Source organism: Labrus bergylta, chromosome 10, assembly GCF_963930695.1.
Source record: "Labrus bergylta chromosome 10, fLabBer1.1, whole genome shotgun sequence".
NCBI lineage: Eukaryota > Metazoa > Chordata > Actinopteri > Labriformes > Labridae > Labrus > Labrus bergylta.
In genome coordinates, this window is record NC_089204.1 from 10,103,557 (window position 1) to 10,219,270 (window position 115,714).

Here is a 115,714-nt window from a genome sequence, read left to right on the forward strand (position 1 = left end):
AATTACCTTTGAAATCTATATGAATTTAACTTTAACGTTTAACTTTATGTTGCAGGTACAGCGTGCCCAGAAAGAGGACTAAAAGATGAACCGCATCCTTCTTCTCCTGCAGTATTCAGCTGCTTATCAAGCTCTCATATTACAGCATCAACTTGGAACGCTGCACTATTGAAATTGGCATCCCTCATGCGATGCTTTAATTATGTTTTTTATGATTAATTTGTTTAATCTTTATTACGTGCTGCCATATTGCTTTAAGTAAAGACTTTAAATAATTCCTCCAACATTTTAGACTCCTCTGTGTCCTCCTCATAATGTTTATGTATGTAGACCTGCAGTAATCACTTCTTACCAGCAGAGGGCAGTGATGATTCTTTTTTGATCTAGACATATTTTAGTCCCTGATCTAGGCCCAAGTATGTTGGAGCTAAAGACTTCTATTTCAATTCAGTTAACCTTTTTCAAATCACCAAATGTTCACTATTAGGGTCAAGACACTTGGCTGACCATTGCCTCTTCATACACATAAAACAGCAACTTGTTAATTGTATGCATCTATTAACTTTTGCAGCTTTTTGCACTAGTGAGGGGGGTAGAGAGAGTTTTAAGTTTCTTTAACAGCAACATAGTGTCATAAACCACACAGTAATTTAATCTTTCAAATGTTTGAATGAAAACGTCTCTCAGCAAGCTAAAACGCAGCTGAGAGGTAAAGTTCAGCTCCTGAGTGTCTTAAATGGTAAAGACAACAAGCAGGACCCGTCTCTTTGTAGCTCAATAAAATTAAACACCAAGTAGAGGCTGTGTAAAATTCCTACCCTGTGCAGATGTCGTGAATAGACAAATGAACAACACAGACCAAAACCATTGTTGTACCAGGCTCGAAACATTTTAATTGTAAGTTTATGGTCACCATGGGGTCTAATGGGGATTTTTAGCTGTCGGACTAAGCCTCAAGTGGACACTCGAGGAACTGCAGTTTTTATTTTTATTTTATTACGTTTCATTTTTTATTTTACAAATTTTGCACAAATGCATTGATTACATTATTTTAATGTTGCCGCTAAGTGAAGATGAGTTCTGAGGGGCTTTAGGACCATGGAAGGAAAAATTCTTCTGCTATCCAACATGAAAACGTGCGCTACAACACACACACACACACACACACACACACACACACACACACACACACACACACTTCTCCCTTCCTCTGTACTCATGTATTCCGCGCACGTCTCTTCCTCCGTATATAAACACTCAGTCAGTCAGTAGGCTAACTTAGAGCAGCTGAAGCTCTCTCTCTTTTTATTCTCTCTCTCTCTCCTCCTACTCCCTCTCTCTCTCTCTCTCTCTCCTCCTCCTCCTTCCTCCGCTTCACCTCTTCTCTGCAGGACTCTTACTCCCCTTCCAGACGGACACCTGCCACACTGCACTCCCTGCTCCCTCTCTCACAGAGCACACCGGCACTCTTTGGGCTCTCAGAGTGCACACAGCGGGGGGGGGAGGCTGGCGGACAGAGGAGGGGTCGTTGTGAAACCTGGATGGATTGATTGCATGGTCGGATGGATAGATTGGAGCAGGGTCTCGTGTCTCACCTTGGGAGGTGAGTAGGCTATGTGTGCCTTTTTTTTTTTTTGCCTATCTATGTTTTCGTCTTCCCGTAACGACATGTTTGGCATCATGGCGATGACGTCCCAGCCGCTGACACTGTCGGTATTCAGGTTTATTGCTTAGTGAGATTTTACCACATACTTACATGTCTGTAACCGTGTGCGTGTGTGTGTGTGTGTGTGTGTGTGTGTGTGTGTGTGTTCGTCCGTAAATGCGCGTGCGCACTTGTGTTTGTGTGCATGCATTTGTATGCAGTCGCGTGTGTGTTGGGGGTATTTCCTGGGGTCTTAGCCATCATTATTGATGTGCATGGATTTTTCTGATTGAACTGAAGGTCGATAAAGACCTTTAACATACAAACAGAGGAAACGTTGTTGCATCATTTACATTTCTATGAATAAACAGCAAACTAAGGTGTTGATCAGTTACAGCTGCACACGACCTTAATCACAGGTCTAACTGATTATAGGCTATCAGAAGATTATAGAGAACAATCTTTGGAAACACCACACAGTGTGATACTGTAACCCATGTAGTCATGAATATATCATAATGAGTGACAAGGTTTGGAAGCGCTCAAGGTTACTCCGTGTTACTGCTTCTTTAAATAGTACTACGAGATCGTAAACATGGAGTCACTGCAGCATTTATGGAAGAAGTACTCAGTACTCCTTTTCTTTGGTACCAGTACTAACACCTCTATGTGAAAATACTCCTGTACAAGGAGTAATTGTGTGGTTGCTGCGTAGCTGTCAGAGAATGCACTTTGTTTTTTTTATTTAAAAACACCAATGCCTCAGCTCCAGCTATAGGCAGATAACAGATAATCAATAATCAGTGCTGTGAAAACAGATTGATCAGTGAGGCTGATGATGATGTCACATGTGTACTGAGTTTATAACATTTGAACATGTAATGCATGTTTTTTTTATAAAGGACAATCCAGAAAAACATTTATTCCCACAAATGAAAAACATGTTCTGAACCAGATTTCTCTGTGAATTGCCATCCAACGTGTTTGAGCAGGTGACTGAATCAAATGCAGAATAATAGAACCTACATGTAATTAAAAATAGACTAACAAACTGGGACACACGCGGAGCTTACAAACTAACTATAATAAATGAACCCTAATTGAAAAACTAAATGACAAAAAAATAATTCAAACATCAAAGTACTACTTTTAATTCTCCAAAAGGGGTCACTAATGTGTCACATAATGTTTTTCATCAATGATCGCAATAAATCATTTTTCATCCTTACAACAGAAAATGTGTTTAATCAGCAGGTTGTCTGATTGACGAGAACAATTATATCATATTAGCAGATCATGCTAAGATTGAACAACATATAGAGGGTTTAGAGTTACGCTGATTTACTGTGAACAGAGCTGAACACATGTCTGGACAGTGGAGGAGCAGCATTATGGATTACTGTGTGCACTAAACTATCATCTGAATACTCTACTGATTTGACAAAGCTTAAGGTTGTATATTAAACAAGTTTATCATAGTGATGGTATTTCCTGTCCAGGACTTTAAGGGACTATTTTATGAAGTGACCTCATCAGTTTTAGGACAGTTCTCCACAGAGGTCTATACCATGCAGTAATAAAAAACATCACTAGTTATTTCAGCGTTTTTATGAACCCTCCATAGAAAAAACGTTGTTTTTTTCATGAAAAGTCCGCAAGAAAACATCGACATCAAGCTACCTTTGTAATCAAAAACTTTGCCTTTAGTTTAAGCTTCTCCCTGTTAACTCTATTTCTATTATTTTATGATACACACACACACACACACACACACACACACACACACACACACACACACACACACACACACACACACACACACGCAATGTTCATTGAAGCGCTTAATTGAATCCAGGATGCTGCTCAGCATGTGAATTATACATATTACACATATGACACATATACACACCTGTTATGTTTTCCACCACATTTCATGTAAATGTTTGTAAGTGTGTGTGTGCGTTTTATGTCAATTAATGATGCTCTGTATCTGAGAATCACTGCTGAAAAGAAACCATCTGGTGAATAAAATAACCTAACTCTCACAATGTTTTTATAAACAAACATGTTGATTTAGAAGGTCTGTTCAGTGTTCTTCTTGGATTGTCTCTCTTGGTGCCAGGTCCTCAGGTTAGTGTGTAAGAGCGCTGACTTCAAACTGCTGTCAGATGTCCAAGAAACATTGGTGTATTGATACATGTCTGTAACTGTCAGTCACATTAAAGCTGACACTTTACGTCTACATAGTACATGAATAAGAGAGGAGCTGTCTGGATTGGCAGGGGTCACTATCAATATGAACAACATTTCTCCATCTCGTTCTGTTGTATTAAAAATGAGGCCTAAATACCAGTGACAGGCTCTGACATCTTGCACTGGTGACGTGATTTGAAGCTATGGCATGACAGAAGGAATATTGCACTATACCTATACTTACTGTTCCTCCTTTCCTCTGCTAATTTGGTAAAGAACGCTGCAGAAGCTGCATGTGTCAACAGAGCTGTCAATCAAGACGTTACATAAAGGGGTGGGCACACAATTTTTTGGCTTCACCTTATGCCGCTCTTTTGCTGTCCATTATATATGCAGCCAATGGGAGCACGTCCTGTGTTTTACATCTGGGCACACATGTGAGGAGCTGTTGCATCTTCTCTCAGTTTTTCAATTTCACTGTTTTTTGTTTATTTTTTTTTCAGGAGGGTTCAGCATGCAATGCCTGACCCCTGACCTCTGACCCCCCCTGATAGAGCCTCTGTGGAGGAGGAGGACAAGGAGCACCCAGCAGAGCTCCAAAGAAGGATGGAGGGTGGAGAGGAGGATAGCCAAAGACAGATAGCTGAGTCCTCTTCCAGACTTGGGAGGGCAGCCCCAAGAGTAGAAGGAGGAGGAGGAGGAGGCAGGGAAGGAGGAGCTGGAGTAGGGGACAGTGGAGACCCCTGCACACAAAATGGCCTCATAGACACCCATAGGCTTGGGGGGGAGCCTCGGGAGGCGTTGCTATTGGTGTACTCAGCTCCTCAATATCAGCGTCATGTGGTGAATACACCTCCTCAGCAGGAGAGGAACAGGATGGGAGGAGGTCCGCCTCAGCTCCTGAACCCCAGTGCTCTCCTCCCCCAACAGGTGTTTTCCGACCCTCACTACAGGCCGGCCCCAAGCCTCCTCCTGTGCCCAGAGAGCGTTCTGCGGGCGTGGGGAGAGGCAGGGGGAGGCGACTGCTGTGAGACTACCTTCATTGAAGGTCTGAGCCCTGATGCTTCCTTCTCAGATGCTGCTGCTGCCTCCTCCACAAAGGAGGCGCTGCTGTTTGCTGACGGGAGGTTTATGGACTATTCTGGAGAGGACGCAAAGATTCATACGCTCTCGTATGACATTGATGACGACGACGAGTTTCAGGAGCTTGAGGTCAGCAGGTTCAAATCATCAGTGTTTTATCATCTGAAAATAAAAAAGCCTGGGGGACTCAGTGATTTTTAAATACTCAATAAAATGTATACCAGCTGGCTAATAGAGCGCCGTCTGCAGGTGCGAAGATGCATGTGATAGGCTGCTAGTCCTTTAGAGACCACTAGTCCTGTTGTGATCAAACCCTGAGGTTTCAGGTTTTGCTCATTCTAGCTACGTCATTCCTCATGTTGGCATAACTTGACTGGCATCTTGGTTCAGGAATGAGAAGCTAACTGTCTGCTAGCTTGGCATGTGAGCTAACTGGATATCATATTTTACCTTGTTATGAAAAACAGACTTCTTAAACCAATGGCTTAAGCTATTTTAGGGAACATTTTTAACACGTTGGGAAGGTCCTTCCTTTTATCTGAGCTTAGCTTAAAGACGGGAAGCACTGCTAGTTTAGCTCAATCAACCTTAAAAACACCCCAGGCTATTGGTCTTTATTATGTTGACTAGTTTTCATTATATTTAGTTTTGTGAAGATCTTATGTGTATTGTCTGTTACCGTGTTTTGTCTGTTAGGAATTTGACCCTGTTTCATAGGAAGCATATTTAATAATCCATCTAATTGAGCTCCCTGACATCCCTCCATCCGTCCGGTTGTGAGTTATTGAGTTTCCAGCAGAATGAGATTAGCGAGCTGCGGCTCTCTGAACGACACATTTGGCCGTCTAACAGCCAATCGCTTTAGAGAAGATTAGCTAGAAATGCTGTGAATTTGTCTCGGTAAAGTCCATCTTTAATCTACTCTGTCCCTCTAATACCAGAGAGAGAGAGAGGGAGATTACTGCAAGAGTGTCCAGACCTGCTTGCACTTCCATACTAGTTATAGTTTATCACAGCACATGTCAAATCTTTTTGTAACATTAAAATATTCATTGTCAGTTTTAAAACAAAAGCTTACCAGCTGGCTTAGAGAGCGCCGTTTAGAGTAAAAATGGTTACGTGTTGATTAAAAGAAGCACATCTGTCTGCACATAATGTTTGTCTTGAAGGAGGAGTCTGAGGAGTATTTAAAGGTGCAGGCAGACTGTGTCATGACAACAAGTTCACTTAATGGTACACTGTGCAAGAAAGCCTCATACAAGCTTATCTGTGTCATATGAGATTGGAATCTTTTCTTATTGTGAAATAAAAGCCTGGTTAGCTGTAGCCCCATAAATTCACACCATACATCCATCTGCAGAGGAAGTCACAGTTCTTTCACTGGACAGACGATGAGTTTGTTAACTAACCTGTCTGTGTGTTTTATCAGAGTGATTACTCCAGTGAATCAGAGAGTGAGGATGCCTTCCTGTTGATGCCTCCTAGAGATCACCTGGGCCTCAGTGTCTTCTCCATGCTTTGCTGCTTCTGGCCGCTCGGCATTGCTGCCTTCTACCTGTCGCATGAGGTAAGGACACTCCCACTCACCTGAGCTGTAAAACCATGCTGGCCGGGCAGAGCTCCAAAGAGTTCATTAGAAATAGTTTGACTGACTTGTACTGAGTTTATCTTGGCTCAGTGGTATTGGTATTACAACTGGTACTAATCTCTCTTAATTAACAGAGGTGAAGAGTTTTGATACCTGCATGAAAAAAAGTGTGGTAAAGCTGGTGTGTTCAGAAATACTTGGATTTTGGAGTCAATTGCAAGAATTTCACTGGAAGAAACAGCTGAGTAACTACTTTGACATTGTAGCGTCTAATTGTAGTAGTGATAGTCGAAGCATTAGCAACAGTCCCAGTACAATCTCTATTTACAGATTCTACGTAAAACATGTAGAATCTGCTGTATCTGCTGTAATGACATCCTGGCTCTCAACAATGGTAATTTAAAGACAATTGTCTGCATGGCTGCATCTGATGGACTCGGTGTTGCAAAAGCCAATCAGCAATTAAATTTCCCGACTTCCTGGAGCAAAACTACAACCAGTAAAAGCTTTGTAGATGCCCAGTTGCAGCAAAAGTATCAGCACCAGAAATCATGAGAATGTTGAAGCAGCAGTGACAAAACTACTGGCAATAGTGATATAATTGTATTATTACTATAACAGTATTATCATTAAGATGGTACTACTGATCAAACTGTAGTAACTGTAGAACTTTTTAGGTCGAGTAGAATCAGTTATATTTGAACCCGGTTGCTTGCACGTTTCCATCACTGCAACACCTGTTGGTTTGACATTTGCCTGCCGTTCAAAACTGCCGTGTGTGGGGGTGGTTTCAAATCGCCTTCTCCTTCTCCTACCTTCTCTGGTCAAAACAAAAACAAACCATTCCACATCAGAATTAAAGATTAGAAGGAGAACATACAGGCTTCCTAAATGTCTGATGATATAGTAAGGTCATTTTATGATTCAATTCAGTAGTTATTTTACATATTGGACCTTGTTAAACACTGCAACTGAAACACTGTCACGCTCAATTATCTACCACCTGAACACAGAATGTACATGTGAGGACACCTGTAACACCTTGTTGGCCTGGTATTGGACAGTTTGGAGATGGTGGCTGAGAGGGGGATGAGGGACAAAATCACAGCCATACTGGACAACTCCTCTCACCCTCTCCATGATGAGCTGTGGCAGATGGGAAGTTCCTTCAGCCATCGTCTCATCCCCCCAGGTGCAAAACTGAGCACTTCAGGCGCTCCTTTGTGCCTACTGCCATCAGACTGTACAACAGCAGTGGGTCCTAGTCTGTCTTCTTAATCATAGACAGACATCCTGCTTATAATAGTTGTGAATACATAGTATCTTTATTTTTATTTTTATTCCTATATATTCCAAATGTATTCATACTCATATGCATGTTCTTCTTGTTATCTTTTACTGCTGTAGCACTTGAATTCCCCCACTGGGGATCAATAAAGGACTATGTTATCTTATCTTAACCAATTAGATCACACAGTAATTCAAGCTTGACCACCGTCATTAGGACTCAGATTGATGTGTTCAAGAATGAGGAGGATGAGGAAAAGGAGCAAGAGAAGAGAAAGAGGAAGATAAGAAAAGAGGAAGATGATTAAGAGAACAGATATGTCACCTTCAGTTCAGCATTGAGAATACAGAGATTTTGTTTCCCCTTTGCATTTAGCAGTCACATACACAGTCAGGTGCATTTCTTATGTTTGTGTTGAAAGTTTTGCGAAAAAGCATCACTTTTAGAGGTTAATGTAATTCTGTGTGTAGTGCTTGCTTTTGCAAGAGATGTAAGATGTTTTACATTTTGTGCATATGTTGTTGGTTTTTCTGTGGAGTTTTGAGAATCAGGGCCCTCGTTTCAGGAACTGTGTTTTTGCATAGTGAAATACTATAATACAGAAGTAGTTTACGGTACAGCTGTTATAGTGTGTTGCCACTGATGTGATGTTGTAGTGTGTTTAACAGATGACATAGTGCAGGTATTAGCTGGTGTAGTTTGTTTAACAGATGATGTGTGCCTGTCAGCTGATGCAATGTTTATAAAGTGAAGAAGTGTTTGTGGCACTTCTTTAAAAGCTCATAGCGTGTGTGTGTGTCAGCTGATGAAGTTTTGTGAAACAGATGATTTATTGTGTGTTTCTGATGTAGTGTGTATGCAGATGTAAATGTGTGGTTTGTGTTCAGACTGCAGATGATCTGCTCTCTTGCTGCAGTTTCTTCTTCCTTTCTTTCAGTTTGTGGAACATTATTACGAAGCTGCTCCTACACACACTGACACAACACTCCTTATATAACTGCACTGGGTTGCAGGCTTAAGTTAAAAGGTAGCCATAGTTTGGATGTAATTTCTAATTCAGGATGGAGTTAATGCACTATTTACATTCAAGGTGTTGCAATGGCTGAGATAGTTCATGCATAAGTGCATATTACACCTAGCCCCTACTAGATGTAAAGTCCTTCATTTTAAAAGGATGGAAAACTTGGAGGATGAAGAAGAGTCAGTGGTTTTACCGACTGTTTGGCGTCAGCAGTGCATTCTCTGCAGTAATAAGAGAAGTACTCCATATACATGTACATGTTGAAACACATTTCCAGAAACTGTGGCTCAATTTCTCAAACAAAGTGAAACTAGTTAACTGAAACAAAATGATACACGCAGCTATCATATGCTTCTGACTGCAACACTAGAAGGCACAATTAGAAACAGTTTAAAAAAATAAAAGATCATGAATACAGAAAAGTTAACAAAATAAATATTTACTAATTTCTGTGATAAAAAGTGTTTAGCTGAACTGACAAAAAACAATGCATTTTGAAGGCCAGTTTTTCTAAGTGAACCGAGTGTGCTAAATAATGCAATTTGTGTTCAGACACTTGCACAGTTGTGATTTAGAATGCTATTTTAGTGAGACCACTCTGCTTAAAGTTTAGCAGTTTGGAGTCACGTTGGTGATACATGAGCTTCAAGAATTGTGTGCATAGTTACATTTTTGTGTGTATGAAATGGGGGAAAAACTGTAAAAGACCTCATGTTTAGTTGACTATCTCACCACTTGATATCTGTGTTCTGGATTAACTGAAGTTATTTTCAGCATTAAGTCTCTTTAGAGAAAAGTATGCTCAAGAGGCAAAACAGTACATCAAGAACCAATGCCTGATTGTTCACATGAAGTTAGTCATCATGTCTGTGTCAAAACTTTGTTTAGTTTGGACATTACGCTCTACTAGTTACAGTAAGATGAACCTTACGGCCCTGAGGTGAAACCAAACAACGACGTAACAAGATTCAACATAGGGTTTAATGTGGACCTTGAACACAAACTTACACATACCTGGTGCCACAGGCCACTGATCTGCAGTCAGCCCGATGAGGACACTCCGTCTGTCTGCCGTCTCTGTGTTTGAGTCTGTCTTTGTATGGTCTTTATAGTATGGAAAATTGAAATGCTAAAAAAAGAGTGTTGGCTGATCTACTGCATGTGTTGCGGTTTCCATGGCACCTCACACCTACAGTTCAAAAAGAGACAGGGCTGGTTGTCAGTGGCAACACATCCCACACTGGAATCCATCACTGCACAATACGAAGCTCTGCAGCAGCAAGAAAAGGGAGGAGGGGGAGGGGGGTGTTAAAAAAAAAAAAAAAAAAAAAAATAGAAGCGTTGAGTCATGTGAGATGAACAGTTGAGCCCAAACAGGAAATCGTTCCCCCCGTCCGGTCTTTAAAGAGGGAAAAGAATAAAGTACAGTATCATTCAAAAATTAAAAAGACTAATTGATGTTTATGTTACAATAAAAGCCCGGCAGTATTGCAGAAACAAGATATTCTCTCAGTCACTTGTAATGTTTACTATCAGGACACCTCAGTGTGTAGTAATTAACTCTACTGTTATTGTATCTTACTTTAAGGACACATAACACTCATAACACTTGACTTTCAGGGTAATATTCTATCTTTGTTTTACTGTAAGTAGGATTTACTGTCAGGATGAATTACTGTCTGGGCAATTTACTGGCAAGATCCATTTCTGTCAAGGCACTTTACTTGACAGATGCTTGCGTGTCAGAATTTTTCATTGGGAACTTCTCAGGGAAACTACTAGTTTAACCCTGAAATGTTCTTCAGGATTAACTTCACTTAAATATCTGTCAACTACTCGACACATACCTGTCAAGATAGGCTTCTTCAAAATCAATTACTATTGAGACTTTTAACTTGCAGGGGAGGGAACCTTTTGGGGCTCTGGTGACCTAGAGGTTATGTCCTGCATATCATTCTCTATCTCTCCAATGTCTTACTCTAGCTTCTGTCCTTTGATATAAAAGGCACAAAAAAGTTTTTAAAAATCTGTATGAAAAAATCCCAAAACGTTTCTGTAGCGACACATAACTGTTGGACACTTAACTGTCCGGAAACATAACTATCAAGATATTTTTCAATACACTGAGAAGATACTTTATGCTCAAAATACCTCAGGATGATTCACTATTACTCTGATATCTGCACTCAGTTCATTAAAAAAATCTCTATATATATATAAGATAAATATATTCGGTGCCTTGCTCAAAGGAACATTGGCAGTACTTGGCAAGCGACCAAGCACCTCTCCACAATCCATTTCCATATTTTGGTCCATGCAGGGACTTTAACAGACTTTTCCCCAAGTCCCTACAGACTGACTGCTGCTGCTGCCCCACCACTAACCCTGTAGTGTCGATTTCAGGTTATTTAAAAAAATCTATCTTATTGGTGATGGTCTTTTTCACTGATTAGGTCTTATAGAGGTAGTAGTCTGTTGAATGGATTCTTAACCGTCCAGAACTTTTACTTTCAGGACCCTTTACACTAAAAAGACTTTAATGTAAGGGCAATTTACTATGACTGTACACACAAGAAACTTCACTGTTTTGGCACAATACTGTCAAGCATTGACTTGTCATGATACTATACTGGCAGGATCCTTTACACTGAAAATAATTCACTGGTTTGGTAAATGACTTTCAGAACACTTTAATTTAAGGTAAGTTAACGTAGAACATTTTTGTGGAGGTCTGTAATGAGCTGTTGCTCAGGGTGTAAAGGGGAAAGTGAAGTGGACAGCAGTGTGTCTGTTATTTATGCATTTCTGACACTCGCAGAATTTTTTACTGTCAGGGTACATTTCTGTATTTTTTTTTGTCTGTCAGGCCGATTTACTCTCTGAACTCATGTGTCCTGACAGCAAACTGTTCTGGTGGCAGACTGAAACAAACAATCTGTTTGTTGTTAAGCTGGTGTGGATAATCTGAATGGATGCTTTAGAGTGTAGCCCCAAAACACACACACACACACACACACACACACACACACACACACACACACACACACACACACACACACACACACACACACACACACACACACACACACACACACACACACACACACACACACACACACACACACACACACACACCTCTTTACATAACTCTCTGGCTCCACACATTCTGCTCAGACCTACAAGGACGTTTTTCATAATGCAGCAGATACTGTGGGAGCGCCTCATTGTCTTCATCTGGACCAATCAGAAGTGGCCCCGCACTGCTGCTCTGGTTGACTGACGTCAGTGATTGGACGTCTGATTGTTCTGAAAGTGTAATTAAATCTTACTGGAAGTGAAGCAGTGTTTCCAGAGAGCTGTTTCCTGCCAGCTAGCTTATTAATCATGTTCAAAAATCAATTCAGCTTGTAAACACTCGCACTCATTTAGAAATTCTCTGAGAGTCCAAGGGATGATCCTGGTGACATTAATTAAACAGAAATTTAAATACAGACTAGTCACCTAGTCAGAATTTAACACAATTTATTTAACACAGCTAATCACTGTCCAAACCCTTATTTCATGTAGCCAACTAAATTGTTATTTTCATCATGTTCTTCAGGAACAAAACTGACAGCTTTGTTAAATGCTGCTGAACTGTGTAGAACTTTGCGATGTGGATCCCGTTAATGATGTAAAAAGGTTTGCTGAGTGTAGTTAACATAAGCAGTTCTAGCACCACCAGCCTTCAGTCCTCCATGCATGTTGACATCCACATGCCTACGCTGAATGTAGTTACGCTTATCTCTTGTTGAGTGGTTATCTACAAGTTTACCTGCACTTTCATCAGACGCCATCCATCCACTGTCCTCGTTTACATCCAGGCAGTAATGGAGAGAAAGCAGGCCAATTCACCGGCGCTACTAGCCCCAGCTAATTGCAGGTGGTTGCATCACAGCTCTGACACTTGAGCTACGGCTCAGCGTTAGAGACTGCCATTTCTCAACTTGAAGATTTGGGGTTTGATCCCCAGCTCCAGTAACCACACATCAGAGTGTCCATGGGCAAGAACCCCAAACCCTGCTGCTACTGTCACCAACAATGTGTGAATGCGTGTGAATGGAATAATATTGTTGGGCAGTGTGTTTATGTAGCCTCTGGCATCAGTGTGGGAATATGGTGCCAGTTCCTAAATGAGACATACAGTGTAAAAGCACTACATAAAAAAAAAACACCATCCAAGTCAATTTGCACAGAACCAGACAGATAAAAGGACCCAAAATGCAGGCTCACACAAAGCAGAGTTCAGTAGGTAAGCAGATTTTAATAACCAGTCCATGTCGGAACACAGGTAAGCATAAAGAGGAGCAAACAGATCCAAAATCGGCAGGCAAAACACAAACACGAGAAAGCAGACTATTGTCAAAAAACACTGGTAGGCTCACTGGAAGAAAAAGGCTGGAACTAGGCAAAGGAACACACTATTCACTGGCAACATGAAGGAGGAAACACAGGGACGTTATACACAGACAATCGGGGGATAAGGAGACACAGGTGCGCACAATCAGGGCAGGGAGGCACAAATCAGGAAAACATGAGGAGCAGGATCTGAAAGACAGAGACAAGGAACAAAATAAAACAGGAAATGACAATAATACAGAAATAACTGGACAGAAACAAAACATGACCTTAGGTAACTTTACTGGTTGTGCCACATTAACCATTTACAACTTTAAGCTGGCATTGTGGAACTACATTTATAATATCAATTATTCTAACTGCCTAGAAATTCCGATTAGTAGTGAGGATGACGACGTTGAATTGTTTGGTGGACTTTTTGCACATCCCTCAGAGATCCCTCTTCAACAGAGCAAAACCAAGTTATAAAAGAAATCTCAGTTAAACCTTTTTTAACAGCTTCTTCTTACATTACAATGAGTTGGAACATCACAAGTCGGTCACAGCATATTGGCTCCCTACTGAGACAAATACTAATGGGAGTTGTAGTGACTTGATTTTGCCAATCAAAATAAGCTAACATTAGTGTTTTTATTATCGCAACTGCTAAAAAAAAAAAAAGGGTGTTGTTGTTTGAAGTATGAAGTCTGGAGAATATTTTTTGTTTATCTTTAAATGTAGTAATGAGCATCAAACATGAGGCTGAGCGAAATTTTAGTAACATTGTTTTATTGTTGTGTGGTAGTACTGCATGTATTGCTGTTTCCATGGCACCTCACACCTACAGTTCAGAAAGATACAGGGCTGGTTGCCAGTGGCGACACTTCCCACACTGGAATCCATCACTGCACAATAAGAAGCTCTGCAGTAGCAAGAAGAAACCCACTGAGGGGCAATGACTCAGTCCACAAACATCTGCGCAATCAACGGGTTTATTTTCACATCGTCCATTAACAATAAAGCATCTGGTCATCTTTACATAGGCCTACACTTAAGTTATACAAAAATGGCTCTATCAGGAGTCTTGATGTGTAGAATCTTAGGTTTATCTACAAAAGTAATCTAAGCATCTGGTAATTCAAAAACTAAAACTAAACTGGATGCTTTGCCTCTTGATCATATTAGCGTGATCTAAATCTGATCCCAGAGCAGGGGGACTGATGTTCTTCCATCCCTTATAATCTTGTGTATTCTAATGTTGTTTATCTGTCTGTGAACTTTGTAAAGCCTCCATAAACTGATTATGAATTGAGTCTGTTTGGTATTGTTTGGTATTAAAATTAAAATGATTAGCTGAGTGCTGATAATGGAGGTACATGAAACAGTGGAACAGTGCAGGAAAGTGTCCCAGCATGCATCTTGCACCAACCAGTCTGGTTCTGTGCGACAGTCTGACTGTTAAAGGGATACTTCACCCTTTGAAACATGAATCTGTATTGACATTGGGTCATATATGTAGTAGAAATGTGAAATACATTTTGAAGTTGGTGCCTTCTTGACCGAGAAAAGGCAGAAAGTGTCTTTTTGGCTCATGTGGATGAAAGACACCAAATCCCAGAATGCACAGCACAGCAGGCCACTCCCACTAAGGTCCTCTATTTACAGACATTACACATACGGCCGTTTCCTCAACTGATTCCGAGATTTCTTCCTGAAGGAATTGGCATCTTGGAAATTCCTGGCAGAAAACAGACTCTATGTCTGTGTCCATAGGCAAACAGTGAGAGCACCAACACCACCAGTCCGCCCCAGCTCGAGCCGGCTCCGGCTCCTCGTCCTCACCGCCGCCGACAGGCAGGAGGCAGCTGCCACCTCGCCGCTATATTGCGGCTCGTAGAGATAGCCACGAACATCCGATTCAAGCACAGGACCTTCAAAATCCCCTTCATCCATATCAGTTTGAAGTTGAAACATAATTTTTTTCGCCACTGTTGGTTCTTATCAGCTTTCTCCATAGAGCCTGTTAGCACAGCTACCAAGCAATATGGCGGACGTTAAGATTTGTTTCTGGGAGTGAGGTCCCACCCACTGATCTGTGATTGGTCTGTAGCTTCAGTGGTCGAAAATATGAGGAATTAGCAATATCGTCCCCGCTAACCACAACAGCCTCCGATGACGCAAAATGACGATTTTTGCGTCATCGGAGGCTGCTTGTCAGACTAAAACATACAAAGATTTCCCGTCTCAGGGTAAAATGAGGGCGGGATGCGCAACCATTCAAAAATACTACCAGGTTTCTAATGATACAAAGTTTAATGCAAATGGGTGAAGTATCCCTTTAAGGTTCTCCTTACAGTTACTGCTCATTGTTGGATGTTGGGTCTCTGTTAATAAAAATGTTTCTAGGTCGTTGGTATAGACCTGCTTTTAAGTAAATTGTCCTGAGATAACTTTTGCTATGATTTGGTCCTATGTACGTAAACACTGATCATTTGGTTGAGTGATTCAATAGGAACTCATTTATTGGAGTTCTTGAGATAAAATGGCATTTCTTGATTCTTCTGATTTGCCTTTGGAGCTTTAAAGCAGAATCAGTACCTCACAGTACTGCTAACTGATTCTTCTTTCATTTTCCAGGCTGCTCATTTTCTTCTCTTTTTTCCCTTGTCCTCCCCTTTCCTTTCCCGTTTTCTCCATTTCTTCCCCTCTTAGACCAACAAGGCAGTGTCTAAAGGAGATTTTCATCACGCCAGCTCCAGTTCGAGGCGGGCTCTCTTCCTGGCTGTGCTGGCAATCACCATCGGGACAGGTATCTATGTGGGAGTGGCTGTGGCCCTGATTGCCTACCTCTCCAAGAACCACCACTGGTAACCCTTTCAGAGGGAAAAATACCCATCAGGCACTGGGAAAGATTAGGTTTTTAATCTTAACCCGGAGTCTCAGGTGAGCTTGTTCGACAGGCTGACCCACAGCAATGAGCTGGAGGAAGTCTTCCTCTATCGGGAAGAGGAGGTTCAACAAATGCCCGCTGAGTTGGTTTGTGTGATGGCACAGTGAGATACTTTATCTGGGTCAGACTTAAGGGGCATGTCAGGAGACTCTTGAGTTTTTGTACAGCCTGAAACCTTTGAACCAATCAGATTGCAGGGAGTTTTTGAGAAGATGAGACACAGGAAGCAAAGATGCTTTAAAAGATTGTTGTTTTGTCTCTGTTTGAAAGATATTTCAAACAGTTTTATTCACTTCATTGATTTTAGCTTAAAATATAAAGAAATTACCATTAATCACTGATTACATTGATGATTATTTTCTTAAGAGCTTTACAGATTGGCCAAAACGATTGATACGTGTATTCAAAGATAATTTAGCAATTTTGTCATCGATTAATCAGACAATTCAAGCAGAAATTTAACATTTGCTTATCTAATGCACTCACAAAAGTCCTCATGTTTCATCCAAACATCAAACCCTCTTACATAAATGAATCAAGAAAGTTAATGTTGCAGAACCAGAGCTGTAAGAATTAATTTACAGTGATTAAAAAATTCACAGTGAAAATGACATAATGACATCACACTAGAAGGGACATTTTACACAAAAAGCAGTTTGATAGCTCATAACTGGATCACTGGATTGCTGATATTGGATCATGATATCACCGAGACTGATCATTGACGCTGGATCTACTGGATCACCTTTAATGAATCGCTGATGCAAAATTGCAGGGACTGGATTGCCAATTCTGGGCAAATGGATCACTGATACTGACTCAATGACAGTGTGTCTTGATCGTTTCAACTGGATCTCTTGGACTGGATCACTGATTCAGGATCTGTTAACCAATGAGACTGGACAGCTGATTCTGAATCATTGGCTCTCTGACTCTGGATCACCGATGCTGGTCACTTTTTTTGGGGCTAACGTGTACACGTTCATTTTTACAGGAAACAAAGACTGACTTGCTTGTTTTTTGACAGCCTGTCAAGGCTTTTCTGTCTCTTGCTAAAGAGAAATTATTATTCTATGAAAAAAATAATTCTTAATTGAATGTGTTTATTCACTTTCTGTTTCACTTTCTGTGACTCTGTGAAGGTTTTCTTAAAAAGGAACAGCCGATCAAATAATTTGCAAAACAGTAAGACTCATGTCAGAAAATGCCTGCTTGTCATCATTTCTTTCATGCAAAGACACAATTTCTGTTTCTGTTTGATAGTTTCTGTGTGACTCAACCTGCAGAGAGGAGAGATCATCTTTCAGTGATCACAGAAACTCTCCATCAGTTTTTTGGCTCAATCAGGGCTTTAAAAAGCTTTTTTTTTTAAAAACAGAATGTGTTTGCAGATTTAACTGGGAGCTGCAGGTCTGGGACCCCACAACCTCTACTACCCCAGTTGGGACAATTGGGTTATTATAAAAAAAAGAAAAAGACACCACATGAGGTCGGGGAATATTTGATCGGGAATATTTGATCACTTACCACAGTCATTTTTCCCAAAATAAGCCTGATGCTAAGCTAAAAGACAGTCTGCTGTTAGCCAACAGATGGTAGACAAGGATGACTAGAAGCTTTGTGACTGTCTGAGCAGGCCCTCCAGAACAACCTTTTTCCCTTAGATACATTTAGAAGGAAATTCCTCAGAAAGGACGACAGGAACATGTAATAAGACCCAATCATAAAATGTCATATCGTAGAGGACAAAAACAATGAAATGCAAGATTTAAGAAATTAATCTACAACATCTTAAAAGTCTTTCAGGTGCCAAAACTTGCACTGTGTTCTTGATTGTGATTGGTTGATCTGGAGAACTTGAGTCCTCTCAGGTGTTTGGGATGACACGGTCTGAGTGAGAACAGGAAAACTAAAACTTTGAACAAATCTGAACTAAACTATCTGTTTGGAAATAAAAAACAATATTTCTTATTCTCACTCTTTACGTATAAATACTGGGCTAAAGGGCTGCAACCATGCATCATCTCTCATGTTCTATAGATTCTCTTTGTAGACACACCTGCTTGGCTGTGACGTCACACACACCTGCACATCTACTGAATGTTTTGTCTTAAAGACCTCTGATGAAGGGGAATGTGATCCATGATGTTTATGTCTGGAGCTATATCAATCTGAAAGGACCACCCTGGACAGGTCATATGGTTGAAAACAAAATATGAATAAACATTTATATATTTCCATTGACATCTCTGTGCATTGATTGATTTGGGTGATGTTCAGGTATCAAAAGATTGACAGGAAGTTATCTACTGTAGTGTGTCAGCTGTCAAGGCTGTAGCGCTGACACACCGGTCCTGAATAGGATTAGGGTGTTTTTAAAACAGTCACAGGAGTCAATAGACACTCCCATGTGAACAAACTTGCCTCAAACATAGACTATTATAATATGACTTTCACTTTTGGAGGATATCATTATCTCCAATGTCCATCCAAAAAATGTTGATAACTCCCAGGAAGAAAAAAGAAGCTACAGCTTGCCTGATCATCTTTTTTTTCTTCAGTGACAAAGTTATCTAATGATATCTGTGTGGGCATGTGGGTACACTATCGACTACTAACAGAGGAGTCAGTAAACTATTTATGGACACACTGACAAAATAACAAAACAACTCGGTTATCCCCCAGTTGATTTTAGACAAACAGTGAGTGATTACCAAACTAATGGGGGGGTTTGAGTTGATTTTCTCTGAGAAGGGGGGTCACAGTGACATACATTAAAAAAACTTGTTTTGTGGTATATTTTTAAGGTTGCTTTTAGAAAATGTATCTGGCTGCCAGAATAAAATCCATAACCAAAGTATTTATAAAAATGTTGGTTTATCTACAAAAGTCATCGTGGAATCTGGTAATTCAACCTCTCAAACTTTAGTTTAAAATAAAGTGGTATTTAATAATGGTATTTTAAGAAAAATTCTATTGAGTTAGTGAGAAAATAATTTTCCTTTTTGTATCTTAAATAAGCTGAAAACAATCAATTCACAGTATTGTACAATTGATCTTCAAATGATAAAACACAGGTTTATATTATTAAACTTTAAAACAAAATCTGAATCAGGACTCCAAACAGTATGGACTTATACGGTTTTCTTATTTTGGGTGTAATATTATTATATCTTTCATGTTATTTGTCAGTTACTCCATTCCTTGTTCTTAAATAACCCATTTCAGGAAGGGCTGGCTGTGGCTCAGTTCATAGAGGCTGTCGTCTCTCAACCAGAAGGTCAGGGGTTCAATCCCCAGCTCATTGGGCAAGACACATAACATCAAGTTGCTCCCTCTGCTTTATCTGCAGCATATGAATGTATGTGAATGGGATTAATTACTTCTGATGGACACTTTACATAGAAACCTCTTACATTATTGTGTGATTCATTTTGTACTGGTGTATCAAAGGGCTTTGGCTGTAAGCAGGGAAGCAGTTTGTGTGGAGAGCAAAAGAAGACAGAATGCAAACACTCAGATTAATCTAAACTAAGCTCTATACGGCCTTTTTGTTTGTTTAAAGATGTTCTGACCTGATTCCATCAACAAGTTGAAAATATCAAGTAGTTAAAGGAGAAGAAAGGATACTGAGGCACAGTGACAATATAGAGCTTGTAAGTACACATTTAATATCTGAAGACAACACAAGGCATGCACACAAGACATTCTGATTTCTAATGTTTTTCGTAACATTTCTTTGTGTCAGCGCATGGCTCTGTCTGATGGTACTGATTGTTTTCTCCTGCAGTTTGTAAGGTTTTTCAAACTATGACACATTGCTCTGTTTCTTTTTGCAGACAGTTACTAAAGAAACTGTGGTATAACATTGACAGCGCTTTAATTGAACTCAGTATGGTTTCACGTTAGGCTTCAGTTATAGGCTCTCAGTTTGGAAGGCCTGCTCTGGTGACCCGTTGGCTCTTACACTGGTACACCTTTATATATAAGGCAATTCTTGGTCTGCTTCCTCACTATCTATGTGTTTTTATCATGCAGAAAAGTACTGGAGTATTCCTTGCGTTCTCAGGATCTCTTTACACTCTCTGTCCCAAAGGCTCGAACAAAAATTGGGAAAGGGGCTTTTGGGGCTGGAATCTGTTTCAGAATGACTTAAAACTCAAGGCGCTGGTGTCCTTAAATGTTTTGAAATCTAAAATGAAAGACATGGAAGCAGATTCTATTGGATGCCGATGTTTTTAGCTGAACTGCTTGAATTGCTGACTCTCAGTTTTTGACTCATATGGTTCTATTTTAATGCAAAATGTAGTGTTTTGTAAATTGTACTGTGTCTGTATTTGTGTCTCTGTCTATAACTTTGTGTTTTTACTGCTGCCTGTCTTGCCGGGTCTCCCTTGTAAATAATAATAATAATTAATAATTTATTAATCCTGTGTGGGGAGATTCGGTTTTCCACTCTGTCTAATGAACATGCTATACACACATGCACACAAACAGGATCCTATGGACATGCATTAATGGAGAGGTGTCAGAGTGAGGGGGCTGCCCACAGCGAGCGCTCCAGAGCAGTTTTGGGGTTCGATGCCTTGCTCAAGGGCACCTCGGTAGTGCTCAGGAAGTGGTCTGGCACCTCTCCAGCTACCAGACCAATTTCCGGACTTGAACCGGTGACCCAACCCAAGTCCCTACAGACTGAGCTACTGCTGCCCAACACATTGTCTGTGTGTCTGACACATTACCCGCAGCAGCTGTTACAGGCATTAAACATAACTTCTTTAGAAGTGATCAGTTTTCTGTGCTTTTATAGGTTATATTGACAATTAAATCTCAATTTCAGTTTGTTTCATAACCATTTGAAAATTCCTCACAGGGGCTTTTAAGACATCTGAGGCTGATACCTGTTTCAAACTGCAGCTGCTTCCCAATAGTTGACGTCAATGTCTCCCATTTGATGAACTTTAATGAGCTCTTAGGGGAAACTTGATCCTCAAGATGGACAGAGAGGATTAACACAGAGCTGATCAGTGTTGAAAGAAAAGAGAGGAGGATGAGAATTCTCGGCAGATGACTGAAAACTCGTATAAAATTACCTGATAACGATACATGCTGAAGAATATTATTTCCTTTTAACTCTATGTCCTCCCTTTAGGCTTCACTCTGCACCTCCAGCAAGGGATTACGGGTGTTCTTTTTAACATGGAAAACCCTCAGGAGCTGCTCAGTCACAGGCTGTACTTATGAGGATCTGATAATATAAAAAAGCATTGGAATATTCAAACTGTTTCCATAGTATTAGCATTATGTTTGTGATGATCTCCATCAGCCTCGGGACTGCTGACCTTCACAGCCTTCCATCACCATGGCAACAAGATTGCAACAGCAACAGATTCAATTAGCCTGAGTAGTAATAACACTTTTCCCTTAATTAATCACTTAAACATACTCTTATTCTGAAAGCCGGGTACATAAACCTACACATAATTTATAAATGTGCATTTTTTCCATAATGAATGTTGAACATCAATTTTATGGAAGGTTTCTCTCCAATATAACTTGTGCACATGCATTATTAATACACCTTTTTTTATAAACAATGGGCAGTTTATAAATCTACATTTAAAACATTCATTTGTATTATTATGTGTGGGTATTTGTGTATTCTGTGTACATTTTGCCATGCCAATAAACACTAATAATTTATCTTTTTTTTAATCACGCAAATTCATCCTTCAACCTTGCATTAGGTTAATTCAATAGATCTACTAATTATCAATGCAAATCTTTTAGAGCCTCTTTTTGAGCCTAATTCTTTCAATCAAATTTATATGTCACAAACCTGATTACAGATTGTACTAAAATGTGCAGATTTGTTGAATTACTGACATTTTAATTGTCTGTTTAAAGCGGTTTACATGTATTATATTCTTTTTCAAGAATATATATTTAAGCATATAATGCACAAAACATGTTTTTCAAACTTAGTTTTGTGCTATTTGATTTCCTTTCATGTTATTAACCTAGCAACACATACAATACATACGACATACAATACATCAAAATATTCAACAATGAGCTGATAGTTAATGTGTTCATGAATGTTCTTAATTCTTAACTGTGTGCATGTTTAAACATTTAGCAACCATTAATTCATGGATTCAAGCATACATAATATACGTAAGCGTTATAGTTACTTGTGCCAGTTTTATTATAATCCTGCATATTAGTGTAGGTTTATGAAATAAATCACATGTTTCATAAATTTTTGGATAATATATTTAGTTGATTTTTACCTAGCTGTTGCTTTTGGTCTGCTCTGACCAGTAATCCTATCCTCATTAACTGATTACACAGGGCATAACCGGTAAAGACATATTAAAAGGAGCCCTTTGTTCAGCCTGATGTCTAGCTTCAGCCTGAAATTTCAACATCATAATTTCTTTTTGCAGCTCCAGCATCTCCCCAGAATACTTGGCCCTCAGCTCCTCCAGCTCTTTGTTCATTTGAGGCTCCGACTCTTTCAGGAGTCGTTGTTTCTCCTTCTCTAACTCTTCCTCCGCTTTCCGGTACATCTCTGTGGTGTAGTTTGACCCTCCGTTAGCCAAGATCATCTCATGTATCTTATCCAGCAGCTGACTGACTTGTGACGGGTCGTCCTTCTCGTTGTTGAAGACATGATAACGGTCATTACATTTCTTAATGATGTCTTGCAGGTCTTTGCTTTCTTCAATAAACTCTTCAATGGTTTTTTTCTTTAGCTTGTCTCCGTAAGTGAACAATATCATCGTGTAATCAGCTGCATCTTTGCCAAAGGTGGATTGAATCATTTTTACCGTTTCTCTCTCCTCCTTTGTGAACCTGCCAAGCTGAACAATCACTAGGAAGGCATGAGGGCCAGGGGCAGACATATTGATGCATTTTGTGACTTTCTTCATCACTTCTTCTTGGGATAAAGTGGTGTCAAACAGACCTGGCGTGTCAATGACAGCAACCTGTCGGCCTTCAACCACTGCTCTTTCTTTCTTGCATATCGATGTCACAGAAGTTGCAGAAAATTCCGAATCAAAAGCATTTCTGCCCAAGATGACGTTTCCTGCTGAACTCTTCCCTGCCCCAGTCTTCCCAATCAAAACAATCCTCCACTCATCTGAACCTGCAGACAAAACAACAACAACAAAACAGAACTTTATTTCAGACGACCATATGACCGCTGGGATCTTTCAAAAAAGGGGCATGGAGTTTGAGGACACACATGCAGATTAATTACTTTTTTTTTTTTACCCTTTCTATCTCAACTAATGATATGTTATCTTGGAAAATACAAGTCTTCTTAACAAGATTCTTTAGGATCTCAAAAACAAAGATGTATGTGCAAATTCACAATTTAAACTACTTAGAAAATTTCATGCAATTGCAAATGTTTATGGAAAGAGCAAAGTATGCCTGTTTAAAATATCCAGAATAGTTTATTTTATCTTCCCACCTCTGGTTAGCCAAATAGTCAATCATAGATTTGGATTTTGGGGTGGCTCCCTCTGGCCACACCCCTGCTGGGCTCAAGTCTGACCTCGGCCCTTTGCTGCATGTCGTCCCCCACTCTCTCCTCCTAACATTTCCTGTCTCTCTTCAGCTGTCCTGTCCAGTAACGGTAATAAATGCCCCCAAAAAAGACAAAAAAAGTGTGTGCCCATGAGCACAAAAACGAATCAGACTAATTTTATTTAATTTTAACCAGGCTGTAAACTTGTTAATTATTACTGTAAAAACGTGAATTTTTGAATTGGGTGCTGTATGTGACTTCTAGGGCTCTTGGAGCCAGCCTCAAGCAGACCCTCGACAAACTACAGGACTTCAGCATTGGCTTCATTTTGTAACACCGGAGGTTGCCACTCGCTGCCGACCAAGTGGGAGGAATCCTTTAACATCAGGCAGCGAATCATGGCCTCAAACTTAAAGGTGCTGACTCTCATCCTGACTGCTTCATAATGGGCTGCAGACTATCTCTGATTTCATTTCTAATCGGAAAACCCATTACCCCCTTCCCTGCAACCTGAGACACACACGATGACTTGATGGACAAACTCCCATGGTGCCTCAGTAATCCTGTTAAGTATTATGCCGACTGTAGCATTGTTTCCTTTATCTGCAATGTCTCTTCTGTTAGAGCAGACTTCCAGCACCCCGGAATAAATGTTCCCCAGAAGACTTGGCTTTGTCATACATCAAAAATTGGCACACATCTTTCCAATTTGTTCAGATAAATAAAAAAACTAAGAAGGAGATAGGCTTGTATGAAAACTGATATATTACCATTTGATCTGTTGTTCGCCATGTTTCTCAGGTGTTGGTGTTTCAGAGTCACAGAGCTGAAAAGTAAAAAGAAAATGAATCCAAAGAGAAAATAATGCTGTTTAGAGACTCATATCCCTTATTAATCGTAGTCCTTAATTGAATACATTATTTAAATGTTTAATGTTAAGAACAATTTCTGGTAAAAATCTGAGACCAATTTCTTTTACACATTGTGTTGTCTAAATAATGAATAGGTACTACTTTTAAATTGCACATGGCTCAAACATAACACTCGGGGGCAACTGTAGACACCAAGTGTTCTGACAAAGGCTAAAAATCCCAGAAAACAATCTTGAATATACCCCAAGTTATTTTAGCAATAGATATAAATATACAGAAAGTTATTTGTTTGTGTTTATGAACACACAGACAACACAACAAGACCCTCTCACTACCTCTGAAGGTGAGATAATGAGTCAGCACAGAGTTTATATAAACTCCCCACACCTGGATTTAATCAAGGCCAATCAGCTACAAACACACCTGACTCTGCACTTAGGTGATTCATTCACCAACCCCAGTGAGAAGCCAGAGAGTGTGTCCTTACAAAACATTAACAAAGTCATCGTAATGGTATATAGAACATGTCATCACAATTTATCCAACAGTTGTTTCATCTGCACGTGTGTGATTGATTACTTTCAAGAAGCTTTCAAGCGATGTACTGAAGCTTATTCTGGCACATGCAGCAGAGACCGGTTTGCATCACTGAGAAACTGAACGAAATGACAGGTGATCGATACTGTTGGAACCAGCATAACTTCTGCTTGGACCAATGAACAAATCCTGAAAAAGATCTGTGATGTGGTTTTCTGTCCGTCTCTTTTCTTGTGTGTTAGCTTGTTTGTGGTTCTGACTGTTGATCCGATTGTAAGTCTGTCTGATTCTCTCTTTACTGAAGCTTTAACCCTAATTTGAACGATTAGCACCAGAACATCTGCAGCTCTGCACCACTCACACCCGCCTGAGAAGACGGAGGATCATTGACAGCAGTGTGTGTGTGTGTGTGTGTGTGTGTGTGTGTGTGTGTGTGTGTGTGTGTGTGTGTGTGTGTGTGTGTGTGTGTGTGTGTGTGTGTGTGTGTGTGTGTGTGTGTGTGTGTGTGCTGTATGTTGGTGTGTCTCGTGCCCCGCGATGCTCACAGTCATGACAGCAGAGAGGAGCAGAGAAAAGTAGCTGCAGCTTCATCAAATGCGCTTAATACTCGTAGCATAGTTTCTATATATGACTTTTTGGTAAAACATGTACCCCCCCGGTTTTACCTGCACGTCATTGCGCATGCCTGCACTCTCTCTTGGGCGCGCTCTCTCTCTCTCGCTCCCCCGCTCGCTCTCTCGCTCGCTCTCTCATGCACGCAGCAATTTCATGAATAAATGAAAAATTAAATACACACAGGTCGGAAGTATACTTGGGCTCCCAACACAGGTATCGTGTGTGGGAAACAGTGCAATGAGATGAAATTGAAATCACTTTTCTATTTTACAATTGTATTTTATATTGACAAAACATCTCGTGATCGACTGAGAATCAGTCAGCGATCTACCTGTCGATCGCGATCATGGTAAAATTACAGTAGCTGTATCTGCTCGGTCCCTCTTACAGATAGGTGATATAAAGAAACAAACAAAAACAACCACACATGTTGTCAAATTGCATTTTTGCATTTTGAAACATATAAGAATACATACAGAAAATAAATAAGTTAAAGGATAGGGGAAAAGGTATTGAAAGAAGAAAAAAGCTATCTAGTCTTAATTGGATTATAGTTGAATAATTACAATCTTTCTCTTTATTCTTTGATAAACTCTGATCTATACTCTGACAGCTCTTCATTTTCTTGTTTTGATAATAACCAAGTTAACAATAGCATAACTATTCTCAATGTATCCCCTCTTCTTTCTCTCACTGTATTAATTCTCCTGATGTGAGCTAAATGTATTAGTTAAAGTTAAAGTTAAATAGATTCTGACAGATGTATTGTTCAGCTCTACCAGAGTTATCCCTCCTGTTTAAACTTCAAAGCTCTGTCCTACCTTCACAGACTGCAGCACTGGATGGGATGCTAAAACAGATCCTGATGATGAAATGATGAATCATTCCTCCTCACTGTTAATGTGAATACATGAGTGTGCATGTGGGTGTTCACGCTGCAGGAATGGTCCATTATCACTATAGGGGACTGGCCATTCAGGGCAAGTGGAACAAAGCACTCAGCCAATCCTCAACCTCCACTGGCTGCACAACTGAGTGTTTCCGGTTTCAGTTATTTAGAGATCGAAAATATAAAAAGGCAAGAACTGATGTAAAAAGGACCCAGCAGGAGTCCTTTTGTAATCTATACATTCATATCCAAGTTGGTGGATGAAGCAACAGAGGCTTAGGCTACATGTAATTTTATGAAGTAGCCTCAGTACATACATTAAGATCCCCCCTTTCTTTCATAGGTCACATGATATAAACGTCATCAATCAATCAATCAATCAATCAATCAATCAATCAATCAATCAATCAATCAATCAATCAATCAATCAATCAATCAATCAATTAATCAATCAAGCAAGCAAGCAATCAATCATTATAGCACCAATTCATAACAAATGCTATCTAGAGATGCTCTACAAAAAGCAGATTAAAGACCTCACTAATTTTTATGTAACAAGGAGATGGGATAACCTGGGATCCTCACCCCACTCACACACACACACGCACACGCACACACACACGCGCACACACACACACACACACACACACACACACACACACACACACACACACACACACACACACACCAATCAAAAACCAGATGTCTCACTGTCCGCTCTTTCTTAATTTGTTTGTATTTTTTCAGCGGCTCAAACAAGACTTCATTCTTTTATACATTTCCAGGTTGGCAATGCTAGTCTTATTTTTTTCCTCTTTTAGACCTGAGGAGATCGGCTTCTGCAATCCAAAACAATATCGTTAGGCCAAACAGCGTTTTTATTCAATTTCTCAGAAAAGTGAAACATTTGTGTTAATTAAATTCCAGTTTTTGATGGACCAGCATCTGGAGCAGTTCATAGCTTTCTGCCTTCTAACAACTGACAACTTGACCTTTTTTGGGAACACATGAGGTTTTTAAGGACTACTAATACAGTGAATACATGACTAAATAAAAAATAGACCTTTTCTTTATAAATGCTTCCCACAAAGCTGTTTTCTGACATAAGTCAACTTGTTAAATAATAATAAACCTACTAATCAATTTCATTTTGGGGCTTTTTGCCTTTATTGGATGGAACAGTGGACAGAGCAGGAAACCAGGGACAGAGAGTGGGGAATGACATGCCAGAAAAGGATATACAGCCTGGACTTGAACCAAGGCCGCACACTTACAGTACTATCAGAAAAACAAAATGCAAAAAAAAAAAAAAAACACCACTCCACTCACGTTCTTTTGAAGGAGTTATAAATTAATATCCTATACATGATTATACTTCAAAGTGCTGAAGTGTAAAATGTAAACATAATATTTCTGCAAACACCAAACATTCAGTCTGCAGAGAAAGTGTAGTCTCTGAGCCAGTATGGCACAAAAGTAATCAACATGGGCAGACCAGTTCAGTTTATGTATGCCCAGATATTTGTATGAGCACATCTGCTCAATCGCACAGCTGTTAATTATTACAGGGTCATGGGGTCAAATATGAGTTCTTTGGTTTTGTTAACATTAAAAACATGGCCTATCCCTCTTCCTGCATCATATCCCATCTCTCCCTTTATCCCTTTCCAACCCCGGCGCAGTCTAGGCCTGTGAAGGCTGTTTCGTCATGAGCCGGGGATCCTGCCTGAAGATTTCTGCCGTTTTTTCTTACCACTGTAACTTTGCTAAAGTGCTCATGATGGATAGGCCAGGTCTAACATAACAAAGAGTAAGGTCTTTTACCTGCTTTTTTTACAAATAAAAATTGATTGATTGATTGATTGATAGTGGCTGTCGCACCAGTCCTTAAAAGATCTCATTGTGGTTTACAGAAGAACAGTCAGCATGACATAGCAAAAAATAAAAATATTTAAATGAATTTAAGGGATAGCCGTAATTTAGTTTAGTGAAAATGTGTCATTTTACCTCTTTATGATCTTCATCACTATTAACGTTAGACTGTTTGATACTAAAACTCCTCACAGGATTTGTGTAAATGTTCTCTTTATCTGTGAGTATTATGTGTGTTTGGGAGAGAGAAGCTGCCATGTTGAACTGGTTTGAGTGTTGAAACGAGGAGGCGGGGGCCTAAACTCATTGATCACCATCAGCTGTGAAGAAGCTGAGCTGCTCTGCATGCAGACAAACTGAAACATTTCACCATCAGGCTGCAGGAGCTGACCTGACTGGAGCTCACTGGACCTACGGTGAATTCAGCCTCTGAGTAGATACAGGAAGCTATTAAAACGACAGGAAGTGAACAGACATGTCCTGCATCTGCTGAGTGTGAACAAACAAACATGAGAGTTTGTTCCTGCTGCTGTGAACAGATCTGATCTGTGGTCAAAGTGTCGCCACCTCACAGGAAACAGAAGAGTGCTCACAGAGAACACAACCAGAGTGCATGATGGGACTGAAGACGCTACTGCTGCTCTCTCTACTCGGTGTTCTGGGTAAAAAAACAAACTTCAACACATACTTTTTGTTTGTGTAATTTTGTCTCCGATGTTGTAATGTTGCAAATGTTCAAAGTTCTGGATGTGAAGTTATTATTTCTGTTGCTTTTAATTTGTGTTCGATGCAGTTTCCTACATCCCTCTCTCAGAATCAGCTCACCATTTTCTAGATTATTTCCTTCTGTCCATCTTCACTCAATTTTTAAAACCGCTTGAATGTAAAACTGTGAATTCACAATGCTACAGGAAGAGATCTCAAACCACTGCTTCCTATTCAGAAGCTCACTGTCAATTTCAGATAGTATTTGATCAAACTGGAGGGAGATGATCAAGGAAGAGTCTCGAGACATGTTGGCTTTAAGACCCTGACTGTATCCTTTTGAGACTTTGTTAGTAACGAGGGTTTATTAGAAGTTACTACAAAAAATATTCTGGCTCCAGTCTTGAGTGTTCTTTAAAATTAAGTGATTCTTCCTCGAAATGACGCTACGATCTGAAGCTGAACTCAGTCGATGTAGAAATTGATGAGGTTCATAATGCAAGTAGCCTAAATTTAAAAATAACAACAAATATTCTTAAAACTCAATGTTGACTTGGAACATATATAGTAGTTGAGTATAAATCCAGGTTTTAATTTGGTGTTTTGTTGAAGTAGAGCATGTTATAATAACTGTGAAACGATCTATTGAAAACCAACATAGATGTACTATAGCTTCTGATGGTGTGCGACCTAACCGCTAGGCCATCCTTGCCCCTCCTGCTAATCTATTATTGACCTTTTCTGTTTCACCGCGTGCTCACCTGAGTTTTCAGCTTGTGACGCAGACAGTGCTAAGAGTATTGTAGATGGAGTCAAAGCATGTGCTGCTGGACAAACTGCACAATGACATCATTTCTAAAAACACCCCAAGCCTTGTTTACTGTATGACAAATCCTCTAACCAATGTTAACAAAGAGCATGTCAGGAAAAAAATCGAATCATACAACAACATCTCAAATATTACAAATATTTAATTGTTACTGAAAATGATATTCCCAGTTTAAATTTGATGCAGACAACATGTTTAAAAAAAAAATTGGGATAATGGCAACAAAAGACTGTAAAAGTTGTGAAATACTTCCAAATATAGTATACTTAAAAGAGCACCCCGTGAGGCTGAGTCTTTCTTAAGTAAAGCTGGGGAGGGGTTCACCACTCAGTAAAAAGCCAGCATCCCTGATGGTACACGTGCATTAAACAGGCTTCATGGTTTTGGAGCAACATATGCTGCCAAGTGGACAACTTCCTTTTTATTTAAGACATTGCCAAACCACATTCTGGACGTACCACAGCGTGGCTCTGTAGAAAAAGAGTCCAACTGGTCTGCCTGCCGAGCTGACTTCTCACATGTTAACAATGTTGAGAGCAGCATACTGAGTAACATAAGACAAAGGAGACCCTGAACCTCTGACCAGCTGAAATCCAACATTAAGCAAGAATGATAGATATAAAATGGGTATATTATTTCCTCCAAACAAGGGAATGTCTCCGTCTTTGGGCTATTCCCAATCGAACATAGTGCTTCAATGTTTTGCACATCATCGCGTTCAGTTATATTTTTTTACATTTTACACAACATCCCAACTTTTAAGGAAATAGGGGGAGGCATAAGAGCTACTTGAGTGAATGTGCTGTATAATTAAAATGACGTAAGCAATCAAAGATTATCAGAGGTGACCCTCATCCTCTTCTCTTGCAGAGGTGAGGTTGGCAGCCAGCAGCCATGGCCACTCCATGCCTGGATCTCCATACAACATCAGCAAGATAGACAGCAGCCTCCAGAAGGTGGTCCTCGCTGCTGCCTACTCATTCAACAACCAATCAAACGATGCCTATCTCTTCAAGCCCTCCGCCATCCACAGAGCACAGCGGCAAGTAAGACACAAGAATAACATCACTACCTGTGGGGTCCAGGGAGCAGAATAAACTCTGTGCTGCTTGTTTTAAATAGTCTGACTGAATGATTGTTTAACTATCATACAAACATCATGTACTCATGTTGTACTGGAATTAACAAACTTTGGTTTCTTATCACCCCAAACTTTTTATGATAAAAGATAAAAACTCATAGTTTTTAGTTGAGTTTAAAACATGGCTTCAGTTCATTTAAACTGTTGTTAGAGCTCCCTCATTCTCCTGCATGTAGCTTCTATTTAATACATGAATCTCTGAGACTTAACTTTGGTTAAAAGTGCGTCAGTGAATTCAAGTGTATACATATCACATCTTACAGAGCAATTTTAAATTAAACATGAATAAATTGTACATGATTAGAAAACATTTCAAGTCAGGCATTACCAACCTGGGGGTAAATTCAAATGGGGTCGTCTGACATTTCTATTTATTGATCAATAAAAGATATATTGTATAATAAAAATATATTGAACACAGGCTACTGTGGGCCGTAGCCAATGTCAAAACTAGAAACGAGTCTCTTTCTATCATCCATTGTGCAGAAATGTCATCTCAGCCTAAATGTGCTCTAAAATGAATGTTTACTGAATCACAGTAGAAAAACTTTTACATGATTGAAAACAAATTCATTTTATCAAAGAGCTGTATGTGTTTTGGATGTTAGAGGTCAACATAGTTTTGTGAAGTCAAAGTGCTGTCATGAGCCAATAAAGGTTGAGAACCACTGTTTTTAGTATACATTTGATCTGGTATTGCATTTTTACTTTACTACTATAAACCTATAGTATTAAAAAATGTGATTTTTATTTTTGCTTCTTCTCAGCTTCACTGCTGCATGTCATGTGTGTTTGCGTGTTTCAGATTGTGAAGGGAGTTCGGTACATTGTAGATTTGGAGATTTCCAGAACCGTTTGTCGTAAACGAGACAACAACAACAACAACAACCTGTCAAACTGTGACTTTCAGCCTGAAGGTCATCTGCACCAGGTGAGTACAGAGCAGGTGATGGTGACTCAATACACTGATCCTATTAGAATAAATCCATCAATCCAGATGTGGTCGTCTGTAATCTGACCACCTGCTGTTGTCTCCAAATCCTTTGACAATGAAGACAAACCGCACTCAGACATGGATGTTGTTTTTGTTTTTTACGTGGAGAAAAGGATAGCATGACACTTGGAAAATCCTGAAAATATTACAAAGAATGTAGAAAGACAATAAAAACTAAAATAACAAAAACACAAGTACATTTCAGATGAAAAGGTAAATGCTATTTTAGCCCCAAAATGAATTAAGAAATATGATTTTGTCATATTTTATCTATTGATTCCTACATTTTATTCTTATTCGTCATATTTCATATAACTTTCTTCCTTGTGTGTTTTCCAGACTTTTAAGTGTCACTTGGAGGTTTGGGTGATTCCCTGGAATAAAAAGAGCACAATTCAGGTGTTTGTCTGTAAACCGTGAAACCACCAGCTGACACCCCCCCCCCACATACCTTGTCATCCTCTGTCACCACCATCCTCCACCTTCTTCAATGTTCATCCTCATCCTCAATGATCTTCATCATCATGTCCAGATAGTGTTTACCTGTTAAAGTCAAATTCACCTGTTTGACCTGCTGCTCTACACCTCCTCTTATCTGTCAAACTAAATGTCTCACAAAAATAAAATCAATCTATTAGCGTCTTTCTGAGTATTTATTTGTGTATTTACTCCAATCAAACATGAATTCAGCTGCATCTGAAATGTGTGGTTGTGTGGAGTTCAGATGAGGCCCTCTGCTGATCAGGAGGAAGTATAACAGCAGTTAAACCGTCCTCACAAGAACACACAAGCCATGTAGTCAAACTGTTCAAAATGTGACATGTTTCTGCCACAAAAAGCTGCATATGTATTTGATTTCCACAAAAATGGATTGTAAAGTGAAGAACATGAAGAACCTAACAGCAATCATGGACTTCATTTCTTTCAATTTGAAAAAATCACTTTTTTATCCGATGAAATTCTCAAAGGGTGATTCATTGTATGATTCTTTTATTTCAATATGAATAAAAATGTTTAGGAAGTATTTTTTCTTATCTATAAATACTAATTTAAAAAATATATAACCAATTATTACCAAAATATGAAAACCCTTCATGAATATTGGTGTGAAGTTGTTGATTAACTTAATACAGAAATATTTCTTTAACTCCTATTTTTTTGTTTGAAACCTTCCAACAACAGTAACACCTTAAGCTGACCACGTCTTCAAATAAATCTAGTTTATTTTTCTTAAATTGTATTGTATATTTAAAAAGAATTTCTGTTTGAGCATATTGAGCCGAATCAAAGTGCTCCACACTGTGGCTGCACGTTTTCCTCTTTCATAGACTACATTTACAAAGAGTAAAAGTTATTTAACCTCCAAGACCACAGGAGAGTGTGTCTGGTCCACCACTGCCTTTAATGGTAAAGTGAGTTTCTGTTCTTATACTATTGCTGTTTTAAATGGTTTGTTCAGATCATAGACTGTAAATATTACGGTTCAGATCCAACACAATAAAAGGTAGAAACTCTCCAATACTAAAGTGTGAGTGATATTTTATATTAACAGGAATGATAAAGACAAAATCCTCCACGGGAAAGTTACACACTAAAATACTGAAGATTTGATTATTTTTTATTCAAAAGAAGCCGAGAAGCTGCAAAAAAGATTCATGATTTAAAAAAAATAGGAAAAGAGTTCACAGAGTGCAATCTGTCATCATACACATACTGAGAGGGGGAAACACTGAAAACAGAAAGGAAATAACTAAAACACTATAATAAAAGTTTATATCACAACAGCTTCACCTGACAGAAATGTTTTGAGTGCTAAAACAGAAGCTCAGTTTATCAGTTATTTTTTAGTGCAAAATCAAACATCAAAACAGAAATTAAATTTGGCACTTCATTTAAAGAAACAAAATATAAAACTTCTCACCACACAAGAAAACTTTTTCACAACAAACACAAGAAAAAACACTTTTTCTGTAAGTGCTGAAAACAACCGCAAACCTTTCACATTTTCCGGCCTGTTAACTCGACTTCATTAATTTGTCATATCCAGATGATCCAGACCAGAGAAACTCATGACACCAGATCGGATTAAAACACAAAACGTTTTCTTATAAGGAACAAACAAAGTACAGAAGCTTTTATCAGAATGTGAATTGTCTGTCTCCCCTGAGTTAGATTATAGGCCTTCAATAAGGTCATATTAGTGTCATAGTAACCTCATACTTAAATTATGATTCAGCTGCTTAAACACTGCTTTACATCAGCAAGAAATGCTTATGAGCTAAACAGAGCGAGTCGTATGTATGTGATCGCCAAGCTTCATGAAAATACTTCCAACACCCAGGATAATGACACAGACACAGTGCGGATCAGAAAAACAGAGACATTCTGGTCCCAAGAGAATTGGAAACAGTTGGGTTTGGATAAATAATTTCAGATCATGAAGTCATTAATCTATATGATATTAAATACAAGTTGGGGGTTTTAAACCCAATATTAAGAGTATATATTATTAGAGTGGTCCTAAAAAATAATAAGCATACTTGTGGTACTGACACGATTTGAAAAACATTTTTTATTACCCAGCATATTGAAATCAGATACACAATTTGTTGCGAAAACAAATATATAAAAGTGATTTAATCATCTGCATATGTCAGCGACTATTTTTAAACAAGACCCATGTTGTGTTAATCTGGGGTGGATGGTAGAAGCGGGAGATTCCAGAGTGAAAATCAAAGATAAATAAGGCTGAAAAGCAAGTAATCCATGTCATCTATGGGTTTTTTTCTTGTCTGTTTAAACTGAAAATTTTAAAGGCTGATGGGTAAAAAATGCTCATGTCAGCATTGAACTTATACTTTCTGTTCAGAGTACTAGGAGTTTTTCTGACAACAACACAAGAGTGACAAACTGTTGGCACAGTGGCTGAAAATGTGTCTCTGCTGGCAGCTAAATTTAAAAGTAATCCTACTGTATGCTAACATTAAAACTGTCCATTCGGCTAATTGTTTAGGAGCTGAGTGAAAGTAACACGACAAAAGATGCTATTTTAGGCTGTTTATCTGTTTTTCAACAAGAATATGTAGCTCTGACTTCACCTGATATCTCTCACTTGTTATCAGTAGGACATAGTGCGTCATACTAAAGTAAAAAATGTAGCAGTTAAAGTGTCTAACAGACATTATAAAGTTTGTACCAGAGGTAGTGAAATGTGCTGTGAATTAAGAATAATGGGCAAAAATATGTATTAACCCCTTCTGTTTGCCTGAACAATTTATAAAATAGCTATTTCCAAACTAGTTTGCTAACTAGAAGGATTGGAATTGAGGCTAGCGAGCTAGTGGGTAAGCTAGCGTGTTTGTGGGCAAATGAATTAGCTTGAGCTAGCTTGCGAACAGTTTTTAGCTAGTTTAGCCAGTTAAATATAAATCTATAATAAAATCTTTTGATGCTTGGGCCAATTAGTGCCTCAGTACCAATTTTAAACTATATAGTCCTAAGACCTCATCCTGAAAAATACAAATGTTTTAGGTGAACAAGAGGCCAAGTTAGACACAAGTTAAAGAAAAACTAAATACACTTGATAAATTGAGACTTAAATTCAAAATTGTCTGATCAGACATTAACAGGAATATTAATTTGCTAAATCAACGATGAAAATAAACGACAACAACTGTAATAATTCAATAATCTTTTAGTCATCTCTAAAACAAAATACTTAACTTTTGCTTTTTTTAGCTTCTGAATTGAAAGTATCTGCTTCGTCATACGTCTCGCATGTGTTTATTTTCATTGTTTGTTTGGCATTTTATAGTTGATTAATGGATCAAAAAATAAAAGTTAGCAGCTCAATCTATTCTCATCCGTTGAGGGAGGTCTGCGGATACTCAGTGAAACAGACACATTAAGTACCAAAAGTTCTGAAGGTCTAAACCCAGTCCTACAACTAAAACAATACAGCCCATTCAAAAACACACCCATACACGGTCACCTTTCACCTCAACTGGCTATCCTTTGATTTTATCCTCAGGAGCCGATGAGTGTTCAAACTAATTCTCTGTTAATCCATCAAATAGCTTTGGAGAAATTTGGCTCAAAACTGTTGACCAACTGCCATTTGATCCTGACAAAAGACCACCTGTGACGGTTTCTATTTCACACCCTGGTCCATCAAATCACTATTAAATACAAAGGCTGTCACTTTTTTGAGACTTCAAACTGAGTCACAAATGTCTGTCTGTGATGGTCTCTATTAATCGTATTACTAGACCTTGCTCAGGTCAAGTTTGGCGATGTACGGTGAGCGGAAAGAGCCCAGGTACAGATTGCCGTCATGCTCGTGGACCTCGCTGATGTACGCAACCACCAGGCCGTTTGGGTCGTGAAAGCTCCTTGTGCAGATGCCACCATCATGGAGCTCCGCCACCAGGCTGTACCGAGGGACAAACTTCATCAACACATCTTGACTGAAGATCTGGAGGGGGGGAGCCATGAAGAATGGTTGAAATAGAAGGGAGGGAAGTATTTGTCAGTAGAAGATAAAGGATGTTAAAGAAAAAATAAAGAGACGGTATTGTACCCACTTGTCTTTTTCAAAATACCTTAAATAAACTTTTAAGACCTTGCTGATTTTTTTCCCCTGGTTTACATGAAAAGACATATTCCTGAAAAAAGCTTTCAAAACACCTCCAGGTCAAGACTTAAGAAAGAGATCCATCAGGGAAAAATTAGCTTGATTAACAGACCTAATTTTTTTATTTTGCATACGCACAAAATAGGGCCTGAAACTGGCATACGCAACGGTTTGGATCTATAAACACAAACCTGACTGTAGAATGTGAGCACCAGAAAAAAAAACTCTGACCCTTGTGAACAAACATTTTGGAGGCAGGAGAAATTGGCAACACAATCGGTGAGGCGGTGAATTAAAGCCAAGTATATTGATGCCTCTCAATGGTTTAACTTCACTAAACCATCAAAAATGACTGACAGATCCACGTCATCATAATTATTCAAACCGGCAGTTTCATTTATATGCGTGTATGTAGTGAACCACTTTCCATAAGTTTATATACGAAAAGTTACAAACTTTTTTTTTAAGTCCTCCACAATTTTCATCACCTTCAATCATCCAGAGCGCAGAGGACCGCCCCGTATTCTAACTTAAACACTAAAGTAGAAATCCACATTAGGCTAACGCAAAAACCGTAGCGCATGTAGTTCTTAAAAATATTTTCCAATATCCAATGACGTGCAATAATCCAAAGCATGTAATCAAGTTTGATTTTAAGTTTTGATAATTATTACTGTGATGTAAGACGCACAGAGTGCACTGAGACACGGCTGTGATGGTTAACCACATTTTGCCTTCTCATGACTCAGCACATCTTCATCACCAGCACATATTAGTGTAAATGAGTGAAGTGTAGAAATGATATCTCTAACACAATCATGACATCGCCTCATTATCAATCATATTACAGGCAGAGTGCCATGATAAAATGTTGTCAAAGATTAACATTTGTTGTTGATTCATTATAAGAAGAACTCAGTGTGGGTCCAGTAAACATATAAACACTGTAGATACACTTGTGTGTGTGTGTGTGTGTGTGTGTGTGTGTGTGTGTGTGTGTGTGCAGCAGCAATGTGGTGTCATTCTCAGATTTTCCTTTTTTCCTTGACCCTCCTGCTGTAGCCAACAAACGGTGCATGCTTTCTAAACCTCCGCTTCATTCACAAGCAGCTTCATTACTGGGTCCGTTCTTTTCTTCTGGTTGCTGTTATTCAACATTAAAAACATTTACTCTGCTTGCTAGCTTGTTTGCATTTTCATTCATGATGGGCTGTATGCATTGACCATTTATGGTTGAATGTGGGCGTGTTAAGAGTCGAATATGAGGCTGATCCACGTGTGCACATTTTCAGGTGGATTGTGATTTGTAAAGGAAGCATTGCTGACAGGTGTGTGTACACAGAGTTTTATAAATCAGAGTTAATTTGGTGCAAGCTATTGTCAATTTTTTTGGCATATGTACACTTTTAGTATAGATTCTACACACTGTTCTATAATTTGAGACCCCAGCAATTAAACTTCCATGTAGATTAAATATGGACACATTCTTAAGTCAACTCTATGTGGACACCTGGGAGTTGCTTTCGTCCCTAGTTAGACACTTGGAAGTTTGTTACTGTCTGTAGATACACGGACAACTGTGAGTCGTCTTTTTGTAAACACCTGAAAGTTCTTATCCACTATGTAGACACATGCAAGTTGTTTTAATCTTTATATGGACACCTGTCATATTGTGTCTTAGGTGATTTTAGGGTTCTTATCATTAATTTCCACATCTGCAAGCTGTGCTATATCTATGTGTTGCCATATTAGTCGTTTCTATCGCTCTGCAGATAGCTGTGAGATGATTTTGTGTCACCAAAAGGCGTTGAAGGCGATCCCAATTTGAAGGCTCCTTCAAATGTGTCCTACTTTCTCCAGGCATTGAAGGATCCATTCATTGTGTGCCAATTAAAACAAACTGGAAGACTCTCAAGTGTTTGAGTAACAGATGGTTTCAACGCGATCTAATAGCTATCAACACTAATGTTAAAAAAAGGTCCTTGAGTCTTAAAATTATCTTTAAAATAATATTGTCCATGGTCTGGTCTACCATGAAATCTTTATACCAGACCAGTCTCATTTCTCTTCAGGCCTTAGCACTGTCCACAGGCTATGAAGGCTATGATGTCCTTCAAAGGTTGCTACCCTTGAATTGAGACACAGCAAGAATGGTCTCTTTGGGTACTTTAGAGTTCTTATTCTCTTTGCTTGGACACACACACACATATATATATATATATATATTGATACCTAGGACGTTTTTTAGTCTTCTTTTAGTCTCCACCTGGTTGTTGTTCGTAAATGGACCTCCAAACTAGACATTTTTCTATAAAGTCCAGGAAAATTTGGCATACTCTCTTACTCTCTCTCTCTCTCTGTCCCTTTACCTTAAAGATGAATTTCTTGATCCAGGGTCTCTGGGACAGGAAGTCTAGCATGGAGAAGCCAGGGTTTTGCCGCACAGCAGACATGGCCACCCAGTAACCTCCGGTTGAGCTCGGACGGATGTTGTCGGGAAAACCAGGCAGGTTGTCAATGAACGTGTCCATTCCCCCTTTGTTTAGACCAGCAACATGGACTCTGAGAAAGAAAGACACAGTTTATAGTGGCTGACATCAAATGCGAGGAGCCATTTTTTATGGCAGAATTTTTTATGGCATTTTTTATGGAGAATTTGTTTTTATTCAGTTTTAAATATTTTCTCACTGTATAAGCTTTGGGAAATAAAATGGTATTATTATTGTACATGTTGTCACATCGCTTCTTAGCTGCCATATAGTTTTTACTGCATCACTCTAGCCCTGTTCAGTCTGACTGAAGTCCTTTTCACATCGCGTTCCCACAAAGGTGCCGTGACTAAGCTCAGCCATCATTAAGTCTTTGTACATTCATATTGATTCTGTGATGGCAAAATATTGATGACCCAGTCTGTGAATTCGACATGTGAATACAGTAAGTTTGTAACTGATCTGACACACACCACACACGCACGCACGCGGTAAAACACGGCCAGCAGCTTGTTTCTATGGAAACATGAGGCAACATCTCAGCCGTCTTCCTCCTCCATCACAGCATTTTATCACAGTTTACACTTCCCTTTATTTATTTTTTTACTTTGTGGCAGTTCATATTAATTCTTGAGATTTGATCTCTTTCTTTCTATTTTGAGTTAGATACGCTTAATATTGCACATTTTTTAGTTATTCTTTTTTTATACTTTGCAGAACTGCATGTTTTTTTTTATTAAGCTAATCAAGCACTTTTAGTTTCTTCTGAATGTTATTCCATTTAGCTTTCTTACTCATGATACGACTTTTTATTTAATTTCTTTATGGAAAGAAGATTGACTTTTGTACTTTTGAGGTATAGTTAAGTTTGTTTTTTTCCCATTAATGGTTTCATTCTTCTGCATTTAGTTTAAGTCTTTTGTTGGGAGGTTGACAACAAAGAGTTCAATTGTAAAAAAAGTCTTCATTTGAGTTTTCGTGAATTTCCGAAATAAAAAAGTAGAAAACGATGTGAAAGATCACATCTGTATCAAGTGATTTGAGGAGACAGGTCTAGACAGGTCTAGGAAAATATCTTTGCTTTTATTAAAGCACTTTCTTTTTGGTAACAGGTGAAAGCAATGTCTTAGCTTGGCCTGTTCAATAAATATAAACTGCCAGTTAGTGGAGGTTCAGGTCAGCCATGTGTGTTACCTGCGTATCCGGGCCATTGTGGTCTCTGCCACCAGCACAGATTCCTCATCAGGCAGCAGCTGGATGCCGTTCGGAAAACGAAGGTTCTCCATCACCACGGTCAGCTCCCGGCTCTCTGTGTCGTACTCTAACACTCTGAAAACAAGAGGCAACAGAAATTTCATCAAGACAGAAAGGCTTATATTCTGGAGAGCTTCAATTGTGAAACTTTAGATGAAGATGTTGAATTTAATAACAGAATCATTACTGGAAATTGATCAGTTACATTGAATGCACTATAAAACTGTTTTTCATGATGATGATGTTGTCTGCTCTAATATTTAAACATGACAGTTGTTAAGGCATTCAGTAGCAGTGGAATAAAAACGTAAACTTTTTTTTGTTTAAAAATGTGCTTGTTGTATTTTTCTTTTCATTTCTGTAGAGGCAGTATTTTCTTTCTGAAGCTGAATTTGATTTTAACAGCAGATTGATACAAAGAGGGCTCAATGAAACAAAATAGTATCAAAAGCTTAATAATAATAACCCTGAACAACCCTATTCCTTTTCAAGACACTGGACACCAGCTAAGAGTGTATAGTAAATAATAACTCTAGTGCACCGTCCATCAGCAGTGGCCTCCATGATGAGGTTCAGGTAGTCTCTGCGCTGCCACCTGCTGCTGGAGTCTGTGAAGTACACCTTCTTTCCATCCTGCGTCACCGCCAAGTCGTTGATGAATGACAGCTTCCGGCCAGCGACTTCCTCACCCCCTTTCACCAACCTGGTCGCTTCTCCTGCAAAGTAAAACAAAAACAAACAAACACTTGAGCTAATGGAACATGTGTTTTAATGCTGCGTGGAAACAGTTCATGCTGAGTAGACTGATCAAACAGCTGCTCATAACAACACATGTCCACAGGTAACAATAGCAACAACAGCTGGGGTTGCCAGTTCTGCTTACATGTAATGCAGAACTGGATGATATCTTCAATTTTTCCAACCAGATATACTGGTAAAATACTGGATATTACTGATATCAGTAGAGATCAAATTTTAACAGCTTATCAGAATCGAGTTTTATTCTCAAGTACATTTACACATACAAGGAATATGACTTGGTGTATTGGTGTTGAACAATTAACAAGGAATAACGCAGAACCAGCAACAACTTAAATAGTACAGAATAAGAAGCTATTACAATATTTAAAATAGAATAAATCATGTTTACAGCCTCGTACAAAACCCTCTTTGATCACTATAGCTCATTCCTTTATTTGTAAAAATTGTACAGGGTTTTCATTTTTTATTAACTCCTCCATTTTATTATATCAAAGCTAAAATTAATGCATAATGAAGCATAAATAGGACCTGATTTGATTGACATTACTGACTCAAACTGTCTGCTTTATTCATGTTGTTATCATTGTTTGGAACATGCAAGCCAGATGAGCTAGATGAGCAAGATGAGCGTGTTGCAGCAGCTACAATATTTATTTGACCCGCCTCAACTCCTCCTCTTTGACAGCTTATTATGGGATTATGTAATTGCAGCTGTGTGAACAAGAGAGCACTGTGTCACGATCCAATATTTTATGCTAATTAAACAACCTCCAAAATCTGCCCTAACATGACAGAGGAAACTTTATACCTTTATGAAAGAAGGATACAGTACAATGATACAGAGGGTGTTAGCACAGTACTCTCTCTCACCTGTAGTGGGGTTGACCTCGAACAGACCCAGGTAAGCGTCCGCTACAAACAGAGTCCCATTGGGTCCAATTCTGATCCCCAGCGGCCTCCCACAGCTTGACTCCTCCTCTTTGGACCCTGCAGACAACCATCCGTAAAAACTGGATTCATTTTTATTTTCACGTCTCCTGATATGAATGAAGCCTCAGTCAAAGGAACAGAAGCTTTACAGTTAAAATCACAGTATTATTACAAAACTCATTTTTTCTCACCACAAGGCAGTTTCCCAAGCCTCGTCACCGTGTGAATTCTTCGACCGATCAGCTTCACGATCTTCCCATCAGATGTTCCAGTAAAGAAAACATCTGCAGAGCAAAGAGGAAAACATCCGTCAGTGCTCAGCTATAACAAAGCAGCCTCAAATGCACAAATGAAGCTTGTGTTCTTTTGCATGTAAATGATCATTTTAAACATAATGAGAATGACTCATCAATGTGTTTTTTTATTATTCATTTGTAAATTTACAGTGATTCACTTTTTTATGGTCTTTTAGGGAGGGAATAAGCCAAAAATAATAATATTGCTATAATAATGTTTTTCTTCATTTTCTAACTACATAAAAACAATGGTAGCTAAAGAATCACATGTGTGAGGTGTTATTGGATAAGGAAGATAAGGAAGGCCAACACGGCCGTGCAGGATTCCATGGTTGCTATGGTTCCTTCCAAGGTGCATCATTTAATACCAGATCATCACTACAGCCAAGCAAAATCTCAAACAGCCACAAAGTGTTTTTCTCAAGTTCAACTCAGCAATTTCTTCTGGAATCACGCCTCATCTGCAGATTCTTTACATCCTGACAAGGATTTCAAATCCCCTGAATTTGACTAAACAACAACGAACTTCTGTGATGGAAAATGTAAGATTTTCACTTTTTGGTGCTCTCTGGTGTGAACTGTCATGATTCATACTGTCTGAACTTGACCGCACCTTTGATAAATTATTTGAAAACTATTTTTAAAATAATCTCTTATCATATCAATGCAATGTTTTTACAAATTGAATCAATAGTTTATTAAAAGTAAAGTCCCTGCAAACACATTGAGACTGTGTAGCCATGAATTAAATCTGCCCTATAGTAATATTTTAGTGTGTAATTCCCAGCATATATGTGTCAGTAAAAAGAAAAATACTATTTAGTGGTCATATAACTTCAGGTATCTATTCTGGGGGATATACTGAATGTTCAGAAATCAAAATACTTTTCAACAATCACGGGTAAAAAAACACAAGCTCAATCTTGACAACTTATAAGTAAGTCTTCCTCCCTGCGGACCGTCTCAGGCATGTTACTCAAATACAAGTGGACCATACATTTGAGGGGTTTGGTAAATATATAACCGTCTGTTTGTGTGTGATCAAATTGGCCTTTGACAAATTTGTAGTGTTAATGGATCGATGTTTGTGTTGACTAAAAAGTGTAGAAAATGGCTGAAGCTCTTCATGGTTGCTACGGTTCCTCCAAGGTGCATCATTTATATAATCATTTAAACAAAAACAAAACCTAAAAGTGCCACAGGAAAGATTTAAAAAAAAAAAGTTAATTACACAATTCACCAGCAGAGTTTTTCATCCTGACAAGCAAAAAAGTCTGCAAGAAATTTAAGACACCAACTCAAACACACATTCACACAAACGTTCATCACAAGATGAGATTTTTTTCTCCTGTCTCTACAGTAATAATTCATATGATGGAACATTAAAAATTTGACTTTACCGCTAGATTTCTTCTCTAAATAATAATGACACTATATTTTAAATGTCTAATAAATCACTTGTAGAAATGACTTCAACCCTTACAGTATGCTGCCATAAAGGCAACACGTGATCTAGTTAGTTTAAGTGTGACAATGAATAAAACTCTAAATTACTTACTTTACTACCTGACCTGCATGCAGACACTTTTTCATAAAGTCTAAAGTTAAACTCTGTCAAACCCTGCAATGTTTCTAACATAAAACTATTTCAATGGTGAATATCTCCTCCTAATCCACTCTGAAATCATCAGCAATCAAAACACTCTTTGCTGTCTTTTCTGTTTACATTTCATTAACTGTCAATAACTTAAAAAGACCTGATTGTAAAAAAAGTACATCAAGTAAAAATACATGCACAGAACTGCTAGCGTAGTACAACGAATCTCAAATGAAATACTATTTGACAGGTGAATAAATCTGGTAATATCGGTGCATATCTCTGATAAAATTAGCCGATACATAGTCACTTGATATGCCAATATCAGCTGGTATTATCCACTGACCGATTAATTGGTTGGGCTCTAATTAAAATATTCTGCACCTAAGAACCCAAAAGAAGAAGAAATTGTCAACAAACACAAAAACATAAACAGAAGGAAAAAATGTTGCTTTTACTTGAACAGCCCGTTATAATGCATAAACTGCAGCTTCACATGTTGTCGCTATCTGGGGATGTGGCTTGCGTGCAGTGACCTGTAGTTAAGAGTTAAAATAATGCAGTGTGGTCAGGATACAGATGACTAATGTGCATCTGTATGATAACCACAAAGATGTTTAGTGTCTCTTTTTTTGTTTTGTACTTTAAAACGTAGTATGAATTCACCATTAAAGAAGGCAGTACAAAGTGATTCCAGCTTGTACTTGCAAATTTGTAACCACAATGTGTTAGTATTAATCTTCCACTGACCGGTCCTCATGATTAGTTACAGCCTTTGATATGTGATAACAAACTACACAAATTAGTTTTATGTATAGCTCGAGATATCCCTAGCTAACGCTGGTCACTCACCATGATACCTGCCCAGGCCAGTTCTAACCTGGTTCTCATCACAACACAAGTCAATTTCTCTCCTGTGGTTGTTATCTAGTAGGCTCCAGATTTAAAGCCTTTGGTCTTTTGTAGTTGCATGAATAAAAGAAATGTCTTCTTCATTGACAAGACTGGCACAAGACATGTTTCAACATAACCTCAATCATTGTGACTCTCCCATGTTACAACACATCCAGTTGTTGTAACTCTAGTTGTGAAATAAAATTGAAGGTACAAAAATGATTCCAGAAGTCACAGTTAAGAACTTATTCATGTATATTGTCAAAAATATATTTTCTTAACCATTTTATTACACATTGATTGACTGGGGTCTCAAGCCCGCAAATTGCTCGTTGAACTTAATTTAAACCTCACACTAAGCTAAACAAAATATTACACTGACCTCCAATATTAGCGATGGATTCTGGTCCGGTGATCTGGTCTTCAAACAGTCTCTTAGCCTCTCTGAGCTTCAGGTTTGGCTCCCAGCAGCCCTTCATCACTGGAGGTTCCTTCAAACTGCAGGACACAATTCAAGAAGTCCAGTAAGTGCCCAAGTATGCATAAAAAACCTCATAGGTTATACAGCTGTATCCCCCCTCATTTCTTATACTACTTAATACTTTATTTTGCAAAAACGTTTTTGTTTTTTTGTTTTTTTTTCAAGAATATTTGAAGATCAAACTCCTAACTTCTTAATTTGATAACAAACTGTGTTGGAAAACTAAAACCACATTATGAGGGTTTTAGGACCAAAACATCAAATATTTTGTTTGTGCGTGCATAACAGCTATGTGGCTGTTCAAACTTTTGAATGTCTGAGTTTTTGTGTCCCACTGAGAAATTTGCATCAGTTGTTTGTTTCATTGAGTTATTAACCAGGAAAATTGGCAGAGTCAGCAGATATTCAGATGTCTGCAGCAGAGTTTACATAGTCAAAAGCACAAAGTGAACCACCATTTGCTCTCCATGAAGCACCCACACAGACTACCACACTGTGTTTATTACTAAATAATCACAGCTATACAACACTCTATCATTTTAGAAACCTAAATCCACCAAGATATTAATATTGAGTCCTCTATTGTGAATATGTTATGGAATAGAGATGTAGGGTTTGTATCATAAAGATAATGTCTGAACATTTAGTTTCACTTTTGAAGGAAGTAAAATAACAAAGACAGGATTAATAAACAATCTAAAGAATTCAATATCATTATTTATAAACTCGATTTAGCTCAAACTGAACGTACTTTTTAAGTAAATTGAGCCAGACTGATGAATAGACAGCTCAAAATTCAAAATGTCTTCATTTTTCAACCCTTAAAAAAAAAAGTAACTATGTACAGTATTGAGATCCAACATTCCTAGCAGTCAAGCAGGAAAAATTCCAGGTAATGTGGATGTGGAAAATGTGGCTTTTGTGAAGAAGGAGGAGTTTTGTGCAATTGTAAAAGCATTATTTGACGAAAGAATACAACACAGAACATGTCTACTGTTTTCCTTACAGTGAGAAGACCGACTGGGTGGACTCACCTGAATACTTCAGGATGGATGGGAGACTCCAGGATAAGGATAATGACCAGGAGAGGAAGAAGTACAAAGCCACCCAGAGAGATCAGAGTCACCTGGAAAACCTTCCCACTGTAGGTGCTGGAAGAGGGAGCAAAGGCAAAAACACTTCAATGACCTGAAACTACAAACTACTACTACTACTTCAACCTGAGTTCTATACATTATGTTCTTAGGGGTTCCTCAGGGGTCTATCTTTGGTACCCATCTCTTTCCACTTTATGCTTCCTTTAGAAATAAATCAATTAGGAACTCAGTTGCTGTTATTGTTATAATATGGAACCTTAAGAGATGCAAAAGAAAACAAATCTCTTATCAACAAACTACTATCAACTTGAATAGGCTCTTTATTGCATTTCTGAATTAACAATTGATGCCATTTAAAGATTCAAATTAATGTTGTTTAATAGTTGTTACACTTTTCTTCAGGGAAGAAAAGGATTTAAGATTTTGTGCCCAGAAGAAGACCCTGTTTTGTCCAATCTGGTCTGGGTTCTTTTCCTAGTTAAGTATAATTTTTATATTGAAACCTTGATTCATTTAAGGCATTTAACTTAACCCTTGTGTCCAGGCAGGTGTGCCTGAAGATAGACTCATGGCTTTCCTTCCCTAATTGCCCAAGAAATCTCTGACATCACCAAAATTGTTGAGCCTAAGGGTCAACATGAAAAACTCTTCAACACACACCTTCAACGTTAACCATTAAGTTTGAAAAATGTTCAGCATAAAAGCAAGCAAAGCAATTCATATTGAACCGAGTAGGCAACATACTGTGGTCCAGTATTACTGTCTAACATGACTTCAGTCCTCAATCAGCCTCCTGCAGACAGAGAGCTGCAGCGACAGAAGGAGCAAATTTGAGAAGAAAATTGCCCAAGTTTCTAGGTTTGAAGTCACATGGTGAAACACATATACAGTTTGTGACTGGACACAGTCAATATCAAGATTTGAAACAACATTGAAATCTTGATAGCCCATTGCCACAGAATTGGCTACCCTGAATTTTTTATTTGAACGAATTTGACAGGCAAGTGGTTCTAGAGAAAGAATAATCAGGTTTTGACTCAGACAAAATTCTTCTAGAGTTCTAAAAAGGTAAGTCAATGCGGTCAAATGCTTTTTTCGCGTCTAGAGACATAGCATTTACAGGGCTGGAGAGGTCTTTTGCTAAGTAAAACGCATGTGTTAGCTTGCGCATATTTCACCGACTAATCTGTTTTTAAGAAACCCCTATTTGATCTTTATGTATCAGCTGACATACATTAATATATGTCATGGAATCGAAAAAGACCAAGTACTTTGAGTTTTCTCTATCTACCTACCAAAAAAATCTTAGCTTTATAAACATCTTACCTTTTTGTTTATTTCAATTAAGTCTGATTTTTATTTACAGGTCAAAACATTAAGAGGAATCAAGTGTTTCTTTCTATTGCTGATTTTTATTAAAGCCGTCAGATAATTAGTTTGATATCACAATCATTATTAAATGTAATGTAAAATGTATTACTTTTATGTATGCGATCGATAGGAAGCTTTAAGATAAGATAAGAGAGGACAATCCTTTATAGATCCCCAGTGGGGAAATTCAAGTGTTGCAGCAGTAAAACACAAGAGGAAGCAGGTGCACATGAGTACACATAAAATAACAATATAAACACAGGAATGAAATAAAAAATAAAGGTACCATTTACAACAACTAACTAGCGAGTATTACGTTAACTATACACCAATTAAGATCCATACATTTCCAATCATTTCTGCGTGAATTTAACTGCAGCGGAGCTCGGGTAATAAATGTTCTGCATGTGCTCGGTTGAGTGTGTAAAGGAAGCTTCCGGTTATTCAATCAGTCGGAAACATGCAGCTGTTTCCTCTCGGTGCTCACAGGACCGTTACATCATCATTTCTGTCCGTGCTTGTTTGTGTTTCTATGGGGGAATGTGGGTCACTAGCAACGCGGTCCCAGTTCCGTTTCTTACCCAGACGCCTTGTAGTGGTGCTCCGGCAGCTCGTCGGTGATGACCTGCGGTCTCTGCACGCGCCTGAACCGGAGACCCTCCATCTCCCTCGCGCTCAGAACAACGAGTTACCTGAGGCTGCAGCGGATACCTGTCGGTGGTTTAACCTACTGAGGGAGAGATCTCGGTAAAGCCACTGACCATCCTACCGGGGTGTTGACAACAACTGAGAGCTTCCGGTCTGTACTTTCAAAATAAAGGAACCTCCGCTTAGTACGTCGCTGTGTACAAAAAAATATATAATAACTTGAAATTGATAAAAGAGCAAAAAAACATTTTAATTATTTAACTATAACGTACGGAAGAGCTTTAGGGACACTGAAAAAGATGTTCGTTTTTTCTTTATTCTGACTTTAATCTCAGTATTCTTTTCGGAACCAGAATCCTAAAAAAAAAAAAAAAAAAAAAGTCAGTGGCCCCAATCCTCTTCCGTAATAACTCCCTAAAAGAGAAATGTAAAAAAAAGAGTAAAATACTAAATAATTTGAAGAGGAGAAGATGAATCCTATGATAAAAACAAATCAACAAAAGCCATAAAACAAAAATAACATTTACATATATTTTTTTAATGGTGCAGCCATAACAGGCGCAAGACTGTTAACTGCTGTATGACAAGTCAAATTCAATCGTGATGATGTCAGCAAGCATTGCTTATCAACTTTTGCATAAACAAGTTAGATCAGAGATTAAGGTCTTTTTTTATTATCTTTATTTCCTTACCTCAATTGAAAACATGTATCCAATACTATGGGTGTCTCCTCTGATAGTGATAAATCAGGACAGTATTAAGAGTATAAATGAACACAAAACTAACATGAACACACCAGCCTTTCTGACAGTGAGGTCAGGATGATTTTTTAATGTAACATTAATAATATTAACAGTCAAAATCTCAAAACCATAATTAAATAAATAGTTAATTTGAAATCATACTTCACCAGGATCATTTAGACATAGGAATTTATACATCCTGAATGATATATAAAAATACCCAATGTTCACCCAACAATGACTCCTATTTCAGTGCACAAGTTGTGTAAACAAAATTCTTCTGACTATAAACTTAGAAAGTGAGGCTTATCAAGTATCTGCACGTACCACAGGCAATGTACCAATCTGACTGCATATTTTACCAGCACCCCCTAAACACAACTAAATTAAAGTGAATCAGCGGCCACTTTTTTCCACTAAACATCTGTATACTTCAACATTGCTATGCTTTAAAAGGGGGGATATTTATTAGTCCATACTTGAGTATAGATACCTCTGTATCTGAATTTTTATCAGGGTGGAAAGAATGGCATCGGAACATCTCTGTTAACTCAGATTTTATTGGTTTTGGAGTTTTAGATTTCAACTGATGAACTGTATCTTAAGAGTTAAGATGAACCAAAAACATAGCTATTCTTTTTAACAATAAGGAGCCTTTCATCTTTTTTTGTGACTACTTAAAAAAAGAAAAAAGACCGTTTTTTATTTTGTTACATTCTCCCAATACCTAAAATATCCTTTGACGTCAGAGGGTCATCAATACATCCTGTTTTGGTGAGACTAAAAACAGACCCTTGACTGTCCTGTTTCAGGATATTTTAGTCACCACATTTGTTCTGTCAGCCTCATGTCTGACTTCTGTCTCCACAGTTTCGATAGCTTTCATTCAGCAGCAACACACTTGTGCTCTCTGAGACTCCTCATGGAGGAGAAGCTCTTGCTGCAGGTAGAGCAGCTGAATGGTTTCTGTCCCGTATGAACCAGCTGGTGAGCCTTCAGGTTGTTGTTCTGACTGAATCTCTTCTCGCAGATGGCGCACTCAAAAGGCTTCTCTCCGCTGTGGATGCGTTTGTGTCGAACAAGGTTTTGCGACACACTAAAGTTCTTCCCACAAACCTCGCAGATGAATGGCTTCTCTCCGCTGTGCGTGCGCTCGTGCAGCTGCATGCTGGCCTGTGTGGAAAAGGTTTTCTGACACTGAGCACAGCTGAATGGCTTCCCTTCTGAGTGGCTGCGTCGGTGCATCTTCAGGTAGCTTAGCGAACTGTAGCCACGCCCGCACACATCACAGGAGAATGCTTTGTTACCGCTGTGCAGCTGCAGATGAGTTTTCAGGATCTGGGCACTGGTGAAGCTTTTTCCACACTCGTCACAGGTGTGAGATCTCTGACCACTGTGTGCCAGCTGGTGGCGTTTCAGCGACGATGATGAAGAGAAGTTTTTTCCGCACTCACTGCAGTTGTACGGTTGGACGCCAGTGTGACTCTGTTCATGTGCCAACAGAGCGCTGCGCTGTCTGAATCCCTTCCCGCAGCTGTTGCAAATGAACGCCCACTCACCACTGTGCACGGTCTGATGCGCCTTCAAGTGCACAGCCTGTGTGAAATTGCGACCACACTCATCACAGCTGAATTCCCGGCTACCAGAGTGGACCAGCTGGTGGCGCCTCAAGTTAGCTGACACACTGAAGCGTTTCCCACAGGCGTCACAGCTAAAGGCCTTCTCTCCTGTGTGAACACGACGGTGTACTGACAAGCTGCTCCTGCTGGAGAAACTGTTTCCACATTGCTCGCAAGTGTGCGGCCTCTCACCTGTGTGTGTCCTCAAGTGGGCTTTGAGGCCGCTCTGCTGGCTGAAGGTCTTACTGCAGATGCTGCAGATAAAAGGCCTCACACCTTTGTGGATAGTGAGCAGGTGAATGTGAACGCTGCGTTGTGCGGTAAACCCTTTCTCACATGTTGGACATTTGAAAGGTTTGTCCTTCTGATGGACTCTCTGGTGTGCAGACAGGTAGCTGTGTTTGGAGAACTGCTTCCCGCACTCTGCACACCTGAATTTGTCATTTGTTTTCTGACAGCTCAGTCTGTGCTGTGGGAGGCAGCATCGTGCTGCCAGTACCTTGCCACAGGTCGGACACTCGAACACCCCGCCACGCTGAGCCCGGCTTGACATCTGGTGTGTCCTCAGGTGGCTCCGGGTGCCAAACAGTTTTCTGCAGTGAGAACACCTGTGGGGCCGTTGCTTGTTGTGCACCGTGAGTTGGTGGACTCTGACACTGCTCCGGGCGGAGAATGCTTTCCCACACGTGGGACAGGTGAAGGGCCGCTCTCTGCTGTGGACACGCAGGTGAGCGTTCAGGTTGGCACGTCTGGAGAAACTGCTTCTGCAGATGCTGCAGCTGAAGGTCTGTCTGCCTCCCATGGCAGGACTCTGCTCCTTTGAGGCGGTTTCAGCTTGAGGAGCTTCTGACGGGTGGCTCACCTCGTCCTGGGTGTCCCCCTCAGCTGCAGGGAGGGTGGAGTCCTGCTGAGGCTCATCTGTATAGAGAAATGCCATTACTGTGAGCTTAGTGGGAAACACATGGACGTCATGGGGCTCTTAATGATAACAACATGGTAGTTCAACAAAGGCCCTTACTGTCCTCCTGTCGCTTGTCTGTCAGCTCCTGGTTCTGCTCCAGCAGCCTCCTCAGCTCCTTCAGCAGAGCCCCACAGAGACTCCTCATCACATCCAGCAGCTGCTCCTGCAGGACACAACATGAAGACAGATTATAAGTATACACATTACACTGAGGAGAACTGAACAGCTGCTAATTCATTTTAAACAAAACAAAGCTAGTTACAGTGCCTGAGGTGTTTACTTTGGATCTGTGTTTATTCAACTGAAGGATGCATTTTGTGCTGCTAAACAGTGATTCTGTCGTTTAGTCCAGCCTTGACTAGGCTGATTAAATTAGACTGGTATATGTGAACTTCTTAGCTCCTAATTTAAAACCTTATTTAAGTGGAAGTCAAATCTTTAATTATGTAATATTGATTCGATCTATTTCCCTGAGACAGGTGACACATTCACGGCGTTTGAAGAACAGCTGTAAACAAGAACCAAACTTAAAAAAAATAAATAAAATAAAATAAAGTTTTTGAGTTGTGTTCAGGTGACTGACCTCTGTCTTTGAGTTTCCAGCAGGTTCATCTTTGAGTCTCTGGCAGGTTTCAGTCACAGCAGTCAACATGAACTCCTCCAAGAAGGCGGACACGAGCTTTTCCACAGAGGACGACATTTTTTTATTACAAAACGCATCAAATTTAATACGAAATAAAAAAGTACCACCCGGTTAAACGAAAGGAGTTTGTGTGTTGTTTTCATCTGGCGGCCATTGCTAGGCGTTTTTGCGACACACTGTGCGCACTGACGGCAGATTTTGACGAGACTGAAGAGGAAAAGGCCCGCTCTCGCCCCCTGCTGACTGGAGGTCACATTTACAGAGCCAAAACCTTATGGATTGAGTAGAATAGAGAGAAACGCTCCAGATTCAATACCTCAAGCATTTTAACACTCAGTCATTCTGATTTGTCATGTGAAAATATCACTCCATTCAAATGTCATACTTATTGTTTTTTACCTGCAGGGATTCACAGTTCGCAGACTGGAGGCAGCTTTGTTTTCATTTCTTTTCCACAGAAGGCTTTATACTGCCCTACAAAGGCAAAAGACCTTAACTCGCCAGAGTGTAGAACTGAGAAAAATGACTTTAAAGTCTTTTTGTTGTCCAGCCAAATGAGTTGCAGGCAGAATATTGGAAATGTGGAAATTTTTTGTCTTTTTAATCAGGTTATTAATGTTCATAAAAATCTTTAGCTCAAACATGACCTTTGACCCTTATTTGGAAGTTAAGGTACTCTGCCTTTGCATTGCCTGTACAATAATACGGGGCATTAACTTCCATTTGATACTGTATTTCACTTGGTTGCATGGTTAAAATAACACAACCAACACTATTTCTTTGCTACACTTTAGTCAAGCTGCTGTGTGTGTCAGAAGTGCTTGATGATAGATATTAAAACAAAGACATAACACCTTAACTCCACTGCAGTAAAACAGTATCTTCACTTTGATCCACAGCAGTACAAAGACCCTTATACGTGAACTTACTGGACTCTGCCTTGGTTTCTCAAGGGCTTTTGGAAGTTAAGGCAAATACAACCTACTATTTTCTCAAAAAAACAACACAATTGACTCAAGATATCTGTCCACATAATAAAGCACATCTGTAATGTTCCAAAAATGACAAAAACTCATTTTTGAAAAAATTACTGCCTTTTGCCTTTGTAAGGCAGTATAGCAAGTGATACGTTTGTAAACAAACACCAAGATGTGTTTTTTCGTCTGCAAATACTATTAGACAAGATCATGATCAGCAAAGCATTAGGGTGTACCACTTTTCCTACAGGGACCATCCTTTTTCAAAGTTTATATAACCAGTTAGAACCTCATTTAGGAATTTAAGAGTTTAAGAATCTCTTTTACAAGAGTATTGTGGCCAAGACAACTAGTAGGACACAAATTTGCAGACTACAACACATTTAAAATGACAAAACACAGGAAAAAAGTACCATGGTAACAGAGCAGAAAGTCATTAGACAAACAGCCCGATGTATCAATCTACTTTTGAAATGATTTAAAGAGACCAGAGTCCAGTTCCCCCAGCAGCATTCCTGAAACACCTTTTCCCATTTTAAGATGTCTGGGTCGCAGAGTGAAGACTGTCCTTCCAGCACTTTTCACATGAATAAAATTAAACAAGTATGAGGAAAGCAGGATAAGTATAGCCTTTAAAAAAAAGGACATGCCAATAATTATGTCTACAAGTAGATAATGCAAGCCAGCAAATTTGATCATACAGAGTTTAGTTAAGTAATAATGCTTCAAAGTATACAGTATCCAAAGATTGAAGGCATTGACAAGATGAATGCATATATCACCATAGTCAATTAATGGCATTAAAGTAGCAGTAATGAGGTGACAAACTGAACATTCCTCAAAGCAGCTTTAATGATTCAAAAGGTTTTATTTTGTTGTTTCTTATCAAGTTAAAAACACAGATAACAGTATTTATTCATCAGTAAAAGTTTATTACTTGTGTTTGATCAGATCCACTGTAAGTCAGCAGCAAACTATGTATGCTTATCTGTAATATCTGTTTACAAAAAATGTACGCGTCAAATAAAAAGACTTCTGCAATACAAGCAGATATTATCAAACTTGATTCAGAGCTTGTAGGACTTACACTTTTAATTGATTAGAAAACATTGTAATCATAAAAAATCTGGAATTAATACATTATTTAATCTCATGATTAAGTCATTGTTACAATCAGTGAAAAATACTGAATGTATATGTCACAGCTGTTAAAATAAAAAACTCCTGCAAGATCTCTTTAGTCCCAGTTGATCAACATTAACACACATTAACGTCACAGTGATACACAGAGAACAGATTGCAGAATAATCTTAGGCTACTTATTGTGCTGTTTGTGTTGTGAAATGTTCTGCAGTTTTCATCCAACAAATTTGTGCTTGCAAGAGCATAATGGTACTACTCCTCTCCCATGTCTCTAAATTGTGCTAACTTGTAAATTAGCTTTCGCAGTGTTGTGAAGTTCAAAGACTTGTCATACATACATTCTGTATGTTTTCGACAGGCATCCATGTTTTCCTGAATTGAACGTCTGGAAAAACAACTTGCAAATGTTGATTTCTTACTTGGACTGCAGCACCTTGATATGTGCTGTCTCTGAACGTCGTTAGTTCTACTTGAGAAATGACGATGTAATCTATACTGGCCCATCCCAACTCTTCCCAGTGTTCCAAACAGTTTGTAAGGACACGATGTTCATCCTCCGTGCTACTGCTTCTTCTTCTTCTACTACTGTTTTCCTCTCTGCTTCCTGTAGAGCTCGTGGGCCTGAATGATCTCATTGACGACAGAGGCATCGTCCAGAGTTGACACATCACCAAGGTCACCTGGTCCAGTTGTCTCCATGGCAACCTTCCTGAGGATCCTCCTCATGATCTTCCCAGAACGAGTTTTCGGCAGACGCTTCACCACCTGAGACACAAACAGGTAAGAACTTAGTTTGCTTGGTTACTTTCAGCCGTCTGTAAATGTGAAGTTACGATTTCAGATTTTTTTTATCTGTTTCCATTGAAAACCAGAGTCGGGCAGGATCTTACCAGGAAGTGCTCTGGGACGGCATATTTAGCGATCTTTGTGGCCACAAGTTCTCTGAGCTGCTGAAGGACGGCGAAGGGGTCGTCAGCAAACTCCTCCTTCAGAACCACAAAGGCAAATGGTACTACACACACACGCACACGCACGCACGCACGCACACACACACACACACACACACACACACACACACACACACACACACACACACACACACACACACACACACACACACACACACACACACACACACACACACACACACACACACACACACAAAATGAAGGAAGATATTAAGAGAAAAGAAAATCTAAAAGAAAGAAAGAAAGACAGAATCTTGCCCAAATAGTCAGTCCTTCAATACACCAGCAGAGGGCAGCAGAGGGACACAAATCAAACCAACTTCATCTTCAGCAGTTTGTCTCAATAAATTCATCTTATTTTTACTATAAATCAACTAAATATGACTGATTCACTGATGAAAAAAAAATATATTTTACATATGTCATAAACAGTATTTAATTAATATAAGACTGAAGATATGTTTTTCTGAGACGTATTTCAAGTGTGTGTTTTTTTTCTTGATCACCTCATCTAAATCCTTTACACATGTTTGTATCTATTCAAATCTATGCTCTTCCATAATATAAACATCTGCTGTTGAGCTATTCATGCAGCCCAGCAAAATTATTTTGTATATGCTTTGAAATGTAAAAAAAAACATGCTTTGGTTTTATGTAATGTATTTTAATCTTTGCAGATGAATATTAAAAAGTGATATCAGTGTGCATGTTCTAAGAAGAATCTTGCCATGTTATCTAAAACATTTTTCTCAGTAAATGGCATTTACCATTCTTCACTGTTCTCCAGAAAGACAACCGTCCATCTTTGAACATTATCAAGAAAGTTTTGAAAGTTTCATTATATCTTTCTCTTGCTGATCTACTGTCTAAACAAGAGCCCACCATTACACATGTTTACATATAAAGAGCAGCAGAGGATAACAGGAGATCAGGCGTGTCAGCTGTGTCTTAACCCTCACCTTCTCCTTTGATGTCATGTGGGAAACCAATCACAGCTGTTTCTGGAACCGCTGGATGTTCATCCTGCAACACAAACAACAACATTGATTTATGTTCAGTTTTCAGCTCAAAATACGAAGAAAACTCATCTTTTAAATTTGAGACACAGTCGCTGACAAGGAGTCCTAACAGCAGCATTTATCTAATTTTATACCACTTCCTCATTTCATAAGCCGGCTGTTGCTTCAGCTGCAGCGTAACCCTAGCTCGCTTCGATTCTAGTGAGTTAGTTACAGGTTCATAATTTTTTTCTAAATTAAATACATAGTCACTGTGTCTAGCTAGTACATAGGTTATATAAGTAACCAAAACCAAACCAAAATAAATGTAATTTTGCTGGTATTTTATTGGGAAAAATTGGTCAACCGGAAGTTTGAGTTGTGTTCATAAATTATTTTATGGTCTGACTCCTACCAACAGATGTGATATCACTGACACGTCTGAATGCTGCTGAAGGCTATGTTTGTCTGCATTTCTTCCCATGTCTCTACATGTAGCTTTGTCTAAGCAGTAAAACTGAGTTCCCCTTCTGGGATGAATGAAGTTGTCTAAATCTGAATCTCAATTTATGATTTGTCAGGTCTACCAACAAGATAAGTGAACGGGTTATAAAATTCATGTATGTTTTGATGAATTTGCAACAGCGATTTCAGATTCAAGAAAAACTAAACCCCCGCATTTGTGGGTTCATTACCCCACTCAGGAGCATGCACAGTTTTAGGAACTGTTTCAATAACTTCACTCCAGCTTCCTTTTAGCGAGGATTAGGAACAAGATTTCACTGATTTGCAGTGAGTACTGCCCATGGAGCGCCTGTCCATCTGTTTAAACTGAGTGGTCTCATATCTGGGATCCTATATTGGCACATACCTATAATAACCCAATTTTTGCTGTTATTAAGCTGAAACAGCGCATAATGCTGGTTTGAGAGAAGAAATTGAGTTCCAAAGAGCAGAAAAATGAAAATTGTAAATTTAAATGAGATCTGGTATGCATTCCTAAAGATGCAAATTCTATTGCATCTTTAGTAAGTATAAAATCTATTTACTCTTTTCTTTTTAATTTGCATGTAATTGCACTGTGCAAATGTTGGCTTCACTTTGTTCTGAACACAACTTTTACATTTATTTTTCTCAATATTTTATTGGCAGTAAGATTTGTGATATGTGGTACTATAATCAGACTTAAACTAAGAAGAAGTCTCACCAGAGCATCCTCTATCTCTGCCGTACCGAGGCGATGGCCACTGACGTTGATGACATCGTCCATCCGGCCAGTTATCTGGTAGTAACCATCCTCTGTCCGGTATGCTCCATCACCAGTAAAATAACAACCTGATAGACAAAAAAACCTAAGCTCAAAGACTGTGATCATGAAATGATTAAATGCAGTCTGTTTTATACTGACCAGGATACGGTTTGAAGTACGCATCAACGAATCTCTGGTGGTCTCCATAGATGCCTCGAGCCATTCCCGGCCATGGCTGACTGATACACAGAGCGCCACTGACAGAGTTTCCAGAGAGAGGCTCACCCTGAAAATCACACAATATACAGGTTGGTAAAAATAAACTCATATTTTACACAATAGTACAGACAATACGCAAACCAAACATGGAAACTAGCCATACTCATACTCAAACATTTCTGAGTATTTAAAATATCCTTCAGTCCTCAGTCTGTGACAAGAAATAATGTGGGACCTGTTAGCGTCAGCTTCAGTTGAATAAAAATCTTGGATTTGCTCTATCCTGAATCTGTTAGCAAGATGCATGACCTGGGACCTGTTAGCTTTAGCCTTGATAAGTTTGCAATTCATTTGTTTGATAAAATAATAATCAGAACTTTTAGCTAACAAGCCTCAACCAACTACCTGTTAGCTCTAGCCAGTCTGTTAGCATGATATTTTAAATTTTAACCTGTTCAGCCTTAATTTGTAAGAATGATTTCAACCTGTGAACCTTCAGCGTTTGCCTCACAGCGTTTAACTACTTTTACTTTTGATTCTACATTTAGCTGATAATGCTACCATATGATTTGTAATTTTTTTTTACCTGTAGGCCTTCATTTTTTTAGTGTTGGGTATGAGGCTACTCCAACAAATGATAGGCCGAAACCTTTTTCCACCAGTGCACAAAATAGTAAAACAACACTCACAATATGTTTGTTTGTGTCATTTTTATCAAAGCACAACATGATCCACCATATTAATGACCACTATCACAATTCCGTAAGAGCAAATTTAGTGTTATTGGAGACACACTGTTCTTGTCCTCACTTAGAACGAGGCCAGTGTTAAGTGGTACAAATAAATCCTGCACAAACTGTCTATTAATCACAAAGGAGCCGTGCTCATCTGCAGTAAGTAAAGTGCAGTAAGTGTTAACTCTGAGAGGATTGGAATGAAAGTATGACCTCCTCAAGGGATGAAATGCGAAACTGAAGCAGGCCTAATGAAATCTAATCTAGACTCAGTAACCAGTGATGATGAAAAACCCTCGAACACTCGAGATTACAGTCCTATAACAGAGCGAGGGAAATGAGGAAACTAGGGGATAATTAATTTGAAGGAGCAGCGATCATCCCAACTGAGCCTGAAAGTCTGTTAATCAAAGCAAACATATGCTACTGGACAGTTTTAATTGAAAGCTTTGACTTCGAAAGAGAGAGGGTGTCATTCGAAGGCTTGTTTGACCCCTTTCATCTCAAGATCAAGTAGGGTTAATGCAAAGCAGAGATAGATTACATCTGAAGTGCATATGAGGAAACCACTTGCTCTCAATGTCGCACTAATATCAACAGAATCTGAATAGTTTCTTCTTGTATCCAACAGGATTCATTTGTTCAAAGAATTTTAAAGACAGAGAATCAGAACAGTACATATGAAGCTACAGCTGGAGCTGGTGAAGTTTTGCACATAACTGGAACCATGGGAAAACCGCGAGCCAGGCTTATCTGTACAAAATACAAACTACAATTTGTGGTTTTAGAAGACGCTATTTGATACACTGTTCTATATCTTTTTTCTGGATGCATAGACAGAGTAACTTTGTGGTTGCAAAGCTTTGTGTTAAGGTCACCTTCTCTCCCATGAGAACCGGCTGGATGCCAAAGAATGGCCTCATGGCCATTGCTGGGACAATCGGCGCTCCTTCCTCTGAAGGTCGAGGGGCGATACAGACTCCGCCAGTCTCTTCAGAAGAGGAAGAACATAAAATATTATTCTGTGTCAAAGAAGGGAAAAAATCCTTTAAAGATAGAGTCAGTAGCTGTTTCCTAAAAAATCAAATATAGACTTATACAAAAGTAATGGAGATAAATGATCACTAATGGGCATACATGTGTGTTGGTGACTGTGTCGGCCCTGTCCCTGTCCTCTGCCAGGATTTTGATGTTTTGTTTTGTTTCGGTTGACAACGGACGCTTCTGGGCAGGAATTGGATGTGTTTCCCCGAGCCAATGACAGCTCACAGGTGAGTTTAGGAATGGATACAATTCAGTGATTGGTCGCGATTCAAACCGTCAAATATGAATATATGGAGGTTGTGTCAAAGAAAAGAAATACCACACGGATAAAGCTTGTTTCTATCAGCGTCCTCTGGCTGCCAGTAGAGAGCTTCAGATGTTGTCTCTATAGACCCTGTTAGTGTTGACGGTGTGACGTTTTTTTCTGTGGGCGGGGCTTAGCTGGAGGCAAAACAATCATCCAGACACTTTAGCCAAGCTAGCTAGCAAGTTGTTTTTGGCTTGCTTTCAACTTTTGCAGAAAGAAATCCAAGTCTCTCTGAGTATATAAAGTCACTTACTCTCGGGAACCAATAGTGATACTGGAATAAGTAAACACTGAACCGGAGCAGACTGCCCGACCAGTACACTGTCACTCGATGGATGATGTGACAGGACTGCTATAAACCCGAGTGTGTAAAGTAAAGACAAACTGAGGGTGTAGAAGTCCATAGATGCCTATATGTGAATGGCCATGTACAGGACTTGAAATACCACAATTTTACTAATGAGTTTTTTTTTGTTGTACGGTCCTAAGTTCTGCCCTGTCAGTGCAGGGACAGAAGACAGCCATGTACAAGGCTTGGGTCATTGTCATTAGAGCAAACAACTACAGTACATCATGACAGGGAACTGGGTATGTAGTGAACCTACAGCATATATTTGGAAGAGGTTGTCAAACTCATTACTTAACTGGTATCTGTGTGACTGTTACAGGTTTACATACATGAAACAGCATTTTGTTTAACAACTATTAGCCACACTTGTTAAGTTAGCTATGTTATGAGAATAGCGACATGTTACATGTTGCTGGCAGTGCAGCTAATAGGATTTCAGTTTTGAGACGTTACTGTCTACCCATGTGGTTACGATTAGTTTTTCCCTCTAGTTTAACTTTGTTTTGCCTCCAGCCTACACCGTGACATCATTGTGACTGAGGCCCTCAAGGGGTCTACAGGCCTACACAGCTTTAATTCCCTTTAATTTCTTAATTTATTGGGGATTTTTCTTCTTTCAAGAGAAAGAAGCAGCTGGCAGAGATTTTAAAGCGTGATGTAAAAACAACACGCACACACACAGTTCTCTATTTCGTGATTGTCGAGGAATTAGGTCATTCACACACACACACACACACACACACACACACACACACTGCTGTCAATGATCCTCCGTCTTCTCAGGCGGGTGTGAGTGGTTGCTGTTGGGGGTGTAAGTGTTGAGGATTTGATCTTAATTCATTTTCCGCAGAGCTGCAGATGTTCTGGTGCTAATCGTTCAAATTAGGGTTAAAGCTTCAGTAAAGAGAGAATCAGACAGACTTACAATCGGATCAACAGTCAGAACCACAAACAAGCTAACACACAAGAAAAGAGACGGACAGAAAACCACATCACAGATCTTTTTCAGGATTTGTTCATTGGTCCAAACAGAAGTTATGCTGGTTCCAACAGTATCGATCACCTGTCATTTCGTTCAGTTTCTCAGCTGCATGTGCCAGAATAAGCTTCAGTACATCGCTTGAAAGCTTCTTGAAAGTAATCAATCACACACGTGCAGATGAAACAACTGTTGGATAAATTGTGATGACATGTTCTATATACCATTACGATGACTTTGTTAATGTTTTGTAAGGGCACACTCTCTGGCTTCTCACTGGGGTTGGTGAATGAATCACCTAAGTGCAGAGTCAGGTGTGTTTGTAGCTGATTGGCCTTGATTAAATCCAGGTGTGGGGAGTTTATATAAACTCTGTGCTGACTCATTATCTCACCTTCAGAGGTAGTGAGAGGGTCTCCTTGTGTTGTCTGTGTGTTCATAAACACAAACAAATAACTTTCTGTATATTTCTGTATATTTATGTCTATTGCTAAAATAACTTGGGGTGCTGGGTAGTTGATATACCCCAGTCAGCTGCTTGGCAGCAGTGGTTTAGTTAATCATTTTCGGTGCATTAGTTAGAAGGGTGTTTTGGCTCCATACTATTTTCATTGTTCCCTACCCCCTACCCCCCCTCCAATCTATCGCTTGCGATTTTTGTGGTTATACTTCTTGGATAACCACAAAAATCTTTAAGACACCCTTGGGTCCGCACCTGTGTCCCACTTTCCCGTTTTCCTGACAATGTTTGGTGATCTTCTGACTTCTCATCTAGTGCCATCATCAGGGAAATAATATATTAACATATTAATATGTCTTGTACTTTGATTTATGTATGAGCCAGACTTAAACAGTAGATAAAAAGAATAAAAGAGCTTGTGTAGCAATTTTCTAGTCTCCTGACTACTCAAAGCACTTTTTCACCACACGTCAAACCCATCCATTCACACACTGATGGCAGAGGTTGCTATGAAAGGTGACCATTAGAAGTAACTAATCCCAATTATATACACTCATACACCACAGACGATGCGGCGGGAGCAATTGAAGGTTAAGTGTCTTGTCCAAGGACACATCAGACATGTCGCAGGAGCTGCGGATCGAACCCCAGACCTTCCGGCTGAGAGACAACCGACTCTACCAACTGAGCCACAGCCGCCCATACCATTGTAAACATGAAGCCAAACTGTAAATACATTCTCTAATCTCCTCATAAGTTAGGTGTTTTTCCCTCTGAAGGCTAAGGCATTTGCAGAGGCACAGAGCTGTGTATCTTCACTGGTCTCACGATTCAACTCAATTACGATTATCCTGTCTATAATTCAACTCTGTTTGATATCACAATGGATCTTAAATGTTATATTACTGCACATGGCTACTTTTTTTTATCAATGAAGACAAGCAGTCAGATAAATATGAACTCCATTTTCATTAATTATGAAGTGATTTGGAAATCAATGTCAACATAAATGTCTTTACATTGTAAACCAAAACAAATGAATTACAAAGGTCCACCTGCAGCCGGAATATCTACAATCAACATCAGAAGAATGCATCGATTATGTTGCAGAACAAGTTGAAGCAGAATCGTCCACATCTGCATTGTACAAATGATTCATTTTAAACACCCCTAGCTCATATTAGCATTCACAGCAGTATCAGAATTCAACCTACATTAAGTCAATGTTGCACTTTATGGAGTAAAGGTGTGTGTCCTACTCTGTTGTTTAATTTGAATGTTTGAATGAATCAAAAACACAGTACTATCAGAAGTGCCATGAAGATACAAGGAAAGAAGAGTCCATAATACTTTATGATAACATGTCACATTTATAAACTGTAATATAGTTACCAACTTACAATAAACCCGTTAGTAGTATTTTATAGTATGTAGTGTAGACGTTAATGAGTTATTTCAGTCACAGATCTGTTAATACTCTACTTTTATGCCAGCTACCTGACTTTGATCTTAAATGGTGCCACTTCAGGATGATTACTATATCTTACCATTAGATTCTCCAAATGGAACCAAATCTTTTGCAGCCATTCTTGATGATCACCTTAATCAACTGGCCAAATACAGTAGGAATTCATCAATGGGTGCTGCTGTGACATGTTTTTATCAGTAGCTGTGGGGTTCATGGATGGACTTTTGGCAGTTGCTCTTGTGTAATGTTGTTGCGGTTGTGTAAAAGCTTCTAACTGAATGGATGATTGTACATGTGTGTGTAGGTGTCAACCTTAGTGTTCCCTACCTGTCTGCCACCAGGTGTCCACTAAAGGACACCGTCCATCTCCAACCACATCATGGAACCAGTGCCAGGCCTCATTGTTGATAGGCTCTCCAACTGCAGACACACAAATACACACACACACACGCACACGCACACACGCACACACACAGTGTCATTTAAATCTAATCTAATGTGGGTCATTAATACACTGACTATTGAGCAATGGTCCGTTCATAGATCTAATCAGATGTCTGGTGTCTGATGATGTTAAGACAAAGACGTCAATCAGGAATTTTACTCTGAATTCTAATCTTATCTTAAAGTCAGTCACAAAATGTTCAAACTGAAACCACGCTGTTCTTATGTTGACGTTTTAGAAGAGTCATTTGAATCACCATGTGTTACCTGAACCAAGCGTCCTCAGGGACGAGCGGTCGTATTTCTTCACCCAGCTCTCATTGTACTTAAGCAGCAGACGTAGAGCGGTGGGAGCTCCATAAAATTGAGTTATCTTCAGACGCTCCACTGTCTCCCAGTACCTGCCTGAAGTACCAAAGTCCGCAGTACGCAGAGTCATGTAGAAACACATTAAACACACACGTTTACCTGTATTGTCATTGGTGTTAAACAGTTATTAATTTCATTCAGTTGTTGTTTTTTAGTTAAAGCATAGCACCGCCCCCGCTTCCCCCACCTGTGCCTCTTCCTGGACATCTTGACCCAGTGCTCCTTTATAAATATCTGTCACAACAAACCAGTGACAAAAATGTGGTCAAGAGTTTAAATTAAGCAATGTCATGAATTCTAAAGGTTTGCTCAACTTCTGGAGACTTCCTGTTGTGCCAGAGGTCACATCACCTTTTGGAGACTTCCTGTTGTGCCAGAGACAGACCGACCAAGAACTCAGAAGACAACACCAGACAATAAAACCATAGAGGTGAGATAAACTTGCTCATCTCCACAACTGACGGTAATAAACTAACGTTAACTGCTTTAATGAGTAACCAAACTTTGGAAAGAGGCCACCACCACTGAGACAGCATTCTCTCTGTTAACTAACGTTTGTCAGTTTTCATACCTCAGGACCTGAACTTAACTACAAGGTTCAATGACACAAGAAAAATATATCTTATATGACACTGAAGGGCACAGCAATGCTTTCAGAAACAATGGAGAAAAGTTAGCTTGTAAGCTAACCAACATGAATAAATTGGCTAAGCCAGTTGAGAAGCACTGGTCTAGAACATTAACACGTTAGTGGGCAGGGTGCCGACGTTCACAAAAATCTACTTTTACTGCTCCCCTCAGCTGTCAGTATATTCTTTTCCAATGGTTTGTTTGTTTGTCTTGGGGATATATCCTTGTTATGTTTTGACCCCGAAAACAGTCAGCATTACTGAAGAATTCCCCTCCTCTGCCTCCACCTACACACTCTTACCAGGTGTTGCCCACTCACCTTCAAAAAAGTCAGGACCTGAATGCCTGAAAATTGTCTGAAAATTATTCAGAGTTCATGTGTGATATGGGCCAAAAGCGGCTTTGAAAATAGACGAGTGACAGATCAATAGAAGACACTCAAGTCTAATTTCATGTCTTGTTTACAACTGTTTTCAGCATGAAACATAGCTCCAACCATGCAGTTCTCCATCTTAGCTGTTGTTGATTTTATATGTGCGGTGCTGTATCAACCTCTTGAGAGCTCATGTCGCTTCAGCCCTCCCATTGGCTGAGTGAATGACTAAAGCACAGAAGGCCTTGAACATTTGTAGTTCTCAGAGAGCTCCTGTGAGGTGGAACAGTGTCTAACTTTTAACTGTTAGTGGACATGGATCTTACCTGGGTTTGGATAAACAGGTGTGCTCTCAAACAGGACAGTGGTGGCGCCGTTACACAGCGGGCCGTACACAACGTAGCTGTGTCCTGTTATCCATCCTACATCTGCCACGCAGCCAAACACATCACCATCCCGATAGTCAAACACGTACTGATGACATCACACAAACACATGAGAGTTAATACTTTTTGCGGGATTTTAAAATCCCTCTGAGGACAGAGTGACAAGAGATGTCTGTTTCTTATTCCCAACTTTGCATTTTCCTACCTTGTTGAACAATGTACAAACTTTCATTGAAATGCCCATTACAGTTTTTTTTTTGTTGGAAATGTATTTCAATTTGTAGTTTTTAAGTACAATTTGACATCACATATTGCAAATCTAAATACCACATTTTGTGGGAGTTTATATCTGTGAAGCTCTATATTTGGTATCCCAGGCTTAAACAGTGCCATATTAGGTTTAAGGTATTTTTGCACAATTTTTTTTCAATAACATTTCCCTATACACATTCCAGCATGTGTGAAATGGGCCACTGAACCCACTGAGATGTCCTTTGATCAAAAAGAGTTTGAATAAGAAAGAGTGTTGTACGTTAGGATGCATGTATTGTTCCCAAAAAGTTTTATTCATTGCATTATAAACGCCCAATGAGGAGCTTTAAATGGTAAACTAAAATTAACTATCTTAAATAAGCTTTTTTTGGTCGAATACTGTACTTTAGCTTAAATTTAAAGAAAGTTGTACCAACAGTCAACAGTTACTGAATAGGATCCTGCAGGACGAAATAGTATGATGAGTCAATTCTGTAGACTTCCTGAATACTTGTAGTGTAAAAAATGAATGAGTAAATAGTATTGCCTGTTTAGTAGGAATGAGGAGTTGTTTTGGTCAGAAACAAATAGCTCAAGAGTCGATGTGAGGTGCCTAGCAACACAACCTCCCACCCTTTCTCTTTCACTCTCTGTGGCAATGTTTCTCACCCTGGCGTGGACCCAGCAGTCCTTGTCTTTTTCAGATAAAGCAGCTTTTGTTTTGTTGTTTCATCCAAACAAGCAACGAGCCAACCCCCCCCCCCCCGCACCATGAGCCAATAAGCTGCTTTAGAAATTAGCACTGATAAATATTTGGCATTGATGGAGTGTGGAGGGGGGGAGGTTATTATGGTTTATGTTTTATTCAATTATCATCATAAACATCAGGTCAATCCCTGCAAACACACATGCAGAGAAAGCAGATGTTTCAGCCTGTCAATCAGAAATAAACCTAATTTGAAGCTTTCAGGGGCAGATTTGGCCGCAGGGCTGCATCCTCCTCCTGCTCCAGGCTGCTCTGAGGACAAACAGCAGCGTTTCTGTTCAGCCTGTTTTGTAACATCTTTCCTTTGTCTTGTCTTCCTCATTAAAACATCAACACGCCCAGAGCCAGACAGAAAGCTCTGGTGTTAAGCAAGGACGCTCATTAAGCGTTGGCAGATTTCATTCTTACCAACATTTACTTTATATACACTGATCTGAAAACTTTTTCAACTTTACTCCTGTCTAAGTCTGTCTTAGGTCATCCTACAAAGTAGCTTTCTCTGTGCCAAACATTATGAAAATGTACCTGATGTGTGAGTGAGGTGTACAGCAGGTACCCAGCCTGCGTGTGGACGATGCCTTTAGGTTTCCCTGTACTGCCTGAAGTGTACAGAAGAAACAGCAGATCTTCACTGTCCAGAGGCTCCGCAGGACAGACTGCAGACTGACGGGCCATCACCTGCAAAATGCAACATGAGACTGTACTACAACTGCTGATAAAACTATTAATACTACTATAGAACTGAAGACTGACAGAACATCACCTGTAACATACAACATAGAACTGATTACCTATCCAAAAACTAAAGATTCCTAACATACAATCGGAAAAAAAGATGATGTTTCCATGCAATCTACTGGAGCAGAAGTTCTAAAGAAATTCTTAACAATGCTTAAAAAGTAAATCGAACTCTAATTCGATTCTTGAAAAACAAACCTCAGCCTTTCTCTTTAACTGGTGTCATTGATTAAAACTTTCTGCTTTACAGGGATGTGTTTTGAATGAAATAATTTAAAGTTTTTTAACTGTCATACAGCTCGCTGATGAATCAAAACCAGTATAATTAAGTCAGGTAGCATAACGTGTTCAGGTGTCGACTAGGTGAGTGTGTCAGCTGTTTAAACTATACGAAGAAGACCATGTGCTTGTTTCAGGTGTTTGGATCAAACAGTCCTTTACCTCCTCCAGGGGGATGTCCAGCTCTCCCATGGAAGTAGGAGTTTCTGTCCTATGAGAGACAAACACGTTTCGGACAGTCGGGCAGCTCTTCACCGCCGCGTCCACTGTCGGTTTCAAAGGAATCCGTCGGCCACCCCGCACACCTTCGTTACAGGTGATCACAGCTTTACACTGAGCTGTTGACACAACACACACACACACACACACACGCTTCATTCATGTTCACCTTGGCTTTTTAATTGCTTCTGGGCACAAATTATTTCATTATTTTACTATTTCAGAGTAATATCACACGCACATCACATGGTCTGGCTGCTGGCAGTGCTTGTTGTGGTTTCCACATATTCCTGAACGTGAACTCAGCTACACTCTCTTTCATGGTTCATTTCTCCTCCTGCTCATACCATGTTTGGTTTTGTAGTCAGAGACTGTTTCCAAAACACAGAAGTCCTTGGGCAGCGAGTCTGACCTCCAGTGATCTGTTTTAGCTAACAGCCACAGAGAGCTGCAGCTCAGTTAATATCTGCAGTGGGTTGAGGATTGAGCAGGTAGAGCAAGGCATTCATTCTGCCACTGTTTAAGGTGCACTATGTAGATTTGGAAGTGAAATTTGAAAGTTGGAGAAGTGAAACAATTCTCTGCTAAATTTTCTGAACTAAATAAACAAACTTTATTCAAAGGAAAAATGGGGCCCTGGAACACTGTTTTGAGCTAAAAAGCTACCAAGAGAGTTTCGTTTTCACTGTTGCGGGCCCACCACCATAACCTCTCACGTAGCATTTTATCTTGAAACAGTGTTCAGGGACTCAATTTTCCTCTGAGGACAGTTTGTGTATAGAGTTATGAACATACACCACAGAATCTGTACACTTCTCCAACTTTCACATTTCTCTACTAAAACTACATAGTGCACCTTTAAAGGTTCGATTTTCAAATGTGTACCAGTTGATACTTTATTAAGGACTTCAGATCTGGTTGAGGTAAAATGATAACAATAAGCTCCTCCCCTGCTGTAGAAATTTAAATCTGTGTGGCTCTCAACACAAAGTTTTGTCCAAGTTCAAGCAGCAGCTGCATAAAAAGCTTAATGCTTTAAAAAAAACAGAGCTGAAGCAAAGATTCTAGAAATGCTGACGACCAAACCCTGCTCTTGGCTCTGGGTATCAATTATAGACTGTAGAAAGAATGGACAGTGAAATACCTCGCTTTAAGTGAAGCCAAAAGATTTAGAGCTCCTCCTGCTGACTAGCTACCATAAATCCTGTTCTTTTCTTTGTTAATAATCTAAGGCCGATGTAATTTTCATTAGTTTTCAAGATGTTAAAAAAAACAAAAAAAAACACTCAACTAAAGGAGGCTAAAATTTGGAAAAGCTACAACAGTTGCCTTCATATCCACTTGATGACTCACCGTCCTGTATCCTGCCTGCGAGAGCCTCTGAGCTGAAGCCGGCAAACACCACAGTGTGCACTGCTCCAATACGGGCACAAGCCAACATGGCCGCCACTGCCAGTGGTGACACTGGCATGTAAATGGCAACTCTGTCCCCTTTCTGGATCCCATGGTTCTTGAGGGTGTTGGCCAGGCGGCAGGTTGTCTCCAGCAGCTCTCTGTTGGACAGAGCACAGAACATTGAAGTTGATGAGGATGATAATATTTGTCTTAAAGTAAAGTCTGTCAAAATTCAGCACTACATTCAACTGACAAGTCTTTTCTGGGTTTCCCTCAATCCAGGCTTAAATCTAAAGGAAACTTTTAGGTTGTGGTTCTGATATTGTTTGACTAGCTCTCTCTTTGGATGTAAGATCTGTGAACATCTTTCAAAAGCAGCTCCTGATCCCCAAGCTTAGACTTCCGTTTGTTCTTTTTTGAGCTCCTTGTAACAATTTGCCGCTGTTCTGCTTTATAAAACAATGTTACTTACTCAGTTCTAAAGTTATTTCACATTATTGTGCATTAAACTTTTAAAAAGGTTTTCATCTACAGTAACTTTAAAGGGAGTCTTCATTGGGAACAAGTGCATGCTAAATACAGGCCTTTACATCTAGTTTTCTTTTGATTTTATTACAGCTAATAAGCATAATATTATATTATGATCTTTTCCTGATTTAATGCAGCTGATAATACTATTATTATTACTAATAATACTATGATACAAACACTTCCAACATCTCTGTTCTTAGCTGTTGTGATAAATACAGTATAATGTCCTTTTCCCAATGCAGTCCCACGATGCTCACCAGTATAATCAGGAACTTCTCTTGTTATTGAAAGTGCTGATTGCTGACAGAGATACCTTGTATAAGATAAAGATAAAGCTTACTATAGGAAAGCACAACATCTTGATAACATAAAGAGCAGTAATACTTAAATGTATAGAGGGAGGATAAAGGTGACAATCGGACAGCATAACATATAGATAAGAGTGATGTTAAGTCTTAGGGAGGATACAAGGAATGTATAACTGATTAGATCTTTATCTTTGATGCAGACTTGATGTTTGTACCTGTAGGTAACCTTCACCTCAGTACCAGGCTCATCCCGCTCCCAGATCAGAGCCACTCGCTCTGGATGTTTCTCAACATGAACATCTAGACAGTTCACTGAAAGACACAAACACATCATGATCGAATATTTAGAATCAGAAGTGTTTACTTTTCAGGAAGAAACAAAAGTTAGTTGTGGTTGCAGGTTTTTTTTCAACCCTCTGAAATGTTTTCAGCATGAAGCAGACCTTCCATACAGCCTATTAAAACATGTTGGTTTTGTTCCGTCACATGTTTCGTACCATCTGTCCAAATTGCACTTTTTTTCATTCATTAAATCTGGTTGAAAGAATGTCAAAAATATGGGTCAGGATTTTCATGAAGGAGTTGGTGGTGGGTCGACCAATTGAGAACCACTGCCCTAGGTGATCCTGAAGACAACAAGAAGAGGCTGTTTGTCAGCTAAAGATTTTTCATGAAATCACCCTGTTCTTTTCCATATTGTGCAGAAATGATCCCTTCTTTCTGGTGATTGTTGATACAGTATATGTCGTGTTGAAACGAATCATCATCGCACACCATCATATCCCTGGTGTTGAAACTGGCACGTGATGAAAACTGTCTTCACTTACACTATGATTGAAAATGAATCCCTAAATGGATTTACGGCTGAAGATCCTGTTTTTTGTCTCACGCAGCAGGTTTATAAAATAATTTATGTAACAAGAGAAAATCAGATCAGATCAGACACAATACACGTAATCCAGTCGTCGTTATTGGAATATAATTGGATTATTATCAGAGACAGAAAAACAACAGTGGGGATGAAGACACATAACACTCACTGCAGATCCTCAGATACTGACAGTCTGAATATACTGTCTCAATTATATAAAACAATTTTCCATATACAAAAACATGTCATGATTTGGTCTCATGTAGTTTTGTATTTCAGTGTTTAGGTTTCCATGTTTTAATTTCTCTGTTCCATCCTTGTGTTGCTTGTTTCCCTTGTGTGTTTTTGTCTTAGTGTTTCATGTATTTATTTTGTAAGTGTCCCCAGTGTTTCTTGTCTTGTGTTCATTCCTTCCTCTGTGTGATTGCCCTCATTGTCTTCACCTGTGTTGTTAGTCTCACCTGTGTTTGATTACCCCTGTGTCTATTTAGTCTCTGTGTTTCTTGCCCTCTGTGTCAGTTCATTGTATGTTGTAAGTAGAGTCTAATTTGTCTGTCTATGTCAGAATTTCCAGTGTTTCCTTGTGACTCCATGTTTTCCCCCTTTGGCTTTTTGTTGCACATTTTGAATTAGTGAGTTTTGTTTGCCTTTGGCTTTTTGTTTAATAAATTTAGTTTTCTTGGTATCCGCAATTGGGTCCACCTCTTTGTTTTCCAACCGTTCATGACAAAACAATCATTATATAATCAGCCTACATATATATTTGTACAGTCTTTACTGATTGTCTCTACATGCACATACTCTGTTTTCCTGTCAGATTCCATATCAGATATTCTCAATATATACTGACGGTCAGTCGTATACCAACAGTCTCCATTGTGTTTACTGATAGTATTTTCAACTGACATCATCTAGAGTATATATGGATACTTTTGAGCATTTGGAAAGGTAACACCAAGTAACCACCATGCCTGGAAACAACTACAAATATATGCTCATATGAGCCTGGAATCCGGCGTTAGATTTCTGCTTTTTAATAAGGCAGTTTTTTCTGACCAATGTTCTTTTGCTGCTTTGCTAAAGTGCTCATGATGGATAGGCCGGGTCTTTGTAATATAGCAATAAGTAAGGTTTTTACCTGCTCTTTTGTAATACTAAAAAACAAAGAGTAAGATCTTTTACCTGCTTTTTGTAAAGTGTCTCGAGATAACACTTGTTATGAGTTGACGCTATACAAATGAAGACTGATGTAGATTGAGTCATTGATTTAAATGTGTTGCCATGATAACATTTACTCACAACCCAGCAGACAGGAAAAAGTCAATGGAGGAAAAACAGCAGCCGTGTGATGGTTGATTGTCCACTCAACACTCATTGTTGATACCAAAAGAGACTCAGGTCTTCGTCAATAAGTCATCGTGACTCATTTAGGAAATGATAGGGGCTTAACAAACATTTTTGATTATGTTTTTAAAGTGAAACAGAAGTGACTGTTCAAATAGATAAAAAAAACCATTCACATATAAACCAATGTTACTTTATAACTTTGAATGCAGATACCGTATTAGGCCAACCTTAAATAACATTCATAAAGAGTAAAAAATTAGCTGCATCCCTTCTGAGAAAATTAAGTGTAATTAGCCTACCTGTTAATACACCACTTTTAAATAATAACAATATTGTAGATTAGACATGTAAGGACTTTTACATGTCTAATCTACAATATTAATACTAGAATACTTCTAGTCAGTTTTACTTCGTATAGATTTTCTTTAAGAAGGATCTTGAATTCAGGACTTGAAATCAGAAAACGTTTTAGTGGAGGTCTACTTTTACTTTTAAAAGCAAAAGACCTCATATGGCTTCTTCTTCCACCAATGATATTTCTCTTCTTTTTTTAAACTTTTGTTCCCACCTAGGAATCGCTGGAAAAGTTTTGTCTTGTCTCTTAAATTTTGCGATTGGGACTGACTGACTCTCCACTGAACTCTGCCCTACAAAGCCAAAGTGCAGTATCTTCAAAAATGCCAAACTGAGAAAACCAGCTTTTTGTGTTTTTTGTTTGCCAAGCGCAAATATAAAATTATATTTAACAACCAATTATATGATTGATTAGATGAAAGTGAAGTGAATTTGAAACATATTGTAATTTCAAATTCAGGTTAACCATTTCAGCTTTAAGGCTAAAACTGCACTTTGCCTTTGTTTTACTGCTGAATACAAACAAGATGTATATTCTTTTCCACTCATTTGTTTTGTTTCCCATTTTATTTTATTATTTTATAGATCAGATTAATATAAACATAACTTTTGCATCTTTTTGAGACTTCAAAAGTACTCGATAAACGGAAACCACCACTGTTTTCTCTCTTTCACTTGCAGCAGTCATTGGATACAAATATTACTTTAAGATCTGTAGATTTATTTTTACTTCAGGTAGGCTACTTTTGGCTAGTAACATAACAGTGATTGAGTCGTTTTAAAACGTGGTATCAAAAATAAGTTAAACTTTTCACATCTTTGCTTTACATATCTCCCTTTTCTGCATATTTTCACCCATTAGGCTACATGAGTGCGGTAAATAACCTCCCCAGTTCTGATAAAATTGAGTGCGTTTACATTGAGTATCCTGGTTATGAGCCTAAACCTGATTGGTCCTAAAACCTCACAGTGTATTTTACAGATACTGCGTAACTAAAAAACCCAATATCTCTGGGAAATAAAGCAGTAGAACTACGAAACTCTCACAGATTGAGGAGCAGATACTGCACTTACGACTTGTGTAAAGAAGTGAATTTCACAAAAAGTGCACATACTGCACTTTGGCTTTGTAGGGCAGGGTGGCTTCATGGTTACCGGTCAGTTCATAGTTTGAAGGAAGTTCATTGATACGGACATCCCAGGTTACCTGATATGGTTTTTTCTGGATAGTTAATTGATTATAATATTGTATTGATAGATTGACAGTTGGTTGTTGCACAAAGTTTATCCGATCATCTCTCACCAGACACGTTAAGCTTCCCTCCCAGGAACCAGCTGATTTTCCCGCTGCTGAGCTCACAGTCCCGAACCCGGTGGAACGGTTCGACCCAGCGGAGCCGGTCGGCTGCGGCTGATCCCCAGAAATGATCCGGATCAGTTACCGAGAGCCGGTACAGATCCCCGTGGGACAGCCGAGACAGTTCGGAGCTCCAGGTGACCGATGGGGGAGCCGGTGGCAGGGAGGTCAGAAACCTGTGTTGTCCCGGTCCAGTCCGGGTCTGACATGGTCCCTGGGTTCTGCAGTGGTTCAGGAGGGTCTTAAACAGTCTGGTCCCCCTGCTGCTGGGAGCAGCCATGTTGATTCTCTGCATCAACAAGTGTGTCTGACACACCTCAAACCACAAGCTCTCCCCACTCTCTCTCTCTCTCTCTCTCTCTCTCTCTCCCTCAGGTGCTCAGGTATGCAGGTATGCTGGTGAAAATCACGTGACGTAACTTCATGCTGACAGTGTTAAGAAAAATCGTTTGATCTCTTTTTTTCAAACAATGAAGAGTCAAGAAAGTTCAATCTCACTCAGATTTACCACCTAGCATTTTTTTTAGTCCAGTCTACATTTGAAAATAGGTCACTAAAACTTTTTCCATGATCATGTATTTTATTTTATACATTTGATTAATCCAGAGAGAAATTATGTTTTTGCTGTAATAAGACATGCTACACGACTTCAAACCTAAAAAGCTAAAAATCTATAGACATGCATTAAAGGAGTGAGGGGGCAGCACAGGGACTGGAGCCCTGAGTAGTTGGGGGTTTTGTGCCTTGCTCTAGGGCTCCCCGGCAGTACTCGGGAAGTGAGCTACCTGTCCCAATATCCATATGGTCTGTACCGGGAATTGAACCATACTGTCATGCCTCCTTTTTTCATTTTGATTTAATTGATTACATGTGTCCTAAATGCTTTTCCTATTTCCTCCGTATTTTTTTTTTTTTTTTTTTAATTCCTGAAACTTTTTTTTTTTTTATTGTTTTGGTTGAATGGTCATTTTTTCATATTCCTCTGTATCAGATTGTAGTTGTAAATATTCAAGTTGGCAGCCATACTGTCAGCATGAATTCTTTTTTATATGTAGGCACAGAAATATCTGTTCATTTGAACAATTTTCTGGCCTACGTTTCCTCGCTAAGCTACAGGAATGTTTGTTTACATACTGTGCTGTTTGTGCTCTGAACACACTGCTAGCTGTGAACCAAGAACAGTTGTAGAAAACAATATAATTTTGTAACTGAATTTTACAACGTTATTTCAATGCAAACCTAAATGCTTCATATTGTGTGTGATAAGCATCTTAAATGCATCTATTCACACGAAATACAATTTAAAAAAAGTTGTGATATTCTAAAAAAAGAAAATGACTAAACTCCATACTTCAGGCATAACAACAAGCCACATCATAATTGAACATATTATAACATAATCATAATCAGCTCTGGCAGCTGCTGCCACCTGTAGGTCAACTCAGAAACTGCACACTGAAGATCAAATTTGGATCAATAACTTTGATGAGTGCAATATCTGTTCCATGTTTTATGTTAAATGTAATATTATTTTGTGTTTTGATGCTGAAGCAGTTTCATTAGCAGAACAGAGTGGTACGGTGGAAAGCTCTGGAACAAGCCAGTGAGTAACTCCAGCTTCTCAGTTCGTTAATAAACTCAAATTCAAAAACTACTTTGGAATATGGCAAGCCATTTAGGAAATTAATATATTGAATGAAACTTTTAATACCGGTATATTGAATGAAGTCTGAAAATATGAAATGAAACTTTGAATATATTGAAGGAAGTCTGAATATATGGAATGAAACTTTGAATATATAGAATGGAACTTTGAATATATGGAATGGAACTTTGAATATATGGAATGAAACTTTGAATACATAGAATGGAACTTTGAATATATAGAATGGAACTTTGAATATATAGAATGGAACTTTGAATATATAGAATGGAAGTCTGAATATATGGAATGAAACTTTGAATATATAGAATGGAACTTTGAATATATAGAATGGAACTTTGAATATATGGAATGAAACTTTGAATATATAGAATGGAACTTTGAATATATGGAATGAAACTTTGAATATATAGAATGGAACTTTGAATATATGGAATGGAACTTTGAATATATGGAATGAAACTTTGAATATATAGAATGGAACTTTGAATATATAGAATGAAACTTTGAATATATAGAATGGAACTTTGAATATATAGAATGGAACTTTGAATATATGGAATGAAGTCTGAATATATGGAATCGAATTTTGAATATATGGAATCGAATTTTGAATATATAGAATGGAACTTTGAATATATGGAATGAAGTCTGAATATATGGAATGGAACTTTGAATATATAGAATGGAAGTCTGTAGTGTTATTTCAGCTAACAACTCAGAGGCTGTGTCCGAAATCACTCCCTATCCACTATATAGTGGACACGTCATTTTTTAGTGCTGTCCCAGTTCTGAGTGAGCATGGTCATACCCTATATAGTCCACGCAATGTATCCCACAATGCATTTTGAAAAGTAGTGTATGAGCGATGGTCACTATGCGAGCAATACTGTATATACCATCATGCATTGCGGTTCAAAAGATTTTTACGAGTGGAGAGTGGCGTTTGACTCGGCTGCTCTCAAACGGACGAGAAGAGCGACCAGCATGAACACAGAAACTTAATAAAGTTCATATTCAGAGCGTTTTACAGAAATCTATGATCAGTTTGAATAAAGATTAAAAGATCGTCAACTTTAGTGATGTTAGTTTGTCCTAATGATGATGACAGACGAGAAACTAGAGTCTGTGAGCATAAATAATTTAGTTTTGGTCCGAAAATATGTCTCAATATGTAAAATTCAATATTTTATGTATTGAATGAGTGAGTGCGCTATATTGTCCACTGCATTAAACTCACTATATAGTGAATAGGGAGTAGGGAATGAGTGAGTGATTTCGGACACAGCCAGAGACTAAAAAAATCCCTAAAGATGGATGCACAAAGTGTGCTCAGCAATGATTGTTGAACATTACTACTCATAAGCAGTAAAAGTGTTCCAATAACTGAACTATGATCTTCAAGGTGACGCATTCTACATTCCAAATTATTCATATAATTTTGAGTACAAACAGCTGCTTCGAAAAAGTTTTGACGTTCAACAAAGTATCGGTACATTTCAGCTGATGTCATTTTGCAAAACCAGCATATTCAGCAGGGTGTCTTTTTGATGACAACAATGAAAGTGGTGGATTTGGAGAATTGAAATCAGCTTCCATTCAATATATTCAAAGTTTCATTCAATATATTAATTTCCTAAACGGCTTGCCATATTGGAAATAATACTTGTATTTCTAAAATGACATTGCTATCGAATACTACAATAATGAAAACAAAAACTAAACAGAATGTGGAAAAAACTTTAGGTAAACAAAATAAATTAACTGTAGAATATTAGAAGCTTGTCTGGAATCATGTTTTATATTGAATGTTACTTTTTTCTCAACTTTGATTACATGTTTTCAGTCTTTTACTGTTTATTTTTTTTGTCATGTCACTGATTTTTTATATAAAGTATGTTTCGTAAAATAACTTCTTTTAATGTATATAAATTGTACAACATCTTTATCATAAACATAGGCCGAACTATAAAGTAGTAAAGACTCTTAATTTTAACATGAAGAAGCCAAACAAAAACAAACACAATACATAAAAAAACTAAATGTTTTTATATATATTTTTTTATTATATTAAAGCTGTTTGTTTTCAAAATGAACCCTTTAAGTAGATTAAATTAGCGCTGCCTGAACCTGCAGCTGGAAGCGGATTAGTTTGGCTCTATTGTTGTTGTTTGTTACAAATGATAATGTGAAACATGCAGATCAGCAGCTGGAAACTGATCTGTGTACAGCTTCATATAGGTATTTAAGTAATGAAGTATATATGAACTATTATTCATAGGTGTAGTTTAGGCCCTATAGGCTCTACCAGTTTTAGGCTCCCCCGCATCAATGTGAGTTTGGGGTGTGGGGGGTCCCAGATAGGACCAGTAACCTCTGACCTCAGATCTACTCTTTCCTCACTCTCACATGAATATCTGTGTTTTCATCAGATACTTTAATCTGGTTGATCTTTCATAATTCAGATGATAAGTGGGGCTCCTGTGTGTAATCCGGCAGGCCTTAGAGTGTTTGTGTGTTTTCCTATGCACCAGAGGCCAGATTAAAGGATGTATACAACTGTTAATCCCACCTTTGTGTTTCTACAATCAATTTAATCACCTTCATGACTTTTAATGATCCTCTGTTAATCTGTTGATAGAAGCAAAAAACAAACATAAATATTATCACATTCAAACATCCTGAACACGCAATCTCATCCCATTCACAATCCACCAAACACAATTGTTATGCTATGTTTAGAGCCACTTTAAGGGTGAATCTGGTTTTTTAAACCTTGATCCTATATTTGACTGGTTTCTGTATGGAAATGATCCAGTGCATCACATCAGCCAGCAGCAGCAGAACAGGCTGTAACGGCTGCATCCTATTCTTTGAGGGTAAATGTGTACAATGCTGAATCACATCCACCAAAAGTGCTTGTCTTTTGCACTGCTTGTCTCAGATTGTTATTCTCAGAGTATAAAAACATTACAGAGGGATCCCTACAGACACAGACCATCCGTAATTCAGTTAACATAAAGTGATTTGAGCTCACAGAACACATTCATTTCTGGGTAGGACAGCTGAAGAGAGGCGGGAAATGGGAAGAAAGAATGGGGATGACATGCTCTTAATTATCAGGGATCAGGGAAGTAGAGTCAGTCACCAGCCTATTGAGGACTACAGCCTCTTTTTATGGGACAGCTGCTCTAGAATATATTTCTTTGACCATTGTTTCAAATAAGTATGCATCCAACAAAATGTATGTCACACACAATAAGACAATAAAATAAGTATGGTGATTAATAAGTGTGCTTATTGTGTATTTCTGAGCAGGAAACCTAAGTAACAGTCAGAGAAAGCAGTAGATCAGAAACTCGTTTCTTTCATTAAAGTCCTGTTTTTGTCAATAGGACCCAGTGGCAAAGAAGAGAGCCATGCAAATCTATTTCTGGATAAATAGGGGATCTTAAACATAATTCTTTCTAAAAACAGACATAACAAACGGAGCCTGTCAGAGGCACAAAAAAGCGCTTTAAGTCAACATACTGTAACTCATCAGTTGTGCGCCTAATAGGATGACGTTGAAGCCACGATAGTCCATGTGACAGCTGCCAGTTAAAGCAATCGACATGAGAGACTCTACGAGTTTATGTGGATATTAATCATTTAGACCCCAAACAATGTAAAATAGGACCCAAGTTCAAAGTGTGTGACTGTGATCATATCTGAGTTTAAACTTAAAGCTGCTGCACATCTAGATAAACTTTTAACTGTGAGAGTGAAGAAGAAATCATCATGTTTCCAGGAGAAATTCTGGCTGAGAAAAACCCAAGACAGAAATTTAGTTTGAAGCCTTTTATTTAATGTCTAACACCAGGCCTGCAGGAGGACATAGAGTTTAAAACATTGGTCAAATAGATCTAGGTACAGATCTTAGTCTTGCTACACTGTAACACAGCAGTGCTCCATGTCCTGTTTTAGTCTTACTGCCAGCAGAAAAAAATAAGGAAGTAGAATTCTGTCCTGTTTGACACTAAGCGCTACCAGAAACAGTTTTGCCAATCAGTGCAGAAAGGCTCGACTTTGGCCACATCCCACATTTTGTGGATAATCTGGGACCCAAACTGAGAGCCAGACCTTATAACCAGCATCAGTTCTGGACTTCACTGATGCTACAATATCGGAGCAAGAGCAAACCCACGCAGCAGGTTTGTGGTGGATAATCTGATGGTTATTGATTAATATTGGTGACACATGTTGCAATCCCACATACGGACAAAATAATGTTCAGCTGTCCAAATACATGTGCCCACTCTATGACACTGTAACCTTAAGGTCAGAGGTGCCATTGTGCTTCTTCTGCATCTGCTTCAGGTGAGCTTTGGTCTGCAGGTGAGCCTTCAGGAAGGTGAGCAGGCGAAAGTGTTTCCCACATTCTAAACAGCTGTATGGTGTCTCTCCGGTGTGGATGCTGCGGTGTCTAATGAAGCTGGTGGCCAGGTTGAAGGTCTTGGAGCAGTGGGTACACCTGTACGGTTTCTCCCCCGTGTGAGTGTACCTGTGGTCCCTCAGCAGCTCTTTCAGACGGTAACTCTTGCCACAGATGTCACAGTGGAATGGTTTCTCCCCAGTGTGGATCCTCTGGTGAACTTTGAACTGCGACAGGTTAGGGAACTTCTTGCCGCACACATCGCAGGTGATGATGGTGTCTCTGACCGACAGCTCGTCAGCAGGGAGTTCATGTGAGTGCTTGCTGATGACGTGGTTCTTCAGGCAGCGGTAGCTTTTTCCGCAAATGGAGCAAAGCTGCCTCTCCCCGGTGTGGATCACCTGGTGGCTGTGTAGGTTGGCAGCTTGGGTGAAACCCTTCCCGCAGGTGGAGCACTTGTATGGCCGGTCCCCCTGGTGCACCAGCTTGTGGCGAGTCAGGTGGCAGGCATGATAGAAGCTCCTTCCGCAGACATCACAGATGAACTTCTTCTCAAAGTGTGTAATCCTGTGTGTCTTAAGCACGCTGATGGAGGAGTAACCCTTCCCACAGATGTCACAGTGGCAGGTTTTCTCTCCGGTGTGCCGAGCTTTCACATGCAGGTTGAGGTGAGGTTTGTGGTTAAACCTCTTTGGGCAATAGTCACAACCGTATGGCAGCAACCCGTGCTCCTTCATCTCGTGTTCATGAAGCTTCAGGATGCCAGTGAAAGTTTTCCCACACACAGAGCACACTGGGTGGGACTTCCTCTGGTGGTCGGAAAGTCGTTCGGCATTTGGAAAAAGCATCCCACACTGCACACACGGGGCGAGAGTGTCTGTTGTCTCTTCAGTCTGAGGGGTGTTGGTTACTTTTTTAAGCTTGTTGTGCAGCTGCCTCCTACTTCCTCGTTTAGAGACGCTTCTCTCCACATCTGAGGCAGGCAGTGGGGAGGATGGCAGAGCATACTCATGGTCAGGGACATCAGCCTGTGGTGGAGGGGAGGGGGAGGAGAGCTCTCTGTGCAGTATTGTGGCTTCACCTGTTGCATCAGTCCTTTCTTCCCCTGCTGCATATGAACATGGATGTATTTTAGAATCAACGCAAAGGTTCAAATGTCAATTAGCAAGGGAAAAGTGATTTCAGTACTTGATTGACTTGAATCAGAGCTATGAGTGATGTTAGAGGATGAAGAGCCTTGCACTTAGATATTTATATGTGTGTTTATGTGTCCTAGCATAAATACATCCAAAAAGTATTTTTTTGTTAACCTTTTTTAAGCAAATAAGAGTAAGGGTTAAATTATCCTCTGAACTTTAGTTTTGGTTATTGGATGCATTTAAAGAATTTTCTCTTACCGTTGGCATTAGTCTTACTCTGCAGTGACAGTAGAACACACTTTGAGTCGACAGCAGCAGTCTACAAAACATAAATAGGTGAAAAGAGTTTAGTTTGTTCATCCTAATAGCTACCTGTTAAAGTCAAATCAGTAACTTACCCCGTACACCAGGATGTATGTTTGCTCTGTGGGAGGTTGCTCACCACCGCTGTTTTCTGCTGAAACACAAAGATAAGATCACAAAATATTAAGATACTCTAATGCTGGTGTATTTTATGGAAGTCTACCTCTGACTGAACCAAGACATTTTAAAGCATCTCTGTGTGAAAGAGGCTCACCTTCTGTGGTCTTGAATAAACCCTTCGCAGTCTCAGCAGCAAGCTGCACCACCTTCAAGATTTTATCAACAGCTTCAACACACAAACTGTCCACCAGAGTGCTGAGCCTTTCCTGACACAATGAAACATTAGGGTTCAGGATTAGGTTACTTTATGTTTAACTGTTGGTGGATTTGTTTTGTAGCCAGCAAGGTGGTGACACACAAATTGCAAAACAGATGTAACAAGACAAAATAAATGAGATAGAAGGAAAAATTGGTATTTAAAACATGATAAAAACTAGAGATGCACTGATTGGAAAAATCACGGTCGATATCACTACTGATGTTTAAAATAACAATGTAGTAAGTCATTGCCAATTCGGTTTTGTTTCATGACTTCTTTTGGTGTAAATGGTAAATGGACTTGAGCTAATATTGCGCTTTTCAAGTCTTCCGACTACTCAAAGTGCTTTTACACCGCAGGTCACACCTACTTATTCACACCCTTTCACACACTGATGGTAGTGATCGCTATGTAGTATCATCCATCAGAAGTAACCAATCCCATTCATACACCACCATTGAAGCAGCGGGAGCAATTCAGGGTTAAGTATCTTGCCCAAGGACACATCAGACATGTTGCCCAGCTGGGGATTGAACCCTCGACCTTCCGGTTGAGAGGCGACGACTCTACCAACTGAGCCACAGCCATTGTAAGACCCTAACAATGCCACCATTTTCTCTCACGTTTGACAATGAAAACAGAGCAAAGTTCATTCAAAAGGTGACTTCATCTGCCCAATAAGATAATGCTTCTCTGAATTAGTAGTGAGGTGAATCGGCTGCTGACATCAGTTCATGCCACATTATTTGCAGTGTCTGTCAACAGATCCAATATCGGTCGATACCGATGTTGAACCAAGGCATCGGTGCTTCAATATAAAATAACATATATAAAATCGTAAAAAAAGTCAAAGTTCCCCCATCAGGGTATACAGGAGAAATAAATGACAGGCGACAAGATCAATAAAAGAAACACAAATAAATAACTTTTAACCAGGATAAAAAATAACTTTTGGACACAAATAGATAAATAAATATGTGCTAATATCAGTATTATTATTGTTAGTGATAACAGCTGTAGATACTGTGATGTTTATACTTAGATCTTCTTCAATTACTCCACAACATAAATATCTATTAAAACACAAATCCTTCTAAGTGGACAGAGTCTTAAAGCAACTTAATAAATTGATCACTCTTGTCTTTTGAAAGTCAAATATTCTCCTTATTTAGACTTGCGCTTATGAAAAGGTGACACAATGACACACCTTTAAAGTTATGTAACATCATAAATATCTAACCTGACAGATGTCAGCTTTAACAGGAAGGTTACCTGTAATATTATGCTTCTTTGAGCTTTTGTAAACTGTCACAACACGTTAAACTCTCCAGTATAAACATATAGTTTCATTACTGAAAGACTGTAAATACATAAAAGAAAAATAATCCACAAACTCCAGAGTCTTGGACCCACACGTTTTGACGTCAAACCGGAAGACCAGGAAACCAAGTGGTGTCAGCTAGCTCAAACAGCTAGCTGGTATCTTACCTCCGCTTCAGGATTCTGTTTGTTCAAAGAGACTTTCTCTGCCGCGGTGAACATCTCTGTCACAATGGCATTTGCCAAGTTACTGACAATGAGCGTGAGTTTATCTTTAAAAGTGATTAAATCCACCATATTAAACAAAAATGCAGTAAATTGCCAGCTAGCTTAGCTAAAAATCACGGCTAGCTCGATCAATGCGGACAACGGAAGTGACGTAGTTGTCTTGTCCTTCAGTTTATGGCTAATAATTGAAAAGTTCCGACTGGCTGCCAAATTTAACGGAAACATTTAAATGAAATACGTCTTTTATTTACATGAACTAAGTACTGTGCTTTTTATAATGTCCCCATTTCTTACATTTCTGACTCAAATGAAAAAGTGAAACATTTAGTTTAGAAATTCTTTCAATTGTCAATATTTCTGACAGACACCGAATTAAACATTCAATCCACATGTGCTGACATTTTCATTGAAGCACTCTTCAGCTAATGGTAACATAAAATTATTTTGCTTCTACTATGTCAGTTATCTATGCAGTGCATTTAATATGTGTTTTGCTCTTACTCAAAAATGAAATCCTCTAAATCATTATGATAATAACAAAATTTCATGTAAACTTGGCTTTTTTTGGCACATGGAGATGGGACATGTCTGTAATTGCTCATTAATTCTGTTGATCATGTTGAATAAAGATTAATTAAAATGTATTGCAGTATTTGCATTGTTATTATTAGTAATGAAAATAAAAGTCTCACTGATTGCAAAAAAATACTTTATTCCACATCCAGCTGCACCTGCTGATGTACATACATATGATAATAATAAATTGTTTTTTTTAAATATAACATTTTATTTACATTCATCCACAGAGCTTCAGACATGTTGATCAGTGCTCAAAAGAGATTCAAAACTATAAAACACACAGAAACCAACAGGACTAAAACATTGAATAGCCTCTTCATTTCAGAAAAACAAAGATATACAACATACTCTCAGTACAGTACAATAATGAACACACAAACAGAGACTTCCTCATATACATCCTCCTGTGGCACTTGTCCTTTAGAGGTGACTTTTAGTCCCATTCATCAAAGTCAACCAACTGATGCAGTCGCAGTGTTACGTTGCCTCATTGCTGAAAACCCCTTTGAATTAATAATATTTTCTAGCATGCTAACATACTAGAAGTCCAACTTTACTTTTGAGGTAAATAGCAAATACTTGTTATCATTGTAAAATCATAAATAAATAGACTGCTTAGCATACAAACTGAGGCTATGGGAGAGGTTTGTAACGGCTTGTTGATGACCTCTATTGAAGCTCATAAGCATCCCAAGACTCTGAAAGCATACCATTTGTTTTCTTGTTCATCCTTTCTATTCATAATAGATTATTTATTGGGCATATTCGCTATTATTAACAAATCATGATGAAACTGATATTGTCCACCAGCTCAAAATTAAGACTACTATTAAAATTAAGTACTTAAAATGCTATTTTGATCAATTATTTGCCCCTGCTGATATTAAGTGTGCTTCCTTTCATTATCATGACAAAAAACTTGCATAGTGACAAACAAGTCATAGCTGTTCAATCGTAACAGCCAATCAAATCCCTGTACCCCCACCACCATCAACACTGCTGCCTCAATTTCAGTCCAATCAGTTTTTTCTCTCCCACCCTTCAGCTGTGTTTGTCCGACTCGCTGCTGCTCTGCCGCCGTGGTGAGGAGGTGCCAGAGCTCAAAGAACCTCCAACATCCTCCTGCTGTTGCTGCTGTTTAGAGGAGCTGGACAGGTCGATGGCAACCTCCTCCTCCATCTCCTCATCCTCCATATCGAGCTGCTCCTCCTCCTCTTGTTCTGTCTTTCGAGACTCACAGGGCCCGCCGACACTCCCCCGGCGCTCGGGGGCATCACAGAATGAGTCTGAACGGTTGGAGTCTGATTCTCGAGGGCTTGAACACTTTTTGGACATCTCTAGAGACTTCTTGTGCATTCCTGTGAGGACAGAGACAGAGATTCAGTTCAGGCTGCAGGATATACATTTTTTTAAAGTAACTTGCATAATAACAGGTCATATTTTTTGAGGTACGTTGATACTGTCTATACGGATAGTGTGCAGAAACAGTCAAATAAAGCCAATAGATTTATTTTAACTTGTAAATAACACATAAACAAAGCAGGTTTAAAAGTACAACAACCAAATACTTGAAATTAATAAATTTCTATACAGATTATTATATACAGGAAACCAAACAGTTGATAGGGTGGGACCAGGATAATTTCAGCCTTTAAAATCTTAGCTGCAGCCCTGATTCAAGCATCATTAGATGTTCATTATAAATATGTCATTATCTTAACAAGATGTTTAGCTACAGTATATATGTCTACACAGTGCAAGCTCTCAGGAAGAACTATATAACCCTGACATCCCTTGAAATGTATGAAAAATGACCCCGTTTTTTTATAGGTAGGTTTCTGTTAAGTCAAATATTTAACACTATAAAAATGTGTGTTGTTACCAGTGTATAAAATGTATAATGATATGGTGGTGTAATTTATAATTCTGTTAGCTAGCTAACCACTTGTTCGCGGATGCTAACATGTCTTATTAGCATTTTTACAAATGTATTATTTAGATGATGTTTCCGAGTAAATTTGCTGTGTATTATCTTTATTCAGGCCTAGCTGTTGTTTGCTGTGTATGTACCCTGTGTATTGATGCATGGTGTTGTGCGTGTGGGTAGCACTGACGTGTATGCGGCTCACCGAGCAGCCAGGGGGCGCAGGATCCCATCATTCCGCTCTTGGCGGAGTTGAGGATTGATTCTGGCAGCGGGATGGAGTGTCGGACCATCGCACCATACAGACCGTACTCCGCCATGACGCTGCTGCGACCCCAACACTTCTCACGCTTTCGCCACTTTGCGCGACGGTTCTGGAACCAAACCTGGTAAAAAATAATAATTGTTATTATTAATATAAAATAATATGTATAATAATAAAAAATATATATATTAGGACCTGACAAAGTCAAAACATAAAGCGCTGAAATCTGCTTATAAGTAAATTAAAATTTAGAAAAAATTACAGGTTTACTGAAAGACATTTTAGATTGTTTACATCTTTGTCAACTGTAGATTTAAAAAAAAAAAAAAGAAGGTCAAATTAATAAAAAAAAAAAAAAAAAAGCATGTTGCCATAGTTTGTTTTTGAAAAAACATTGGTCTTATTGACCTTAACAATATTAAGTCTTAATTCAAAGTTCCTATCAAAATCAATAATGAAGACCACCAGATGTGGTCCAAAGCTTCAGATTAATAATTTTGGTAATTATTTTCATCTTTTGACCTCCATATAAATGATCTCACCACTCACATTGGCATGCATAAATTGTTTTCATTTCTTTAATTATCTGATCTTTATTTTCGTAAAAATGATAACACAATAATGTGCTTTATTTTTCTTCAGTTAAAATATTATAAATCAATCATTTAGTCACAACATTTTCGTCTATTTCTAAAATAAAAATAAAAACTCGACATCCATAAAAAAAAGAAGATTCTGAATATAATTTAAATATTCTTATTAGTGAGTCTCTCAGCTCCTTAGATAACCGTAAAGATTATTATTTCTCACTGATAAACTGTGTATTTATCCTGATTTCTCACCTGTATTCTGTCCTCGGGCAGCTCCGTCTTCATGGCGAGCATTTCTCGGGCGTACACGTCCGGGTAATGTGCTTCATGGAAGGCTTTCTCCAGCTCCTCCAGCTGGTGAGACGTGAACACAGTCCTGCAAATCACAAAGCACAGATGAGCTGCGGACAGTGAACGCTTCTCTGACTCCTGATCTGTACCATGACAGCAAGTTTTTTTTTTTTCTTCCTGGGTTCCGATTAGTCGATATATTTTGGCTATGTATTTTAATGTTTAAGATGATTTATAAATAACTAAGATAAGGCTTAACGTAGCTGAATTTTTCCTTATTCCATTCGTTTCGTCCAGATTATTATTATTTTTTAAATAGGCAGGCTGTAGGATTTGGCTATGCAGACTAAATGATATAGGCCTATTGTAACTAATTAGGCTTTATTAAATACTTTAAATAAAATTTTAATTTTTTAGTGTTTTCCTGGCATCACTAATTAAAAATGACAATAAGCCTACATAAGGATGATAAATAGCCTACCATTCACCTGTCCGGTGAGCCTTTTATATTCGTTTATAATTCAGTTTAAAAACAAATAAATTGAATATTGGTTTCGTTTTATGAGTCTAAGAATCAGAAAAATATGACAAAAATAAATCTAAAGGCAGTTTGTTTTATCTCACCTGTGTCTCCTTTTCTTCCTCTTCTGGGAGTTTGCAGAGCTTTTGGAATCGTTGCGGTCAGATAGACAATCCTCATCTGCGGCAGAGCGAAAAGAAAAACATCAACGACCAGCTCACCAATAAGAAACGGGTCAAAAACCGCCATTGTTTCTACACAGTGATCTTTCAGATGTTTGATTAGCCTATTTGAAGAGACACTAGAAATTTCAGCGGGAAACCAAATAAAGAAAAAAGACACTAGGCCTATAGGCTAATTGAATATGCTATTAACGCAATCTAATGCCAAAATGAATCAATTCATGAAACCACCTGATGACTCTTTGCTCCTCAGACTGTAGAATTGTGTAAGATATACAATAGCTATTTTTTTTTTTTAGAGAACTAATTTCCGATTATTTTCAGAAGTTTCTAGCGGCCTGTCATAGACTATCAGGAAGCTTCTGTTAAACTAAATAAATAAATAAATAACCTGACAGAAAAGACGAATCAAGCCAAACTGAGACAAACCAGAACCAGTGTTTCCTTTTCTAATTCTTAAAAATAAAATCAAAGATAGGCATCGCCTAATGGCTAAATAAAGAGTCAAACGAATGGGAATGGAACAATTTAAGACATTGAGAAAATAAAGGGCTAAGCCTCACTGTTAAAATTATTAGCCACAAAAGGAGGTTAAAACAATTTAAAGTTCAGTTAAGTTGAAAAATAGCTCAATAAATGTGAGAACTAGTCTATAGGCTACAACAAACTAAACCCTGATGACAGGTCTTGTTTCAAAATGAGTCGCTCCTCTTTTAAATCACACGGAAAAAAAATACAAGATCACATTTGAAAACAAAATTTGACCTAAGCCCGTGCCAAGCCGTGCCGTACCGGAGTAAGCGTCCCTCTGGGCCTCCAGGCTCTGCAGATAGTGGCTGTCTGCCCGGGCCTGCAGCAGAGGCAGGTGTCCCGGCAGGAAGCAGGGCGCTCCAGCGGGCTGCTGCGCCGCCAGGCTGCACAGGAAGCCGAGGCCGAGCGGCAGCGATCCTCCCGGGAAGGAGAACCCACCGAGGCCGCCGCCGGGTCCCTGCGGCTCCGCACCGGGCCCGGAGCCCGTCACCGACAGGCCCGGACCAGGGGGACCGCCGGGCTGCTGCCGCGACTGCAGATCCGACTCCAGGCCCAACAGGTCCGTGATGGCAAACCCCTTGGACCGGAACCCAGAGCCGTGCAAACGGGATTTATCAATCCCAAATCCGGGCGATAGCATCTTCACTTTGGGCTTCTCTTCTCCGACTTCCTCCCTGCCCGTCATGGTGCTCATCAGGAAAAGTAGGCTAACTCTGGCGCGTAACAAGTGTGTATGAGAGTGAGGATGATGGACAGACCGGGACAGTCCGGGTGGCGGGCTGCATTTATCCGACCCCGGTCTCCGGGGATCATAGCAGCAGCCAATCAGAATTGACAGATGCAGCGGGGGAAGGCTCCCTCTTTCCTCCACTCAATCCCGGAGGATTAATTGCCACCAATTTTCCTTCAATCCGATCAGGATTTTCTCTCAGCGGACAGAAGAGGAGAGTTTTTAATTTATGTTGTTTATCTTTGATCAAAGGAAGAGAGTCCAAGCTGCCAGCATCACCTACAGGAGCCTAAACCTACATCTTCACACCAGACCTTAAGCAGTTTCACCATGAGAGGCCTGAGGATGCTGAACCCGCTATTACTCAGATAAAAAGAATCTGTATTTTACAGTGTAACAAATTATTAGGCTACACGTTCGCTCCATCCATTGAAACGGACTGTTAAATATGAACCAATTAAATATCTCAAACACGAAACACACAGATAAACTAACCTCCAAAGTGTATGCGAAATTAAATGAGATTTTATTTGAGATGGTGTAGGCCTATTGTTTTTAGTTGAAAATGAAGGATTCATAGGGGCGTTTTATGGAAAACAACATTCATTCATTCATTAACTATCCAAATCAACTTGGAAAAAAAACAGAAAAAGTAAAAGCCAAAGTTCAATAAAGTTGGATCTTAAAAAACAGTCGGCTGTTAATAATTTATAAAAATTAGCGATGCATAATAAGATACATATTTTATCATATTTTTTAAACAATTTAAACCCTCACAATAAAAAATCTCAGGAAAAGTATGTGAAACAAAAAGAATCTAGACCCACTTTTGAGATGAAGTGAAATTGGCCTATGCCTTATACAAGGGTTAATGTAGCCTGTTTATGACATTTATTTAATATTAAGTTTAAAAACTAAGAACGACTTGACTCCACCTCCAAATTCGTTTTTTTAAAAGATTATAATCAAATGTCACCAGCAGCTTTAGAAGAAATGTTGAGTCACTTGTTGCATCTTGAAACTGAGGTTAGATAGTGTCTGAATAATTTATATATCGTGTTACTATTATTAACCATCGAAGTTTTCTCTATTTGAGTCCATTAAATAAAACATTTATGTAGCAGCTTTAACCTCGGCTGGTTGACCCTCACATTAAATCATAAATAAATAGTCACAATAATAATAATAATAATAATAATAACAGTAATGGTGTTTCATTTATAATCTTTAATCTCCATTTGGTTTGATTTGGGCTCTCAGTGAAACAGTGACATCACATTTAGACTCACAATAAAAAAAATAAAAAAATAAAAAACAGATTAAAGGGGAGTTTAAAAACAGCCTTAAATTTGCTTTAATTATCTCTGATAAGCAGATTCCTCTAATTGCTTTTTAAAACCAGTTGACCATTTCTACCTTCTTACACACACACACACACACACACACACACACACACACACACACACACACACACACACACACACACACACACACACACACAGACACACACACACACACACTGCCTGCCAGCCTGCAGTCAATCCCATGGGATTAAACGCTAACTTGGCCCTAATTTTACAAACTGACTTTCATCATGAGGAGCTTCATTTTCTGTATCAGCTGATTTTCACTCAGCTGCAGCTCATGAGAAAAGATTGCTTCTATCACGGCAATGAATGCTGTATGATACAATATAATATATACACTTAAATATACACTGAGAAAGTAGAAAAAAAAAACTTACTCAGTTAAAGTTTTAATCATAACATCAGCAGTGATGGAATTCTGATAACATCAGTTATTACTGTAGTCCCACTACAAAGAGAAAGTGAATTACATAAGAGAAAAATGGAGATCGTCACATTGAAACGAATAATACTGGGCACTGGACACTGGCGGCCTTAAGGAAACTGAAACAGGCACAGAGTTGGAGAAATGCATCACAGGACTAATCAAACGAACCACTAATGACACTGTTTAAGTTTTATAAAAGTGTTATTTATTAAACATCTCTTATAACCTCCTTATCCTGAATTACAAGTTACTTATTATTCAATTCTACAAACACATGTTCACATTTTATACTGACAATAATGTATTACATTGAACTGAATACCAACATATGTTTGGTACATAGAGAAAGGGATTTCATTAATTAAAATTGAGACTTCTAATGATATGTTAGAATGAAAGACAGTACAGCCAGAAGAACAAATATAAAGAGAGACGAGTCCGATGAAGGAGGGAATTATTCCTTATCTGCTCTGTGTCAGAACATCTGCTACTGATTATTGAGAAGGCATTGAGGAAACCTTCATAGAGCACTGAAACATCTGGACTCGACATCCCCCTACCCCCCATCTGTCCAGGAAATATACTGTAAACCAGCTCAAGACTAACTCTTTAATCATGAGAGAGGACGACTGTTTTCACAAGGAAATGTACAAGTGTAATTTTGATACACGTGCTCCTCTTGAGCCACCGTCAGGACAAAATTGAGTGTATGTGAAATATTAAACTATGAAGCTCCTGAAGTCACAAAGTCATAAATCCAAATGTGCGAACATTCATTTCTTGTATGCATTTGAAACCGTATCTTGTGCACACAACATGGATTATCTGAACCTTGAATTTCTTGTTCAAATAAGAAACAAGTCCTGTTCTTGTATGTGCACTTTATTATCTTTATCAAACAGGGCCTAGATCCTGGGAGCAAGAAGCCTTAAGACCTAAATTATTCTTGTCCTAGTCAGACAAGATGTCTTCTAAATAAGACAGAAGATGTAGTTCTCTGATCTTAAACAGATGTTGATCATCATGCTCTCACATGTTTCATATTTAAATTATACAAGTGATCATTTTATTGGCACTAGACTCTTGTGAACAAGATGACCTCCTCTAACAACGTTTTAAGCCAATATTCTCCTCACTCCAGCTGTAGATCTTGTTCTTTTGGGCACAAATGTTGATCTTGTCCTCTCAATAAAAAAATCATATCTTCATTTGTACTTTGCACAAATCTTGTTAACTTAATGATCACCAAGATGTCTTGTCCACATGAACAAGATAGCTACCCTACTTGGAAAATATTTTTGTTGAAGTTTGTGAATATAATGGATCTGGTACCTTGTTCACACTAGGTTGAGATCTTGTACCTGTGCAAGAAATGGTTTTCTTATCGGTATTGCAGCAAACTAAGGAAGTGTAGCACAAGTTTGTTTGTTTTTTCCGATGACATTTCCAGAAGATAGCAGAAGATAAAAGATTAATATCTTGGTCACGGACAATATCTTGAGTCATTATAGGACAATTTTTTTTTCTTTTTTGGCATGAAATGGGAATGTTTCGTTAAAAAGATCAAAATGCACAAATAATATATCAATCTTATTTCGCCAAGATAAGATTAGTTCACACAAGTTAAAATCCTTTTCGAACAACTTTTTTTATTTTTATTTTTATTCCAAAAAAAGGTCATCTTATAAGCGGGAGGGGAGGAATTCGGTTTGGGCACTCATCGAAGGACTGGTGTTTTGCGAAGCTCTCCCCAATGTGAAAAAAAAACAAAAAACTTTTCAATATTTACTCTAGTCTGGCTTCTTGCTCGGTCACCCTCTCTTTTTTTTTCTTACGGACACCGTTCTCCCTGTTGACAGTTATTGTACTACTTAATCGTCTTTAAAGAATTTCAATTGTAAAAGTGACATATCGTTGCTTGCAATGTTTCATTTCTTTTGTGCACTTTTTTTATAATGATTTATTCCCTCAAATATATATATATTTTTTAATGTCAAATGCCACCTGAACAAACCAACACATTCATTCTTCCTCTGCAGATTCATCTGCAGTCACAATAAAAAAGAGGATGCAGCTTCACTTTTCATAGTTCTTGCAGATTACAAAGGTTTTCACAAAATCAGAACATCAGTTTGACTCGTGTAAGCTGAAAAGAAGGTGCTGAGGTTGGATTAAGTCCTGTGTGTGTGTGTGTGTGTGTGTGTGTGACTTGCATGCGTGTATGTTTATGTGTGTGTGTATGTGCTCCACAAAAACTTATGTTCATTTTTTAAACAATGTGGATTACCATTATATGAAGAAGGAGATTGATTGATTATGGGTTTGAATAATCTTCGGATTAAGGTCTTTTATTCTTGTGGTTCCACTGAGCCTTTTATCCTCATCCAGAGTTTTATCTTCATCCTTCATGTCTTCATCGTTTTATTTCTGCCTTTTGTAATTAATTTGTCTGCAGTCCGTATGTAGACTGCAGGACAGAGCATTGCATGTCAAGAGTGTAATCGTCACTAATCATAGATCAGGTTTAAAGCTCATCAATTGACACTCTCACATGGTTTGAGTTCACTAAATGTACAACATGGGCTGTGGCAGGTGATGTGTCCCCACATGTCCCTCGTGGTGGCCATGTTGGGGATCCTACGCTCAGTAAATCACCAAAATATTAGAATGTCTGTTATTTCCTCAATTATATATATTTTTTAATATCAAATGCCATCGGAACAAACCAACACATTCATTCTTCCTCTACAGATTCATAGGAAGAATCTATAGTTGCATTTGCAATATTCGAGCCGGCATTGTTTTGTGGCTATTCTGACCCACAGTCCTCTGCACAGTGCAATAATGTCATGTCCACTGGTGAGCGAGAAGACCAGTACTTCAAAGTACAAAAGTACATTTGATGCATTAGTCTGAGATGGATACATGTACAGTGCACTCTAACTACTTTTTTTTATAACATAACATTTGAAAGCTAACATCTAAATCAGGATCTTGATGATTCTTCTCTAGTTGCATTCTCTTCAATCTGAGTGACAGATAACTATCTTTAAAATTATGAATTAATATAAAAACTAATGGTACTTGAGGGATTGGAATGGTAAATGGTAAATGGACTTGAGCTTGTGTAGCGCTTTTCTAGTCTAGTCCTCCGACTACTCAGAGTGTTAAACACAGCAGGTAACACCACCTACCCATTCACACACTGATGGCAGAGGCTGCTATGTGAAGAGACCATCTATAGTAACTAATTCCATTCATACAGTCATACAATTTGTACTTGGCCGAAGTAGCTGCGGGAGCCACTTGGGGTAAAGCGTCATTTCCAAGGACACATCGGACATGTGGCTGCAGGAGCTGGGAATCGAACCCCTGACCTTCCTGTTGAGAGACTCCACCATCTGAACCACAGCTAGGAGACTACTTTGGAGCTATAACATAAGCCTAACTGAACTTCACTTTTCATGCTAGTCAATGTGAAGGCTGTTGGCTTTGTTATGCTACATGAGCTTCTTTGCTTAAAACTCAAACACTTGTTATTTCATGGAACAGCATTTTTATGAAGAATAAAAGTCAGTAACTTACTAAAGGAATAAATAAGTACAATAATTCAGATAATTTAGTCGCAAAATAAGTATTATTTCTTAGTACATTGGTAAGAGTGATGTGCTAAACAATAAACTAAACTTACTTAACACCATACAAAAGTAACATTTTGAGTTACATATAGATTAATAATACAAACGTTATTATTAAACACATTATCGCATACAGTGATCATAACCCAATAACGTAATATCAATTTTCTCTCAAAGGAGCCATTGGGTTTTGAAATATTAACCTAATCCTAATTTTGAAAGTCTGGAACAATCTGTTTCTAGGATCACAAATCTTTTTTTATGTCAATAAAGCAGCCTCTCCTTCTTGTGGACACATTTAATTAAACTTTCATGACTTCCTCCTCTTTCCCCCCTCCTGCAGCTGCTGATTGAACCAATCTTGTTTTTAAAAAGACTTGACCAGTTCATTGATTATTTTGGCTTGGGGGGTCGGCCTGCACGGATTCGATGAAAAGAGGAGGCGTGTTCCCCTTGAGAGCTGGTGTGTTTCTGTGAAGACTCATCGGGGAATCAGAGACGTTTCACATAAAGAGCAACAGCCGGCCTGTTCACTGACACAATCATTACAGTCTGTTTGACTGTTGGTGTTAACAGTTAAATCTTCACTCATTAACAAAAATGGAGTTTAGGGACTGTAGATGTGGGACATCAACGTGACATGTAATATGAATTAGCAAATAAAGAACATTTAATTCCAGTGTTTTTTTTATCCATAAAGGATAGGGCTTTTCACACATGGGTATGGGTATGACGTATGGGTGAGCTGATGTGAAAACCCAGAAGGAAATACTCAGGAAAACTCACTGTGAGCAGGATGGCCCACCCGGGGAACTGACTTATGCAAGGGTGGCATGATGTTTATGGGAACAACCACACAAATGAATTTTTAAAAAAGTACCCTTTCTATCCCCTCTAACAATAAGTAATTAACACAATGTGGCAACGTGTCAAAATTTTTTTGCTTGATTCTTGGACTCAAAAACAAAGAAGTTTTAGAAAGATGCCGCAATTTTATGTAGGCCTACTTAGAAAAATCATACAAACTCTTGTACGCTGTCTAACTTGCAGAAATACATTGAAGAATGCAACAGAAATGCAATCCAGTCCTTTGCACGTAAGCACACGTTTTTACTTTTTTATGGAAGGGTAAATTATTTATTCGCAACTGAAAGTAATTCAATTAGCATGTTGAAAACAGCCAGACTGGTTCATTTGTACTTAAGTCCCGCCTCTGATTAAGCAAATAGCCAATCATAGATTTGGATTTTAGGGTTGCACCTATGGATGGCTTATCAGATATCAAGTGTGGCCCACGCCACACCCACTGGACACACCCCTGACCATGAGTGAGTGGGAGGGGGGTGAGGAGGTTTCTAACCTGTGACCGGTGCACAACCTTTGCCCCTGCCGTGCACATTATCTATCTTCTCTATGTTTTCTTTTCACCAGTATGTTTTTCTCCACTCTTTTGTTAATATTATGAATACGTCAAACTACACATACCATTTACATGAAAGCGAAACACTGTCATAGCGTTTCTTCACCCGCCACTTCCGCATTCTTTTTAGTCATGTATTGCCTCCTGAGACTGCCCTCCCTCTCGCCTGAAAGGGATAGTCTCATGCAGGTATAGGAACATGTGGAGGATTTCAGGGGCAGCCTGCTTGAAATTCTCAAAAGAAATTCGTATGCGTATGTGAAAATGACTTGTGAGAGTAGTTTGTGAAATACATACTAATTATTAAGTAATGTATGAAGAAACTAAATTAATAAATAGGGAATAATTTAAACAATTATATACATAATCATTTATTTTAAATTGAACTACTGTGGAAGAGTAGAAAAGAAAATGGGGATCTTGCTGCTGACAGATTTAAAACAGACCACATTTGATAATTCATGTTTTTCTCACTATTAGGAGTTTTGTTACTTTCTAGAATCTAGGCTAATAAAGTAAAGTAAGCGTCCTTATTCAAAGTAAGACATATAAAGTCATTCAAACAACAATCTTTGACCCTGGGAATATTTTCCCTCCAGTTCTGCCTGTGGACTTAACTCTCACCCTTTACTGAGGAGATCATTCATATTCATGTTCATTTTTGTTTTAACATTAATTATGATGCTGGTGCTTTATATTTTTTTTATTTGTGAAACTGGCTCTGGAGAAGCCACTCTGTCAAGAAAGAAGATTAAAAAATATTTATAAGAATTACATGATACCAAATCCTATGGCCCACCTCCAGTCTTCTGTTCATTTCTATGTTTAGAAGCTTCTCATTTTATTGGACTCTATTGTTGTAGAAGCATTGATTTAATCAAACTATGCCGTTTTTGAGATAAACTGTAAGAATGTTTCTTGCAGGGCTGTTTTAACAGTTTCCAGCTGCTGACTGGTTCAAACTGAATGTGCACAGTGTTAATGAGACCAATTAAAGCAGCAGCAGCTGTAATTAAATTAACGACATGTTGCTGGTGCGTGCAGCAGGTCAGGCCGCCTGTAAGCGATAGCAGTAATTCAGCCGGCAGACGGCTTCAGCTCCCCGGGGTTTTTGTTGTTCATTGTTGTCGCTGCTCTATTGTTTACCGCCGTCAACGGTAACAATAGTCTGGCCACGCGTCCGCACCACCCGCCCACCCACCAGTCCCCACCTACAGCCCTATGTGGCCCACTAATTATTCATAAATGCACATTTATGCAAATAGTCGTGATAGATTAACCTAATTCGGTGCTGTAAACAACTCCTGGGTCAGGATTACAGTTTTTAAATTAGACTGTGTCTGGAAGTCTGGACCATATACTCTTATATGAGTTTGACCCCCCCCCCCCCCCCCAGACCCCCATCCTCATTTACATTTTGTAATCTCAGCCCTTAAAGTGCATGAGGCCAAGCCAGACAAACAACAGCATTTAGAGAAAGCTACAGTCTGTCTGGTGCCATTAGCACTAATGGCTAATGATTAAAAAATTTAATACTGTACATAGACCGAGTGTGTCTGAGACGTTTCTTCTGGCGTCACACCGCCTCCGACACATGATGCCAACGCGTGCCGCTGTGTCCAATAAGCTAGATGCATTATGCTAATTTAAAACCTCGACCCAAATAGACAATTACATGTCAAAGGGGGCCTGTTGTTGTTTTCTTTAACAATTCAATTAGACACTTCCTTTTCCTTTAAATCTGTGACGAATCAGTCAGAGGCAGCTGTCGGGAAACAAGGAGAAAAAAACTACAAATATTTCCTCATCTAACAGAGTCTGTTTAACGTGTTAACATGAACTCTGTGTACTGCTTTCTCATCAGTACACAGTGACACGTCCCGTGGTGGAGGAAGACACTTTCCCAATCTGACACCTTCAACCTCTGAACTTGACCCTAAAACCGTCTTGACCTCACCCCCCTCCCTCTCTTTTTGACCCTAATCCTTCAGCACGCTGCTCACAGAGAGTTGACACAGTTTTGAAAAATTGACTGAAACTTGTTGATATTGGGAGGCTGTGTTTTTGAAGCATAATGACCAACACATTTTCAGGTCAGAGGGAAAAAAAACAACAATGGGGAACTCTCATCTCAAGTGACTCAAGGTGTCAGCCTTAATTGCCAATATTTCTGCTTTAGTGTTGTTCCATTGGTCATGTTATATTTTCCCCCCTCATTTCTTCCTGTCTTGAGCAGCCCCAGAAAAACAGGAGCAAGGCCCTGGGGTTCAATTCTCTGTCAGAGATAACTGACTCTCTCAGAACCCGCAGTGGTTTTTGAACTATAGGGTGCTTATATTCAGGAATTTAAAAAAAAAGCCAGCTCAGTCTCTTTTTCTTCATCAACAAAAAAAAAAGGATCATCAGTGCTACTGGACGAAGAATCATCTAGTTATGCTTCTCTAGCATATTTTGAATCACCCGACATCTTTAGTTGTTAACTTGATGTAACAATCCTGAGAGCTCAGTGGATGTAGAAATCAATTCGACCTTTCTTGCCATCGCAACTTACTATTTATCGGTCAAAAGCTGGGTCTTTCTAACTGATTTACAGTATGGGTCACACATAGACTTCCACATCTGTTTTTCCTGAACATGCTCTTGTTACCTGATTCTCAGTAGGGGTTACTTTCTCTAATTGCTTTAGGCTTTTCCAATTGCAGAGCCCTTTTTGCGATTTGAGGCTGTTATGACCTCGACCCACCAGGCAGACCTTTCTGAAACTCTTCTGTGATCTGGGTCTTCTGGTTGGCCTTCTGTCATACCTCATGCGGTGTGTGTTGATCCTAAGTGCGCCTGCACCTATCTGTCCGTCTGTTTGTCTGTGGTCAGTTAGCTTATCTCTTTGCTACATCATGCTGCTGTCATTTCCCCTTCACTAACCCCACACCCCACCCCACCCCACCCCTCCCTCCATCCGGTCCTTTCCATCTCTCCTTCCCTCTCTCCTCCATCTGTCTGTCCTTTACCTCTTATTCCCTCCACCTCCTCCTCCTCCTCCTCCTCCTCCCCTCCTCCAACTCCAGGCATGCTGTGATAATAAGTCTAAGATCATCATGTCATCTTCAGGAGGTTATTTCAGGACCAGACAGAACAGGCTGTCAGACCTTCAAGTGTGCAGTCTTGCATCAGGTGTCATCAGACTGGTTCAGGGCTGTTCAATTTTCAGGTTCATAAGGGCAACGTTTTAGACACTTTTATTTTTATTTTCAGGGGGAGAAATCACAAACAACACTTGTTGTGCTCGCCATTGCTTTAAGTATATCTGGGCAATTACTTAGACTCCAGTCGCTATAGATCGCTAACATTGCTTCCATTTAGCAATCGCTGTTAAGAGTGGATACTGGCATAGGGCAAAAGAGAACTTCAAAGATGGCCACCCACTCCTTCCTGTAAAAGTTAGCTGACAGCCTGTTGACTCTCTGCACACATATTTAGGTATAGGTTATCAATGCAACTGTTTAGATATAAATATGTTTTTGGGCATCAATCTGTAGTTGCCGTAGTTGTTGCAGGTGAAAAGTTAGATGGGGGTGATGGAGAGGTCAAACAAGAAGAAGACCATCACCAAAAAGACTTGGTTTCAAGGAAATGAATTGGTTTGACAGTTGAAATAATAGGACACAACACAACACCATACCATAACAACCCATAGGATGTGATTGATTTAATGCCTCACGCCTCGGTGCGATGCGATATAAGGTACGATATTTTGTGAAACGAAATGATACATCATGGTTCTACACAGCTTATAGTACTGTACAAATGGTACGATACCTTGGAGCACTAATTGGTTTGTCAGTTATATGTTATGTGAAGTTACGTTACGCTACATTGCGTAACTTAAGTGGGTGCAGAGGGGTGAGTACAGTACGATGCAATACCATAAAATACAGTTCATCATCACAACAGCAACATTGACTCAGAATCAGAATCAGAATCAGGGTTTATTGCCAAGTACATTTACACATACAAGGAATTTGACTTGGTGATATTGCTGCTAAAGGATTGCTTAAAAGACCTGAATACGTGTTCAGGGGATATTAGTGTAACATCCTAAAATTCTAAAAAATGTCAAGGCCTTCTTCAACCTGCATGGTGAGGGTATAAACTGCATCACTGCTAGACGTATGCAAGGAAGTGTTTTTTCTTGTCGAACAAATGTACAACTTTTCTATGAAATAAACACACATGAACCTTTGATCGTTTATGTGGCTTCACAAATTTAAACCTATTTTTAAATTATTTTGTATTTTGCCTATCTAAACACTGTAAAACTTTGCAAGACAAATTTGTGCATTTTGGGACAATTTAAGTTGGCTGGACTATTGTGTCAAAACTTTTTAGAGGTGCTAGAATAACACCTCAGTGTTTCATCACTGATATCTGTCTCGGGCTCAAAAACAGCATCTGTCAAAGAGATACATCACACTGTGAGCAGCAAACTGATTGAGACTAACGAGAGCTCATCAGTGATATATCGCACGCGTCTACCAGCAGGAGGTGTGTGTGTGTGTGTGTGTGTGTGTGTGTGTGTGTGTGTGTGTGTGTGTGTGTGTGTGTGTTAAATAAGAGGAAAGTATGTGTGTGGATTATCACAAACGAGGCTAAGAACAGATTGGAGGAGAATCGAGGAGAGAACAAGAAGACAATCGGTTTAAAAAATCCCAAATATTAAATTACAATTAAAGACAAAGACTGGAGCAGCTGAACGTGATTGGGTTTATATAAACTGACGAGTCAGAAATTACAGTGTCTTCATCTTTTAACAAGTTTAACCAGAAGAAAGAGACTTCATTATTTGACAACTGTAAGTTAAGGATGAGAGGGTGGCTCATCATGTTTTCATAGGAATTTTCACAATTACTCAGGGGAGCTTTTTGTCTTTATTAGAAAGTGCAGCTGAAGAGAGACGGGAAATGTTGCGAGGAGAAAGTGGGGGGATGACATGTAGCAAAGGGCAGAGGTTGGATTTGAACTCATATGGTCCCTGCGAGGAGGACTTTAGCCTTTGTACATGGGATGCGCAACATAACTGCTATGCTATCCAAAGCTCCGTTTCATCTCGAAATCTTCTAATTTTATTAAACTTTGAACAGAATCAACTACAAATCACTTTTCCCCACATTAAAGTCTTTCTCTACATGAAGCTCATTTGACTTTAATTTGTCTCCATTAATTATCCTCATGTTTCCTCTCAAATGGACTGACAGCCACTGTGCTTCTCATCTCTCTCAGATGCTCACTGGAGACCCAAGGTTGGCTATTGGCTCACTGTTGGCCAGGTAAATCAGGATTTTTCTTTGGGTAAATCTGAGTCTAGTGTAAGAACAAGCTAAAGCATCCACTAGGCCTTAAATCTGGCTCCAGGAAAGAAGAAACACAGCGTGTCATCAGTTTTAAAAAATAAAATTGATCTCATAAAGGTAAGTAAAGTCATCAAGCTTGAAGGGAAAAATAATTTTGTTTGGTGTCTGTTAAGTTTCAAAAAAAGGTCCCTGAAAGTTCCTGTAGAGGAAACGGGATTAGCAGAGGGAGGAGGAGGAAGCCTTCTGTTTCCATAGAAAAGGGGACAATGACACGAGCCTGACATCATGACAACCTCCTCCTCCTCCTTATTATAATTTTCATCATACTCATCTCTGTCTAGGCCGACTCCTGTAGCTCTTAATTTGCTGTAAACTCTGCATGTGCTGCCTTTTACTGCAGTATGACGAAACCTCCAACACACCAGCAAGAGCAAGGATGCCTTATTTTGTTAATCAAGACAAAGAGGGGGGAGAGAATAAAAAAGGGGATGGTTTAATTTTGTTGATTACTGGTAAGAAAAACCATATGGCTCAGTGTTTGCATCAGAACAAACTAAAGTCTGTAGAATATTTAATAATCCACCAAAGAAGATTTATCCACACAATTGCACTTTTCTATTCTTCGTCTCCCAGCATGCACATCTGTGACCTCTGACAGATTTACTCTTAGCCCATAACAATCATGATGATAATAATAATCCTCTCTTTTAATGTCTTGCTTATTGCTTCAATCAAACGTTTGGATTTGGGTTTTATGATCAAGCTCTTCATCCTAATCACTTTCACTCGCTCACTCTTCAGCCCCTCATCATCCGTCTGATTTCATTTTACTTTGCTGTGGCAAAAAGGGACGACTGTTTATGCTGCATACTGAAAGTAAAAGTGCTAAAAAGCTGCCAGGCCTCAGGAGGAGCAGGTCAATACAGAGACACACTGTCTCAATGACAAAATTGTAGATACCGGTTAAGGAGATGTGTACTATCACTTTTTGCAAAGTTAAGGCCATAGACCAAAGAAGCTGTTGGACTCATGTATCAGCAGGACTTTCAGCGACTACAGGAAGTCCAGCCGACCAACATCAGGAACCCTTAAGAAGAACCTGGTGCCTGACTGACAATAAGACCATGATCCAAAAAGAGACAGATAAAGCCTGGCACATGGTTCAAAGGAAATCAAGGGTTTGGTGGGATGAATAACAAAGCTGTGTGAGAAAAGAATATCAGTGAGCTACAAGCCTTTGAACATTTAAACATTTAAACACACAGCGACGTCAGAATCATGTGAAAAACTACACTTTTATTTGAGACCCAGTAATGCTGTGTAAAATTGACATGGGGTTTAATTTTTTTGTCATGCGCATCTTTTTCATCTACATATATGTCAGCTCAACTTTCAGTTTTCTTGGACTAAACTCACACATTCATTCATTTTTCCTTAGATCCCCAAAAATCCTGAATGGAAAATAAGTATAATTATCTGTCTGGTCGTCTGTGTCTCTGCCTGCCTGCCTGTCTGTGTGTCTGTCTGTCTGCCTGCCTGTCTGTCTGTCTGTGTGTCTGTCTGTCTGTCTGCCTGTCTGTCTGCCTGCCTGTCTGCCTGCCTGCCTGCCTGCCTGCCTGCCTGTCTGCCTGCCTGCCTGCCTGCCTGTCTGTCTGTCTGTCTGCCTGCCTGCCTGCCTGCCTGCCTGCCTGCCTGTCTGCCTGCCTGTCTGCCTGTCTGTCTGTGTGTCTGTCTGCCTGCCTGTCTGTCTGTCTGTGTGTCTGTGTGTCTGTCTGTCTGTCTGTATGTCTGTCTGTCTGTCTGCCTGCCTGTCTGTCTGTGTGTCTGTCTGTCTGTGTGTGTCTGTCTGTCTGCCTGTCTGTCTGTCTGTCTGCCTGCCTGCCTGCCTATCTGCCTGCCTGCCTGCCTGCCTGCATGTCTGTCTGTCTGCCTGCCTGCCTGCCTATCTGCCTGCCTGCCTGCCTGCCTGTCTGTCTGTCTGTGTGTGTGTCTGTCTGTCTGTCTGTCTGTCTGTCTGTCTGTCTGTCTGCCTGCCTGCCTGCCTGTCTGCCTGCCTGCCTGCCTGCCTGCCTGCCTGTCTGTCTGTCTGTCTATCTGCCTGTCTGTCTGTTTGTCTGTTTGCAGGATCAGTGCTGCCTTACGTGTCTGTGACACGTCGCCTGTCAATAACACCCAAATTAAGCAAATTGCTGCAGAAAGAGGAAAAACAATCATTGTTGGAGCGCAGGGATCAGATCAGACAGGTTCTCCTTCATCTCTTCATATTTGCTGCTTATCTCATTGTAGCCTCCAATCCAAGTTAGCAGGGATTATCTCCCATGGAAAGGGCATTAAGAGGCGGATAACCTCAGCTTGGAAGCAGTTAATCTAGCAGCATGTTAATGAGTCTTGTAGTGGATTGCTTAAATTAAAAGCAAATATCAACAGTCATTTGGCTAAAGGAGGCCTCGCCGTGTGCCTGGCCTCAATCATAATGCATTAAGTGATTTGAGTTGCCAGGTCGTTGCAGTAATCATGTAATGTGAGTGAAAAACAATAAAATTAACAGGTTATCAGGAAATTAAGGGTCTGAGGGGAAGAAGAGGGGGAGACGAGTTTAAGTGGATTTCTGTCACCGAATGATTCCACTTCATTTACTGAAGATTATCAGAAGGTCAAAACTGATTTTTATGCTGATCAGTCTTCAAGTGCAAACAAGCATTTAGCAAACAATATGAACTCTGAAATCAACTTCCATGATCTCTTTACCAGTATAAAGAATTAACATTCTTAATTCATGACACTGATCACGTTTATCAAGGTTAGGACATGAGACAAGAAGAACGTTTGGGTTGACAACTTCTGGACAATATCTCACATCATGTAGGACAGTCTTATGTCAAACATTTGGACCAAAATGTAACCAACTTCCACGGCTAGTTATTGATTCACTGCAAACACTGATAGCTGCATTCACAGAGCCCATGAACACCATCAACAGCTACATGTATTGAAGTGTTTGCAGAGCCTTACTCTTATTGGTAGTGATTGATAACACATAAAGATTTATTAGAGAAATAATAAACAATAATGAACAGGTAATAAATTGAAGTGATATAAATTCATAAAGGTTTAAAAAAAAACCTCTTCTCAGATATAAAGCTGTCGCGCAAAAAAACAAACTCTTTACAGTGTATCAAAACTCAAACCCTAAAAATATCACGGGTCAAGTTGTGTTTGAAAATGAAAAAGCAATCTTAATAGTGTGTATTAAAAAGTGAAAACAATTAACCCAACTAAACAAAACCAAAATTATAACAATTTTTATTACCATCTCCAATATTTCAAAGCCACCTGACACAAGACTAAAAGCTCCAAACACATAAGTTGCTGATCAGCTGTTGCCCGAATTGGCTACATTTGCGTTATTTAATGTTTTATGAATATTCTGTCTGCTATAGCCATTTAAAACATCAAAGGGACACAAACACACGAACCGTTAGAAGCAATAGTATACCAGAAAAAACTCCCAGGTTGTCCATGATGACATTTCAACTTTTCTATGTTGTCATGTGGCTTCTTTGAAGAGAGTGATGTCACAGCTGTTCCTGCCATAATAATATAAAAAACCTTTACCCAACAAAAGGTCATCTCTATAAAGAATGTTTCAGTGATTATGTTGGAGGGGGTTGAAAACATTTTTGATCGCTTTCGGTTCTTAAACTCCTAAAACATGTAAATAATAGTTTGCAGGTTTAAAATACTCTTTAAAGCTTCCTTGAATAAAAGATGAAAACATATTCATGAAGTGAGGATTCACAGTCCTAAAATCATGAGTACAAACTAAAATCTGTTGTTATTCGGATGTTTACTGTTTGACAGTGTATGAAGTAAAATACTAAAATGAAGTGTTTGTGTGTGCTACTGTAAACTTTCTGAGCCTGACGTCAAACAATGGTGTCCAATCTATTTGTCCCAGAATCCTTTGTTTGAGTCAACCTCTCACCTTTAAAATGACATGAAATGACGGGGAAGTTCAGCTTTGATTTGATTAAGTTTGTGTTGAATCAGCTTTGCAGTCACTCCAATCGCTGTGCAGCAGATTGAGGAGCGCAGGCTTTAACCGTGCTACCCTGTAAAACAATATGTAATCTAACAACTTAATCTAACAATATAATCTTACTTCACAATCATGTACAAAATATGTTCTCCACTCTGTCCCTTCTGCCAGGGTAGCTAAATGATTAAACTCAGAGGATTTGATTCACTTCTTAAAGTTTCATGCATATGTCTGACTTTTCATTTCCTCAAATAAAGCACCATGATTTCAGGGAAATTTATTAACTTTTCAATCGAGGGACAGTAATCTTTCAAATTTAAAAAAGGGAATTATTAGGACTCATCTTCTGAAGATCATAGAGTAAGTATGAGTAGATGTCTGGTACTTTACAGGGAAATGTCTTGTTATGGTTTTTGAAATGATCAACTCTAAACTTCAATCGTAAAAAATGGTCTGTCCAATTTGTTAACAAAAGGGTAAAACTGATATTTTATAAATGTATAAATTGCGCACTATTTTCACACATTTCAGAATCAAATGACTAATCTAGTACTTTAATCCTGTGTGTAATTATTAATATTATTATAGGCGGCAGTATCTCAGAACTGTAGGGCCATCGGTTCAAGTCCCATTGCAGACAAAATGTGGAAATTGGTAGGTGGAGAGACGCCAGTTTACTTCCTGAGCGCTGCTGTGGTGCCCTTGAGCAAGGCACCGAACCCCCCCCCCCCCCCCCCTCCACCAGCTCAGGAGCGCTTGCTGCCCCCTCACTCTGACATTAGTGCATGTCCATAAGATCCTGAATGTGCATGTGTGTGTATTTCAGCAGAGTGTGTGTAGCATGTCTTAATAACAGAGTGTAAACAGGATGAATGAAGTATAAATTGAATACTTGGGCCAGTAGCAATAAACATGCTGTAATGTCTATGTTATCCCCACAGACACAATCTCCCGATCGAAGTATGTCTGTTCTTGATTTTGCCTCGGACAGGGAAAAAAAAGTAATCTCTTATGTTTCAAGCCACCTGACTCCATTCACAAAAACAATACTTTATCTCACCCTAAAATATGTAAATCATAGTTTGCAGGTTTAAAATACTCTTTAAAGCTTCCTTGTATACAAGACAAAAAAAGAACCTTAATAAAGTGCAGATTAATAATCCTAAAATCTTGAGTACAAACTAAAATCTGTTGGAAAGTTATTCAGATGTGTTCACTTTTTCAGTAAAATGTATTTTACTTACAAAACAATGACTTTGAATATATTGACCCCCTGAGAATGAACGCAAATGTAGACAGTCAAGAAGGAACAGAAAGGGTTGTTGCCCCAGTCAGCCAATCAGAACGCTCTCCTAAACAGGTTCTCATGCAAGATTTGTCCCTTTTATTTGAAGACTTTTGTGTTTTGACATCTTCCTCTTTGTTTTCTTCTTCTGCTGGTTGTATTTATAAAGAATTCAGCCTCTATAAGGTCAGTTAATGTGTTTGCAGTGAGGGATTAATGCTGCTCTATAACTTGTTTTCTGTCTCTTATATGAGCTTATTGTGCAGAAACTGCAGCTGACAACATCTGGACTGATGCTAAAGTCACGCAACATGTGCATTAATACGGTGTCATCATCATCATAGAAACTGTTTGTTGTGGATGAACTCAAATTTAGCGGGACACAGGAAGATTCTCAAATCCGAACACAAACATGGATTATTGCTGAACTTCATGTTAACACGCTAACTTCTCTGCAGCCTGATTAGCTTCTCTCTGCATCTTTCTATGGTTTTTATTGTCAGAGATGTAAAAGCTTGCTGAAGTTTTTATCTCTAGCTCATCTTATCACTCATTAAAGTGTAAAGTGTATTGTGGTGATGATGACCAAGTCACACGATTCATGCTGAAGAAAATCCTACAATAACACGAAGAGGGGCAGTGGACTTTATCATGGCTGTTTCATTTCTATATTGACCCTGTAAAAGAATAAATAAATGATGGACCTGAAACTGCTGTAGTTTTTTTTTTAATTTAACCTTTATTTAACCTCTTTTTCAAGGGAGACCTGGCCAAGACAGGCAGCAGCAAAAACACAAAGTTACAGACAGAGACAAAAAGTACAATTTACAAAACTCTACATTTTGCATTAAAATAGAACCATCTATGAGTCAAATCTGGGAGTCAGCAGTTCAAGCAGTCGATCTAAAAGCATCACATCCAATAGAATCTGCTTGACATAGAATGTCTTTTATTTTAGATTTAAAAACATTTAAGGACACCAGCTCCTTTTAAAATTATTCTGCAACAGATTCCAATCAGCTGTCATTGGGTGAGAGGCATGGTACATCCTGGACAGGTCGCCAGTCAATCACAAGGCTGACATATTGAGACATAGAACCTCTCACCCTCACAATCACACCAACAGGCAGTTTAAAGTCACCAATTAACCTAACAAGCATGTCTTTGAAATGTGGACTCATGCAAACTCCACACAGAAAAGCATCAACCAGATTTGAATGTTAAATCATCCTGCACTAACCTCTGCACCACTATACAGCCGGTATCAAACTTACACGACTCAAATAAATCTGACTCACCCTAACTAAACTTGACCAGCTTAAGGTAAATCTGACTCAATCAGGATCTATTGATCTCAGGTCAAATTGAGACAACTCATCCTGAAAGGACTCAATGGGACTCAACTCGTCTCAACTTGAATTGACTCCTCTCAACCCAACTCAAACTGAATGAAGCCCTGAGGACTTGGACTGACCGGACTTAACTATGTTCAGATGAATGATCTAGTACCAAAACGTTGCCAATAAATGTTTGTTTGCAAGTTAGACAGTGTGAAGAAGTTTATCTTTAAGTTTTTGATGGACACATTGCTCCTCTACGCCTCTGTCTTGTGAAGTGGATGTGTGAAGATTTATTATCTCATCATATAGAATGAAATCTCTCAGCACCCTCAGCTGAAACTGACTCCCATGCCCTGCTCTCCACTGATTAGATGGGATTTAACCTGATTCACCCTAGATTGACTCAATTCAACCAAATCCAACATGACTTTAAAACGTGGCACTCTTCTAGACCTGGCTAACGCAATCTGATTCTGCCTTATTATAGAAACTTAACTTGACTATATTCTCAACCTGACATGTCTCAATTTCACTGACTCAACTGATCACGAAGCAAAGTGATTCCACCAGACTCACCTACAGACTTGTTGATACTCAATTTGACCCAAAGAAAAATGCCAGGAGAGACCTGAGACTTGACATGACTTGTCATGACTGAGTCAACTCACCTGACTTGATTTGACTCGGCTTCACTTGAACTAGCTGACTCAATTTACATTCTCTCAACACAAATCAATCAATCAATAGCATAATCCTTAATTCCACTCTTTGCACATCATGTTAGTGAGACTCCTAAACGTGTACAACACCAAATATGGGCAAACTCATAAAAGTTCAGCACTGTCCTTATAAAGGTACAGACCCAGGTATACCAAGGCAACTACATTTGCCTTTAAGCCAGATTTATCCCGTCTGGGTGTAGGAAACCATTAATACTTAATATAGAGTTTATTTTCCAGAAAACTATCTGCACATGTACTCTGCTACTCCATTGACTACGATTCAGTCCCAGCAGGTTAAAAACATGATTTTCCTTGGTCCGTGTCCTCCCTGCTGTTTTTCATTTGGACGAGCTGCGTTATTACAGGCCAATCCAATTTTCATTTACTAGCATGGCTCCTTCCTAGATGAGGGCTGAGGGGGATAAGTGAGTAAAACCACTTTGTTTCATTATATAATGTTGGAGCAAAGCCCGCTGCAGCAGCAAATATAATAATATTAATGGGATAATTTAATGCAATTTTCTTTATTTGATGCACTCTGACTCGGACAGCTAATCTGAAGGCATTGTTTAAAATAGATTGAAAAATGAAAGAAGTCCAAACAGCTAATCCGTCTCTGAGGTCAGACGGGCTGGTACTAACAGGTACATTTATTCAACTACTGGGGAACAAACATTTGAATTCATCATCATATTATCTATTTTATGTACTTTTTACTCTTAATATACTTGTAACTTGTAAGTTACAAGTATATTACACGGTGTCTGCTCAATAGAATAATTCATCAATGCTCCCAAAAAGAGGTCAGCATCTGACTGAGACTGCTGAAAATTACAATAGGGCCAAGTGCAATGCCCAGTTGTGGAAGCTGTGATGTCTAGATAAAGGTCAAATGTCACAAAGCAGCATCAGAGTGTAGTAAAGTGATGCTGCAGAGATAACCTGGAACATGATTTTTTTTTTTGTCCAAATGTTAGGAAACAAAAAAGTTTTGTTTGCAGACCCCAACAAACATCCAATAATTATTATTTGTAATAGTTCTACATTGATATTGAAATTGTAATGCAAAAATTATCAGTCCAACTAATTGTGAATTATTTTTTAATCATAATAAAAATCTAAATAATGACAAACTGATTCATGCAATAGAAAGCAGACCTATAACTGTGTAGATGATTGTAGGTGATAATGTTCTGTGTATTAAATCTTTTTGGAGCCGTTTTTCTAACAGAGGATAATCAAAAGTTGGATGTACACACACTATTCCCTCCTCCCCTCCCTTCCCCTATGAAGCACACCAGCGCAATTTACTTTCAAAATTCAATACAGTACCAGTGGTTCTCAACTGGTGGGTCAGGACCCAAATGTGGGTCGCAGGGTTTTTTTCAGTGGGTTGTGAATGTTTGTGTTTTTTTCCGTTTCTTTGTTCTTCCACATGTTTTGTAATATCTGAGGTCCAAACTGTGTAAATAAATCTGATTGGTCAAAAAAATATCAGAATTCGGGTCATTATAATTCATGAAGGAGTTGGTGGTTGGTCCTATATGGGCTTGGCCTGTTGAGAACCACTGATCTGTACTATTTAGTAATGATTTGAAATCGACATTCTCCTACCGTTGTCAGAGCAGCTTTATCGGTACGCTAAAGGCCGGTAAAGGCTAAAGAAGTGAAAACCTCAGTGAAACTGAAGGAGGTTAAAAACTGTGACTGTTATTTAACTCTGGGTTTCTTAGACAATTTATTTAAACCTTTTAGAGAATAATCCTCCTTCAGTTCAGCATGTTTCTTTTCTCAGATGTGATCATTTCTGTGTCTAATGGCTTGTTTTCAGCAGAGTTAAGCCCTAAGAACAAGAACACGCTGAACAATAATGAAAATAATAAATGGAAAACCCTTTAATCTGCCTCTTAATGTACCCACAGTTGTCTAATCCAGATCTTATTTGTTCTCCGGCTTGCAGTCTATTTTCCTGTGGGATGAGATGGTGTTTAATCGACTTTGGGAGAATTAGTCATTCCTTATTATCGTCGTGGTTTTTACAGGACTTTCCTGGAAAATCCCATTCAACACACATTTTAATTTCATTTCTGCGGCTCAATCATGTTGAGGGCAATGTAAATAATCCAATAACATTAATCATCAATTCTTTTCCTTTTTTTTAACTCCAAAAATAGACCAGAGATATGGGGATTGGATGGACGGAGGCTGTCGTTCACTCTGCTTTATTGGTTTTTAGAAGCTCTGATGATTTGATAAAATGTCATCATGATCCCAATTACTCAGCAGTGGGGGAATATTTGGTCAAAGCCTCTGGTTTTATCCAGTTTCTGCTTCACAAAGGTTTAAAATCTGTTTTATCAGCATGTTTAGGAGACTGAGGTTAAATGTTTTTAGAATCCAGAATCAGGAGCAAGCTCGAACTCTATCTTCATCTGCTTCTTACTGAATAAGACTCTTATTATGAGACTGACATTGACTGTGTAAGCTTTACCTGACAAAGTCAATATCAATAGTTAAAAGTTCAAAATGTTGAGATTTTAAATGTATTGTTTTGTTGTTGTATTTTTATGGTTTCACATTATTTCTTGTCTTCATTGTGTTAGGCTATCGTTCCTTTATTCTGAAAGTCTGAGGGCTTTATACATAAACGCTTTTTTTTGATTTTGTAAAATTCATATTGCTTTACCAGGTTATTGGGATTCAGCTTTTTCCCCGTTTTCAGTATCTCTTTACCAAGGTTCTCCTTTTATTTGCTTTTATAATTGACTCAGTCATCGTAAATGAGGGTCACCCTTCAGTCATCTCTAAACACAAATAAAACTTTTGAATTATATTGAATTAATTGAGTCATTTTTATTTTAAAGTCATCCTTCTGGTCATTTCGTAACCAATATTTCAACTTTTTGTTTCCTGTCACAAAAAAAACTAAATTTTCAAATACATTTTAAAGTTTTTCAGTTTTTCTATGTTTAATACATTTCAAGGAACACATTTTTGTGATGACATTAAATATATGTTTTCATCGGAGTTGAATCAAGACACACATGAACATTTCCTTCAGAAACATCCGTGACAGTGGGCACAGGGAGTCCTGTGTGCAGCTGCTGCAGATTGCACATGATAATCGGAGTTGATAAGATGCAGAGATGATAAGACATAACTAAGATGCAGCCTAATAAGGCTCAGAAAATAAGGCAGCTCAGTCCAGATGTCCCCTCTCCGTCTTCTAATCCACACTGAAGCCGCGTCTTACAAGATGAAAGTGGAATCTTCTATCAATTATTATCCTAACATACTGAATTATATCCCCAGAAATCCTTCAAATTATTCCCTAATAATCCTCCTGATGGGATCACATGACCCAGATAGAGCAGAAACATCATCAGTCACATGACCTTCCTCCTCAGCTCCTCTTACACTCAGCAGTCATGTGATGATGGAGCGAGTTTTCAAGCTAAGACAACAAATGTATGTGCTTTGAAACCCAACAGGAAGAAAACATTAGGCTTATTTAAAAGAAATATGTCCTCATTTCTCAGCTCTCCAGAGTAAAACAAATATTTTCCCTTCCACATTAATGTTGATTTTGAATCATTTGTCTTTGTCTTTACTTTATTTGTCATTATCTTAAGCTGTCCTCGTGCTTAAATTATGTTTTTCTTACAAGAAATCGTTACCATGCACCTCAAAAACAAATTAATCTGAACATCTGAAAATATGAACTTTAATTTACACACATAAAACAGGAAATATACGCAAAATAAAACTACGGCAAACATTAAATATTTTTATTTTTCATTAGTCTGTTTTTCAGTAATTCTGTGAAACTGAGTTGAAACACTTCTCTATTGACATATTTCAAACACAAATTTTAATTTGGTTGATAGCTCCTCCACAGAAGCACTTTCTCTGCCTTCAACAATTCATTTAAGTTTGACGTCAGCCTGTTATCAGGTCACCTCTTCTCTTGTGTGTATTTGATGGTCTATCAAAGTCCAGTGACGTAGAGCAAGAGAGTTAAATGACAATGTGTGAACATTTAACAGACTCACTACATGCTGTTTTGTTTCATGATTTTCTATTTCTCTTTTCTTTTTATATTTACATGTTATGTTATATATATATATATATATTCAATTTTTTATTTCTATTTTCTTCTGTATGTTGCAAAAAATACTTTTCAGAATTAATTTTTTCTTCAGAAATAAAACTTTTTCGTTAATTAAAATGTTTGTCTTCTTTTTAATATTTTAAAGTGTCTGAGTTTTTATTCAAATAAATAAACTAAAACTAAATCACACTAGAAATTCATCAAATGTGCTCTACAAATGAAGTTTATTATAATAATTTGTATATTCTTCCATCAGTTACTCTTCTTCTATTTGAAGGAAATGGGAAATACACTTCACTTGTTCTGTGCATATGAATATTCTTCTGTTTCATGTCTCTGTGTCTTTGTGTGTCGATTAACAACTTAGTTGGATTAGTGTCCGAACTGATGTAATTGTCTCTAAATGTCATTTGTATGTAAATCTGCGGGACGATTAGGATCCACTCAGCTCTGCTTTTGTTCTGTTGACCATCAGTGTGATGAAAATAAAAAGGCAGCAGAAAGATTACAGAACCATTAACGTCCCCGCGACCCATTAACTGATAAAAAGCTATTAGAGGCTTATAGATTAAATCACATATATGGAGCAGAGTGGTGATGAAGGCTCGGCAAGAAGAGAAGGAGGAGGAGGGTGGAGATGTACACCACAGAGATGGTGATGTGAGGAAGGAGGAGGAAGAGGATTTTATGTCAAGATCACAGGTTTGATCCACTCAGACAGGACTGAGAAACAAATGAAGTATAATTGAGATATTAACTCATAGACTGAAGCTAGAGCAGCTGTGGAAAAATACCTTTTGCTTTAGTTAAAGAACAAATTCATAATCACTTTCTTTCCTAGCCATCAAATACAAAAGCTTTGACAACATCCTCAGCGTCACACACAGTCACACGAGTTACACTTTATTAGACACACCCGGTTAAAATCAAAGGATACGTAAGACCCTTCAGGTTAATATGAGACACTCAGAGAAACCGCCTTTGGTCACATTGCAGAGCAACATTGTCCCCATCCTAATCAACGGGGTGGATGACGGTACAATGGATTTTGCAACTCACACAACTCTGTATGAAAACCATGGACTGTATAAGAAGATGGACAACAGAACGTACCCCCCAAAGTGAAGCCAAAAGGATTTGGCGCTCCTCCTGGAGTATAGGTCACAAAAAAACGCCATGTTAATTGACAGAATATAGGTAAAATTATAAAATGAAGTTAAACTTCAATTAATATTTTCTCAAACCCAGTCTCTGTCTCTGTCCCACACTGATTTGTTCTCCAGTCTTCTTCGTTCTGAGAAGATTGTTTTTAATTAGTCAGTTGATGCTATAAATAAATGTAAAATGCCATGATTCACATTTTTGACATCATGTGTCAAACATGGCTCCTGCAGCACTGTGTGCACCGGATAAGTGGAGTAGATGAGATATGGTGAGAGGAGAAAAACCCCAACACAACAGTCAATGAACTTTCCTAACTGTGAGTGTCTGCTTCCAACCAACAAAAGAATATGTTCTGCTGACGACTGACCTGAGGAATCTATTACATTTTCTCAGTAAGTTAAAGGTGCGTATGGGTTAGCACAAGCAGTGTGAAGTCAATTCTGCAGCTCTGATCTATCCTGTTCAGATTCTGGCTCCAAATGAGTAATGTCAGTGCCAATCATGGAGGTATTTTGGCTTTAGATTTGTTCTACTGAAGGAGGTGAAGATGCTTTGTCCACCTGCATATACAGTCAATTGTGAAAATCATTTTAACATGTTGTGTGTTTAAACATTTTTCTAACCTCATTGGAACAAAAAAGTTGTTTATGGACCAGATTTTTGTCTTAACCTTCAGATTAAACTTGTAGGAGACAGATGTGATTCAGTAGTTTGTTTGTGATGATCAGTTGACAAAGATACAGTACACTTTTTGATCCTTGCTGCTTTTCTTATGGCACAGCTTCCACTGCAGCAGTTACTGCAGATTTTTGAAGGACTTTTACTCACTGTTGATGAATACACACATTGTCCATTACAATGTTAAGAGATAAAAAATAAGGTATAACATTTTTAATCCTAAAGAGAATTCTTGTGCCAGGTTGCTCAAGCATTTCAGACCAAAAAAACAGCAACACAAAAGAGCTTCAAATGTAAGAGAAATACAAAACAAGTGCTTCATAACAGTTAAAGGAGTTAAAGGAAAGTATGATAAGTAACAGAATATGACAGTGGTGGATTATATTGACAGTTCAAAGGCTCCATTTATGCAAGCTCCAGACAGTGACCATGCACATTGATAATACTACATGAATATATAGAAAAGTAAAATTTGACATCATAGTAATAGTGATGTGAAGGTAAATTGCACAAATAAAAATTATGAGGTTTATTGCATGTGATGGAAAGCAGTATATGATATGAACGTCATGCTCCATTCCTGCGACGTTCTGCGGTGCTCCTCAGTACTCTGGTAGAGGACTCCAGAGTGGTGTGAAGGGGTTGAGAGGAGTCGTTGTCCATGATATTGAGCAGTTTGCTCAGCATGCAGATCTGAGTCAACTAAGAAGATATAGGAGGCTTTGACTCTTCCTGTAAACAGCATCAGTGTACTTAGTAAGTCCCGTTAATTGTTCATGTGGACGCCTCTGCCCACAATGTCCACCTCTGTGTGCCAATGGTGGAAAATACGCTGAGAAAGCTCAAATCTATTAACATTACAATGGATGAAAACAAGTCCAAAAACAAAAATAAAGTCAGATGGGATCTGAACTGTGATCTCAAACATAGAAGGCCTATAGATTATTATTTTATTTTCCTGAAATATGAGCTTTTCCCAGACGTAACCAAACTGGGATTGTTTGTTTTGTTTTTTGCGGTCACAGTTTGACTCCTCTCAGCAGGTTTAA

General features: G+C 38.8%; 8 protein-coding genes across 10 annotated transcripts; 2 read left to right on the top strand and 6 right to left on the bottom strand.

Moving 5' to 3' along the window:
- The first annotated feature begins 1,152 nt into the window (after positions 1-1,152).
- LOC109977077 (synapse differentiation-inducing gene protein 1) lies at positions 1,153-18,389 on the top strand. The gene is made up of 4 exons (XM_020626960.3): positions 1,153-1,603; positions 4,342-5,050; positions 6,351-6,488; positions 15,908-18,389. The coding sequence occupies exons 2-4, from the start codon at positions 4,445-4,447 to the stop codon at positions 16,064-16,066; spliced, it is 903 nt and encodes a 300-aa protein (XP_020482616.1). The 5' UTR covers positions 1,153-1,603; positions 4,342-4,444; the 3' UTR covers positions 16,067-18,389.
- A 1,407-nt stretch (positions 18,390-19,796) lies between these two features.
- On the bottom strand, positions 19,797-26,633 carry LOC109976851 (GTPase IMAP family member 7-like). Its single transcript, XM_020626835.3, has 3 exons — positions 26,528-26,633; positions 24,453-24,508; positions 19,797-23,295 (listed from the first exon to the last, which is right to left on the bottom strand). Exons 2-3 carry the CDS (start codon positions 24,472-24,474, stop codon positions 22,481-22,483), a joined length of 837 nt encoding a protein of 278 aa, XP_020482491.1. The 5' UTR covers positions 24,475-24,508; positions 26,528-26,633; the 3' UTR covers positions 19,797-22,480.
- Positions 26,634-28,864: 2,231 nt separating this feature from the next.
- On the top strand, positions 28,865-32,778 carry LOC109976841 (cystatin-F). The gene is made up of 5 exons (XM_065959384.1): positions 28,865-28,883; positions 29,007-29,129; positions 30,872-31,047; positions 31,948-32,073; positions 32,476-32,778. The coding sequence occupies exons 2-5, from the start codon at positions 29,081-29,083 to the stop codon at positions 32,554-32,556; spliced, it is 432 nt and encodes a 143-aa protein (XP_065815456.1). The 5' UTR covers positions 28,865-28,883; positions 29,007-29,080; the 3' UTR covers positions 32,557-32,778.
- Positions 32,779-33,736: 958 nt separating this feature from the next.
- apmap (adipocyte plasma membrane associated protein) lies at positions 33,737-48,725 on the bottom strand. Its single transcript, XM_020626665.3, has 9 exons — positions 48,522-48,725; positions 46,507-46,623; positions 45,374-45,489; positions 42,396-42,488; positions 42,145-42,261; positions 41,054-41,228; positions 40,453-40,587; positions 39,139-39,331; positions 33,737-36,610 (listed from the first exon to the last, which is right to left on the bottom strand). The coding sequence occupies exons 1-9, from the start codon at positions 48,602-48,604 to the stop codon at positions 36,401-36,403; spliced, it is 1,239 nt and encodes a 412-aa protein (XP_020482321.1). The 5' UTR covers positions 48,605-48,725; the 3' UTR covers positions 33,737-36,400.
- Positions 48,726-49,252: 527 nt separating this feature from the next.
- LOC109977025 (zinc finger protein 234) lies at positions 49,253-52,718 on the bottom strand. Its single transcript, XM_020626938.3, has 3 exons — positions 52,495-52,718; positions 51,969-52,074; positions 49,253-51,868 (listed from the first exon to the last, which is right to left on the bottom strand). Exons 1-3 carry the CDS (start codon positions 52,609-52,611, stop codon positions 50,214-50,216), a joined length of 1,878 nt encoding a protein of 625 aa, XP_020482594.1. The 5' UTR covers positions 52,612-52,718; the 3' UTR covers positions 49,253-50,213.
- Positions 52,719-54,365: 1,647 nt separating this feature from the next.
- On the bottom strand, positions 54,366-74,406 carry LOC109977017 (acyl-CoA synthetase short chain family member 1). Its single transcript, XM_020626927.3, has 14 exons — positions 74,015-74,406; positions 70,355-70,451; positions 69,259-69,458; positions 67,849-68,024; positions 67,195-67,347; positions 65,592-65,739; positions 64,161-64,298; positions 63,777-63,869; positions 59,721-59,833; positions 58,049-58,175; positions 57,848-57,975; positions 56,602-56,665; positions 55,565-55,686; positions 54,366-55,439 (listed from the first exon to the last, which is right to left on the bottom strand). Exons 1-14 carry the CDS (start codon positions 74,361-74,363, stop codon positions 55,257-55,259), a joined length of 2,091 nt encoding a protein of 696 aa, XP_020482583.1. The 5' UTR covers positions 74,364-74,406; the 3' UTR covers positions 54,366-55,256.
- A 5,150-nt stretch (positions 74,407-79,556) lies between these two features.
- Positions 79,557-83,645, bottom strand: LOC109977040 (zinc finger protein 708). 3 transcript variants are annotated; one of them, XM_020626942.3, is made up of 5 exons: positions 83,455-83,645; positions 81,862-81,973; positions 81,683-81,738; positions 81,543-81,603; positions 79,557-81,253 (listed from the first exon to the last, which is right to left on the bottom strand). In XM_020626942.3, exons 1-5 carry the CDS (start codon positions 83,581-83,583, stop codon positions 80,031-80,033), a joined length of 1,581 nt encoding a protein of 526 aa, XP_020482598.1. In that variant the 5' UTR covers positions 83,584-83,645; the 3' UTR covers positions 79,557-80,030. The 3 variants fall into 3 exon arrangements, with proteins under 3 accessions (XP_020482598.1, XP_020482602.1, XP_020482595.1); XM_020626946.3 differs by having other exon boundaries at positions 79,557-81,250; positions 81,683-81,741; XM_020626939.3 differs by having other exon boundaries at positions 81,683-81,741.
- Positions 83,646-84,096: 451 nt separating this feature from the next.
- Positions 84,097-89,168, bottom strand: vsx1 (visual system homeobox 1 homolog, chx10-like). Its single transcript, XM_065959683.1, has 5 exons — positions 88,658-89,168; positions 87,788-87,863; positions 87,125-87,248; positions 86,208-86,403; positions 84,097-85,451 (listed from the first exon to the last, which is right to left on the bottom strand). The coding sequence occupies exons 1-5, from the start codon at positions 89,088-89,090 to the stop codon at positions 85,135-85,137; spliced, it is 1,146 nt and encodes a 381-aa protein (XP_065815755.1). The 5' UTR covers positions 89,091-89,168; the 3' UTR covers positions 84,097-85,134.
- Positions 89,169-115,714: the final 26,546 nt, after the last annotated feature.

Coding starts and splice junctions, on each gene's coding strand:
- LOC109977077 (XM_020626960.3), top strand. CDS start 4,445: ATGGAGGGTGGAGAGGAGGATAGCCAAAGACAGATAGCTGAGTCCTCT. Junction 5,051..6,350: donor ACGAGTTTCAGGAGCTTGAG/GTCAGCAGGTTC, acceptor GTGTTTTATCAG/AGTGATTACTCCAGTGAATC. Junction 6,489..15,907: donor CCTTCTACCTGTCGCATGAG/GTAAGGACACTC, acceptor TTCCCCTCTTAG/ACCAACAAGGCAGTGTCTAA.
- LOC109976851 (XM_020626835.3), bottom strand. CDS start 24,474: ATGGCGAACAACAGATCAAATG. Junction 23,296..24,452: donor GGCGAACAACAGATCAAATG/GTAATATATCAG, acceptor TTTTGTCTGCAG/GTTCAGATGAGTGGAGGATT.
- LOC109976841 (XM_065959384.1), top strand. CDS start 29,081: ATGATGGGACTGAAGACGCTACTGCTGCTCTCTCTACTCGGTGTTCTG. Junction 31,048..31,947: donor TCCACAGAGCACAGCGGCAA/GTAAGACACAAG, acceptor TGCGTGTTTCAG/ATTGTGAAGGGAGTTCGGTA. Junction 32,074..32,475: donor CTGAAGGTCATCTGCACCAG/GTGAGTACAGAG, acceptor TGTGTTTTCCAG/ACTTTTAAGTGTCACTTGGA.
- apmap (XM_020626665.3), bottom strand. CDS start 48,604: ATGGAGGGTCTCCGGTTCAGGCGCGTGCAGAGACCGCAGGTCATCACC. Junction 42,262..42,395: donor GCTTGGGAAACTGCCTTGTG/GTGAGAAAAAAT, acceptor GGTTGTCTGCAG/GGTCCAAAGAGGAGGAGTCA. Junction 36,611..39,138: donor TCAAGAAATTCATCTTTAAG/GTAAAGGGACAG, acceptor CCCCCCCTCCAG/ATCTTCAGTCAAGATGTGTT.
- LOC109977025 (XM_020626938.3), bottom strand. CDS start 52,611: ATGTCGTCCTCTGTGGAAAAGCTCGTGTCCGCCTTCTTGGAGGAGTTC. Junction 52,075..52,494: donor CTGGAAACTCAAAGACAGAG/GTCAGTCACCTG, acceptor TGTGTCCTGCAG/GAGCAGCTGCTGGATGTGAT. Junction 51,869..51,968: donor AGACAAGCGACAGGAGGACA/GTAAGGGCCTTT, acceptor TTCTCTATACAG/ATGAGCCTCAGCAGGACTCC.
- LOC109977017 (XM_020626927.3), bottom strand. CDS start 74,363: ATGCAGAGAATCAACATGGCTGCTCCCAGCAGCAGGGGGACCAGACTG. Junction 59,834..63,776: donor GGACACCTGGTGGCAGACAG/GTAGGGAACACT, acceptor CCTCTTCTGAAG/AGACTGGCGGAGTCTGTATC. Junction 57,976..58,048: donor GTACTTCAAACCGTATCCTG/GTCAGTATAAAA, acceptor TTTGTCTATCAG/GTTGTTATTTTACTGGTGAT.
- LOC109977040 (XM_020626939.3), bottom strand. CDS start 83,583: ATGGTGGATTTAATCACTTTTAAAGATAAACTCACGCTCATTGTCAGT. Junction 81,974..83,454: donor AACAGAATCCTGAAGCGGAG/GTAAGATACCAG, acceptor TCATTGTGTCAG/GAAAGGCTCAGCACTCTGGT. Junction 81,742..81,861: donor TTTATTCAAGACCACAGAAG/GTGAGCCTCTTT, acceptor TTTGTGTTTCAG/CAGAAAACAGCGGTGGTGAG.
- vsx1 (XM_065959683.1), bottom strand. CDS start 89,090: ATGAGCACCATGACGGGCAGGGAGGAAGTCGGAGAAGAGAAGCCCAAA. Junction 87,864..88,657: donor CCAGAGGGACGCTTACTCCG/GTACGGCACGGC, acceptor GCTCTGCCGCAG/ATGAGGATTGTCTATCTGAC. Junction 85,452..86,207: donor GCTCGGTGAGCCGCATACAC/GTCAGTGCTACC, acceptor CTGTCCTCACAG/GAATGCACAAGAAGTCTCTA.